General features: G+C 29.7%; 9 protein-coding genes and 1 long non-coding RNA gene across 15 annotated transcripts; 4 read left to right on the top strand and 6 right to left on the bottom strand.

Moving 5' to 3' along the window:
* Positions 1-6,469: 6,469 nt before the first annotated feature.
* LOC132951764 (probable rRNA-processing protein EBP2) lies at positions 6,470-11,165 on the bottom strand. Of its 3 annotated transcripts, none has more exons than XR_009665407.1 (6): positions 10,993-11,165; positions 10,037-10,120; positions 9,542-9,649; positions 7,745-8,217; positions 6,609-6,840; positions 6,470-6,512 (listed from the first exon to the last, which is right to left on the bottom strand). XR_009665407.1 is itself a non-coding variant. In XM_061023702.1 (5 exons), the coding sequence occupies exons 1-5, from the start codon at positions 11,032-11,034 to the stop codon at positions 6,669-6,671; spliced, it is 879 nt and encodes a 292-aa protein (XP_060879685.1). In that variant the 5' UTR covers positions 11,035-11,165; the 3' UTR covers positions 6,470-6,668. The 3 variants fall into 3 exon arrangements, 1 of the variants encoding a protein (XP_060879685.1); XR_009665408.1 differs by having other exon boundaries at positions 6,470-6,509; XM_061023702.1 differs by having other exon boundaries at positions 6,470-6,840.
* Positions 11,166-11,904: 739 nt separating this feature from the next.
* LOC132951766 (eukaryotic translation initiation factor 3 subunit G-like) lies at positions 11,905-14,366 on the bottom strand. The gene is made up of 3 exons (XM_061023703.1): positions 14,105-14,366; positions 13,518-14,031; positions 11,905-13,053 (listed from the first exon to the last, which is right to left on the bottom strand). Exons 2-3 carry the CDS (start codon positions 14,021-14,023, stop codon positions 12,708-12,710), a joined length of 852 nt encoding a protein of 283 aa, XP_060879686.1. The 5' UTR covers positions 14,024-14,031; positions 14,105-14,366; the 3' UTR covers positions 11,905-12,707.
* Positions 14,367-15,790: 1,424 nt separating this feature from the next.
* LOC132952645 (protein spaetzle 4) lies at positions 15,791-26,921 on the bottom strand. The gene is made up of 5 exons (XM_061024997.1): positions 26,613-26,921; positions 23,084-23,229; positions 18,420-18,965; positions 17,961-18,083; positions 15,791-17,087 (listed from the first exon to the last, which is right to left on the bottom strand). The coding sequence occupies exons 1-5, from the start codon at positions 26,640-26,642 to the stop codon at positions 16,802-16,804; spliced, it is 1,131 nt and encodes a 376-aa protein (XP_060880980.1). The 5' UTR covers positions 26,643-26,921; the 3' UTR covers positions 15,791-16,801.
* A 966-nt stretch (positions 26,922-27,887) lies between these two features.
* Positions 27,888-29,623, bottom strand: LOC132952702 (52 kDa repressor of the inhibitor of the protein kinase-like). The gene is made up of 2 exons (XM_061025089.1): positions 28,179-29,623; positions 27,888-28,096 (listed from the first exon to the last, which is right to left on the bottom strand). The coding sequence occupies exons 1-2, from the start codon at positions 29,289-29,291 to the stop codon at positions 27,983-27,985; spliced, it is 1,227 nt and encodes a 408-aa protein (XP_060881072.1). The 5' UTR covers positions 29,292-29,623; the 3' UTR covers positions 27,888-27,982.
* A 7,785-nt stretch (positions 29,624-37,408) lies between these two features.
* LOC132952048 (disks large homolog 5) lies at positions 37,409-50,516 on the bottom strand. Of its 2 annotated transcripts, XM_061024172.1 has the most exons (21): positions 50,291-50,516; positions 49,733-49,893; positions 49,543-49,675; positions 49,301-49,469; positions 47,091-48,199; positions 46,891-47,023; positions 46,701-46,831; positions 45,305-45,581; positions 44,837-45,237; positions 42,425-42,637; positions 42,100-42,355; positions 41,860-42,029; positions 40,536-40,733; positions 40,167-40,471; positions 39,790-40,102; positions 39,582-39,706; positions 39,259-39,493; positions 38,953-39,179; positions 38,659-38,891; positions 38,368-38,587; positions 37,409-38,294 (listed from the first exon to the last, which is right to left on the bottom strand). In XM_061024172.1, the coding sequence occupies exons 2-21, from the start codon at positions 49,770-49,772 to the stop codon at positions 38,185-38,187; spliced, it is 4,998 nt and encodes a 1,665-aa protein (XP_060880155.1). In that variant the 5' UTR covers positions 49,773-49,893; positions 50,291-50,516; the 3' UTR covers positions 37,409-38,184. The 2 variants fall into 2 exon arrangements, with proteins under 2 accessions (XP_060880155.1, XP_060880157.1); XM_061024174.1 differs by lacking the exon at positions 50,291-50,516 and having other exon boundaries at positions 49,733-50,032.
* Positions 50,517-56,394: 5,878 nt separating this feature from the next.
* On the top strand, positions 56,395-63,041 carry LOC132952047 (uncharacterized). Its single transcript, XR_009665441.1, has 4 exons — positions 56,395-56,613; positions 58,692-58,775; positions 61,110-61,237; positions 62,922-63,041. It is a non-coding gene; the product is annotated as an uncharacterized LOC132952047 (long non-coding RNA).
* A 20,933-nt stretch (positions 63,042-83,974) lies between these two features.
* LOC132951674 (probable tRNA N6-adenosine threonylcarbamoyltransferase) lies at positions 83,975-99,411 on the top strand. Of its 3 annotated transcripts, none has more exons than XM_061023502.1 (7): positions 83,976-84,309; positions 84,383-84,604; positions 84,677-84,896; positions 84,963-85,141; positions 87,357-87,489; positions 89,134-89,232; positions 94,981-99,411. In XM_061023502.1, the coding sequence occupies exons 1-7, from the start codon at positions 84,195-84,197 to the stop codon at positions 95,039-95,041; spliced, it is 1,029 nt and encodes a 342-aa protein (XP_060879485.1). In that variant the 5' UTR covers positions 83,976-84,194; the 3' UTR covers positions 95,042-99,411. The 3 variants fall into 3 exon arrangements, with proteins under 3 accessions (XP_060879488.1, XP_060879485.1, XP_060879487.1); XM_061023504.1 differs by lacking the exon at positions 94,981-99,411 and adding an exon at positions 89,323-89,474 and having other exon boundaries at positions 83,980-84,309; XM_061023505.1 differs by lacking the exon at positions 89,134-89,232 and having other exon boundaries at positions 83,975-84,309.
* On the bottom strand, positions 89,406-93,315 carry LOC132951673 (threonylcarbamoyladenosine tRNA methylthiotransferase). Its single transcript, XM_061023501.1, has 10 exons — positions 93,165-93,315; positions 92,654-92,882; positions 92,219-92,558; positions 91,932-92,162; positions 91,687-91,875; positions 91,408-91,610; positions 91,204-91,349; positions 90,960-91,140; positions 90,756-90,902; positions 89,406-89,615 (listed from the first exon to the last, which is right to left on the bottom strand). The coding sequence occupies exons 3-10, from the start codon at positions 92,478-92,480 to the stop codon at positions 89,406-89,408; spliced, it is 1,569 nt and encodes a 522-aa protein (XP_060879484.1). The 5' UTR covers positions 92,481-92,558; positions 92,654-92,882; positions 93,165-93,315.
* A 263-nt stretch (positions 99,412-99,674) lies between the features above and the next one.
* On the top strand, positions 99,675-101,590 carry LOC132951675 (elongin-C). The gene is made up of 3 exons (XM_061023506.1): positions 99,675-99,929; positions 100,872-101,065; positions 101,165-101,590. The coding sequence occupies exons 1-3, from the start codon at positions 99,900-99,902 to the stop codon at positions 101,304-101,306; spliced, it is 366 nt and encodes a 121-aa protein (XP_060879489.1). The 5' UTR covers positions 99,675-99,899; the 3' UTR covers positions 101,307-101,590.
* A 2,012-nt stretch (positions 101,591-103,602) lies between these two features.
* LOC132952227 (elongin-C-like) lies at positions 103,603-106,188 on the top strand. The gene is made up of 3 exons (XM_061024446.1): positions 103,603-103,899; positions 105,523-105,713; positions 105,783-106,188. Exons 1-3 carry the CDS (start codon positions 103,870-103,872, stop codon positions 105,922-105,924), a joined length of 363 nt encoding a protein of 120 aa, XP_060880429.1. The 5' UTR covers positions 103,603-103,869; the 3' UTR covers positions 105,925-106,188.
* Positions 106,189-118,834: the final 12,646 nt, after the last annotated feature.

The following is a 118,834-nucleotide window of genomic DNA, read 5'->3' as shown; positions in this document are numbered from 1 at the left end:
TGTATATAATTAATAACTATAGGTACCCAGTACCTATACCAACTATAAAATGATCAAAACAATAAACATAATCAACCTAACCTCACCAGTAACCTTTGTATCAGGTATATGTAATAGGTACGTTATAAAAAATAAAATAATAAAATATGTGCATTTTATTATTTTTTTAAAGTAAAAATCAAAAAAAAATAATTGATAGTTAATACTGAAAATATCATCAAAAATATTACAAAACTAAAAAACTAAAAACAATAATAAATTGTCTTTTCTTAGAAAGTAAATATAATTGGAAAGTATACTACCTTCCCTTCGCATTAACCTATTAAAATACCCTACTATTACGAAAATAATTGTTTCATTTGGTCACGTTAATATTTATGTAGGCCAGTAGATAATAGAATAAAGATATGATTCAACTAGGTATATATTAACACGGAGGGTACCTACCTTAAAAGTTAAAATTCCATTTCATTTACTATACTATGTAGTAGGTATGTATTATTTAATTTACCTAACTATATTTATCGATTTTTTTCATATCAGCACGTTTCTCGTAAATCATTGTAAAACTTTGAAGAATCAACTTATATGTTTTTAATTTAAATGCAAACATTTGGTTGATCCTAGTATTCTACATGTATGATATACATCATACATGTAGATAACTGGTAATTAAGTAAGTACTAATATTTTATAGATTTTTTTTAATTTTTAATTTTGTGACATGAGTATTTTACAATTATACAAAGTATAATAGGTAGGTAGTAGGTACTAGGTACCTACCGCCTACTATCTATATTTAATTAATTAATCAATAGGTACAAATATAATTAGTACTTAACTAATATAATATATACCTACTGAAAGTGGCGTATTCGGGGAAGGGGGATAACAACGTTATCATTAATAAATTATTTTCAGATAAAATTCGTCAAAAATGAATTATAACCCCTCCCGAAAAAATTCTGAATAGGCCACTGCTTACTGTGTTCTGTAATAAAAAATAAAGAGGTAGATATTATCATTTCTCTGTTGCATATAAAGGTACATCGGCGTGCTCATGAGGAGGGGATATGGGTTTGAACCCCTCTTATTGGCCGTGTTTTTACTTGCCCGTTTTTAAGTCCCCCCTAACCTAAACCCCTATATGTTCCTAGAAATTATCCACATCCCCACCCAACCATTGAAAATTCCTGAGAACGTCACTGTATAGGCGTCACTAAGGCCAGTCTAAGGGGTATCACGATGGGTACTTTTGCTAACCACAAAAAACAATTTTTTGATCAAACACTGTCGACCAAAATATAATTCAGCTGAAATATTTTGTCTAAAATATTATCCGGTCTAAATATTTGTCGGCTAAAATACTGTCAGCGACATTATTTTTAGACTTTGTATAGCCCCACCTTTTGAGTAAACAATAATAATTAAGATACATCTCTTTCTTTGATTAAAAAAAAGACGGAAACAATTTTTCAATAATTAATCCATTGTGATGTCAATGTTAGTAAAATTTAAATACCAATTGTATGGTATTTATTACGTCCTTTCATGACTGTATACCTACTAAACTACTAAAGTCTGACAGAGTTTCTCAACATTTTACTATTTTGGCCATAATAATAGAAATAAATTAACAAAAAAAAGAATTTTTATATTTTAATATTTATTTGAAAAGCCTTAATTATTAAAAAATATTATCTCAGGTGCTGCATTTTCACCACCTGCCCCGCCTACTCCGGGCGTCTATACTCCATGTATAGTTACGTCACCATGAATTAAACGTAAAAAACAAACATATAGCTAAAACATAATTGTCAATGAATTAAAGTCAAAGAATTTCAAAATGTACGCCGTTAAATCGACATTTATCAATAGTTTACAATACCTACAACCTACCTATACCAATATTTTACTATTACCCGTATATCTAGGAATCTGGAATATATAGGTATACCTATATTTTTTTAGGAGGAAAGGTCTATTATACGGTTGGTCACAAAGTTAATCAAAATTTCAATCGTCGACCACAATGACCATAGACATGGACTTAAATTAATTTTATTTTAAGACTTTAAGAGCCTTATATCAAAAATGTATGTCAAGAAAGCATTTTCTGTTGTTTTAGTTATATATTGAGCTGAACGTCACGTCAAGATTTATTGATACATACCGTAAGACTATAATAAACTATACGCATAAGATGACTAGCCTAAGTAGAAATTAATTCTATGCAAACGGTATACCTAATAGTACAGACGGAAAAATTACATAAATGTGTAATCGTTTAGTCTTTTTATTTACTCGTAACGTAAAATATTCTTATAGATGTGTCCGGTGTCCGTCTATAAATCAAATAAAATAGTTGTTAATTTTGTGATTTGAATATTTTTACAAAAGACTATTATAGGTATAACAGGGCGGTGAACCCGCATTTATAAACCGTCATTGTTTTGCGTTACGCATTACAATAAACTCACGTTCAAACAATGTCCTTCAAATTTGGTTTAAACGAAATATTCAAGGCGACTAGTACCTAACGACTGTCAAGATAATACCTACTATTTTAGTGTGAGACTTGAGTAAATCATTATTAAACATTTTACGTAGGTAACTATTTAAACCTCTCCAAGAGAAATGTTGAGCAAAAGTATCCCGCGGATGGACGACGGTGGTTATAATATAGACGTTAGAAAATATTGTTTCTGTTTAGTATAAAAATAAAATGTATATTGTTTTACCTATCTCATAAATACATTTCGAAAGACACATTCTATGAAATTGCAACAAACATCAACTTGTCTAATGTTCAGCTCTTATGCAGTTATGCCTTATGCGCTTACTTGTATGTTAAATAAACACGGCAATAAATAAGTAAATGCAGTTGTAGTGGCGAATAATATTACGATACATATTTATATCGAAATAATAATTTATCGACGCTTCAATGACGAAAATATTATTATTATTAAATACAGTAAAATAATGTCGATATTGTGAATTATAATTATAATTATTTGATTAAAATTGCATTTTTTAATATAATATTATAATACATTTTTTTTTTTTACCTACCTATGGCTCCCTTAATACTGACAAAATATATTTTACTCAACTAAAATATAAATATTAAATAACAAAACCCTGGTGTATAACTGCATGTACAATGCATATATAGCGTACTACTTCTGCCATGGCTTAAAAGGTATTGTACAAACAAATTTAAACACGTAGATAAATATTGCGTAAGTACCTAATAATTAATAAGTATATTATATAGGTACTGTATAGGCACCTAAGTGTTTTTTGACAAATAAAATATGAGTACAAAACATTCAGATACCTATCAACCAATTAAAATTCTAAACGTAGTTTTTTAGTTTTTCTTATATTACAGTCCTACTGGGCATAATAGATATGTAGGTACCTACTACTTACCTACCTACTTCATATTTTTAATAGTTTAGGTAGTATAAGTATTATTAAATAAACCTCTACGCTATACAGCATAATAATGGTATGAATTAAGTACCTATCTTAGTAAGTATAGGTAACAAAAAAAGGAATATAGTGATTAGTGATGATATGCTTAGATTTATTTCACTTACTTACTAGTTACTAGCTATCTATTCCCTAGGAGATAACTCACCTAATTTTTACCTATTACCCATATAGATAGCTATATAAATACATTATATAATATTATAATTTATGATGTTCGATTCAAGCTTGCAATATCGATTAATCTTAAGAATATTTGTGTTTTAAGGTAGGTATATTTTGAATTATTTATTACCTATGGAGTGTATAGGGTATCATATACATACTTAAGTCATGTTTTTGGAAATAATATTGTACTTAAAAATAAAAATCTCTCAATAATCTCTAATTATTAGTAGATGACTCACAGTGATTTTGCACCAGGAAAAAAATTGATTACAAATAATAACAATAATAATATTATAGATTACCAGTTAATACTGACCACGCAACAATTCATAAAGGACATAGGTAGTATTTGCACTTAAAACTATGTGTGTAAGTGTATACTTATCTAAATATATTTTATTGAAATTATTTTAGGTCCTAAAAATTACAAATAGGTAGGTACCTAAAACCTATTATAGAGTTAGAGTATACTGTATTACTGTGTACACTCAGACAGTAATACACACCAATACACTTTGTACACAATAGATAACTGCCGTTTATACTTTCTATGATCACCAACTTTGATTGTTTCAATATTCAATGAATAATGATAAACAATTTAAAAGATAATATTCAAAGTTGTGTCAATCATTTAAAAATGGATAGGTAAGTTAGGTTAGTGAAGTAATTTATGTTCAGAAATAATAGGTATTTCAATTACTACCAACCTACCTATATGGCAATAGGTATGTATACCGTAGACCTCCACTAAGCTACTTAGGAACCTAGTTAAGTTAATAGCTATACAGTAGAGTAAATTTAGGGAAATTTTTCATCAGGAACAATTAAATTAAGGAAACTATTTGTCAGAAATGCTTTTATGACAAGAGCAAAATATCTTATCTGCAAAATAAGATTCGGGAATTTCTATTTTAAGAAAATATTTTGGAGGAAAATTGTTCCCAGAAATTGTAAATTTATGAAATTTGTTGACAAATATAAATTATTGTGTGTTATAGTATTACCAATAACACATACCTAATTACAAAATAAAAAGGTATAAAAAAAAGATTTTTTTTTATTCCGAGTGTCTTTAAAGTTGTAAACTTAGATCATATACAATGGATAGAGTCATAGCATACTACGGGCATAAAAAGAGTTGATGCCAACATTACTATAGGACCTGTGACATCTGCGCATGCGCAACTGCTTATCATAATATTTCAATCTGTTCATATTATTATAATGCCGACACTCTGCGCCAAGCATTAATGATAAGAGACCACGCGCATGCGCATATCATCGAGGTCCTACAGTGATGTTGGCTTCACAAATAGTTCGTATGGCTCTATCCATTGTATATGATCTAAGGTTGTAAAAAACAATTATTACAATGGATAAACTAGACTAAAGTTAAATTATAAAAAAACCAACAGAATGAATAAGACATGATACGTTTAATAGTTTAATAGGTAGGCACTTGAGTGCATTAAAAAATTTAACAGAGAACTGGGAAAATACTATTAATTATTATCAATTATGATATAATAATTGAAATAAAATAAAATCCAAATCCAAAAGTATAATTGTAAAATGGTCAGTAGTTAGTAGGTAAGTATGTACAAAAGCAATATAATTTAGGTATTGGTTGTGGCTAAAAAATAATTCAATTGTCCTCAATAGAAACTAAATGCATGCAAATGTAATTTATCAAAACTTTAACCATACAAACTTAAGACAAATATCTTAATACCTAGTTGATTAAATAATTAAATAATGCATAACATGACCTACTAATTTCTGGTAATATTTATTCAAGACATTCGTGCAGGTCAATAAAGGCTAAATAAACATAGTATAATAACTCCTGATCATAGGAACACTTATTGCTTTGCTAGTAAAATGTATTTTATTGGTTGTTTTGATGGATGTTATATTTTAAAAGTTTTATTAATTGTTGAAATCTAATCCTATTATAGATAAATATGGTATTGTTTTAAGAGATTATAAAAAGTAATTCAATAGGTACCTACATACTTTATTAACTATAATAAACTGTGCATTTGTCCATTTGATGTTGTTTAATAGTTTATAAAAAGTAATTCAATACTTTATTAACCTATTAAAATTAATTATATCTATGTGGCTAGGTACCAAATTGCATTATATTTATTTTTCTGGACACACACTTAAATATATTAACGTTTATCTGGTTAAATTAATTATTTATATTCAATTATTAACTACCTTCTTGGGTATGAAACTCTACAGTCTTTTGTCTTAACAATATGAGAATATTATATTAATTATTCTTTAAGTCAGAGGTCAGTAATTATTTTTTAAGAAAATAAAAGATGTGTATTACCAAATATTTGCCAATTACTTAAAACATTTTTTTTTATATTATGATTAAGAAACTTTCAAACGCACCTATTTAAAATTCTATTTTATTTCAAGATATCAGAAATGTTATGCTCAATGTACCCATATATACTATAGTTACTACATAGTATTCACTGTGGCTATAATGTACCCATATATACTAGTTACTACATAGTATTCACTGTGGCTAAATTAATTAACTAAATTTATAATTGCACCATCTATTTTGTAATGTTATAACACAGTTTTGCTATATCATATATATATTTGTGTTGACAATTAAAATTCCTACTTTATTTAGTCCACAATTAAAGTCCTACCATCCGTTAATCGCAGGTATAAAATGTACTTGATGTTATACATACCTATTTTGTATTTCATCTATTTATTAAAACTTAATTATTATTGAAATAATAGATAAACTTATACGCTTGTGTAGTACTAGTACATAGTGGTATATTTTAGTTTTCTCATTACTTCTTGATGATAATTTAATAAATAAAAAAAAAATATTAGAATTTGTTGTTTTAGTAAAACATTTGTATTGAAAAGTTTAAATAGGAAATTGAACTTACTACAGGAGTATACTGTTAGTATACAATTATGTACATTCAAATTTTTAAAAATTGGTTTATTCATTTTTTTGAAGACATTCTCTTGTTTTTATTAATTCTACCCTTATTCTTTCCTTTAAAATTTGATTTCCCACTACCACCAAATGTACTTTCTGTAGTGTTTCCTTTCATGCCTTTTTTTTTGCCACCAAATCCATACTTTGTATCTTTTCCTTTTCTTTTATGTTGTGATCTATAAAATAAAAAAATTAAAGTTAAGATATTTTTAGTACATATTACATCATGCCAACAACATAAAAAAATAGTACTTCTAAATTAAACTATGATATTGAAATTAACTTTTAAATGTATAGATATTTGGATATATTATGTACATTTTAAGGGGGCAAAAATTATCTGCCCCATTAATTTTACTCCAAAAAAAAAATTAAATTAATTTAGGTATCTGATTATGATCAAAATAAGGTAATACTATTTTTATGTTGATTATAAATTGAAGAGGAACATATTTCATTTGACAGAAAACAACTATTGATAGCCATTTAATAATGAAGTATGAATAAAAATGTAATTTATCATGATACATTTTTCAATTTTTAGGACTATAATGAATATAATTAAAATAACATTAAATATAAAACTCGTATTTAAGAAATGTTGAATAGTTTTTTAGTATTACCTAATGATTATTATATTATATTTAATTTAATGTTTTCAATAAACTAGTGACATTTTGTTTGTCCTACTTAATAAAATAAGTTAATATGTACAATGTACTTCTATATTCACAAATTTTTTTTCCAATAATCTCAATTAAATCAAATAATAAGTTTGTATACTTGCACAATGACCGTATCTAAGTACCACATTGTCAACAAATATATGATTGTATTGTTTGATTGTATGGATAATAATTACATAAAAAAACTTATAATATCCAAAAATTAATTTTTAAAAAGCAAAAATAGCTTCTGTATTGAATACAAATTTATTTTAAATCAATTCATTGTTTTTTAGCTGTAAAATATTATAAATTATATAATATAAAAAATGTATCAAAATTTAAATATTAATATATGTTATCTATTTCATATAAACGTTACTTGATGTTCAATAATAATTAAAAATGTAAATACCTTGAAAGATTTTTTTTCTTTTCACCGCCACCACCGCCATCATCTTTTTTCTTGTTTTTCTTCCCACTATCAGTTTCCAAAAAGTCTAAATCATTTCTTAAACCTTTTCTAAACTTCTTAATATTTTCATTAAGATCACGTTTTTGTTTATGTTTTGCTTGTATAGCTGCTACTTGTTTCTCTTTAGCTAATTTCTTTTCTTGCCGGATACGACGTACTTTTTCTGTTTGTTCTAGAGAAGTCTTTCTTTGTAAAAGTGCATGTCGTACCTTTTGCATATGCTCATCAGATTTAAACATTTCTGCAAAATAATCTTCTGGTCGATGTGTAGCTATATTATGTTTACGTAACAATTCAACACCACGCATAACAGCTGTTTGGGCTTGACGGTGAAACATAGTTTCCCGTTTAAAATCATTTAATGCTACTTCATCAATTTTACCCGCTTTAAGAAATTGTTGTTGTTCAGTAATCTGAAATAATAAGAAAATAGTATGATAAAGGTAATGACATAAGCTATAAGCAATTTAAAAATGACAAATTATACAAGACATTAATTTAATTAGTAAATTTAACAAATACAATTTTATTTATATGTTATTATTAAAACTGTGCATGCAACAAATGAGCAAACATAATTTAAGGTTTATCAAAAATTAAATTTTTATCACTGACTAAAATACAGTTCAAATACCCTACCTATATTTATGAACTTGATTAATATCTTTTAAAAAATCAGTACTTGTTTGTTATTGTCCTACCACTAAGCCATACACAATTTATCACCCCGCCACCAGGAGACATTATGTCAGCAGTATTTACCTAATCTAAAATTTAAAATGTTGACATTCTCTATTATTAAATTTCAATCATGTTAGTATGTTATTAACTTGTCGTTATATTGTAGGTATGTATAATTTAAAGTGGGTACCTATCTTACAAACATTATTAGATTATTATAAAATATTGTTAAAAAATAATTTTAATGAATTATTTGCTGGAATAATAATGGCATTAAATTTATACAACAAAATCATATTGTATCATTAAAACAAATAAAATTAGTGACTTTAATTAAGGATTTTTATAAAACTATCTTATTCTTTTACGTATAATTATGAGATATTAATACAATTATTAACTATGTTACTATTAATTTTAAACAATTTATTATTATTTACTTTTATTTGAAAGTTTTGTAACAATATATAAAAAATATCATGTTATAACTGATTACAGTGTAAACTCAATGGTGGGACAATAATAAGTACCAAAAAATCAATAGAATTTATGATATTATTACTTTAATATTTTAGCTATTGAACCTATTATTAATATTTGTGAGGATTGAAATCATGTCTTTTATCTAAGCTCACACCATATTTAAAGACTTTAATAGATAACTTGCAATCGTATATAATATTTTATTTTTAATTTAAAATAATAATACATCATCCTATACCTGGGTTGAAATTAGAATATAAACAGACGACAGACATATCTATATTTGTTACACACAGGCAAACAGCTAAATTAAGATTGGTTATGTGTGTTACTTGAGCATGGTGTATAATAATTACACATGCTTAGTGTTAGTATACTAGTGATGTTTGCTGGGGGCAGGTACAAGAAATTGTTTAGTTTTTTAATCTTATTCAGGCACTAGTGTGTAATATAGTAAATTTGTTGGTAAAAAAGTAAGAAATAATACAAATCAAATTAGGACATCTAATCTGCTATTTTAAATTTGCTTTTAGTGATTTTCAGGTATAAAGAATATAACAATTAAATACATACTTCCATTGAAAGCTCGGGAGCCATTGGAGCAACTTCAGCCACAATATCGAGTCGTTCGGTCCATGGTAAGCTGCTTTGGAATGAAGCAATAGCTTCTTTCATTGCATTCTAAAAGAAAAATAAACAATGAGTAATTTGATCAAATATTAAATGTATAGGTACATATTGAGTACAAAAATGATTTATTAGCCTTTGTCCCATTCAAGTGGGACATCCTACCCTATCCTTGCCCCTAGAACATTTCTATAAGACATAATTCTTTTACATAATTAGTTTCTAATTGATAATCTCTGCTCACTTACTTCTTTCTCCTGTTTACCTTTATATTTTATTTCCTTCAACATACATAGACAAAGATATCAAATAATTTTTCTATACCTTACTACTATTTGTTTAACTTCCAAAATAGGTAGTACTGTAGTAGTACTTTTTTGATATATCACTATAATATACATTATAGGTACCAATAAACATATAAATATTAATATTACTTACAACATTGTTAATGAATACTTTATCTTCCTCTACAGGTATATTTAAACCTGGCTTTAATTTACCAGATGCATACAATTCCAGCAACTAAAAAAAAAATACATATTTCAAAAAATATCACATGATTATTTATATGTAAAATAATTGTATACTAAAAACTAATACAGAAGCAATGTTCTACACTAATCAATAATAAATGAAGTACCAAAACTAAGTAGTAAATAAATCCATTCAATTCCAGTTTATTGTTAAGTTAAGTAGGTACAACTAAATTATTAATTTATTTCAGAACCAATTAAAAATGAGTATGCAATTTTTTTTAAGTTCTTAATAACTAATATAAAAACATTTAAAAATTGATTCTAAATCATATAGAAATTTGAATGGCACTTAGGGTACTTTAATTTTATATTTGTAATATAATTAATTTCAGAAGCATGAGTTCATCTGTGAATTGTGATATTGAGTTATGGTCATTTACACCATTCACTGCTCTAGACGTAGGTACTGTTACGTTCCTGTACTTCACAATATTATCATTTACCAGTAACCATACAACTTTAAAAAATCCTGGCTCACATTATTTTAAGCTTAAATAATTATATTATAGATCTCAAAATTAAAATTTAAGAAAAATAAAAATATATAAAAATAGTATTTTATGTAGCATACACAGGTTGGAGAGTTTAAGTGTGTGACAGTGAAAAGATTAAAGATTTAACATTAAATGGTCATATTAATCTCCAATTTTTGCACCCAAACATATTATTGTTTTTGTAATCCTAGTGCCAAGGTTAAGCAAGTTAAATTCAATTTTCTCTAACATTTTAAAAGAATTCAATCCTTAATCAATCAAATCTAAAATCTGCATATTGAATTCTCAATACATAATATTATACATATCGTATTATAAGAGGACATTTAGAAAACATTATAATTGTAAGTATCTTATAATTTACCTCTTCCTCAGAATCGACATCCGAAGACATTACGATAGCCATCGGAGACAGGAGTAAAGAAGACGGTATTAATATTTACTAACAACACAACAACTAACAACACAAGTGACAAGTATTAAACAATTAACAATTCAAACGTTTCAAACATGTGCTTCGTTTTTTGAATCTTAATTATTATCAATTATCATTCTCGAGATAGCTCATATCAATAACCAACGTGACCATTTTATAGCGGCCTTAAAATACCGTGTTTAAAAGTTATGAAATAGTAATACCAACCTAACCATTTTATTAAAGTGCAGTCAGTGCAGTGCAATATGAAATTAAAATTTGATTATTTCTATGAATAAAATATAATAAATTACCTACGTTCTTAATTTCTTAAATTAGTTGTTAAGTTGTAATTCTATATCAAATACGTTGAATAGGTACCCTAAAATAAATACCAAATTTTTTATCCAAACTATGAAACATCATAATAACTAACTAATTAAACAAATTTGTTCCAATTTCCAAGAATAATAATTATAATTTTATTATGTACGGAAAATATAATAATAAATATATGAACTATTATTATACCATTCAGTGACATATTCAGGAATTTTTCATTGATGGGGTCCAGATAATTATATTAGATGTTTAGATAGGTATTTATGGGGGAAATGGGTGGTTGGGGGGAGGGGTCCAGATCGCCCATAAAACGCCGCTGTCAGTGTTGTATTTAGATTTTCGTCATGAGTGGGGGGGGGGGGGAGATTTTATCCATTAGCCCCGCCTTTTAAACTAGAGGCTTTAAGTTAGAACTCCAAAAACTTTAGTATATTACATAGAGCTTATGGGGAGGATTGATCCCCCTTAAATACCATTTGTATAGAATATGAACAGTTATTACATAAAAATATACAAGTAGATACCTATGAAATTTTATATTTTTTAGCAAAACTTATACATATAAGAAAAAAAAATAAAAATCTAAAATATTGATAATTTCATACCACTAACCTTGTAATAAGTACATTACTGACGTAAAAATGTAAAATAACTAGTGCTCGATTGTTTTGCATAGAATTTATATTTAAGATCTAAAGATTGAGTGTATTGGCTCTACAAAAATGATGTTCATTTTCTTATGTGTATACAAAGACCAGGCTTCATACCAGTAAAATGCTGCAATATTCAGCGGGGTTTCTGGTAGCAAATGCACATCAGTATTATCAATAGTTATGTCCACTTGAAATAATTATAAACTACAAAAATAGGTTAAACCTCTGCTGGATGCCTAAATGTGCTTAGTACTTAAAAGCATAATATGCATAAAAACGATTAAATTAATCAACTCTTCATACAAAAATCTAGAATTTAACTGTATGAATATATGAGACGTTTTCAAATTTTAATCAATATTTTAGGTTAAACACTTTGAGCCGAATCGAAAGAAAAAAAAATATACATTTCCACAGCATTATTTTTAAATAAAAAAAGTAAGATTATTGTAAGAGTCTATTGTTTTGTTATTGTAACCTAATCATACATTTTCTATAAAATGAAAAGCATGGAAAAAAAAATAATACAAATTTACATTTAAATAATATTATAATAATATAAAAGTTATTGTGCATTATATATTTATATTTTAACTAATATTGACTGAAAAATATGTATAAAATAATATATCCTTAGAATATTGTTATTTCCAGTAAATTTCCATCCAGTTAGTAAGTACTCTTACTATAATTGTTTGTCGACCAACCAACATTTAATATTAAATGGTCATATCCATATCCGTGTAATCCTTTAATTGCTCGTTCGGCATCCATTTTGGATTTGAAATTAACAAATGCATATCCTTTACAAGCACCGGTGACCTTATTAGACGCCAAGAAAATTCGAGCAACTTGACCAAATTTGTTCACTAATTCACTTAAATCAGCTTCAGATGTACTTTCAGAAAGATTTTCTATACGGATAGCAGGTACTTCGTCATAACCACGTGAGTATGGATCTCGTTTACCAGCCGTATTTGTGGCTCCTTCTCTTGCTGACGGGGGAATATATGGTCTAAAAAAAAACATGAGGTTAAAAATACATATTGCATATAGTTGTATACCAGAATAATTTTAAGAGGATTCAAAAATAATGTGAGTTATTATTTGTCTTAAACACATGCAATGTATTAATCTGAGTTTCTCAACAGTTGTAAAGTTTTATTAATTATTATATTTTAAAACAAATAACTATTTAAAAAAATATAAATAATACAACAGATATTACTGTATTAAAAAATATAAATATTTATAAAAACTCCACAATGGAGCATGATAAATGTTTTCATTTGTAAATTTAACAAAAACATAACTGAAAACATTATATTATTATGATACAACTTTATATTAACGAGGATATTAATATGATAATATTTGCTCAAGGTATTGCAAGTATGCAAGACAAATGTGGGTATAAGATGATTATGTCCTCATACATAAATTAAAATTTTAGAAAATGGATAGACATTGTATTTATACCTGTTGGTACTGGTATTTTTTTCAGGCTCTGGTACCTTTTCTTGAACCAATTTTTTATCTTCAATCACCAAACCGGTACCCTTGAGATGACATGAAAACGACCAATGCTCTCCGCCACAATTTCGGCATTTAATGTTCATGTTTACATTCTTTAATTTGTCTAATGGGTTTTCTTCGACTTTGTCGCCATCCTTACCGGACAAGAATTGCATCTGTATTTCTTCAGCCGGAATCGTGGTCGAAGTATTTGGTCCTGGTTTATCATTGCGTGAATCTCCGAATTTAGCCCATGTCTTGCGCTCAGCTATAGTTTTGGACACCAGTCGTTTTTCAATTTTATATGTACGAACTACCTTTTCTTTTTTGTCATCCTTGTTCCAACGATATTCAGTAATAATTTTGGTATTTCCGTGTGTATCGACTTTTGCTTGTGGCAATGTTGTTTTCTCCAAATGATCTTCAACCTCATCTGCCCAACTGGATTTGATCAGATCCTTATTATGCATCTTTGCACCTTTGTAAAAAGTAAGTAGGTTTTACAGTATTACCCGTTTATATTTTATTGATTATCAAAATATGGTACCTACCTAGTTGATTAATATTGTTCCAACGAGAAGCCTTGATTTAAACAAACAAAATCCAAATGAAATTGTGAAGTCTTCGAAATTCGTTCTATTTGTGCCAAGGCGAATGCCGTTAATTCGTATATAGAAGATAGAACAAGTAAGATTTTCGGGACGTTACTCAACGTAAGCTGCAGTATGCACAGCACCAGTGTTGTACCACAGCCAAGAAGTAAGAAGGGAGAAGTAGACCAGTAAGTTGTAGACGTAGAGAAGGTTAGTTAATAATATTATAATAAACAATGATAACACAATATCACGCGACACGATAAAAGATTTAAAGGTTATGATATATTATGGTTCCATAATATTAATATAAATATAAAAAAATATATAAAAATTTAAAATTCAGCCCATCCGTTGTATGTGTGTGATTGTCGTTGTGTTTGTGGAAAACCATAAATTGCGATTGTGAAATTTAATAATATTACAAAATTATATAAGGTCAAGATTACTATGGAAACTATGATATGACGTGACTATGTGAGACGTACACTGTATAGCCTATCTACAACGCCGTGTAATATTATATTTAAAAAAAAATTTAATTTAAATTCTATGAGTTATTATGTTATAATCTTTCGTAGTTTCATATGAATTATTAATTGTACGTTCGCTAATTTGGTTTTATATATTTTTTTTTCATAATAATATTAAAATTATCATTATTTTACAAATTCAAATATTCAATATTATATTTTAATCGTACTTCGCAATTCGTAGTGGTTAAATGTGGTTTTATGCAATATTCTTAGAATTGTTTTAAGTATTATTTTTAAAACAATAATTGTACAATATAAATGTGTATACACAATTAAATCATGAGCACTGAATGACTGAAAGGTTGTAGTTTTTGAAAAATAAAGAATATTGTACAATATTATAAATTTATAATAAATAGTGTTTATGGAAGGTATCCACATATTTGTTAATATTGTACATAGTTATTATATTATAAACCTGCGATTATTGCCGAACATTTTTTAATAATTAAATATTAAATTTCGGCTGACAGATAATAAAACTATTTAAAAGTTAAAACTAATATTTACTCTTGACGTATTGTCAATATAATATAGAAAACTGAAATTAGAGTCGATTTGGTTGCCGGTCTACCAAAGTTGGGCAACATTTTATATAAATAATTATCATCCGAATAATTTTCAAAAACAATTTATTGCTTTTTTTTAATCGTTTGCGTATTTTTTTATTCAATTAATTGTATTTAAAAATTAATTAATTGATTAATTAAAAAATAATTGGAATACGTTTTTATTTAAATAATTACGAAAAAATGTAATCAAACAAAATTGTATTTAGATTTAAATTAAAAAGTTTATTCTAATAATACCCTACTCTTATATCTTTTAACCATCCAGTATTATAGAATGTGACAAGAGTAAACATATAACACGGTTTTTAAACCAGGTCGTATGTTATACGTAGTATGTACTAAATAGTAAATACTAATGAACTAATTTAATTTTCGGGAACTATTATCATTGATCAAACTATAGTATGGTTTAATGTTATAATTCAAAGTATGTATAAAAAAAATGAAGTCAACATTCTGATCAGTGGCCGAGATGCCGAGATAACTATAGACTATAGAGATATAGAGACTTGAGAGTGACAGAATGACTTTAATACTGATACTGTAAATATTTATATTATAATATCAACAACGGTGTAACATTAGTATTTAACATTATTTTCATACATCAACGGTAAACTTTGCAGTTCCAAATCGTAAATCCGTAATGATTTATAGTGTTTAATATAAATATGGACACGTGAATATACCACACGTATGCACATAATATCATTTATCATTGTATCAATGAATAAGTTTAAAATATATAAATAAATAATAGTAATAATTAATTTAAACGTATCACAAGATTGGAACACCTTAACACTATATAAAAATATTATATTTACACTAAAGTTTATGTACAGCATATATATTATATTGATGATACCTACGCGTTATATTTGATAAACAATTAAAACAAAAATAATATTAAAAACCTATGGCTTATATAATATATAGATATAAAAATCTGTATATTATGCGCGGCAGTGTAAGGCAAAAATAAATATTTAATAATCTACGACTAACCGATGACGAACAGATTAAAATCCGTAAATTTCAATAAAATGTGTATATTCGTTGAATTTGTGGGTCCATGCATATAATAATACACGATAATAATTTGAAAAAACATTTTATAATGAATAAAAACAAAGCTGAACGAAATCAATCATGGTTGATAATATTATTGTAGGTATTCGAATTAATCGTGGATAATGGTAGAGTGAGTATTGATTTTATTTAACAATAGTTAATATTGGTTAGTACGTAGGTACTCATCTCAATTCTTTAGTAAATTTATAAACAATTCAAAACGAACGTAGGTAGGTACTTATGTTTATCGAAATGTATCAGTTTTAAATTGTTAATACACGAATGTGCGGTATAATCTTTCAGATGACCCTCCGATCTGCAAGTGGTTTTTGTTTTTGCCCAACACTATATAGATGATGCGCGGAGACAGATAATATTATCGAAGGAGAGAGAGAGAGAAAGAATGAGAGAATAAAGATAAAACACGGATACGTTATAATAATACAATAATATCGTGTAAAGAAAAGTAAAAGTTAAGAGCTCAACGGATTTTGGAACCACGTGTCGAGGTCGTTGCTGTTGCCGTTGCTGCTGCTGCTGCCGGCGCCGTCGTCTCCGTCGGTGCGGGGACTGCGGGACGTGATCCTGAGGTCGTTGGGCAGATCGTAGCAACGGCACACGCAGCACGACGGGAACCTGAACCAGTCGGAGAATATTCCGCGGCAGTCGTTGGACGGGTCGTATGCGAGCAGCCTGTGCAAGCGGTACTGCTGTTCGCACCGGCAGCCCTGGCGGCAGAACATCTGCTTGTTCTCGAACCTGCGCAACACGATATCATATTGGTATATTAATATATTACATGTGCGGATATTATGTGCGTAGTACATATCTCATATGTAGGTATAGGAATTTTATAATAATTCGATGAAGGCGGAAAGGGCTCGAGTGAAGTATATGTAATCCACACCGCCAACAATTGGAAATCATTACTTTCAGTGTATTAATATTTTTTTTTTTTTTATAGAGATTACTGTATCGCAATATACCATTTTGCGATAAAAAAAAAAAAAGTATCACGCTACTTCTATAACCACTGAAGTTTTTTATTTATAGAGTATATTTTAATGTTTATAATGTATATCATACTATATTATAGTCTATAATATAGACGGTACTACCGCTTATATCGATATAAAGTATATTAAACTGCTTATAATATGCCATCGGAGCCGGAGGGGTTTTTAGTACAAAAGCATGTACTACAGGAAAAACTCTCACGCTCTGTAGAACAATAGGATTTTTTTATTTATTTAAAAGAAGAGAACATTCCGCAGGCCCGATTTTCTAAATTATAATTATAGCAGCTAAAGTATGCATTTGAATAATGCAGAAATGCACAATATTAATGCTTTTTCAAACCTATTTTTCGACCACTATTTAAAGTAAATTTAAAATTCGGGCTTTGATCCGATCTGAAAAATGTTCTCTTCTTTTAAATATAAAAATATTCATGAAATCCGATTATTCTACATGGCGTGACACTGTGAAAGTTTTTCCTGTGAAGTCACGTTCGTTGATATAATACACTTATCAACCCTTATATAAACGTATAGTATCTCCACAGTGTTTGAATCACACCGTATATGGTAATATTATGTAATATTGATCATCGACTAGGTACTCAATACTCACGTGCATCGCTCCCAGTGGACGTACTGCTCGAACGGGTAGAGATTAAGCAGCGCGAGCACTTCACCGCGAGTGTTGTTCGCCCAGAAAGGCGCGACCACCTCTTCCTTTACCGGGCAAGCGTTACTGCAAGAAACAAAAACACGTGGTTCCACATAATCGAAAAGGAGATAATATTATATTATTATTACTATTATTATTATTATTATTATTATTATTATTATTATTATTATTATTATTGTACATTTGTACTATCATTATTCAAAACCCAAAACTAAAAGTTATAACGCGTTCAATGGAAAACGCCAAGTTTTGCTTGTTATTGGTAAATGTTTTGTTTTGGAAGACAAAATATGTCATATTATTATAGCGTGGTCGTGTTATGTGCATGACTAATAATTTATTTCACATCATAATAATACTCGATTTTTTCTTTTTATTGTACAAGTAAAGGATACTCACATGCCTTTTGATTTCTGAGTGTTGTCCGCGTCGCCACCGGTAGACTCCTGGAAGAATCCCGGTTGCTCCTGCACCTGGTCGGTGCGTTGGGTCGACGCTATCGGTTCGGTGGTGGTTTCGAACTGCAACTGGTCGTCCACGGTAACGTCATCCACGGTGCCGTCTTCCGCGTCTTCCGCGACGGTGGTCGTCGTGGGCGGCACGACGTCGGCCACAGGCGCGGCGGTGACGTTGGACGGCTGGGCTGTGGACGCGGTGGTCGTGTTCGCGGTGGTCGCCGTGGTCGCCGTTGCTGACGTGGTTGTGGTAATGCTACTAGCTTTGCTAACCGTAGCGGTGGCGGTGGAGGTTCCCGAGGTTGGTGCAGGCGGCGACGGTTGCGAGTCGTAGCGGTTCAACGACGACTCCTCCCGCCGCCGGTTCCAGACGCCACCTTCGATGTCGTTGGTGTCCATGTCTGCGCGCAACACCGATATATGTCGCTGTTCGCCGTACATGCGTTTCATCAAACCATGATTCTCGAATACAAACCGTCGGACTGCGTGCCTGCACATGTTCATACGAAATTCAATCAATATAATATTATAACGGCCGTGAGGAGAAAAAGAGCAAATCGTAATATTAGTTGTAAATCAAATAATATATTAGGTAAGGTCGTAGGTCGAAGGTATATTTTAGCTATAATTTCTTTATGCAAGTCCCGAGGTTAAAGAAATGGACACATTTAATTTAGTGGTAAATAGTACGTTATGAATCATAACTTATGATATTTGACGTTTCGTCTGTTTTTATAAGTGCATCAATAGTGTATAGCAATTCATGGCTCTAATACGCTCTATTAAAAGACACTAAAAGTTAACATTAATGATTAATGCTTTACAAAATTTTATTTTTAATCGTATAACATTGTATTATTCAAAATATACTACTCAAAAGTTGTAAAGTTGTTGATCGGCACAATTCCTGAACCTTTACATAGGTATTAATTATGGAAACAATAATAGCGTACGTTTATACGCATTAAAGCTTAAAAAATCCTAATAATATCGACCATAACAAACTATATAAATATGTCATATGTGTTTTAAGTATCCCATCCTCATATAAATTGTGAACTATAGTGCTTTTTAGTTAGTTATTTACCGTAGTTATACCCATCTGCAGAATCTAGAATATTTTTTATCGGTTCAAAAACAACAAAAAATTGTAAGCGATTTTGTAATCTTCGGGATATAATATTCGATAAACTGCATACGAGCAAGTTCCACGAGCGTGATTTTTGCGTACTTTAAATAATTATAATATTGTATTTATGTAACATCACAGAATCAAAAATTCAAAATGTGCACGAGCGCGCAATTTAAAATTTATTGTTAAAAACTAAAATAAAAACTATCATTGACTCAGAAATGTTCACCCTATGTTATTATATAGCTCCATTGGTGGTTTTAAATTTTAATGCTGTTTTCAAGGTCAAGCGTAAAATCACGTATAGTCTTTAACACGACAGCTTTGCTACAATAGTCAATAACGATTAACGGCCCATTGTTCGGATCATGATAACCGGATAAAACGTGATTACGATAAAAAATAAACTCTTATAGCAATCGTCTGTTGCAAATCGATGTCTGAAATTGTATAAAGTGTGTCGATAGTTTAACAACCATCCCCAGGCTATAATATTGTAAAATACTAAAATGTAATGTTATGTTTAATATTCTCGTAATTATAATATGATGTACATATATATCATATATATGTATAATATGGTACATACAAATATACAATAATATATAATATTATAGACTAGTATACGGTGTACCTGAGCCCTGTGGTTATACATGTTTTAGATTCTGAGCGGAACGATGAATGTATTGATTTTTCAATGGTCTATTTTATATTATTTTTTTGTTTTTTTTGTTCTAACATCGTATTTTAGTGAAATAAAAATGCTTCTATTTATAACTTTGAAAAGTTGTCACAAAAGTAAAAATTTCAAGTACAAAAGAACTTAAAAAAAAGAAAAAAGAAAAATTAAAAAATTAAAATTAAGGAAAAACTGAATTTTAGGAAAAAGTTCGAGGTATCGACAATTTCAAATTTTTGAGTTAATTAAGTTCGATTATATTATGATGATATAAAGTTGTCTTGCTGACTGACTCATCACTCCAATAAGTACACTCCCACAACTGCATCCGGTATAGTGTATATTCTATTAACTAATAATTAGTAATAACCACCATGGGGCATAGTTTACAGTAGGACGCATGTTGAATATAAAGTAGGAATAGGTATGTAACATATCGCACTGTCACTATGAGTATATTAGTGTAGTAATTTGAAAATGAAAATTGGAAGGTTTTGAGTTACACATGTTTTCTAATAGTAAAAATAACATTAATTTACAATGCACTATAGTGTATTATGTTATATTAATGGAAAAATTGAGTTAAACTGTATAATCTAGTATAATATTATGATATTGAGATATCAATAACTCGATTTTCACAAAATCTTCATTTTTTAGTTAATACGCTGATGTACTCAGTGTGATATAAGAAATTTAAGAACATACTTTGTATTTTGTTGAATAAGTGTTATTTGAAATAAATCATGTTTTTTTTATGATAATCATTCAACTAAAAATGTGATTTTTATATTTTTAAAAGTTATAATAACTATATACTGCAGTCCCTAAAATAGTGTATAGTACGACACATTTTGTGTAATACGAAAAGTGCAGTGTGTAGTACGAAATTTAAAAGTGTGTTATTCTAATTAAATCTTTATGATAATATTATAATGTATAATTTTATATCTTCACATTTTTTTTTTATATTTTAACGGTTTTTTGCCAAACCACATTTTAATATTATTATCGACTACACAGAAAGCTATATTTTGTGTTGTTACTTCTTATTACTCTTATTATAGTTATTATTATTTATTGTTATTAAGAGTAGCTATTTTATTATTATCTGCTTAGTAGTGAACGGTGGTATATAGTAAACTAGTGTTTATCTAGAAATAATTTAGATTTGACCGATTTATTGTGTGTAGTACAAACATTTGGATATTTTAGGGACCGCTATATAGAATAAAACCAGGGAAGTTGCTTTGCTGTATATTATGTTCCGAGGTATACCTCGCTATTGATGCTGTAAGACCAATCTATGAAGAACCTTGTATTAAAATTGTAAAGTTAAGCTGTATAAAAATAAAAAATGTTCGATGAATTTATTTTTGATATTTTTAAACTACTATACAGAGTATATACCTATATTTTAATATTATATTAGGAATTTTGTATTACATTTTTAAGGTTTTGACTAAGCACCAATATTATTTAAAGAAAAAAAGAAAAAAATTAAATATTCTGAAAATTATATCTGCTTTCATCTAGAAAAATTAAAATTATAATATTATTATATTGGATTGTCAGACACGAAGCTTTCCAAGCTGCAAAATATGTTTCATGCATACTATTCCAACAATTTGTTTTTTAGGACATTTTTAAATTTTTTATGTAATTGTTGACCTGTTTCCAGCAATATGGCAAAAAAAAAATCTCCTTATAATTCAGTATGTATAACAATATATTTTATATTCAATATTGCACTTTAAAATGTTGTTATATGTGGCTTTATTTTTTTTTAATTACATTAATCTAGGATTTATTTTAACATCAGGACCGTCACATCCATATTATGTATACTGCAGATGTTAATTATTATATTAATTCAACACGGTTCTACCCATTCTCTAAAATAAATTAGTTTTTAAACAATAATTCTTATTGTTGTACCTATTAAGTGGAAAGTTTGAGCATAAACGAGTTAAAAATATAAAAATGTATTAACTTAATTTTCAATAACTTAATAAATAACGAGTTACATTTAATTAAATCCAAGTTACGTTAATTTATAAATAATTAAATAATAAATATAATACAATTATTATTGATGATGCATATTATTATATGAATATTTACTTTATATTATTTTAAACCATATTACTGGCTATTTATATATTATTAAAAAAAAAATGACTTAACTTTAGTTAATAAGTTAGTGGTAAGTTTCCATATAACTTGTAACTTAACTGAGTTTAAAAAAATAGGATAACTATTAACTTTAAACTTTTTAAAATGTTTACTATCAAATTAACTTAACTCAATTAAAAATTATCATTAACTTGCCCAGGCTTGAATTCAAGTCTATAAAGAAGTCACCTTTTGCGATATTATTTACAAAAACATATTATAACAACACAATGATTGACCTTGACCCAAAGAAAAATCCAGACATTTTTGTGATGCATGGAAATACTCTAGTTTTCCTTGAAAATACTTAAATTATAAACACTAGGTATACTTTCACCGTGTCCCTAGAATATGCGTCTTATCAGATCTCGAACATACAAAGAACATCACCGTTTAAATCTAGAACTTTCACTCGCTCGTGTCACATTAGACATACTTTCACCTACATTTATGCGTGTGTTACATAAATCATGACAAACAATATAATGGGCAATTTTTTTTCATTCACAACAAATAACCTACGTACAACCTACGTATATTTTTGGGCAACAATGAGGTTTTTGCTTTCTAAATATTTGGTCATTGGAACTTTTGTGTCGCAAATAATATTATAATATATTACCACGGGTACGTTGATCCAGGTACCATGCACCATGATTGAGTGTTAAAATCGCACGGCAAATCCGGAAATTTGGCTCTTGCATTTCGATACGGTTTTGTGCAGGTGCTATAGCCGTCGTAACCGTAACCATTGAGCTCCAACGGCAGCTGAAACAAATAATATATTATATTATGTATTATAGTAAAAATAATATAACTGTGTCGTATATACAATTTACAAAAAAAAAAATTAATTAGATAGGTTTTTAATATTTTTTTTGAAAATTTCTACGCAATATCAAAATTTGAAAAAAGTATGACCTGCTTTATGTGTTATATAGGAGCGGTATGTCGGGCAGAAGAAAGGAGCCGTGAAAGTTAAGCGTTGGCATTGGAAACTGTGCCATGTGGCGGCTGACGATGATTTTTATTGTGCACACAATGTCAAGGTGCCTCAACATTGCAAGGATGAATTACGATTATTTTTTCATTTCGTGAAACATAATAATATACGCTAAATAACTATATAATACGCGTATATCATACACTATGTGGACAATGGCTATCATATTTTAGTTACGGTTCCCCGGTGTCGAAAATAAAACGATCGGATTTTCAATTAACGTGCCCGACAAAAAATTATACATGCACGCGAAAACGCCACCGAAGATTTTTGTATACATGTTTATTCAATTAAACACAATATAAATATATCATATTATAACCACTCACGAAACAGTCAAAGACCTCCTCCGGTGGTGTCTCTATCTCACAAGGACGAATGAATTATTAATTCATGTACAGGTGCAGTACACCGCGCGTCCGCGCTATATAGTGTGTTGTGCAGCAGTGTAATAATAATACATGGAAACAATATTGTAATATGGGTACGAGCCGCTAGTTTCGCAATAAATTCGCGGATTCGACGACCTCTGCGCGGTCAATGATGAACGTTATTTTTTTTTTGCCACCAATCTGGTCTGACCACTTTAAACGCACTCTACGTCACGTTTTACGTACCTATATATGCACACAGTTGTTTCGGGTTTTGCTCGTGAAGATCGCACTCGATATGGGACCGCGGTGGTTGTGACTTAAGTCTTGTCTTTTGCCTATTAATTATTATTCCAATACGTTTCTAATAATATATTATGTTTATACAGCTTAATGCTTGAGAAATGTACACTGACGACGTTATAAAACATTGATTTTAGTCGTATCCATTGCCCGTTGGACTATCAATTATCAAACTAATGAGTAATGAGCAATGTACTACACAGGCATATAGTCTATAATGACTAATGAGTAATGACCAACCCGTTCCGCCGATCCATTTGTCACTACGAATTGGGATTAGTTAGGAAAAGGTATACAATATACATATACATATGCATATACACCGGGAACGCGGAAAGAACATTATAGGTAGGTACCTACTTTAAAGTTAAAACATAACACGAAATTCGGAATAATTGACAATAATATGTTTAATATATAATATAATGGGTAATGACAGCCGGACAGCAGAGACTTTTAAAAGATAGCGTACACACAATATTGTTAACAATATACCTAACAATAATAACATAAATAATTGCACGGATTTATGTGAAAATGTGTGCAATAATCATGCAGAAGTTAGTTTTAATAATTTTCCGAGCCTTTATTATGATAAACAAACAATTTTAGGGGCGATATGAATGGATGTATTCCGATAAAAATTACAAATATTAATAAAAGTAAATGAAACAAAATGTGAGCCTATTGGCTATACAAATAGACGAGAAGGTGCGTCGAAATGGAATACCTTTATGTTTTTGCCCTTTTATATGGTTATAAACTAATCAAATAAATCAAATAAATCAAATACAAATTGTTGAATTAGTTTCAAGTACCATTTAAGAGATAATTTTGTTATATGGTTTTAACACTGAATGTTAAACTAATAACCTTAAAAATGTATTGGTATTATTGAATAAGATATATTCCGAAGGGTTAAGGCCTTAATGGTATTCCATATAAATTTAAACTATTATGTATTTACGTTAAATGTTGGTTATAAGTTAGAATTATAACAAACTTATAACCAACATCGTTTATTTTCAAAGTCATCAAATGCATCAAATGAAAATGATTTCAGAAATTTCAAAAAGTTAATTTTATAACTTATACATTTGTATTATAATATATTATGTATTACGTATAATATAATGCATCAAATACATTTAAATTTACACATCTAAATATTTGCGTATATTATTCCGAAAATTAAAAGATTGTATTTAATAACCCATATCAACGGCAAGTAGGCAACAATGATTATAATATAGTATATAGGTACGTCCTGTCTATTGTCATTCGTCATATTATTAGGTTTGATAAAATTATGTACCATAATACTCAATATATACCTACCTAGTACAACATATTCTTTACGGAACAGCCTACTATTCCATATTTGGCACACCTACTCCAAGATTCAAATGTAGCAATACGGTCGTTCACGAATCATATACGAGTGGATTAGATTCGTATCGAAAAGTTTAATTTATCTATTTTTATCGGATCGGATATTGCGGTTTATCTCGACATGTATATACATACCCATATAGGTAGTACATATAATAAGTATATTGTATATTGAGTATTAACCGTAAATATCGAAAATATATTTGATAATAACTAATAAGATAATATTAACTCGGTCGAGGGCATTGGTCCAGTTTGGTATAGGTACACTCGACCGCACTGGAAAGGTGAAGCTCCGACCTTCACCCTGCCTTGCCGATAGCTCTTCCTCTTCCTGCTCCCGACCACGCGCTTTGTTAAAACCTCGTTTTATACTTTTATATATTATTGACTATCGTATGCGTGTATTCGGTATTACTACCTGCCTGCACATACGTACCCACAACACACACACACAATAACGACCAAAATTATTTTATTGAAGCACGCCATCATGCTCGTGACAAAAAACGTCTCATGTTGTATTTTATATCAATAATCAGGGCGATACGGCCGGCACGTAGGTGATTTTCAGGACGTAGGAAACAGGAAAATGTAAAGAATTCACGTGAGTGAGAAAAGCGATTATCATCATATTGCACCCCTGAAAACTCGTGTATTTTATTGGGCGTCGGACTACGCGAAGTATGTCCAACAGGACAGATAGAAAAATAAGAATTTGTAGCTATATAGCACACACGCATGCTACAAGAAACGTGTTCTGTGTATTACTGTACTACCTACTATAATATTAGAATACATATTATTTTACATTAAAATGATCGCTGTAGCGCACGTCATCGCAATATCATAATATATAATATGAACATTTTAAGTTTTAGGTAAAAGTTTGTTTTACAATTTTATTTCTTCACTGTTTCAAAAGGTCTCGCATTATATTAATTTACAAAAAACAAGTTGAGTTAAAAACCTGACGTCGTAGGGTTGTTTAACCATGACTAATAGTTTGTCTTATGACGTGTACCTACAATGTCCATCATCATAATATTAATGTCATTATAATATCATCAATTAGTACTTACTGCCCAAAGGAATAGTATCTTTAAGTACATGAGTCGTCCACATGCAGTACACTGTAGGGGCGCGCGCGACCACGCACATGGGTTTGACTGAGCTCGGCCGGGTGTCGCACGCGAGACTGACTGACTGGCTGGACGGCGACGACGGCGGTGGCGGCGGCGGCGACCGAAAAACTGGGTCAGCAGCAGCAGCTCCGTAGCGTGGCATATACCGTTACGTTTAGCCTACTCGGACGGCGGCGGCGGAGTAGAAGAAGAAGACCGTACAAGACGAAGAATGAGTCGAAGATCGGAGGTTCCCACGCGCGCGCGCCGCCGTCGCCACCGCCGCCATCACGTCGACAGCGCCCGCGCACGTAACACCCGATCGCGTCGCTCACTTTCACCGGCCGCCGCGTGTGTGGATATATTAGTAATAATAATATTATTATTTTATGACGTGCCTACTCACCGTATAAAATGATAACAATAATAATAATAACGATAATGATGATAAATAATTCGAACGCACGTGTGCCATTATAATATTGTTATTATTATTATTGCAGCCGAAGACGAAGTTCGCGGACATCCCGGCGCGATTGAGCGCATTTCCCTTTTTTTCGTTCTTATTGTTTATTGTTTATTTCGTTTTTTCGCCCCCCCCCCCCTACAATTAAAATAGACTATAGACAGTAACGTTTGTTTGTTTTCGGCGCACGTGCGTATAAAAATCGAATTCGACCGAGACCGATCGAAGCGCGGCACCATCGACACGGCCGTTTGATTACCTATATTATCTTAGCCATTTTAGGTAGGTACACTGATGAGTAGGTATAATATTATTTTCATAAGGTATACAAGGGCGCCCATCAATCAGAACGTAGGGGGTGACAATACCATAAAAAAATAACTAAGAACCAACAAAATTGACTTTATTAAATAACAGAAAATAAATACACAACATATAGATAAACAATGTACTAATATATCATGTATTATAATATCATCAGTAAAAATAGTTTATTATTTACAATTACAAAAAATTACGATCATTTCACATTTGTCTAGGGAGGTAACATGGTACATCCTTGCACCCCCTAATGGGCGCCATTGAATGTACGACTCGTATACCAACATATTATGATATATTATATACGACATATCACATATACCATAATGCACAATGCACATTAATATTATATTTTATATACGTCGTTCTACACTTCTACCCAGTGGCGTAGATACGATTTTTTTCTGGGGGGGGTTTTAAAATATATTTATGATACAAATTACAAGTTATTAGTTTTTTACGTACGTTATTTTTATTTTGTTTCAAATTTGTATTAATTATAAATAGTTTTTATAGTTTTATATTAGTTTATTATAATAATTCATAAAATAAAATCCACTCGACGTTTGTTAATAGATAATTCGTCCAACACTTCCTTTGCATCTACTGATATTGAACGATGAATGGAGAGCATTGCCAAACCATTTAATCTTTTCTAAAAATGTAAAATATCATTCATATTTATTATTTTTATTTAATTAGTTCTTATATATTATATTATACAATTTTATAAATACCTCTGACATTGTATTCCTTAGGTACGTCTTAATTCTCTTTAATGATGAAAAAGATCTTTCGGATGAAGCTGTTGAAACAGGTAGTGTTGCTAAAATTTGTAGTAATTTGTATATATTTGGATACATGTTATTGCAGATAACTAAAGCATCCATAGCATTTGTAGGTTGTTTATCTAGTGCAAGTATTTTACGTCGCCAAAGTTTTAACTCAGATACCAAAATATCTTTATTGTTATCTGCCAAATCATCATTATAAAAATCTATCAAACTAATAAATTCATCTTTTTCAAGTGTTGTCATTTCTGACGTTTTTGGAAATAAGTTTTGAAATCCTTTTAATGTTTTCTGATGTTCAATAAATCTCGATTCAATTTCGTTAATAAACAATTCTAAATAAGGTATGAATATTGTTATTTTAAAATATTCTTCAGGCGTGTTCACTGAATAGTTATCTCTGTTTTTTTGTTTACGTGCAATTCGAGGTAATGATATTGAAAAACACAACTCCTGAGCTAGAACAGATGCTTTTGTATAGATTTCATGAAAATATTCATCAATGTTACTTCGAATTGTTTTTAATTCAGACAGTGTCGCATTAGCTAATATCATAGCTTCTCTTAAATCAATGGCAACGCTTTGGAATTGTTTAGATAGTGGCAATCCAACTGCAAATATTTTCGATAAAACCAAAAGTGATATGATAAACTCTCCTTGTAAGATTGAATTTTTTAAATTATTTGCTTGACTTGAGGTATCACCATCGGCCCAACTACTAATAGTGTCTAAGGAATCAACGACACATTCCAAAAGTTCGATAAAATCGTGAACTGAATGAAAACGTTCGATCCATCTTGTAGCACAGTTGCGTTTTAATGTTTTTGCATTAATTGTTCCATTAAAGTCTTCGATTGCTTGTGAAAGTATATTTTTTCGTTTGGGGTATACAAAGAAATCTCGTGATTTTCCAATCGTACCCAAGCAGTTTCTAATTGGTTGTATTGTACAAGATTTAGATACTGCCAAGTTAAGGGTGTGTGCTGTACAGTGAACATAAGTTGCCATCGGATACAATTGAGAAATATGTGACCTAACACCATTAAATTGTCCAGACATAGCTGCAGCCCCATCGTACCCCTGTCCACGTAAATACTTAAGTTCTATCCCGAACGCCTTTAAATTTTCAATAATAAGAGTTGCTAAGCCTTTGCCAGTTAAATCGTTTGTAGGAACAAATTGCAAAAAATCTTCTCTGACAACTAATTCATCTATATCAACATATTTAGCACATAAAGACACTTGCTCTATACCAGATACATCGGCGGTTTCGTCAGCAAGGACAGTGAAACACTTTGCTTTATTTATTTTAGCTACAATTTTATTAAGTATTACCGTGTTGCAACAATCAATAATAGCATTTTGGCTAGTAGGACTAATATATTTATTTCGTTCACCTGGACCTTCAAGAAATGTTTTAAACTTTAGATCACCACGAGCTCTATACCGCAATAGTTCCCTAAAGTTTCCTTCATTTGTAGTTTGCATTGTTTCTACATTGATTTTACCAAAATCTCTATGTCCTCGTATTGCAAGCTCTTGACGACCACATAAAATAATAACTTCAATTATAGGTAAAATATTTATTCTGTTTTCATTTACTTGTTTACTACGGGCTGTATCTAATTGATTTTCAATGGATATACTTGGATTATTTCTCATTTTTAAAAAGTTATCGGTGTCTATTACACTTTTAATATGATAATTTAGTTTATCATGTTTAGTAAATGTTTCTATAGCGTGTTTCCAATTATCAAATTTGTTTAATACCAAAGCACCAAGTTTCTGGCCATTTATTCCACCTTCAGATTTTGAAAAAGCAACACAAAGTCTACAAAATGCACCATCTTCTTTTTCTGAGTATGCTAACCATCGCCATCTTAATAACCAATTGAATTGAAATTTGCTCGTTTGCCCTTTTTTATTTTTATCGAAGTTTTTATGTATAGGAAAATTAAACGTTATATCTGGTGTCCATATACTATTTATAACTGTATGAATTTCACTATGAGACAATACACGGTTAACAAAATATGTTATGTCATTAATTCTTATATCAACCGAAGTAAAAGATGAAGGAGGTATACAGGTTTCAAGAGTCTTAATATTTAGATCATTTTTATGGAGGTCGTTATCGCTGTTTTCGTCGATTTTATAATTGATTTTCTTAAAATAAAACTCAGAAGTGTAAACACTCGAATAATTTCTATAACTATATTAATATAATATATAGTAATAATAATATTACACATGTTAATTTGTACTAGTATTATTTACCTATCTATTATTTAAAATTCTAACCAATATAAAAAAGATTTGTTTTTTTTTTGGTGTAGGGGGGGTGGAAACCCCTTACACCCCCCCCCCCCCCCCGTAACTACGCCACTGCTTCTACCTAATGTTGGTTCAAATCGTTGTTATTTTTTTTTCAAATTTTTGTTCGGCCAAGCTATATAAACATAATATAATCTCGATACAACAGTATTTATAGATGTATATCGGATATTGACGATTTAAATGTTGGAACCCACTTTGAAATCTAGTTCAAACCTCGGGTATAATAATCATAGAGCACTATTGGTTTTTCTCAGGTACATTTCGCGGATGCTTTAAATTTATAATGCGTACTAACCTATTCAACTGCTTATGTCACGTTTAAGTCTCCGGCCACGACCGCTCGACTTGGCCGATTTGGCATTCGTTCAAATTCATATATAATTTCATACAATCAATTGCGCTTTAAAAAATATAACCGTATTACGTTATTAGCTAATATATACAATACCTATATATAATATGATCCGTATTAATATTATGACAAAACATAGGTATAAGAACAAATAACAATAATATTATGGTAAATCCAATAAATGGTGATTGTGGCATTATGCAGGTATATACTACAAACATATCTTCAAAAAAAATTTTCAACTTTGTATACATTAACAAAATAATAAACGTCTATTTTTAATACAAATTAATATTGATAACACTAAATACTAATACATAAATAGTTTTAAAAATTAAATAAATGAGATTTGTACGTTTTTAAAAAAAAAAAATGTTTATATTATAAATAAAGTATTAATTACTCCATCATCAGAGTATTAGACCGTCTAACTAGTAATTTGTACCTGAAAGTATTTACCCACAAATATTCGCCATCTACTTTGATGCCTCTTTAGGAATATTATATTATAGTTTTCCATATGGAACATTTTTTAAACAAGTTCTATAATTAGAACTATCTAGTCAAATATAGGAATATGTGATCTCTGTTAAGTTTAACTGCGGTGTATGACCTCTGAAGGGCAACGAACGTTTGGACAAAAAACAAATTTAACTGTATCTATGAATGCATGAATACGCTTGTCCAACATAAATATTTGTATTATTACATCATAATAATATGTTCAACTATTAATTCTATATTATTTTAGATTCTTTAATTTATTAATTTATCATTTTAATGAATGAATTATTGCAGATAAGAAATTATAAAATATTCTGATATTCTTAATGATTATTCAATATTCACTACCTAAAATATAATATGTCTAATAATACTATATGTCAAATCTATATATATACAATAGACATATGTCATATAGACATATATACATAATATAGTATAATATATTACTTAGTGATTAGGTATATAGTCAACAATATTTTTCACTTTATTTTATAGTATTCAGTATATTATAATAATATATAAAGTTATATAATACATGCATACTAATTGGATATTACCTATATTACTTGTTTGTAGCTAATTATTCTAACAATCTAACAGGGTAGATAGTTGTTAACAGGTATAGTTAACCAACGGTAAATCTATTTATACCAAATTTATTCAAATTTATCTAAGTGCTTTCTCAAAATCAATTAAAATAACTTGAATATTTAGAATATAAACAATGAGATTTGTGGGACAACATGGGCAACTCAAATTAATTTTATGAAAATATCATCCGCAAACGAAAGTAATTCTTAATGCCAACGATGCAAAGGTGAGCAATTTAATGAAATTAATTAACTCGTTAAGTTAAGTTAAGAGAACACAAAATTGGAGTAACCGAGCGGACTAAGGCGTTGGTTGTGACGCGCACCGACGCCGGTTCAAAACCTCGGCCGCGGGCGGCATTTTTCTTCTGGCAAGTCACGGTGTCCTGAGAGAAGTGCCGCCATCCCCCACCCGGGTATGGTAGATACCTACAGGTGCCCTCTATAAAATCTGCCGAATTAACGAACACGCGTGTTTAACCTACAGTACCCTCCCCTACAGTCAATAACCACCCAATGGCCTAACCTACGAATCCTCGTTAAAATATTATAATATACTATATTATTATATCTATACGCGTATATAGGTAGGTACCTACGTCGTCAAACTCCAAGTCTGCAACATCAAATTACCAAAGAAGTTCTATAGAGGATTACTACAGAATGATTACTACGATTAAATTAAACAATAATTTATTACCTATTTAAATAACCGTTGTTTAATAAATGTATTATTAGGCACCAAAAAAAATTTTAATGTAAGAGCATAAATGTATATGGAAGATTTGGACTGTATAGGTATTCCTAAAAAATGATTCCCTCCCCCAAATGAGGCACCAGATACGTGCCTGTAGAAATCTTATTTATTCTCAATAACTATTTTCCCTTACCGATCATCTGAATTCAAAATATTAATGTTTTCAGTATAATTTCGTAAAAAAAATGTTGAAATTGTATTACTTACTAGTTAAAATTAGTATAGCTGAGAATGAAAAAACATCCGGATATGGTGCCAAGTAATTCACCTTTATTGGAAACGTACTTTGAAGATATGTTTTCATTGGATAACCAAGTGGTTTATCAATATGCCCGCTTAAAGCTCTCGCAATGCTGGCACATCCTAAAATTATCATACAATATTATGTTTAAATACCAAATTTGAATACACCGCACTTAAGTTTCAATTATTTTTTTTTTTTTATGATACCTAATTAATTTTTTTCATGATTCCAATACAAAAAAATTATTTTATACTAAATTTCAATTAAATAATAGATACACATTTAGATATTAGATATCGTAAACATAAAATAATAATTGTAGGTACCTATACTATTATAGGTATCCATAATAATGGATTTGAAAAAATAAACAGGCACGAAATCTTAACATCGACTGAGCAGAACATAATATTATTGTGTGCATATACTCGCGCTGGCCAGAATAATAACAACTTCGGACCCGTCTTCTGGGAAATATTTATATTTTTCGACGACAGCCTAGGACGATTTTCTAGTTTTGCGTTCATGCCATTTTGCATTTCCGAGTAGCAAGCACGTACAATTTTCCACGCATCATCATGCAACGAGAATACGATGACGAGATCCTCAGGGCTTATTTCAAGGTTTCCGTGATGGACGTAGTAGCAGTTCTCATGGTCAAAATTGAACTCTTTTACTCTACAGATTACGAACCCGAAGTCATGGACGACGGGGAGGAGGTTTTCAAAGGAGCTGATTTTGGCGACTACGTCGTGTCGATGGTTAGCGCGATCGTCATCGGCCAAGACGAGGAGATTTCGGAAGTGCAGTCCTGCGGACAGTCCGAACCACAGCGTGGACGGGCTGCACTTCTGGACCTCGGCGACCACTCGAAGACCGGAGACAAACGGGCGGACTGCACCGGGACGAGGCCGACTACAGAACGTCGCCGAAGAGCGGGGAACCCGTATGTCTGGGCTGCAGCACAGTGTCTATTGTTCCCGTAGTCGAACGGCAAACAGGAGCACATCCGCACCGTGGACCCACGTGGCGCAGCTACGTTTTCACGGCTTGGGTAGGCTTCAAACAGGCCGGACACCTGTTCTGCTGTTGCAGCCACCGATGGGAATAACGGCCAGCAGAATCCCGCCCCCGCACCTCGGCCGAGGAACGCCAGACGAGATGGTGTCAAAACGGGGGAGAGGTATACGTGAAAGAGCACATTCTGTCCGGGTGGTAAGTCGCCATCTATACGTTCTTTGCAGGTCAGCTCCGCGGAAAGACGAGATGGTGTCGACGGCGTCGCGAGCTTGCGCGTGGTTTTTGACACTCGAGACCATCGGGTGGTGGATCGGCGAGCGCCCGGCCGCGGCGGAGACTGCCGAACACCGTGACGGGCGAGCTATGGAGTTATATATTTGATCTAGGACGTCAGCATCGCCAGCGGACCCGTAGTTCCAAGGTTTCAGGGTCCGGCGGGGCGACTCCTCATCGACGTGCCAGGACGAAAACCGCGGAGAGTCCGCCGATTCTTTCGGGTTTTCAACTCCTCGGCGACGGAGGACGCAGACGCGGCAATGTCGGGATTCCAGGACGAAAACCGCGGAGAGTATCAGGATCGCTACGTTGCGGTCTGCCGATACTCTCAGGTTTTCGTCCAGTATGGAAATCCCGCCAGCCGGGTCTTGATTTCATCTTTTTATTTTAGTACAATTCTTCAAAATTAACAACTAAAACTATAACAATCATAACCAATAGCAACCTTACAATAAACAAAAATATATTATTATTATGTTTATTTTTCTCCTGGACAGATGGCGCCGCTATTGTATTTTTGACTTCCAGATTTCCTACTTTTCCGGTGGATTTTCCTAAATTTTTCTTCCATAAGAACCTTGTCCTGACAATCACAAACATAACAAAAAAAGAATCAGCCAAATTGGTCAAGCCGTTTTGGAGCCAACCCTTGACACAAAATCGCCACTTTTATAGTACCTATAGATATTAACATAATGTACAATATGGTATGTATAAAACAACCAATGTCAGTTCTAAGCTTGTAAGTGGGAAGGGAAATTAGTGTTTTATAAACGTTTAACCCCTTCAAATGCATGATATTTTTGTTGTAATAACTTTTTTGAGCCCAAGTGCAGTTCGACCATTACCTTTTTTAAATCTAAGTGCAGTTCGACTAAAATAAGTGCAATTCGACCATACCCGTCGAAAGCTTTTTTTTTTTTTTATTGAACAAAACATAATATTCACAATCTGTATTTACAGGTTATACAATAAGTACATGTGATGGAAATTGATTTACAGGAGGGGGAAGTTGCCCATTGGCGACACCCCGTTGACCGTCGAAAGCTATAGCAGTGCAACCATCAGTGTTGTAAAAATACTTTTAAAAAGTATTTAAGTAATTACTCAAATACTTTTAAAATTAAGTATTTAAAAATTTAAAATAACTCCCAAATACTGTAAACAGTTAAGAAGTATTTAGAAGGTTTTTAGAAGTATTTGAAATAATCTTTTATTACAAAAAAAAAAATCCTATTTAGTTCTGATATAATTTGTTATAATCAAAAATCTGATCAGTCATGTTAGTTCCTTTTTAGTGATAGTTCCATCACAACAATGAACTTTTCTCTACAAAGGTATTAGATTAAAACTATATAGGTATTAGGTATGTATTTGGATAATTGGTTATCCTCGTCGACGATAAAGAATAATGATATTATTGATAGCCATTGTCTTGGTAAATAGGTAGTACTAATAATTAGTAATAATATTTTCATATAGTTAAATAAATTATAAAGTATAAATTATAATAGCTGCTAAGCAAAAGCTCGTTGCATAATATATATTTTGTAATTGACTTAATTAGCTTATTCTTGCACCGTCGACGACTGGAAAAAAAACATTAAATTTAACGAAGCTTTAATCGACGTAAACCGATAGGTAATTCCATAAATGATAAATATATAATATAATATTGTTATTATGTTGAAGAATAAACATGACGGCACGTTTTTTTTTTTATTTTACAAGGATGATAAATAGAAACAAATTAAGAATTAAAATAATAAAAAAAGTATTTCAAATACCTACCATTCAAAATACTTCAAAATAAAAAGTATTTAAAAATGTATTCAATAAGGAAAAAAGTATTTGAATACTTTTACAGTTTTACTCAAATACTTTACAACACTGGCAACCATGAAATTGGAACCGCAGAATTTGGCCATGAACAGTACAATGTCCAATATTCCTAATTGTAAGGTGTTGAAAAAAGCGAGAATGGCACATACGATAAGGGCACAACATATAACACAAGGTTATATGACCGAGGCGATTTAATTGGCTTAGGAGATTACGATGAGAACCTAGTATACCGGCTGGCATGTCATATTGTCATTCGACGATTTAAAATTGTTTGAAAGCTGCACCAGCGTTCAAAATAGACGGGATATTTCTATGTGGACTTAATGTACCTATATATTACGGGCAAAGTAGGAAATCGGGCATTGTGCACAGTGCCCTCGAGGGCAATGTTGGAATAAGTTAACATTGTCCGGGCGTTGTATACAGTGCCCATTCTTGTATAAATACCATTAGACATAAATGTGTGCAGTAGTAATTAATTCACTTTGCCCACTTGAATCCGGGCGGGGTACACTTTGCCTGGGCAATCTCGTACAATGCCCGGCCAATGTATGAAAAAAATTAGTACTAAAATTATTATTCTTACATTTCCCAAAAATTACATAACAATGCCCGATTTCCTACTTTGCCCGTAACATATATAATATATATATCAACTAGCTGAATACCCCGGTTTTGCCCGTTTGACAGTTTTTTTTTGTGGAAAATTGATATAGCACATTGTAAGAAAATGGTGAAACGTCTGTCGACCGATGACAAGACCGACGGATCAATTAAAATTAGAAAACTTTTATAACTATAAACTAATACATATTATAATATTATATTATTAAAGTGCTTTAAAAGACTTGTACATTTTTTGTCTGCGGGAAATATAATATTTATTACAAAATAGTGTAAAAATCAATGTATAGCCATACTATACTCTGTTCCACGAGAGAACATGCCGGTTCTGCGCGTCACCCTGCTGTCGAAACTGGTTCCCCTGTGACAGGTATGAAGCGCGGGGGGACTAGTTTTGGTCGGTGCGCGGCATGATCTCTCGTGGGACAGAGTATAGAGACCTAAATTAAATAAAAGACGTATTGCTACGAAACACAAAATGTGGTAAATGTGACCATGCAGAGGTTGCACAGGGACAAGAATAATTTTAATTGCAATAATTAATCAAATTTTGTTAACTATAAATTGTTGATTTAACATCAGATTTGGTTATCAGATCATAACTGTGTTCAGTTCTACCATTGATTACCTATAAAATAGTATTTATTATCAATAGTTCTACTTACAAACAATTTGTATGTGTAACATAACACTATATCAGTAATGAATACAATTTGTAAAAAAAAGACATATTATAGTTTGAAATTAAAATATTGAAAAACGGAGTTCAGTGCGGGCTGTAGAATATTAACCTCTATTATTGAAAAATAGAATCATTATTATACATTTCTGCTAAGCGTATGTTTGTAGACAAAATTACATTGGCTCTAGATGCCTTAATATTATAATACATTTTTAATAAGAATATTCTTATTTTTTTTTCACTCAGATGTGGCCATGTAGATGTACCATTGATTATAAATATTAAATAATCAATGATTGTACTTATAGTTGGGAATTTGGGATATATTGTCTCTAAAATATGTCTCCTTCAAAAGTCACTATAAATTTAGCCACTTCTTCACCACCTAATCACTTATGAAATTCAGATATAATAGGGTTATTTATATCTAATAAAATAGAATACCTAATTAAAGATTATGTGTATAATATCATTGATACTCTTATGGTATGTTACGCATTAAATATTTAATATGTTATAAGCAGTAAAATTTTTGAATACAAAATTATTATATAAAAATAAAAACCCATCAACCAACAATAGTTTACAATACATTTCAATATAAAACTCAAAGGGAATTCCCAAATTAGTATATAGCAATAATAATAATAATAATAATAATAATAATAATAAAACTAAATTGTTTTGGACGGAACGATGATTCATTAAACACTTGTTATCAAAGTGGAGTTGGAGAAGGAACCCAAAGTGTTTTGCTTTGTTCTAAATCAACGGCAGCTTTAATTTGTGTACACATGTAGGCCACATTAACTCCAGCTGGTATGACAGCTACAATAGGACATTTAATATTAATAATATAATTTACTATGAAATATTATATATACTCTCAATAGAAACACACCTGAAATGTAATGTCGATATTCAGATTCAAGCTTCAACGCATGTTCATACATTTCTTTTGCTGCTTTGGCAGAAATTTTATCATGAGATGATCGAGAGTCTTTAGCTTCTTTCACTTGCTTAGTGGATTTAAACTTGATTAACAAAACAATAGGATATATATGATGACGATGAAGTCTCTCGACGCTGGTAAGACCAATATCAATTATGCAATGACAATTCTATAAAATAAATATCACTAAGTTTAGTAAATATTTTTATAAATATGTTTATGAAATGTTCAAATAATTACTTTGTTACATGCTTCTTTAAGTCCAGAGACAGAAACGCATTCATAAACAGACCCTTTTTTACGATAATCAATGTACACACTATCAGCCACTCCTTTTTCCATAGATGCTTGAGAACAATGTTTTGCCTCTGGTATATATCTCATAAATAAATCAGGAAAATCTACTATTAGTTTATCAGTTACGCAATCTGCAAGAGGTCCAACCACCATTACAGGACGAATGCTTGGTTCAGCTAGAATAAGTACAACATACATGTAATAGAATGTTATTTTTGTTTATAAGATTACACTTACAATTTAACCTGATAACTCTTTGGTAAGAAGCAATAACAATGGCATCATCATGTAAAGTACCAGAGTCACTACTATACCAACCCAAGTTTATGTTTGAAAAACTAGCCAATTCTTTAGAGCTGCTGCGTTGATGTTTTTTACGTCTAAAGAAACTGCGTCTTGTTGCACGTCGTGCATCACCTTCTAATTCGCCTCCACTCCGTCTAATTACAAGTTCTTCTTCAACTCTAATCATAAAAAATTAAACTTAACAATAAATCATTGTATTACAAAATATTTATACATTTGAATTTTAAGTATAATTACTTGTATTTGCTAGGTATAATGCCAACTTGTTGTTTATAACCATTGTGATCAACTAACCACGCTCGCCAATTGCCCGGAACACCATTATACATTGTGTTGTCTACATACAGAACATCATCTTTGCGAAATTGTAACTGAGAAGAATTACTACCAGCATCACTTAATTCAATTGTACGATCAAACAGTGCTCGTATAAAAAAGCTATCACCAGGTTTATCCTTTATTTCATTGTATTCTATTGTAATAAACAAATGATTATTTATATTTATATTTTTTCTTTTAGAAACATTTAATAATAATTTTAAAATAATGTTACTGCTTACTATCAATTAAATATTGTGCTAGAACGGTGACTTTTTCAGCTGGCTTGGCTAATTCATAAGCTGCTTCTTCAGCAGTCGCTTCTCTTAAATCTGTTCCATTATATTCAAGTATACGATCACCAGTTCTGTGTAAAAAAAAATAGTTGTAAACAAATTATAAATTTATAGTTAAGATTAATTAAAATAGACAAATTTAAAGTAGCCGTACCGTAAACCTGCATTATAAGCCAATGAATTTAAGTTAACACTGTGTACAAATATTCCAACAGCATTTCCACCAACTAGGCTTATTCCTAAGTTACTACACTTCCTTGTCTCCATGATAAAATACCGTGGTTCATATGCTCTTAAACTTCTATTATCTGTATTTCGATCACTCTTTCGGCGAGTTAATGTAGCCATGCCATGAGTTATAACTGAAGCACCTGTAGACTTTCTATTAACAGTAGGTGAATTGCACGGTGTTGGAGTTTCTGAACGGCTGCTTGTTGAACTTTCAGCACCTTCCAGCTCTTGGTATTCTAAAAACATAAATAAGTTAATATTTATTTATACAAAATTATTAATGTAGTAATTAAGACGTACTATCTGGGCTATATTGTACTAGCATGGTAATTGAGTTTCCACACTGCCGTAAAACGTTTGCAGCTAACTGATATGTTGCACTTCTCATATTTATTCCGCAAACTTCTAATAACTGATCTCCGACTTGAAGACCTACTTTGGAAGCCACACTATGTTCACTAACAGTAGATACAAAAACTCCACCACTGTCAACACAAGATATCTGAATTCCAAGAGGTTCTACTGATTTCTCTATACTGATCCATCTCAACTCGCCAGTTAACGGACCACTTCCAACACCTCTTAGTAGTGGTTTTTTTAAATATCTAAAATATTTATTTTATTAGTAATTAACAATAAAACTATTAATATTTTAGTTTTAAAACTAACTTTGATGCCCAACCATATTCAGGTAAAGATTGTCGCTTGTTGGCAGGCATAGGTATTTGTCCAGGATTAAGAACTTCAACCCTAAAAGTAGGCATTGGGCTATCCCTTTCACTACTTACAGATCTATCAATACTCCCAGTTGATATACCAACTGCACCACCACTACTTTTACTAGCCACACTTGGGTTGGAAGGTATTCTAAGTAAAATAAGTAATACAGTAATATTAATTAATATTTATTATTATAATTATATTATTTAAATATCTAAACAACTTTTTATCAAATGTTAGTTATGGCACAGTCACTTTAAAACACTCATTGTTTTAGAAAACACTAATGTTTTTGAAAATATTTATTTTACATTATTATACATAGTTACAAAACAATATTTTTGGAAAAACATTATAGTTTTACTATTTTTTAAGTTTTTACCCTTTTGAATAATATACATTTTTAATTTCATATTACGAAGCAAAATATTATTCAAAGTATTTCCATCTATAAAAATCAAATTTAGGTCAAGTAGTGTATTAGTATAACTGTTATAACTCATAACTTTAAATACTTATAACTAATAAACTATTTGTCCAAAATTTAATTTTCATACATCAATTTACTTCGAAAATTATTCGGCTTTTGAATAAGGAATTAAAAATTCTTACTGCTACTAAAAAAGTTAAAAATTAAAATGACTAAAAATATAGATGTTTTGGAAAAATGTTGTTTTAACGACATAAAACGATATAATAAAAATATTTTTAAAAACTTTATTAGTTTTGAAATAATGAGTGTTTTACGTTAATTGGGTCAACTAGTATAGTTCGCAATATTCTAAAAGTTTTTTTACTTGGGTATAATATATTATTTCATTGCTTTTATCATATTAACTAATAAACATGTCATAACACATGTGATGACTCCGTCAGATGTTCAACAACAGCAGAACCAATTTTATGTTGATATCTTCAATATTGCAGTGAATTGATTGATTATCAAACTTAAAAACAAGAAGTACTAAGAAAATAACCTGTATGTACATAATACATTAGTTTTTTAGAAAATTAAAATTTTTTAACAAGTGATGACTCGCTGAGTACGTAATAATGTAAATACTAAATTTGCATTTAGTAGAACAAATTGTATGTTCCTAGCTCTAATATAAATTTATTTGACAGAATCAACCCAACACAAAATTAATTCTACTGAAGGCAAATTTGCTAAGTTGTAAGTTTGTAAGACAGAAATAACATACGTGGGTTTAATGTTTTCTTAGTATTTTTTTCAAAATAAAAATGTACACATAAAGACAAAATACAAACATACCTAAATCTAGGAGTTTCTCTCTTTCTAGGAAATGTACCAACTTCATAACCATGATAGGATTCTGGCATATCTTCACCACGATAGCCGATATTAGTCATTATGCGATGAGGTGATCTAGTTGTATGTCTATTGTAGTGCATATCAACTGATGGAGAGTGACTGTGATGAAACTGTATAAATTATCTATATTAATAACAAGTAAATGTATATAATATTTATTTCATATATATTTTAATTTACTTGAGAAACATGATTGTAAGGAGGTTCAAAACAATATAACATTGATTCCCCGCTATGAGATGGAGATGGTTGAGAATATCTACTGTATTGTGGAGTAAAAAAATGATGAGCGTTGGTTGATGGTGGTCCATATATATTTGATGTAGGTCTTGCTGCGAGGTTATCCCCAGCATTACTTTCTGTATCGCTATTTGTATATTTACCAGTTTTCTTTTTAACATAATAGTCCATTACATCTTTACCAACTTTACCAGATCTATTTAAATAAAATAAGCAAATAGTTTCAAATATATTTTATTTTTATGGAATAAAATAAAATATTTACCTGACAGAGAAATCTATAGATGAAGTATCAGTTTTTGAATTATTTTGAGGTGACCAAGACGGAGGATTATTTAAAAGTACAGACAACGGCAAACGTTCCTTATTTTTACGAGGATGGAGTATTGTACCAGTTCCATGTTCAATTACAGGGCCACTTCTAGCTTTTGGCCAAGTACCACCATTCTTGTCTAATTCCTTAGATTTTCTATGTCGACTATAAAAAATAAAAATTATGAAAGGTATGTTTATTAAATAATTATAAAACAAAGTTACCTAACTATAAGAAAAAAGTATAAATATGCAATGTACTAATTGACATCAACCTAAGAGTCTTGTATAATTAAGAAGTAATTATTGGTTTTGGCTTTATCTAAAACAATTTGTATGACATTTTAATATTCATTTGACACTGTTATATTATATGATATGTACCTATAACCAGCAGCATAATTTGCGATACTACAGGGTATGCAAAATACCAAATAAACTAAGATACCTTAGTCCGTGTCTATTTCCATACTCATAAATTGTTATAATTTGTTTCTATCTCTCTCTCTCTCTGTTTTTGTTAAATGATAAGTCTTATCAATATAAGACATTAGACAACTGACAAATATGGAAGGTTAGTGTTTTATTCACCATTGGTTTATCGGGCCAAGAGTAAAACCAGTGAATATTAAATTTATAAATAAACCTATTAAGGTATCAATAACAAAGATAATATACTGTCTGACAATAAGTTTTGCATAATACAGAAAATTTTTTCTACTGAATACTGATACATCTATTTCGGTATTTTATATTTTTTACTTTTATTTTAATAATTGTAATTTATACTTATTTTGTTATTACTTATTATTAATAAGGTAGCCGGTAAGTTGAATTGATATTATAAAATTACAATAAAATAACTAAAATTGTTATTCTTAGTTTGAATATAAAATAACTATATAAAAAAAAAAACTGTGTTTAATATTTCTAAATTTGATAAATGTTGTCAAAAATCAAACTTTAAATGCTAATAAAAAAAATTGTGCGTATGTATTTTTAATATTTTTCAGCTGCTATTTAAGCGATATATTAGGGGCCTTGTATAAATATTGATGCTTTTTAAATTTTATTGATATTTACAAAAAAAATTTAAATTTGAAATTTACGTAAACTGCTCAAAACAAGTCAAAATAGTTTGAACATTTTATCAAGTATAGGAATTGTAAAATAATATATGATATAAATTACAAGTATCTAGGTATATTTGTTTTTGAATTATTTACAACAAAATAAGAAAATCGCTACATGCGAGAAATCGAGTGATATCCAACGTTGTAAAAATTTAAACTTCAAACGCTCATAAAAATTTAATTTGACTTTTTTTTAAATTGTTATTCTTAGTTTGAATATAAAATAACTATATAAAAAAAAAACTGTGTTTAATATTTCTAAATTTGATAAATGTTGTCAAAAATCAAACTTTAAATGCTAATAAAAAAAATTGTGCGTATGTATTTTTAATATTTTTCAGCTGCTATTTAAGCGATATATTAGGGGCCTTGTATAAATATTGATGCTTTTTAAATTTTATTGATATTTACAAAAAAAATTTAAATTTGAAATTTACGTAAACTGCTCAAAACAAGTCAAAATAGTTTGAACATTTTATCAAGTATAGGAATTGTAAAATAATATATGATATAAATTACAAGTATCTAGGTATATTTGTTTTTGAATTATTTACAACAAAATAAGAAAATCGCTACATGTGAGAAATCGAGTGATATCCAACGTTGTAAAAATTTAAACTTCAAACGCTCATAAAAATTTAATTTGACTTTTTTTAAATATTTTTCAATTGTTATTGTAACAATACATTAAGAGTCTTAAATTGAATTTTCAAGATTTTTACCCAACAATTAAAATTTTATTGACATTCATAGAAAAAAAAAACTAAAAAATTGGAAACTGAAAATGTCCGTTAACAGTTCAAAACAAATCAATATATTTTGAAAATTGTATCCTGTATAGAAACTGCTAATATAAACAACCATTGAAAATGTCATGTATCTACGATCATTTGTTTTAAAGTTATACTAAAAACCAAAACCGATTTTGCGTAAAAATTGCCGGTTTCCCTTAATTTTTAATTTCTTTTTCCTTGGGCTTTTGAAAACTATTAGGAATTTTTTACTTTTGACCCCCCCAAAGTACCAACTAGATTCACTTTCCTCTCAGAAAAGATATGGCTGAAGAAAATCCAAGCATTTTTACTGTCCTAAACTGATGAGACAAAAAAAAAAAAACAATCTAAAAAATCTAAAAAATCTGTGCATAATGAGAAAAATTGATGATGAAGAAATTATGGCAGTAGTTATTTTAAAAATAAAGAAACTATATTAAACCAAGAAAAAATAATTACCTAGAATGTTTAGTAGTAGTGGGGGGAGCAGGATGTGGTCTAAAAGCATCAATTACAGAGTCTAATTCTGCTATAGCATCTTCTTGATCTCGTTCAGAGATAGAATTATTGACAGGTGAAGGATTTCTATGAGGTTTTTCTGGTACATCAAGCATCACTCTTCTCGACTGAACATATTGAGGTTTTTGATAAGATTCTTGATATCTTGAATAACTAGATTTATCTGTTTGTGTTGTACTATTAGTATATTTTTTATAAATATCACGATTCGGACCTGAACCACAATTTCCAGCACAATATGTTGATTTCATAGTAGTTATAGTTAATACATCACCAGGTTCATGCAGTAATAGCATTGCTTCTCTTGAATGTTTTATATTATCTACTGTTGTGTTGTTAATCTAAAAAAAAAAACAGAAATAAGAATATACAAACTTATCGTTTATTTTCATTTAAGCATTTACTTACACTCAATACTCTATCACCAACATCTAAATTTCCATCTTTAGCAGCCAGAGATCCAGGTGATATTTTATTTATGTATATACCAGTTTCCAATGAGATTCCATGATCATAATTATTTACTTGAAGTTGAGTTGTGAAAAGACTCCTAGATGGAGAAGCAGGCTTTCTTCGTCTTACAACCAAAGTAGCACTGCTTAATGATCTCATAGTCTCCAAAACTAATCGCTTACTAATTGATGTACAATCAAGGCTATTCACTCTTAATATACAATCATTAACTCTAGAAGAAAAAACATACATAGATATTCAAAAATTTCAAATAGTAAAAAAATTTTTTTTAATATTTTAAGTTATATTATATTATTTATCATTAATATTTATGAAATAATTAAATACAATTGTTGAGGGAAAGTCATCACACTATTTTATTTCTCTTTCAAGCCCACACAAAATATAGCAAATTTGCATTCATCAGAACTAATTTTGTGTTGTAATTTGTTAATTATAATACTAAAGTAAATTGGCCTATCATAAGAATATCATCTGTGGTTTTAAAGTGAACTATGAACATTTTATATAGTTATAATGCATTTTAAAATAAAAAGATCAATAAAGAACCTAGATAATATTCTTACCTTTAATTATTATAATCGGTCAATTCACTCCAATATTAAAACTAACAACACCAAACTGATTTTTCAGAAGTCACATTTACTATGTTACACATAGATCAGAGACAGATAGTATACTTATATCCTTTTAAATAACAATTGTTTTGTTAGGAACCTATGCCAATTATGTAATGTATAAAAGTTTTCATTATTCATAATAACTCCAAGATCCAATCGTCCAGCAAACACGGAAATGTGCTGACACAACCCTTTTGGTCTATGCAGATTACAGAGTCCGAAACCCCGCTGGACAAGCAATAATGATACTATGATCAATTAAGCAGAACATTGTAAGAAAATCATTTGTAACATTTTTGATATCTTTCTTAAATAATAACAACTTTTTCCATAAGTAATGTACTTCTTTCACATAAAAGGACCGTCCTAAAATGTTATCAAAATTTGAGTGCCGAAAATAAGCAAATAGTCAACAGTTTGTTTGTTTAAGTTTTAAATTTAAAAAAATGTATAAATTGGATATTGTATTGTTGAGATAAATATACATTTAAAGAACTGAATTGACTAATTAACTCTTATATATATATATATATATATTGCTAGCTGATCCCGCGCACTTCTTTCCCGTACAAAATTTCATAATAATCGGTTAAGCCGTTACGGAGGAGTGCAATTACTAACACTGTGACATGAGAATTTTATATATTAGATATAATGTACATACTATATAGTTATAGTATAAATATAAACAGATTTTAAGTATGTTCAACCTCAATTTCCTTGCTGCAACACTTCCTTTATTGACAGATGATATATAAATTGCATTATCGTTGGGATACAAAGGATCATCTCTACCGCCAAGTAAATCAATCCCTAAATCTTCATTTGTCCCTAAAACACCCTAAAAAATATACATTTACATTAAATTATACGTAAACTGTTATTTTAAATAATACTTACTAAATCAATATTTAATATTTCTGTATCCCATTCTTGAAGGTCGGTATCTATTGCAGAGTCTTGACTATAACGACCAGTAGCCTGTAATTGGAGTAAACGAGCTTCTTTTTCTAATTGAGCTTCCATTTTTTCTCTACAAAGTAAAAAAAAAAAACATTTGCATAAAAAAAATATTGCATTTATAAAAATTATTATCGTACTTAAAATCATTGAGTTCTTTAGCTGTATCACTTTTTTGTTTCATTATGTCATCACAGTCCCTCATAGCACGCGCTAACTTGCTCACAGCATCATCGCGCTGTTTTCTTAAACTGTCACAGAGGGTTCGTATACTTTCACGCTCTAACACAATTTTATCGCGTTCACTAAAAGCCCAATCACGGCGTCTTTTAGATACTTCTGCTTCTTCTAGAGACTCATCTAATTCATTATGATATTTATCTGCCAATTTTCTTAAACGTTCAATTTCCTGATTAGCTTGATCTAGATTATCCATTCGTTCTTTTTGACAAGAGTTAAATAAATCTAAAGAAGCTACTTGTTCTCGTGAATCATTTCTATTTTCTCTTTCTCTACTGAAACCATAATCTAAATGACTCTTAAATTCTCTCTGAGATTCATTTTTAGCTGTTATCTCTCCAAATCTTTCCTGATAGTCATTACATTGTTTAAGTGCTTTATCACGATCGTGTAATGCTGATGATATTTCACGTTTTAATGATTCAATGTGCAAATGTAGAGTTTTTTTTTCATCTCTACAAGATTTTATTTCATTTTCCAATGATTTATTTTTGTTGTAAGCTTGAGATAAATCTTCAGAGAGCTTTTCAAGTTCATTATGAACACTATCACGCTCACTCATAATGAGTCTATATTCTTTAACAGCAGCATCATGAGCTTTATTCAATTCTTTAAGTTCCTTACTACTTTTTACACTATAAGCAACAGCAGCTTTCATTTCTTTGACTGCTTCTTCATGTTGTTGTTGAACTTTTTGTATAGCTTCTTGAAGATCATTACGTTCTCGAAGTGTTAAATCCCATTGGCGTATAGCAGCTGTACACTGTTGTTTTAAACCATCTCTTTCTCGAAAAGCTATATCCCGTTCTTTAAATATTTCATTACATTGTTTTTTTAGTTGATTAATTTCATCTTTCATCATGTCCATTTTATCAACAGCTGCTGAATGTGTAGTGCGCAAGTCTTCATATCCCTTTCTCAAAGCTTCATAATCTTCTAGCCTTGAATCATATGGCATAAAGTGATCATTAAGCGAATCACCACTTGCTGTATCATCTTCAGGAATATCCTGAAAAAATATTTTAATGACTTCAAAATACAATTTTAAAATACTTTATGTTATAATTTATTACTCTATGCTTAAATATATTATTGAAAAAGTAAGTACCAAAAATACAAATTTTGTATCAAATATGCAACTAATATACCCTGCAATAGTGATGGAAATTATAAGTAAAATAAAAATTGATTTGTTCATCTCACCAAACTTTAACTTATTTAAAATGTATTGTGATTTCATATATTATGGTAGAAATAGTATTTGTTATTTTAATTTTTGATTTGTACTGTATTGTTGTCATATCACCTACGAACGTTAGTTGTTATTATCTACATCTAATTTATGTAATTGTGTCTGGCACGTTTAAAATTTAAATAAAAAAATTTAAAAATGTAGACTATTTTATTTTTGTAATAAATGTAAGGTAAAACAGCCCAGTGGGTTAATAACAATATACTTTTATTTAAGAGCCAGTGGCAATATTTAACTTATAAAATATTAGGTTATGCAAGTAAATTTTAAAAAACAAGTACCTATGAAGTATGATTGTCCAAATCTTATTGTTCCATCATATTCAGAATAAAAAAATTCTATTTAAAAAGTCAGGGTTTTTAGAACATTTTATTGGGGCTCCACAATTTTAGAAAAATGAGCATGAGAATTAAACTGCATTTATGCCCTTTTACCTTATTCAACATTTTCTCCTTCCAAAATCCATAAACTATCAAGACATAATAAGATAAATAATATAGGCTAAATAATTAATAGGTACATGAAAAATAAAAATGTATTTAATATTTAGTATAAAATTATATTATATTATATATATTACATATAAGTTAAAAATTAGGATTAGAGTATTAGACAAGACCAAAATACTGAACTAAAATTCATAACGATATGCTGAATGAACGGTTTGTACTATAGGCAGTTATATATTAAAATGCCATTAATACCATTAATAGAAGAGCTATTATATAACTATTTTATTAATACCTACACAAATTACAAAGAAATTTAGAAATTGGATAATAATATATTAATCCTCTGAAAAATCAAAAACTGTTGCTCCTTCTAATGTTTAAAAAGCAATAACGAATAGGTAAGTACCTGTTCCGATCTATTCAAAATTTGTTTTTCGGCAGCTAGTTTAGCACGTAATGAAGATGTTTCTTGGGCAGCCTGTTCATATTGATTAATCATAACTTGATTTTGACCACGACAATATTCTAATTCATTTCTTGTCTGATCGTATCTTCGCACTATTTCTCCATGTTGTCTGTGGTAACGAAACAAAATGTGTAAAATTAAAATTATTTTCAGATTTGATATTAAAACAATTAGGTATGTACCTTCTCAACATCATCAACTCATGCATTGCCTTATCACATTGTTGCTTTAATCCATCATAATCACGTTCACGGTTACTATTAGCATCTCGATTCCGATCATTACTTCGATCAGAATAACTTCGAGTAAGCATATCTATCAATAAACAAAAATTAAAATATACTCACATGCCCGTAAATAGATTTTACAAACCAGTATTTTTAGAATTTTCAATAGTACTGTTTGACGACATCTTAATATATCTTTAGTCCAAAGTACAGAATCGTTTTTATTTTTTTAGCTTTGACAATTTCATGTTAATTATGTTATGAGTTAATAACATTTATAACGGGACGTGCTGAATTTATCCATGACTAATAGTGCATAAACAAAGTAAATAACACAATCAATTAATGTAAGAAAATATCCAAAGATTTAATCAAATATTAAATTTAATAAAATGGGAAAAAAATGAAAATGTGGAGAAACAATAAAAGGAGTTGAAAAAAAAAAAATAATAAATTATTATAAACCTAACGAAAAATAAATGATTGCAAACTGTATAAGTAGAATATACTATAGTATAAATAGTAAATAGTAATAAATTTGTATTATGATTTACGAAAATACAGTACACTATTGTAGATAAAAATATAAAATAAATGAAAAACATATGTTAGATTTAGGTTACGGAAGGTATAAATATCTATAATACCACATAACCGTGGTTCAACAATCATCATTCAAACAACAACAAAAAATCTTTTGTACCGTCTCGAGTCTCAAATCACCGTTGACCAATGTTTAAGATACCTTAAACCGTGCCGTCGGTGTGGTGGTAGACAGTGGAGTTGTAGTCACAGTCATAGATATACCATTATATAATATATTATTCTGTGGTCACAGTTGCAGTTGAGTACTTGAGTGCGTAAATAATAAATATCACCATAGATTATAGAACAAACGCACATTCACATATTATTATTTTCACCATCATGATTTTCACTCTGCTGGCTCCTCCGTGATAAGGTGAACCATTATTTCCGGTAAGAAATTGGTCTCTGTGATTGGCTGAATCTTTCTTGCGCGGTATCAATATACAGCGTTACCATCTTAGATCATATACAATATAATACTATAATGTACAATATAATATATATTATACTAATATACTATTATACTATAATATAATATATACTATATACTAATCTACAATATAATACTAATTATACTAATGTATGTGATCTAAGTATACATCATAAGGTTACTATTATAGATAATATCACGGTCTTAGAAGATCTTCTAAGGTAGTGTGGTAAATATTAAAGAATGGATTGGCCATGACCATTAGAAGAACATTATTCTCTTAATGTTTGTGCCCGTTGTGGGAATATTGTGGTATAGCCGTATAGGCCATGACTACAATAACAAATAATAATATAGATGGAAGAGTGCTGGAATGAGAAAGAGAGAAAGACTATTTTTATCATTGCCTCTCATTCTAGAAGATCGTCGTATAAACTTATACATCAATTTATTTGTGATAAGACCCCTATATTATTTTCATGTTCGTTCCCCTATGATAATTGAATATTAATTTAAACGGAGAATAATTTCACATAAATATTAAAAATACATTGACATGACTATTTTTTATGACTATTATAACTTATTGAAGTTAAAATTTTGATAAAATTGGAAAATAAAACGATTTTATTATTATTACTTATTTCGTTATAAATTTATAATTAAAAAAATTGTGTTCGTATTTCGAAAGGTAAATGGACGATCCCCCACACCCAGGCACGTAGCCAGGGGGGGCCTGGGTGGGCCGGGCCCACCCTAAATATACTCTGGTCCAGGGCTGGCCCCCCCAAATTCAAAATATAATTATTTTTACCAATTATCAAAAATTTGATTATGCACATTGAGAAAAATCTATTGTGATTACTACTAGGTAATACAATTATTATTGTAATAATTTAATTTTTATATTCATGGAACCCAGAATAACTATCTGAAAAAAATACAATATAATAGGGTCTTGATACCCGTTTTAAAAACAATAATATACTAGCCACAGTTATAACTTATAAGTCTTTAAATAGTCAGTGCGTACCCGACCGCTATTTGTAGAATGTCAGCGATTCAGTCGTTATCTTAATCTTATACCATTAAATATCATTTTATTAAACAAAGACGAACTAATATAATATAATGCTTCATGCTTGATAGTTGATAGCACTGATATCAGATATTAATTAATGATTATATAGGTATAAATAATGATGAATTAAAAACTAAGAACTAAGAAGTACTTATGGAATATTATATTTTACAATTTGATTATTTGTATTGACATCTGAATGCTAACTGCCTGACCTTGTCATAATATGTGAACTGTTAATATATTTGTAAGTGCAATGAAACGTTATTTAAATAACTATGCTAGTACAAGTGCTAAAAAAAATTGTACAACTAAATTTGATGCTATTGAAAATATATGTTCTACTCCATCTGGTAAGTACCTATTACTATTATATTAAATAATTTAAAATTACCATCTTGTATATTTAAATATTCAATACCTTTACAGTTAACTATAGCAATTCTTATTTTACAAGGAATTAATAGGTAAGTAATAGGTATAACATGTTGTGAAAAAAAAATTTTAACCAATTACCAACTAAAAGTAAATTATTTAAATAATAAGATTCTTTGTATTGCATACCCCCTACAAGAATTTCATAAAGAAAAATTATGGAAAATAATAAAAGGGCCAAACATTATTGGCCCCCCTAGTAGACATTTTCTGGCTACGTGCCTGGAACAGAGTATAGACGAATGGGCTGGCAACGCGTCAACTTGTCAGTACCTACTGCCACTTGCTCATATAGGTATCAAATTATCATAGATAATGTGAGCAGACACTTAGATCATATACTGTGGATGGAGCCACAGCTCAATATTATGTAAATGTTAGCGACGAGTTGTACATACGTATGGGCCTAGTGATGTCATATCGAAAGATAGAATCGATACTTATACTCATTACAAAAATCGTTTGTTAATATCGATATCGAAAATTTTTCGATATTTTTTCATACAAACATATTTTTTTGATTTTTCTCAGTTACAATTTCCTCAGTTGTGATTTTGTTATAAATTTAAGGGGCAAAAATTATTTAGAAATAAAACTTATTTGGGCTAGATGTGACGATATTAATTTTTAATTTTAGATTCTGAGCAAAGCTATGAATGTATTGGTTTTACAATGATGTGTGTTTTTTTTTTTATTTTATTTTTTATTTTTTTTTAACATTATTGCCCCCCCCCCCCCCCTTAGTACACATTTTCTGGCTACGTGCCTGCCCACACCACCAAACCATAATTAATATATCTTAGTGCACCTACCTATGTATATAAATTAATATACTATTATTTTAAGATGTTATCTTCCACATATTAAACACACTATATACAGTCTCAGATGACGGAAATCGCAGCAGATAATCGTTCGAACTACTGCGGAAGAATCAGCTTTAGGCGTCACACAATATTAATAGCCCATATTATACTTCTATATATCTATATATGTACTTCTTTTTTTATATACTGTTTAGGTTATACGACATTGTATTTAGAAACCACCTTCACTATAGTGTTATTATTATTATTATCGTACATCATCTCAGCTGAGGAATATTTTGTCCAGAACGTATTTATAATATATAGGTATATACGCATAATTATTTAAATTCATTTTATATGAAACGTAAAAATTATAATAATATATATTAAAATATAATTATTTATCACTAAATAAATTTATGGCGTTTTAGCATGCTCCGGTCGTATAAATATAACTGTTATTATATTATAATATTATATATTTGTACATTTGAACCGACTACCGAGTGCAGTTTATTACGAATCTATGTTACATATGAATATAGTTTAGAGTAAACGCGATAAATATTTTGGGCTTTTCCGTATAATATGATATAAATTTATAATAACATTTTGCAGGCTATGCAAGTACGATGAAATTTAAAACAACGACCGCACAAATGTTGCCAAAGGAAATGTTAACAAATCATGTCGCGTGTGGGTGTCGCTGGTAGAACGGTTGCCCGGTACGGCGTATTATTATATACGTTTTTGCTGTCCGGATCTTACTTTACCGAGCAAATACACGATAATAATACATAATAATATTATATTTAAAAAAAAAGGTGGGTAAGTGGATGTCGGTCTGCTGTACAGTAGGTTACAAATGGTTCACTGTAATGGATGGTGTTAAATTTGAATTCAATGATATAATATCATTGTATAAGAAAAATGATTCTGAGCGAAAACGGCCGGTCAGTCAGCCTATGATATTACCAAGTATATTTGATGATATTATTGTGAATAAAGTAATTTATATATAACCTATTTACTTGGAGCCTAAGAAGAGTCTTGTTTTCAATTTTCAATCCTTAGCTATAAAAGTTGAACATTTTATAAATTTTTAACTACTAAATAAATATTAAATTATAAATTTGATAAATTTTGTCAAAATTTGAATTTTAAATGCTTATCAAAAAAAAATTGTGCCTGTATTTTTAATATTTTTCAACTGCTATTAGAATGATATATCAGAAGCCTTATATTAAATTTTCACGCTTTTTTACCCAACAAATAAAATTTTATTGATATTTATAGAAAAAAAAACTAAAAAAAATTGAAAACTGACTATGTCCGTAAACAGCTCAAAAAGAATCAAATTATTTTCAAAATTTTATCGTGTATAGAAAATGCTAATATAAACATTCAGTGAAATTTTTAAGTATCTACAGTCATACATTTTTTAATTACCACAAAATAAGAAAATCGTTACACGAGAAATCGAGTGAATATCAAATGTTGTAAAAATATGAATTTCAAACGTTCATAAAAATTTAATTTTACTTTCTTGTAGACATTTTTTTTTTGATATAGGTAGGTAAACTTATGTTTAATCTTGTATTACATTTTCGAATCTTATATTGAAAAAGAAAAATTTTTATGAATTCTCAACTCAAAATAATTTGCTATTTTTCGTGATTTTTCCGTATTTTGTCAATATTTGAACTTTAAATGCTTATAAATAAAAACCGTGACTAAGGATTTTTAATTTTTTTCATCTGCCTTTGAAACAATAACCTAGGAACCATCTATTAAATTTTCAAGCTTTTTTAACCAACAAATAACATTTTATTGATATTTATAGAAAAAAAAACTAAAATAAAATGGAAACTGAAAATGTCCGTAAACAGCTCAAAATAAGTCAAAATATTTGGAAAATGTTATGGTGTATAGAAAATGCTAATATAAGCATTCAGTCAAAATTTAATGTACCTACGGTCATTTGTTTTAGAGTTGCACCAAAAACCATAATCGATTTTCTCGAAAACGGACTTTGCGTAAAAAATTCCTGTTTTTCCTTTGTTTTTCACGTCGCTTTTGAAAACTACTGGGAAAATTTTACTTTTGACCCCCCATAGTACCAACTAGATTCACTTTCCTATCAGAAAAGTTACTGTTAAAGAAAATTCAAGCACTTTTACTGTCCTAAAAGGTGATGACAGACACAAAAAAAAATAAAAAAAAACACACATCATTGTAAAATCAATACATTCATCGCTTCCCTCAGAATCTAAAAAAAAAATTGGAAGTGACTCTGCTGAACAGTAGGTTACAAGTGGGTGACTGTTATGGATAGTGGTTAATTTGAATTCAATGATATAATATCATAGTATACGAAAAACGATTTTAAGTGGAGACGATTTGTCAGCCTAGGATATTGTATACTATATTTATATTGATATTATTAAATATTATTAATACCGTAGCCGGTTAAGTTGAATTATTATTATTTGTTTATTATCGTATTTGTATATGATATTATATTTTAGACGTTTGAATTACCCACGAATAATATTTTTAAAATAGGCATATGTATATATTACAAGTAACAACGAATTAAGAACGATATTGCAAAAAATAATTGCCGGAAATCATTAGTTTTTAACTGTAAACGACAGGGAAGTCTGAACTTGGCGGTCAGTCTTATTTTTAAGTTATATGTATTATAACTAATTGAAATTTTTGGTATTTCCATATGTACCCGGTGTACCACACTGCGCTTGCTCGAACAATTAAAATCAAAAACATCCCTCGACTTGTTATGTAAAACCACCATGGGTGGGTGTCAGAATTATTTTTGCATCATCAATTTTAAAACGTTGATTTACCTAGATTAAAAAAAAAATTAATATGTAATACTTAAGCTCGGTAAACTTTAAGCGTTGTACAGGTGTGTAAAACACCGAAAATCGTGAACTTCTTAATGCTATACCATAAAAACTAATGATTTGCAGGTAGTCGAGTTTTGGACAAGTACCTACATAGGTAACTTATAATAATTCATATTGTAAATTAATTAGGTACCAAAAAAATATAACTTCTCAAACACTTTGTCTATTGGAACTGGCGGGAGAATGTTTCAGAATGTCTATAAGCTTGCGGACCAGTTTGTATAGTTAAATTTGGCATGCGAACTATAATTGAAATAGAAAACGAGAATAGGTGCATTGCAGATCAAAAAGATTTCTGTAAAAGAACATTATACGATTTATAAATATACCGTATAGGTATACTGAGTACTTATATAATAATATATAAGTTCTTTGGATTTATCATAGTAAATAATATATTTTATGATATCTATGGCAATCGTCAATTGTCGAAATTCGTCGGTGACGAAATTATTAGTAAACAATTCTAATAATTTCAGAAATACTATTGTATTATAAATATAATATATTGTATATTTTGATTTCAGTGAACAAAAAAATAATAAATATAAACGGACAGTTCGTTAAACCGGATAAGTTGTAACACAAACTCGCAAATTTCGTTTGATCAGGTTATTTTCATAAAATATTTCGATACTTTCAAGTTTCAGTTCACCGGAGTGAGATGATTAGATAAAGATGGATGAAGATAGCTGTTTCTTTGGCGATGGCGGCACTCTAGCTACGTTTCACCGGAAGAGTAGATGTTTACGAGTAAGTTTGTTTTCATATTATTACCTACTATTTTACATTTACATTTTAGACTTAAATTAAATATTTATTGCCATGGACAATCTGTTAACTAGGTGACGTAGAAGCATTTATAAGTTTAATCCCAATAGCGCAATGTATAAAATACGCGAGACCGTCTTCATTTTACCACGCCAAGTTTAATACGCACCTTTTTGCATGTTATACTATACGCCGGGTATCACCTTAGGTTTGCGCGAAGTATTTAAAACAATATAATGTTATTAATCTTTATATTTTATATTTTTATATACATAAATACATTATACACCTCATATATTTTATTAGCATACGCACACCTTTTTTAGTGTAGTTTATACCCTAGATGGCTATAGATATAGGTATTAAATGTCTTGCAATTATATATTTTACTATAATTATTAATTTCATTATAATATAATATAACAATACACTCTAAATTAAATTAGTTGTTATCAAGACAGACAGTCTTCAAACAAGCTCTTTTCTGGATGTTTTCAAAACGTATTCTGCTTAAAAAAAATTGCACACTTGTCGTAGCAGTTAGTTGCTAGATCAACCCGTGTGACATCAAATAGGAATTATTCTTGTTTTTTTAAATAGTTTTTTCGAAAAATATATGTAACATGTATAGCTCATACAATTATGAATTTATAGTTAATGGAAATGCGGATGTTTATACTTCATAGATATTTTTTTAGTTAATAATCGTGTAAATAATTTGATTAAACAATAAGGTACTTACCTACTCATCACTAGTATCAATTTTATTATATTACGTGTAAAATCACCAACACAAAGTGCAGACTGCGTTTAAAAAATTAAAAACATAAAATAAAATATAAAATAATGTTGTAGTAGAAGCTGGAAACTGTAGTTTATTTTAATTTATAATCCAATTAATGTAACCGAAAATGTAACTATTAAATTCATCATTGAATGATTATTCAGAGATCACTTTGGGATAAATGTAAATTAAATTAAAAATAATTAAAAAACATTTTGTGAAAGGAACAAGATTACTGCTAATATTTAAGTCTTAATTATTATTAACAAATAAATACAAATAATAGATTTTTTAATAGCTTTTTACTATTAACATTCAGTGTAAATATAGTTTCTGATCGACTTTCCAATATGTAATAAACCTATATGTAATAAAATAATTATTCATATCAAATAATCCTAACAATTTAATGCAAGGATTCTCATAAATTGATCTTACAGCAGCCTTAAAACACCAAAAATACATTTGTACATCATTTACAAAATTTTAGTTCCCTATTATGGTGTAGGAATTAATACAAACAATAAATTGCTATTCGAAAACACAATTTCGTATACCTATTATTATTTACTAAATACCTACAATTAAATTAAACTAAAAATAAACATATGGTTACATACTGAGTGCCTATAATATAATATTATATATGAAAATTGAATCTTTATTACGAATACTTATCGTTTACACAGACCACAAGAAAAAATAATTAAAAATATTAAAAAAAAAAAAACATACATCATTGTAAAAATATAGTTGTTATTATAGTATTTGATGAATTTACTGTATACGTTTATGGCTTTATGTTAACTCTAAAATCCAGTAATCACATTTTTATTTAATAATTCATAAAATACAATATGCTCTTATAAAAATATTCTTGTGCTTCTGATATCTATTCACCACCTTAATCAATAATTAAATTGATAAACGAAAATAATAATTTAAATAATACCTATATCATATTATTATAATTCAAATTCAAAATTATAAACTATTTTGGTTTATTGTCATATCAAATTTCAATGAACAAATTGGTCCTTAACACAGAACTCTTTGATATAAAAAGTTGCATTATATTATATCCGTGGATTTATCATATTGACGTACCTAGTATAATATCTATCGTTTATTTATTTAATCTATGGCAAATCTCAAAGTCGTTGCAGAAGACACAGTCGATTAAAAATTCTAAAATTTCAATAAGCAAAGAAAATATGAGCAAAAAACTTACTGCGTTTCGTATAATTTTATTTTTCATAAATCACTATATTCTAAGTTCTTGCTGTATTCTGGAGCGTTTCCTCATGGGCGTCGCAGTTCACACACGTCACGGATTCCGCCGAAGAAGTCGATAATTAAAGTAAGTTTGTTTTTATATTCTTTTGGGGCTTAAATTTACTTTTAAGACTTATAACAAATATTTAATGTCACGAAAAATGTGCTATCCAAGTGTTATAGGCGCATATTTTAGTTCCAGACTAGAAATGTATAAAATACGCGAGATATAAACGCCGTCGTCGTTTTTTCAGTCCCTGTTTGTAGAATAATTATAATTAATAGGTGCATACCTATACAGGGTACTTAATATAAATATATAAATATTTTGGTTTAATTTATAGAAATATATGTTATGACTTATAGCTGATAATAGTCATAAGATACAATTTTAATTAATAACTGGTAAATTTTTTTCCAAATACAACGTTATAAGTTATAGGTAACTATTAATTTAGGGTCACATACTTAACTTCTATTGTTCACCTAATATCTATATTCTATATCATAGGGATTAGGGATGTATAACCATGTACACATAAAAGTATATTCACGGAATGGTCAACTGCCTATCTTGACGTGTGCGCACTTATGAATAATATACCTACTCATATACTCGTATAGGTATATAAATATTCCTATATAAATAGTGTAATACTACATACACGAATGTGTTACCTATTATGTCCCTAAAAGTTCAACAGTTATTATTATATTTATTTATTTTTTAAATATAGGTAGGTACATTATAAGACTCTAATTAAAATCACATTTTTTATTTATTTTTTTGAACACAATGTTTTAAAAATTATTAATTAATATATAATTTATTGGTATAGTACTAAATAAATTAATGAAATAAAACAAACACAACTACTATAATTATTAGTAATAATAATATATCCACGTATAAATTATTAAAATACAAAACGAACAAATGAAAAACGATTCTAAGCAAAGATATCGTTAACTAATAAATAATATTGAGATTAAAGTAATTTAATTTTTCGGTAGAAAATCAGTATAAATATGAATTATAAATATTTTTTTATTTCCATACCATGACGCGTGTGTGAAAAATTGTTTATATTAAGTGTTTAAGATGTTAGATTTCGGTTCGGTTGATTGTCCACCCCCTCACTCTTCCGCATCAATGCATCAGAAATTATTATTTATAATATTTAAATATAAACTGCATTTTCTGAATTTTCTAAAACATTGCTTTCCAAGCAAAGAATTCGTTTCATATATTATCAACGAATTGAAAAATGAAATTAGAACATTTATATGGGATAAAGTCAATTTATAAAAAACTTATATACAATTAAATAAAGGTAATTTTTTTTCCTATATTTCTATTTTTTTACGTACCCATTATGTTCGATACTATAACTTCAGTCTTCAGTTATAGAAAACAACACTTGCCAATATGGAATTACTGTCGAATTTTTTTATTTTAAAATATTAAATAGCATCTGATCGACTGATGTGCTATAATGAAACTCAAAATATAACGAATACACTACCTATACACTTATCTAAATTCTATTTTATATTCGTTTAAATTGGACTTTTAATTTTTCTGGCCATTTTATTAAGCTTTGTAATATAAGTGCATTAAATCGTATTTTTCTTATTTTTAATGCATTTAAATCCACGTCCTATTTATAATTTAACGTTATTTTGTATATACCAATCGATTAGTATACACAATAAAAAATATAATATTATTGATGGGTTAATAGGTTGATAACTATTATGTAGGTAGGTACAGTTTTGTAAGTTCAATGTATCGCTCTTAATTCATAAAGTAGCTAAATGAGTCAAATGATTTTGTCAAGAGGTGGGGGGGAGGATATGGCTGATTTTTTAACATGCACTATTTCAAGGGCTCTTAACCTAAGGGGCGCACCACTCTAAGGAGGAGTGACACAATTTCGTAAGGGGGGGGGGGGAGTGAAAATGTTTAAAAAAAAACACGAATTTATTTAGTTATTTTGTTATTTAGGTAATACATATTAATTAATAGGTATTTCTTAAATTTTTTTTATTATTTTATTTGAAACATTATTTTTAAATATTGGGATCAATAAAACTATTTTTATATAATTACTATTTTATATCAATTAGAATTTGTTTATAAACCAAGTAATAAAACCGTTATCTATATTATAAATTTGAATTCAATTTACCGCATTTGCGTCTAGTAGAAACAAATAAATGTTTTTTTGAAGATAATGTAAAAATATCCATCATCCATCGGTTAGGACGGTGAGGTTATAATTATAAATAATCTATGGCAAATGATAATCGTCTGAGACGAACAGCGATTCCAATACGTACTCACATATTTTGTTCCATTCTGGTTATTAAGCTAGGTGCCTATTTTTATAAATGTCATTAATCTCAATACTTCCAGACTGAACTTTTGGATCGGATATATGAAGACGCGCGCTGCATTTTCCTTGACGGAGACGCACAGCTCTGACACTAGACAATATTATACACTCAAAGGGACCGCGTTTCGCCAGAAGAATAAATAATTACGTAAGTTTTTTCCTACTACCCTGTTGACGCGGTAGACCTAATGTAAATATTTATTGTCAGACAAACTTATATACCAGCTAGACGTAGAGTAGTTTTTAAAATACAGTTGTTATAGGTGTACAAAAATTAGGATATTATGAAAAATACCTTAAATTATAATACTTTGCTTACAACTGTTAATTTATTGTTATAGTAGAATAATTTTTAAAATTTTAAATCAATGATTAGGTAATGCTTTTATAAGTAGGAAGGTAGGTTTTTATACCTACCTAACAAAATAAGAAAATACATAATGATTAATGTTATTTAATATGATTTGTAAGTACATAGCAGATTATACCTATCACTTGGTGACGATTATTTTTGTTTTATATGTTCTTCGTAATTCAGTTCCGTCACGATAGTTTTAGTTTTCGTTAAATGTGAAACATACATTTTCTATGCATACGGGATACGGGCATTAAATATTTGGGTTTTAAGAGAACACCTCAAACGTACGTTTTATTTTGGGGGTTTTACGGGATATACCTATAGGAAATTTTCTTCAAATTTTCACATTTCACTATTTGATATTGTGATATTATTTGTACCTAGGTTAAGTTTCTGTTTTAGAATCGATCGATATGTTACCTAGGTATACATCACATTCTTTAATTTAAATTCTGGTAGTCGAGTATTGGACAAGTACCTACGTAACTTATAATTCGTATCGTAGTTTAATTACTAAAGAAATATTATAATTTCCCCAACAGTGTCTAGGGCCACCGGCAGCAGAATGCATTATAGAATGTCTATAAACTTGTGGTCTAGTATATGGTTAAAATTGGCATGCGACCAACAACTGGGGGCTTGTTCTGGAAAATTTAAATGATCTAATAAGGTTCATCTCATTATTTGAATTAAATTAATTTTTAAGCGATTGTTGTGTTAATCAATTTTTTAATTTATTTCATTCAACACACTCGTCTCAGTTTTCTAGTACCTCTAGATTTCTCACAAAATTCATATCGATCATCTCACAGCTTTCATATTCAAAACCAAAAAAAATATGTATTTTTATCTTATTTCAATCTTTTTTATCGAACACCAGAATATATTACAGATCATAAAGATACTAGTATTGTATACTAGATAAGTTTCAATTAGCGAGATGTAGAGAGAGATGGAGATGGAGCGAGATGTAGACGGATGAAGATAGCTGTTTCTTCGACGACAGCGTGTGCTGCAGTACAGCTAGGTTTCACTGGAAGAGTCGATGTTTATGCTTAAGTTTGTTTTTATATTATTTTGGTCTTACATTTACTTTTTAGACTTGAATTAAATATTTATTGTCGCGGAAAATCTGTTAACTAAGTAACGTAGAAGCATATACGTTTACTACTGCCTACCAAAGGCGCAATGTATAATAATAATAAATTATACGCCAGTCCGAACAATCCAAACGCTGTCTTACTCGTAGTCGAGTTCTAGTTGATAACTGACTTGTGAATAAATGTAATTTTTGTTAGGTATAAAAATAATACTAATAAATCCTTGAATACAACATTAAAAAATACAAACTCTGTGTAATAAAAAGTAATATTAGGTATTTATTGGTAGGTTTATATAATATCTGTAGACTGTAACGCATAGGTCATTAGAATATTGTAGAACATTTTAATGCATAAGACGCGTGTTATTTCAGAAATCGTATTCGTCAGTGAACATTTTCAAACTGGGAATAATATATCATAAGCAGATTGAAATGTGTGAACGTTTCAGTGTATCGAAGACTAAGTTTCGTAGCAGATTTTGATTCAGTCACGGGGTATGAATTTTCTTATTTCTCAGTAGGTTTTTTTTTATTATAGTTAATTGATCAGGGGATGTATTGCCCGAAAATTTTCAATATTTGTATTTTAACTATACTGGTATAACACTATTCGGACTATCAATAAAGTCGTGTTCAAAATTAGAAAATTGGTGAGGTATGATATTTTTTTAAGCAATTCTTTCGAGTAGGGAATTCGCTCAATGATATTTAAATATTTTCACTGATAATCAAGTACGATGACTTGTAGGTAACTAGAGACTGAGTGAATAGGAATTAGGAAGTGTGTGCTATGGCGAAGATAAGGAAATGGGTCAACAGGATTTCAGAATGTTTGGTGTATGAAAGGGAAAGATGAAAAAGAAATGTAAGGTTAGGGTAGGTAAGTGGAGTCACAGTAGCAGATATGAGAATAATAAGTAAGGTGTTAAGGTACAAAAGAGGATAGAATAAGAAATTAATTAATTAAGGGTGTGTAGGGTAGTGTACATATTGTAGTGAAAACAAGAGAGAATAGGTTTAGGTGGTTCGGTCACTGTATGATAAAAGATAGTGAGAGTGTGGCTATAGAAGTTAATTTAGGGGAGTAATGATGGACGAGAAGACTGAAGAAGAGATGGATAGACAGAATACCGATCATATGGAGGTGTGGAATGAGAGTGGCTGAACCTGTATACAGCTGTGAGAGACGGGGAAGAAAAAGTGTAAAGGTAGAATAGTTATGTTAACAATGCCGAATACGTAGGAAAAGATCTTGAATTGCAAAAGCCCTATTGACTCTTTGGCTTAAACTAACCATAGGTTTACCTAACTAACCTTCTTATGACTCATTAGGACACTTTGAATAAAACGATCCTGAGTTGCAACCTGCAAACTTAAGTGTTTGATTATCAAGTTGATCCTTTGATTTGCTGACACCTTAATCCTTGTTATGGATGAAGCCCATAGATAATAAAGATATGGATAGTCCACAGGGGAAAGCAATTGAGGCTCCTTTATATTGATAGTCGATGGTTGATACTCGATATAAGTATACTTTATTTGGCCTCAATTTATTGTTCCCCTCGAAGACCGCTGATATGACCATGATATGATGGAGCCATACCCAGCTCACTCGTGTAAACTTGTTGCCGGTTGGGATGTCAGCGCACTATTTGTTTTCCATCTTTGACCCACGTGTAGCATATCAAATGTACGATTAAGAAAACACTAAAATGATTGGGTCAGAGAGAGAAATAAATGGTGCGCTAAAAATCTGACATCCTCTTAGTGTTATCAAGTTGAAGAAGCAGTTGATTGTTGACAATTTGACATTTAACATTAACTGTGGTCAGTGCCGTAACTAGATTTGATTGGGCCCGTGTGTGAAAACTCTGTTGGGCCCCTTTTTCCTAAAAAATTTACTTATTTGAAAATCTCCATATTTATTTTCCTAATAAGACATTTTTTTTTAACAATAAGTATAACTTGTAGTTTAGAAACAACATAAAAATTAAATAATTTTACATATAAATGTGGGTAAATAAATAATATAATTATAACTCTTAGGTAGGTAAGTCATAAAAAATATTTTGAAATTTGAACATCATAAACGTAATTGAATAAAATAATAATATTAATTAAAAATGTTAAAAGTATAAAATTTTCAAAACTAAATTATAAGCTATCGAAGAAAATTCTTTTTTCTTGCTTTTATATTTGCAAAGTCTTCAATGATTTTGTCTACATTAATATTTTCTGCTTGAAGTCTTTCAATGTTCAGAATAGCGATGTTAGATAACCGGTCTTGACCTATAGAGTTGCGCAAATAGTTTTTAATAAGTTTTAACTTTGAGAATGACCTTTCTGCTGAAGCAGATGTTACTGGTATAATCATAAAAATGATTATACCAGTAAAAACATCTGGAAGTATGGAAGTTAAGTCATCTTTGATAATGATATCTCCTAAGTTTTGAACAGTCATTTTTTGAAGTGAGTTTTCTTGATAAGTTGATGATAAATATGCTTTTAAAGAGATAATTTGTCTTGTAAAATCTGAACTTATATCATCTTTGTATTTAATGGTAAAGTCATACGCTGATTTTATTAAAAGTTCTTCAGACATTTCTACTAATGTTTGAGGAATAAGTATACTAAAATCTTCACAAACCATTTGCATTCCTTTAAAACATGGGTTCTCAAACTTATTTCATCCAACGCCCACTTTGAGAATCAAAAATTTTCTAGCGCCCCCCCCCCCAAAAAAAAAAATTAACTTAGCATCTGTTATGTCTTTTAAAAATAGATATTACAATTTATAATATATAAATATGCTATATCTAATTTCTGAGTTCTAACATACATTTTAAATTAGCTTTTTGGATGACAGCAATTAAAACGCATACTTTTTCATACTTAAAAGTATTTTTATTAAAATCATGCTAAAAAAGTTATGAATTCAAAATATAAAATTTATAAATTGAAAATGTATTTTGTTTTAATAAATATAGATTTACTATATTACATTTTGTATTAATATATGTATAAATATATAAATGAGACTTTTTTTAATATAATATAATTATAATATTTATATATATAATTTTTTGTATCGCCCCCTAAACCTAACTCAACGCCCCATAATTCCTTCGGGCATCCTACCGCCCCCCTGAAGACCACCAACGCCCATTAGGGGGCGCTATCACCCACTTTGAGAATGACTGCTTTAAACCTTTCTCTAAGTTGCATCAATGTTGTATCAATTACTGGGTAAAATACATTTACCTTAAAATTATCTTCAATTACTGTAAGTCGATAATCACTATCTACTTCGTCAATATGCCTTACAGCAAATCGTTGACGCTTTTTATCAAATTTAAATGGTATATTCCATGTTCACACAATTTTCTTGCGTTGTCAGTTATTTTTTCGTACTCTTGTCTCATTTTTCAGAGATGAATTTTTGAGAGATCTGAGTGGGCCCCTAAAAATTTTCTTTGGCCCTGGGCCCGTGTGTTCCACACACTTAACACACCCGGTTTTTACGGCACTGACTGTGGTAGGTATTATGATTGGAAGTAAAAGTAATTAGCAGGACTGTGAATTTAATGTGATGAAAAAGTGTTAAATATTTGCCTGCATGTATGCACTAAAAACCGGCAAATATATGCACTGAAATATTCAAAAATATGCACTTAAAATTCAAAAAAATACTGAATGAAAACGTTTTTATTAACATTTTTTTAAATTAATAAATTATAATTCAAATTGGTTTACAAAAAAAATTCTTTATTTACACACTTGGTAGGTAGGTATGTAGGTAGGTAACGGATGAACCGAAAATATAAAAACATTTTAAGAAAATAAGCATTAATACGAAGAAATCATGAAAACATGCAATTATATTAACTAACTCAAAAAAAACGCATATTGGTAACGGTGTTGTAATAATAGGGATCTCCCAAAAAAATTACGTACTAATAGTTCAATCAAATCATAAAGGCCAACTGTAATAAATATTAATTTATGAAAAAGTATATTAAAAAGCATTATTATTATAAATGAAACAAAACTATGAACCATGGACCATGACATAATATAGGTATTTCTATATTTTTAGCTCCGTAATTTCTGTTAAAATATTAGGAAAATGTATTAAGTACCGTAAAAGTGCTAAATTTGAGCTATTACTTAAAATATTATATTCATAACAAATTATCATAGAAGGTTAGGTTAGGTTATTTACTTTTATTCCACATACTTATTATAGTTTAATTTAACTACAACGTTCTAGTAGAGTCTGATAAAATTTGGTTCCACGACTTTGATCATACAAACTTTATATACTAAACTATGGGTCTGAAATTTAGTTTATATAGATCTAAATAATCCAAAACATATTATATTGCTTCAAAATATAAAAATAAAGTGTCTTGTATTGTAGTAGGTAGGTAACTTTCAAAAAAAAAACTAAAAAAAATCATACTTGAAATCTATGTATAATATACGTATATTGTAATAAATGTTCAAATGTTTACTATAGTAAATTATAAAAAATTAACTTAAGTTCAATATAACACATTATAACAGGTGTTCAAATAAACAGTTCATACCAAAAATGTTGTTAATTCACACAGTCTCTCTTCAATTTTAAATTTTTCTTCAAATCATCTACAAAATATAAATGTTTAGTAAATTGGAAGACTTGATTAAGTATTTAATCATTTATCTAAAAGAGATGTGCCGGGTCGCCACATTACTATATCGAGGGGCCATGGTGCAAGTGTCGTCCATAAATATCATAATTAATAATCATAATTGCCTCAGTAAGTTGAGGGACCGTAGTTAAAGTGCCGTCCACCATTAAATGACCAGAAAAAAAAAACGATTAATTCAAATATAGAAGGTACTTATATCATATACTTTTATCAAAGTATGATTGTGTTAGCCACAGTCTTGTGTAAATTATATTGTCTTATGTTTTCCCAATCTAATAATACAAAATACTGAAAATTAATGAAATCACAAATATTAGTAGGTACAATAGAGAGACTGTGCATTGATTTACAAATTTGTCTTAAATTTACTTTTTGCATAGAGAATAATATGAAGGTGGGCTGGGCTTAGATGCTGATAAATCATTAATAGAGAGTCCAGTGTATCTTTCAGACAATTTTCTTCGGAGGGGCATTTGAAAAAATCGGCGGGGCAATTATAATACGTATTATTTTATTTACACTATATCACATTATTATACTGTAATAGGTAGTCTGTTATGACTGTGAAAATTATAATTAAATAGATACGTCATACCCAACATTTCGCATAAAATTTTACATACACACATAGTATTATTTTTTTTTTTTTTTTAATTAATCAAGAGCCCGGCAGCTGAGGCCATTAGCTATTTTTAGTTTTACTGTAAGTTATTAAGTCGGTAGGGGGAGGAACACGTGTGTGTTTTGTTTGGCAGAATTTCTAATGGGGCACCCGTAGGTTTCTGCCGTGCCCCGGGTGGGGGGATGGCGGCACTTGTTCTCCGGACACCGTGACTTGCACGGAGAAAAATGCCGTCCGGTGGTCGAGGATCGAGCTCGGACCGGCTGTGCCGAATCTTTCGCGTTAGACCGCTCGGCCACCTCGTCCCCCCCATAGTATTATTATATATAACCTAACCTTCTTTTTAAATACATGTATGTTAAGTTCAATATAGGTACAAAAAAAAAAATAAATAATAATAATAGCTAGAAAAAAACATACTTTTTAACTTACTTTTTTATTACCTACACTGAAAAAAAATCCTGATCATATAAAATAATACAAGTATAAAGGTAAATTAGTTCAGTATAATTAAAATATGGCAATACAAATTCAAGTTATTTAATTAAATAAGATAATCATTGAAAAAAAAATATTTAATAGATATACCTACAATATGACAAAAGTAAATATACATTTAAATAGAATTTATGCCATTAGGTTAGGAATTATAAAATATATTTTAGTAGGTACATATAAATTTAACTTTTTAACTGCCTTAAAACTATAAATTTAAGAATTTAGATTAACTGCAGACCTTTTAATAATATAATAGTTTACCTTATTATGATTGTCAATGCTTTGATGCTGATTAAAAACTGTACTAAATTATTAAACAAATATAATTTGATTTTTTATTGTTTTATACAAATTTCAATGAATTAGGTACACAACACACAGTAACAAATAACACAGTGACAGTCAATACACTTCACCGTTTAGACTATAGTAAAGTAATACTAGTACTAATGAAATACCTACGTATAAATCTGATAATATTTTTGGTGTTTAATAATTTATAGTCACCGGTGTCCTATAATATTATCTATGTGATTAGTGATTTCTATCGGGGAAAAAAAATTATAAATAGAATACTGTGTTGACTCTTATCGGATGTACCTCTAATCTATTGTTGGTGATTCACTGTGGTATAGAATTTACATTTGTCTTCTGACTATTTGATTTTTTTTTTACTATTCTTCAAATTTTTCTCCGGGGGGGCACTAGACATTCTCCGGGGGGGCCTTGCCCCCCCCCCCCCGGAGAAGTACCCGAAAGAAACACTGATAGAGACGCGTTGATCGCTTTTATGTGCTTCAAATTGTTTACACGAGTGAGCTGGGTATGGCTCCATCATATATAATAAAGATATAACATAATGGTCTTATCAGCGGTCTTCAAGGGAACAATTGAGGCCGAAAAAGTATACCTATACGAGTTTTGACTATCAATATAAAGGAGCCTCAATTGCCTTCCACGGGAACGCGGCCTAAAATGTATTTAACATAGGCGTGGACTATCTTTATTATCTATGGGCTTCATCCATACCATGGATTAAGGTGTCAACAATCTAAGGATCAACTTGATAATCAAACACTTAAGTTCAGCAACCTGCAAATCAGGATCTTTTTATTCAATGTGTACCTAATAAGTCATAAGAAGGTTAGTTAGGTAAACCTATGGTTAGTTGAAGCTATGGTAATGATAGACGACTACCATCACCGGTCGTGAGCTTTGCGATGATCTTTTCCTACTAACTATCAAGGTATTCGATATTGTAAACATAACAATGAAAGAAAATATTTAAATATTATTAATTTGGTTACGTTAGGTTAGGTTAGGATTGGGCAGGAAATTAGATGTTAACTAATTATCATAGTTTTTAGCACGGTCTTAAAGACTGTCAGCAAGAGTTGTACCAGTATAGTTATTAAAAACTTAAATACAGCCAACATTAAATAATGATTTTTTTACCACAACAAATTATAAAATGTATTTTAAAATATAACAAAATATTATTTTATCAGGATTTTATAAGGTTTTCAATACTTATGAGTTTTTGTAAATAAAAAATGTATAAAATCAATAGTTTTAATTTAATATATGCTTTTGTGTTTTAATATCCTATTGTCAAAGAATTCTCAGGGTTTCCTTTCCACATTTTTTTACATTGTACTAAATCTAATTTTTTTTAAAGACTAAAACAAATATCTGACTATGTTTTTATTTGCATTTAGACTTTATAGTTTGTAATTTAATATTGACTGTAGACCCACCAAACACAATATTATTTTAAATTAAACATTTTATGTCCTTCATAAATTACAATCACATAGTAGAGTCCGTGCAGGACCTTTTCTTATTTAATTTCTTTGCATCCTTTATAATTTACATTCATTTTTATACATTTTCTAATATATATACTACCGTGATACACCTCTGATCATAATAACTGTTCGCATTATTATAATGTAAAGAACACCTAGTTTTTGGATTGTAGTTAATGTGTATTGTAGTATTTAGCTTCCAGCGTATTCTTTTGTTTAGTGATATTTCACCCAGATTTCTCAAACAATTTTTTTTTCACTTCATTGAACTCTAGTAGATTTTTTTGTATAAATATTTTTCAAGATTAACCAGCTATACCTGGGAGTATGCTAAGTACCTGTGTACATAATATATAATTTGAAAAGAGACTGGCTATGTTATCTCACGTACCCCATTCAATTAATTTTTTTATATATTTAAATTTTTTTGATTCTTTTATATATATCTTTTTTTAAAACACTAACAACCTGGTGCAATATGATTATTTTAAAAATTTTTATCTGCTTCTTAAACTGCGTTTGCCTGCGGTAGCCCACGTTACCCTTTCAATTTTTTGTCATAAATTTAATTCAAATGATTTTTAATATGAATATTTTTAAATTTGTAAGTCTTCAGAGAATTTTTTTCTGTTATTTAATTCCTATCTAGATCTTTCGATATAGATTTTTTAAACACTGACAAGCCGGCGCCACACCCTCCTTCAATTTTTTTTTAAATGATTTAACCTTTAGCCAAATTTTTTAAACATTGACAATTTGGTACCCTTTGAATAATCCTTGTTTACTGAAATAAATATTTTAAATAATTTTTTCTGTTTAATATTCTGGGTATTTTAGATTTTACTTTGTATTGTGTAATCATAAAGTTAATTTTTTTCAAAATTTTTTTTTGGTTTCCTAAAATGCATTTGCCTGCGGGCGCCAACACCCTCCTTTAATTTTTTTTTTTTAGTAATGCAACTCTAGTTGAATATTTTGTATTGACTTGAAAATTGATAACTTGGTGCCCTGTGAATAATCATTCTTTAATGAACTAAATATTTTGAATATTTTTTTCTGTTTACGATTCTGGGCATTTTAGTTTGTACATTGTAATGTGTATTCCTACAGTTAATTTTTTTCAAATTTTTTTTTTTGATTTCCTAAAATGCATTTGCCTGCGGGCGCCAACACCCTCCTTTAATTTTTTTTTTTTAGTAATGCAACTCTAGTTGAATATTTTGTATTGACTTGAAAATTGATAACTTGGTGCCCTGTGAATAATCATTCTTTAATGAACTAAATATTTTGAATATTTTTTTCTGTTTACGATTCTGGGCATTTTAGTTTGTACATTGTAATGTGTATTCCTACAGTTAATTTTTTTCAAATTTTTTTTTTTGATTTCCTAAAATGCATTTGCCTGCGGGCGCCAACACCCTCCTTCAATTTTTTTTTTTTAGTTATGCAACTCTAGTTGAATATTCTGTATTGTTTTGAAAATTGATAACTTGGTGCCCTGTGAATAATCATTCTTTAATGAACTAAATAAATTGAATATTTTTTTCTGTTTATGATTCTGGGCATTTTAGTTTGAAGTTTGTAATGTGTATTCCTACAATATAATTAATTTAATTTTTTTTTTGGTTTCCTAAAATGCATTTGCCTGCGGGCGCCAACACCCTCCTTCAGTTTTTTTTTTTAGTTATGCAACTCTAGTTGAATATTTTGTATTGACTTTAAAATTGATAACTTAGTGCCCTATGAATAATCATTCTTTAATGAACTAAATATTTTGAATATTTTTTTCTGTTTACGATTCTGGGCATTTTAGTTTGTACATTGTAATGTGTATTCCTACAGTTAATTTTTTTCAAATTTTTTTTTTTGATTTCCTAAAATGCATTTGCCTGCGGGCGCCAACACCCTCCTTCAATTTTTTTTTTTTAGTTATGCAACTCTAGTTGAATATTCTGTATTGTTTTGAAAATTGATAACTTGGTGCCCTGTGAATAATCATTCTTTAATGAACTAAATAAATTGAATATTTTTTTCTGTTTATGATTCTGGGCATTTTAGTTTGAAGTTTGTAATGTGTATTCCTACAATATAATTAATTTAATTTTTTTTTTGGTTTCCTAAAATGCATTTGCCTGCGGGCGCCAACACCCTCCTTCAGTTTTTTTTTTTAGTTATGCAACTCTAGTTGAATATTTTGTATTGACTTTAAAATTGATAACTTAGTGCCCTATGAATAATCATTCTTTAATGAAATAAATATTTTAAATAGTTTTTTCTGTTTAAGATTCTGGGCATTTTTGTTTGTACTTTGTTATGTGTATTCCTACAGTTAATTTTTTTCAAAATTTTTTTTTGGTTTCCTAAAATGCATTTGCCTGCGGGCGCCAACACCCTCCTTCAATTTTTATTTTTATTATTTAACCTTTAGCCAAATTTTTTAAACATTGACAATCTGGTACCCTTTGAATAATCCTTGTTTACTGAAATAAATATTTTAAATAATTTTTTCTGTTTAATATTCTGGGTATTTTAGATTGTACTTTGTATTGTGTAATCATAAAGTTAATTTTTTTCAAAATTTTTTTTTGGTTTCCTAAAATGCATTTGCCTGCGGGCGCCAACACCCTCCTTTAATTTTTTTTTTTTAGTAATGCAACTCTAGTTGAATATTTTGTATTGACTTGAAAATTGATAACTTGGTGCCCTATGAATAATCATTCTTTAATGAACTAAATATTTTGAATATTTTTTTCTGTTTACGATTCTGGGCATTTTAGTTTGTACTTTGTAATGTGTATTCCTGCAGTTAATTTTTTTCAAATTTTTTTTTTTGATTTCCTAAAATGCATTTGCCTGCGGGCGCCAACACCCTTCTTCAATTTTTTTTTTATGATTTAACCTCTAGCCAACTTTTTTAAACATTGACAATCTGGTACCCTTTGAATAATCCTTGTATCATGAATTCAATATTTTAAATAGTTTTTTCAGTTTAATATTCTGGGTATTTTAGATTGTACTTTGTAAAGTGTAATCATACAGTTAAATTTATTCAAAATTTTTTTTTTGTTTGATTCTGGGCATTTTAGTTTGTACTTTGTAGTGTGTATTCCTACAGTTAATTTTTTTCAAAATTTTTTTTTGTCTTAAAATGCATATGCCTGCGGGTGCCAACACCCTCCTTCAATTTTTTTTTTTAGTAATGCAACTCTAGTTGAATATTTTGTATTGACTTGAAAATTGATAACTTGGTGCCCTGTGAATAATCATTCTTTAATGAACTAAATAAATTGAATATTTTTTTCTGTTTATGATTCTGGGCATTTTAGTTTGAAGTTTGTAATGTGTATTCCCACAATATAATTAATTTAATTTTTTTTTTGGTTTCCTAAAATGCATTTGCCTGCGGGCGCCAACACCCTCCTTCAATTTTTTTTTTTAGTTATGCAACTCTAGTTGAATATTTTGTATTGACTTGAAAATTGATAACTTGGTGCCCTGTGAATAATCGTTCTTTAATGAACTAAATATTTTAAATATTTTTTTCTGTTTACGATTCTGGGCATTTTAGTTTGTACTTTGTAATGTGTATTCCTGCAGTTAATTTTTTTCAAATTTTTGTTTTTGATTTCCTAAAATGCATTTGCCTGCGGGCGCCAACACCTACCTTCACTTTTTATTTTTATTATTTAACCTTTAGCCAAATTTTTTAAACATTGACAATCTGGTACCCTTTGAATAATCCTTGTTTACTGAAATAAATATTTTAAATAATTTTTTCTGTTTAATATTCTGGGTATTTTAGATTGTACTTTGTAATGTGTAATCATAAAGTTAATTTTTTTCAAAATTTTTTTTTGGTTTCCTAAAATGCATTTGCCTGCGGGCGCCAACACCCTCCTTTAATTTTTTTTTTTAGTAATGCAACTCTAGTTGAATATTTTGTATTGACCTGAAAATTGATAACTTGGTGCCCTGTGAATAATCATTCTTTAATGAACTAAATATTTTGAATATTTTTTTCTGTTTACGATTCTGGGCATTTGAGTTTGTACTTTGTAATGTGTATTCCTGCAGTTAATTTTTTTCAAATTTTTTTTTTTGATTTCCTAAAATGCATTTGCCTGCGGGCGCCAACACCCTCCTTCAATTTTTTTTTATGATTTAACCTCTAGCCAACTTTTTTAAACATTGACAATCTGGTACCCTTTGAATAATTCTTGTATAATGAATTCAATATTTTAAATAGTTTTTTCAGTTTAATATTCTGGGTATTTTAGATTGTACTTTGTAAAGTGTAATCATACAGTAATTTATTAAAAATTTTTTTTTTGTTTGATTCTGGGCATTTTAGTTTGTACTTTGTAGTGTGTATTCCTGCAGTTAATTTTTTTCAAATTTTTTTTTTTGATTTCCTAAAATGCATTTGCCTGCGGGCGCCAACACCCTCCTTCAATTTTTTTTTTTAGTTATGCAACTCTAGTTGAATATTTTGTATTGACTTTAAAATTGATAACTTAGTGCCCTATGAATAATCATTCTTTAATGAAATAAATATTTTAAATAGTTTTTTCTGTTTAAGATTCTGGGCATTTTAGTTTGTACTTTGTTATGTGTATTCCTACAGTTAATTTTTTTCAAAATTTTTTTTTGGTTTCCTAAAATGCATTTGCCTGCGGGCGCCAACACCCACCTTCACTTTTTATTTTTATTATTTAACCTTTAGCCAAATTTTTTAAACATTGACAATCTGGTACCCTTTGAATAATCCTTGTTTACTGAAATAAATATTTTAAATAATTTTTTCTGTTTAATATTCTGGGTATTTTAGATTGTACTTTGTAAAGTGTAATCATACAGTTAAATTTATTCAAAATTTTTTTTTTGTTTGATTCTGGGCATTTTAGTTTGTACTTTGTAATGTGTATTCCTACAGTTAATTTTTTTCAAAATTTTTTTTTTTTGTCTTAAAATGCATATGCCTGCGGGCGCCAACACCCTCCTTCAATTTTTTTTTTTAGTAATGCAACCCTAGTTGAATATTTTGTATTGACTTGAAAATTGATAACTTGGTGCCCTGTGAATAATCATTCTTTAATGAACTAAATAAATTGAATATTTTTTTCTGTTTATGATTCTGGGCATTTTAGTTTGAAGTTTGTAATGTGTATTCCCACAATATAATTAATTTAATTTTTTTTTTGGTTTCCTAAAATGCATTTGCCTGCGGGCGCCAACACCCTCCTTCAATTTTTTTTTTTAGTTATGCAACTCTAGTTGAATATTTTGTATAGACTTTAAAATTGATAACTTAGTGCCCTATGAATAATCATTCTTTAATGAACTAAATATTTTGAATATTTTTTTCTGTTTACGATTCTGGGCATTTTAGTTTGTACTTTGTAATGTGTATTCCTGCAGTTAATTTTTTTCAAATTTTTTTTTTTGATTTCCTAAAATGCATTTGCCTGCGGGCGCCAACACCCACCTTCAATTTTTATTTTTATTATTTAACCTTTAGCCAAATTTTTTAAACATTGACAATCTAGTACCCTTTGAATAATCCTTGTTTACTGAAATAAATATTTTAAATATTTTTTTCTGTTTAATATTCTGGTTATTTTAGATTGTACTTTGTAATGTGTAATCATACAATTAAATTTATTCAAAAATTTTTTTTGGACTGCGGGCGCCAACACCCTCCTTCAATTTTTTTTTTTAAGATTTAACCTCTAGTTGAATATTTTGTATTGACTTGAAAATTGATAACTAGGTGCCCTGTGAATAATCATTCTTTAATGAACTAAATATTTTGAATATTTTTTTCTGTTTACGATTCTGGGCATTTTAGTTTGTACTTTGTAATGTGTAATATACAGTTAAATTTATTCAAAATTTTATTTTGGTTTCCTAAAATGCATTTGCCTGCGGGCGCCAACACCCTCCTTCAATTTTTTTTTTTAGTTTTGCAACTCTAGTTGAATTTTTTGTATTGACTTGAAAATTGATAACTTAGTGCCCTATGAATAATCATTCTTCAATGAAATAAATATTTTGAATAGTTTTTTCTGTTTAAGATTCTGGGCATTTTAGTTTGTACTTTGTAATGTGTATTCCTACAGTTAAATTTATTCAAAATTTTATTTTGGTTTCCTAAAATGCATTTGCCTGCAGGCGCCAACACCCTCCTTCAATTTTTTTTTTTAGTAATGCAACACTAGTTGAATATTTTGTATTGACTTGAAAATTGATAACTTGGTGCCCTGTGAATAATTATGCATTACTGAAATAAATATTTTAAATAATTTTTTCTGTTTACGATTCTGGGCATTTTAGTTTGTACTTTGTAACGTGTATTCCTACTGTTAATTTTGTACAAAATTTTTTTTTGGTTTCTTAAAATGCATTTGCCTGCGGGCGCCAACACCCTCCTTCAAATTTTTTTTTTAAGATTTAACCTCTAGTTGAATATTTTGTATTGACTTGAAAATTGATAACTTGGTGCCCTGTGAATAATCATTCTTTAATGAACTAAATATTTTGAATATTTTTTTCTGTTTACGATTCTGGGCATTTTAGTTTGTACTTTGTAATGTGTATTCCTACTGTTAATTTTTTACAAAATTTTTTTTTGGTTTCCTAAAATGCATTTGCCTGCGGGCGCCAACACCCTCCTTCAATTTTTTTTTTTAGTAATGCAACTCTAGTTGAATATTTTGTATACTCTCTCTGAACTTACAGAACTAATCGGGACAACCAGCTTCGTATGTAAATCGACGTCTACCCACTTAAAAGTACAAGCCGAAAAATCTGATGACTATAGAAAAATAATCCATTTCCTAAATGAAAATAACGCATCATTCCATACCTATCAGCTTCAATCAGAGAAATCTTACAGAGTGGTCATAAGAACCCTCCACCCCTCTGCTGATATCTCCACGGCAATTGAGGAAATTGGGTTCCCAACCAGGCAAGTCACAAATATAATTCATCACCAAACAAAAATGGCTCTTCCCATGTTCTTCGTTGATCTTGAGCCTGACCCCTCCAACAAAGACATCTTCAATATCTAGTCAATCCTTCACATATTAGTCAAAGTCGAAGAACCTCACAAACGCCGCGATATCCCCCAATGCCTAAACTGCCAATCCTACGGGCACACAAGAGCTTACTACTCCTACCCCCCACGCTGTGTTAAATGTGGTGAAGACCACCCAACTTCACTATGCAAAAAAAACGCCTGACACTCCCGCCATCTGCGTGCTGTGCTCCGGCAGTCACCCAGCCAACTACAAAGGTTGCACTGTCCACAAGGAGCTCCAAAACCGCTGCCGTCAGCCTCTCACCTCATCCAAACTCACTCAGAAACCCCATCAAAGGCAGCCTCCTCAATGCCCTGCTCCACCAACCAGCTCACCATCTTCCAATCTTCAATCAAACACGCGCCTCAGATCCTATGCCAATGTAACAGGTAACGACACCACTCATAATCAATTTTACGACAACCACTCCCCCAAAACTGATATTGATGTTTTCTTTAAGTTTTTAGATGAACTAAAATCTGTTATCAATCCTCTAATTACTCTCCTCACCTCTGTCATCACCAAGCTCCTTGATACTTAACAAAATGCCTAACTCCTATACTTCTAACTCTCTCCTCACCCTTCTATGGAATGCTAACGGACTAAAGAATCACACAAATGAACTTCTCCTCACCCTTCAGGAAAAAAGAATTGACATTGTCCTTATATCTGAAACCCACTTCACCACCATCTCGTACGTCAATCTCCCTGGTTACGATTCCTACCGTGCAAACCATCCAGATAACACTGATCATGCAGGAGCAGCAATATATATAAAATCTTCACTTAAATACATACCACTCCCAAACTTCATATCCGACGACATCCAATCCTGCGCTATATCTCTGATACTTAATAATATCCCAATTACATTCGCAGCTGTTTATTGTCCACCGAAACACAAAATCTCTCCGGCCAGATTCACTGAAATTTTCTCCACACTCAACAACAACTACATCATAGGTGGCGATCTAAATGCAAAGCACCAACAATGGGGCTGTCGTGCCTCAAACCCCAGAGGAAATTCTCTCCTCCAATCACTACCATCTACCAACTCTACTGTCATTGCACCTCCAAATTACACATACTGGCCTAACTCCCGTCGAAAAATGCCAGACATCCTGGATATCTTCGTCACTAAGATTCCAAGAAACCTCCACACTCAAATATTTAATCTCATTGACCCATGCTCAGACCATTCACCAGTCATGCTTTCACTAGACTGTCTCCCCCAAGCTAAATCCAACGCTTCAGCTCTATCTTAATTTCCAACTGACTGGGACAAATTCAGTACAATCCTATCGGAAAAAACTTCCCTTAAACTCCGCCTAAAGACTCCCTCTGATATCGATGACGCAGTAAACCTACTCACAACTAATATTCAAACCTCTGTTTGGGACTCAGCCAATCCTGTGCCCTTGCACGCTAAGCCTTCCCCTCATCTCCCCTCCTACATACGAACTCTCATGTCACAAAAACGTCGCGCTCGGGTTATTTGGCAAAGAACTCGATATCCTATTGACAAATCCCTTTACAATGCACTTACGCAAAAGTTGAAACGTCTACTAGCTAACCTTAAATCGGAGTCTTACGCAAATTATATTTCTTCTCTCACTGGCATGGATGGCTCCCTATGGAAAGCCACTAGGAAACTACTACGAATTCACAATTCTCCCCCTACTCTACGTAATGCTGATGGTAGCTGGGCACTGTCTGAACAATCTCAAGCCAACATATTTGCCAACCACCTATCTAACACATTTCAACCACACCACAATATTATCTCTTCAACCACAATCCAAGAAGTTGAAAGCTATCTTAACTCTCCTCTTCCGATGTATCCTCCTCCTAGAGCTTTTTCTCCTAGTGAAGTTGAATTTAATCTTAAGAAAAACTCACCGAAAAAATCTCCTGGTTTTGACTTAATTTCGACGGAAGTGGTCAAACACGTTCCCAGAAAAACCATAATTTTCATAACACAAATTTATAATGCTATGCTTCGCTTATCATTCTTTCCTATATTATGGAAATATTCTATCATTATACTCATACAAAAACCAAAAAAACCCCCCGACTGTCCTTCCTCATATAGGCCTATAAGTCTCCTACCAACTCTCTCCAAACTATTTGAAAAACTTCTTCTCAAACGAATACTGCCAATAGTTGACGAAGCTAAAATACTACCAGACTCTCAATTTGGTTTTCGCAACAGTCACTCAACGATCCATCAGATTCATCGCCTGGTTGACAAAATTTCATTTGCCCTAGAGGAAAAACTATACTGCACTGGTGCTTTCCTTGACGTCTCCCAAGCTTTTGACAAAGTCTGGCACTCAGGCCTCCTCTATAAATTAAAACCTATTGTACCTAGTCACTACTATCTGATCCTCAAATCCTACCTCGAAGATCGGTTCTTCTCCGTACGTGTAGGTTCTTCCTTCTCCTCTCCTACTGAAATAAAAGCAGGCGTACCACAAGGCGCAGTAATTGCCCCCCTACTCTTCAATCTCTACATCTCCGACCAGCCTACTTCACCCCATACCTTAGTCGGTGATTTTGCTGACGACAAAGCCATACTAGCAACCAGCCCTGATCCTGTCTTAGCCTCCTTCTACATACAAGATCATCTCTTATCCCTTGAATCGTGGTACAAAACATGGGGAGTAAAAATGAACGAAACCAAGTCCATCCACGGTACCTTTGCTCTTCGCCAAGGTGTATGTCCAACACTTTACCTCAACAAGCAACCACTTCCCCCTGCGCAATGCATACGCTATCTCGGTATCCTTATCGACCGCCGTCTCACTTGGAAACCTCACATAATTAGCAAAACCCGTACACTAAATGACCGCTTCCGACTCCTTCGTCCAATTCTAACATCAAAGCACATGAAACCTTCCAACAAACTCCTGCTTTACAAACTCCTACTCAGACCCATCTGGACTTATGGGATTCAACTATGGGGCGCTGCCAAAATCTCCAACATCAAACGCATTCAAAGATTCCAATCCAAAACTCTACGCACAATTCTAAAAGCACCATTCTATGTCTCTAACCACACCCTCCACACTGATCTCAAAATACCATTTGTCTCTGAACTAGCCAAAACTCATTACAAACGTTTCAATAGCCGCCTAGCTCACCATAAGAATCCGTTAATCTCCGACCTATCATCTACTTCTATCCCAGGTAACCCAGTTAAAAGACTCAAAAGACAGTGGTGTCTTGACCTACTAGCCTAATTTAGTCATACTCATGTCGTAGTACCTCCGCTGGGAGGCCTCTACATACGGGATAATCTGTCATTTATTTTAATTTAATTTAATTTTTTATTTTCATCAATTGTTCTTATTGTTCATGTATTGAAACAGAATGAATAAAAATACTTTAATAACAAAAAAAAAAAAAAAAAATTGAAAACTGAGTCAAATTATTTTCAAAATTTTATCGTGTATAGAAAATGCTAATACAAACATTCAGTGAAATTGTCAAGTATCTACAGTCATACGTTTTTTAATTACAACAAAATAAGAAAATCGTTACATGAGATATCGAGTGAATGTCAAACGTTGTAAAAATATGAATTTCAAACGCTCATAAAAATTTAATTTGGCTTTCTTGTAGACATTTTTTTTTTTGATAAAGGTTAAACAAACTTATGGATAATCTTGTATTACATTATCAAATCTTAGATTTAAAAAGAAAAATTTTTATGAATTCTCAACTCAAAATAATTTCCTAATTTTCGTGTATTTTCCGTATTTTGTTAATATTTGAACTTTAAATGCTTATAAATAAAAACTGTGACTAAGGATTTTTAATTTTTTTCATCTGCCTTTGGAACAATAACCTAGGAGCCTTCTATTAAATTTTAAAGCTTTTTTACCCTACAGATCAAATTGTATTGATATTTATAGAAAAAAAAACTAAAAAAAATGGAAACTGATAATGTCAGTAAACAGCTCAAAATAAAATTTGGAAAATGTTATGGTGTATAGAAAACGTTAATATAAACATTCAGTCAAAATTTCATGTACCTACGGCCATTTGTTTTAGAGTTGCACCAAAAACCAAAATCGATTTTCTCGAACATTTTTTAAGTTTGAAAAGTTGGCCATCAAACCAGACCCTATCGAACGCTTAAGTAACGTCCAGAAAGACAGCAGCGCAATAATGATTTTTCTCTAGAGAAGCTAAAATCGAGTCAACTACTATGTGGAGTTGGTGCTTATTTTGTCAATTGTCGTTATTCGTCGGAGACGATAAACGATTCTAATAATTTCAGTGAACAAAAAAATATAAAAATAATCTAACAATAGTCGGACAGTTCGTTAAGCAGTATATTATATTATATTATAATGTAAGTTATAACACGAAGTTGCAAATTTCTTTACGTTCAGGTTATTTTCATAAAATATTTCAATATTTTCAAATTTCAGTTGAGAACGAGATGCAAACGGATGAAGTTAGCAGTTTCTTCGGCGGCGTCACGTACTGCACGGTCTGCACGTCTACACTCTAGATTTGGCATAGGTACCTAGGTTACACAGTACTTTTTAGACTTAAATTAAATATTTATTGTCACGGAAAATCTGTTAACTGGGTGACGTAGAAGCATATACATTTACTCCCAAAATCGCAATGTACAAAAATAAATATGCGAGCCCAAACGGTCCTACCACGCCATCACGTAAAGTTTAATACGTACATACTTTTTTTGCATATACCCATAGGCGCCAATTAGGGCTTAGCCCCCCCCCAAATCTAGGACATACAATTTTAAAATGCTATATTGTAAATGCGTGTAAATGTGTACAGTTTGTAGTGTTTGTACATATTTTCTTTATATTTACATAATATCATTATATATTATGAGACGGCCATGTTTGGTAATTATAAAATATAAATATTATCACTGATATTATTGAAATAAATGTATAATTTTGACTCTAAATTATTAGGAATTATTATTACAATGTTTTATTATTGCTATCACATGATCGCCATGGTATGTTTAGGTCTTAGATCATATACAATATATAATATATGATTTAAGATTTAGGTACCTACCAAGGGCGTGCGCAGGGGGGGGGGGCAAGTAAGGGCAGTTGCCCCTCACTTGGCTTTTTCTGGGTTGATTTTCATATATTATCATTGATGATTTTAATGTTTTAAAAAAACTAAAACTGACCTAACAATTCTAAATAGTGGACTAAATTATTTTTATTTAAGATTCTGAGCGAAGTGATGAATGTATTGATTTTACAATGATGTGTGTTTTTTTTTTTTTTTGTGTGTCTGTTATCACTTTTTAGGACAGTAAAAGTGCTTGGATTTTCTTCAAAACAGTAACTTTTCTGATAGGAAAGTGAATCTAGTTGGTACTTTAGGGGGTCAAAAGTAAAAATTTCTCAGTAGTTTTCAAACGCGACGTGAAAAACAAAAGAAAAATTAAGGAAAAACGGGAATTTTTACGCAAAATCTGTTTACGAGAAAATCGATTTTGGTTTTTGGTGTAACTCTAAAACAAATGACCGTAGGTACATGAAATTTTGACTAAACGTTTATATTAGCATTTTCTATACACGGTGAAATTTTGAAAATAATTTGACACTTTTTGAGCTTTTTACGGACATTTATAAATAAATAATATTAGATATTATAAATATTTATAAACATAAATATCAATAAAATTTTATTTGTTGGGTAAAAAAGCGTGAAAATTTAATATAAGGCACCTGATATATCGATCTAATAGCAATTGAAAAATATTAAAAATACATAGGCAACATTTTTTTTTATAAGCATTTAAAGTTCAAATTTTGACAACATTTATCAAATTTATAATTTTATAATTATTTTGTAGTTAAAAATTTATAAAATGTTTAACTTTTACAGCTAAGGATTGAAAATTGAAAACAAGGCTCCACGTAAATAGGTTATATAGAAATTACTTTATTCACAATAATATCAACAAATATACTTGGTAATATCATAGGCTGACTGACCATTTTCGCTCAGAATCGTTTTTCTTATACAATGATATTATATCATTGAATTCAAATTTAATACCATCCATTATAATGACCCACTTGCAACCTACTGTACAGCAGAGCGATATCCACTTACCCACCTTTTTCTAATTGTACAGAGGTTTTTATTTGAATGTACTTTAAGGATTCATTTGTACCTATCTTCAATTTTACCAACTTTATCTGTCATGCAATTTTCTGTTAATTTAAATATTTAATTCCTATGATAAAAATATGTATGCCATTTATAAATGTAATAAATGTACCTATGATAAGTGAATTAATTTTTATATTAGTATATACTATTTTTTAATCAACTATTTAAGATATGATATTATAATGATATATTATTTGAATATTATAGTCAAGTGTAGTTTGACATTTTTTTATTATATAAGTTGCAATTACAGGGCCTATGGTATATTTGGTGGCTAAGCTCCCCCCCTCCTATTTCCGCCAATGCTTCAGTAAAAACTAAAAGGGCCTCTAAAATATTTTTGAACCGGGGCCTCAAAATTGTAATTACGGCACTGGAAATAATACTTTCAAAGTTGTTCTTATAATCAGATTTACGAATTTGCTATTGTCTATTTTGAATTTTTCCATAAAAATTAAAAACCACACACGGTTAAAGAATAAAGATGGATTTTAATGGATTAAAGATAGTATTATCTCTAGCCATGATACCACCACAGAAATACAGTATTACAGAATAGTGAATACCTCGTGGCCTAGTGAGTGACCGGAATTAAAAGTGATAACTGATAAGTAATTTGGCTCCATCATAAACTTGGAACATTAAGATTCGAAAATCGAAGTTTCAAACGACAATCCATAGAGTAATAAAAAAGTGACAAACCCAGAGAACTTTAGTAAAACTAGTGAACTTTACCTTAAGTTTTTTTCTAAACAATGGTTATCAGCATAGGATTCGAAGGTAGTGCAAATAAACTAGCTATTGGAATCGTTAAAGATGGTGAGGTGCTAGCGAATTGTAGAAGAACATACATAACACCGCCAGGTGAAGGTATTTATTTTTCTTCCTCTTTAATTGTTACTTATATTTGCAAAAAAACCTACATACATTGTATTGGTTTTAGGATTTTTACCCCGAGAAACTGCAAAACATCACCAAAATAATATTATATTATTATTAGAAGAAACAATTAAAACATCTGGCATACAACTGGAACAGATTGATGTTGTATGTTTTACTAAGGGTCCTGGAATTGGTAGTTGTTTAGTTTGTGTTGCTGCTGTGGCACGCACTCTCGCTCAACTTTGGAACAAACCTTTAATACCTGTTAACCATTGTATTGCACGTATCCTTTTATGGCATTGAACGTTTGATTTATTACTAATTATTTAAATCAAACCTTAATAATTTTGACCAGATATAGAAATGGGTCGTTTAATAACTGGTAGTGAAAACCCCACTGTTTTATATGTTAGTGGAGGAAATACTCAAGTCATAGCTTATTCTGGGAAATATTACAGAATATTTGGTGAAACAATAGATATTGCTGTTGGAAATTGCTTAGATCGATTTGCAAGAGTTTTAAAATTATCCAATGATCCTAGTCCTGGTTACAATATTGAACAAATGGCTAAAAAGTAATAACATGAGTTACATTAAAAATTAAAAATGTGTATTAAATAATGTATTACTAATGTTTTTAGTGGTAAAAAATATCTTAAATTACCTTATGTAGTAAAAGGTATGGATGTATCGTTCTCTGGTATACTATCATATATAGAAGAAAAGGCACCATCATTGCTATCATCTGGTGAATATACTCCTGAAGACTTGTGTTTTTCCCTTCAAGAAACTATTTTTGCAATGCTAATAGAAACAACCGGTAAATACAAATATTATTATCTTTAGTAATTTGTTTGAACAATGATAATTTGTTACTACCCAATACTGTTTTAAATTTTCATCAAGAAGACGCGTTGTCTTCATCTTACTAACATATAACATACCAAATTTTACGTTCTGAATAATCTATTTAACTCTATTATGTTTAATATTAGTTTGAATTGACCTAGTAACAGCTTCAAAAATAAGAATATTAGCAAAGGTTTTATTATATTTTAATTTTAAAATAAATTATGAAATTATGAATATTTTATAATCTACAAAAATTTTCAATTTTGAAATGCTTGTTGCTCATATCTTCTCATTTTAAAAATATAACATAAAAAGAACCTTTCAGATTTACTACATAATATTTTTACTTTTAAATTTGGTAGTAGATCAATTCACACTAGTATCAATCATTTAAATAGATTATTTAGAATATACAATATGCTATACCATTTGTAAGATGGATACAATGCATGCGGGTGTAGTATGTTACAATTTTGAAATGTTTAATAATTTTAATACTACAATAACAATACATACATTCTGTTCTTAACCCTTTCACTACTCCAGACTACCGTTATGTCCAAAACATTTATACCATTCACTGCTCCAGACTTACTATTATGTCTACTATTACGTCCCTGTATTTTATAAAATCCTCATTTTCTGGTAATTGTACAAGTTTTAGTAACAATGATTCGCATTATTTTAAACTTAAATAATTAGATCATATAGATCTCAAAATTAAATTCATAAAATATTAAAAAAAAAAAAAACAATAAATAGGTATTTAATTTTACATAGCATACACCGTTTGCAGTAGATTAATAGTGTAGCAGTGAAAGGGTTAATATTTCTTTTTTATTATTATCATTTCTTTTTTAATTGATATATTATGTTATGGTGGTAAATGAATTTTAATACAATCATATATTTTTAATTTTTAATTTTTAACTTCACACTTGGAATTTGCTATTGATATAATTGTGATAGCTTTGGCTCCATTTTGGCAGTATTTTTATATTCTTCTCTATTTAATATAGTACAGATCTAAAATCACACAAACTGTATGGTTATTAAATCAAATTTTGTTAAAAATTAATTTTAAAGCTATGTAAAATATCCAAATGTACCAAATAATCCATATTTAGACATGCATGTACTGCTTTACTACAGAAATTGAAAATTTTCCCCAAATTCTATGAAAAACATTAATTACAATATGTAATACACAATTAGGACAGTCAGGCCCGTCACTATTGTACAAGCAGTATATTGCTTTAGACTGACAAAAATGTATATGAAATCAATGGTTAAAAAATCATAGGTATAAGTAATATTATTATTTAAAATATATTATCATTTTAATAAAATTGGACATAGCACCATTTATTCTATATCTTAAAAATAATTGAATTTAAAACATCACAATATCATGTTGTTTACACTGATTTAGATTTAAACATAGCTAAGTATGCATCATAAATAAGATATGTAAGTAACATAGCACATACGTTTTGTGGGTTATCAGGAATTTAAAATTTAAGATTATACTAAATAGCGTAAAGCTGTTACTACTAGCTTATGTTACACTTAATTAAATAAGAAAACTATTTTCCAAGAATCTTTTAATCTAAAATCATAACTATCACACTATTTACTTTTTCGATTTATGATAATCTACTTTTCATGTTTTCTCTTACATTCTCAGTTTGTGTTTAGAAACTATTAATAATTGCCTACTTATACTTCTTGTGGCTTGGCGCGGCGCAGTGGCTGAAATCATTCACGCAATGTGATTGAGAGTAAGCAACGGGTGCTGCCACTTGTTCTTGGATAGTTGATCGCCCGGGTTCATAGTGCGCAAAAATCTTGCCACATATACACGTGTTCCTAACCGACCATACCAACCGTTCCAACCCTACTGTACGAACCTTACAAGTCGAAGCCTTAAACATAATAGACAATACTTCTTAAAAATTATTTTCAGTTAGCAGCCACCCCATTTATATAATTTTACACTTATTTCAATATTAGTGAAAATTTTATTGAAAATAAAAAGATTTTTTTTTTGTAATAGGATAATTTAATATATTCAAACTTTTAATTGTTTCATTATTTTGAAAAGTAAAAAATATCTTTTTAACAATAGAATAATAGATACAGTAAGTTACATTTCAACATTTCATTTTTATATTTATTTTCAGAAAGAGCAATGTCTCATTGTCAGTCAAAAGAAGTACTAATAGTAGGAGGTGTTGGTTGTAATGAAAGGTTACAAGATATGATGAAAATTATGTGTGAAGAAAGAAGTGCAACATTATATGCTACTGATGAAAGGTTAGATGATAAATAATTAATTATGACACAGTAAACAATTAATTTTTAATATTAATATATTTAAAAAAAAATTGTACTTTTAATTGCTCATGATATTTTTTAAGGTTATTGAACATTTTTATATAATATACCAATATAGATATGTAGTTCAATTCATCTTATTTAAATTTTCAAGTTTCATAACAACATTATACAGCTAATACATTTGTAATCAAATGAATTATTGAGATCATGTGATATAATGCATGAAATAAATAATGTGTTCTGGATTTTTCTGTCATCATATTTATTTTTCTAAAACGCATGAATATTTTGAAAATTTGAATGTCCAAATTATGGGTGTTTATTATCCACCCACATTCTTATCTAAAGCATTTTTAAGGTCTGTGTAGTTGAAATACACAAGTATGTAAACACCATTGGCTACACTATCGCCTAAAAAATTAGTAAATTAATAGTAGACATATGCAACTATTAACTGTAGTGTATATTTTTCTTTTAATATGCATCTACTTATTAGCTATAACTTATGTATTTATTTCCTGTGTACACAGGATTATAAATACACATGGATTTGAATAAGTAAATTTTAATTTTAGATACTTATTTTTAACTAAGATTGCTAGTCTAAACTCTAAAGTACCATTTGTGTAAAATTTATAAATTTTTTATTGAGTTTTGTAATTGTATGAAATTTCTGAATAACCACAATAAAAAATATAAACATACTGTTTAATGTTTATAAGATTATCAATTAGTGCTTATGCATTATTTTGAACTTTTAACTTTTTTACATAATTTGATGTCAACACAAAACAATATTTTTAATTAATAATTATATTTTTATAATTTTTTAAGTTTTTATTGTTTTGAAGGACAATATAACGTATTAGTTTTTGGTCCTTTTTTGGCTGTTTTATGTCAGTCTTTCATTACCTTAATTTAAATATTTTTAATAATTTCCGACAATTAGAACTTTTTATAAATTATTGTTTAGTTTTCGTATTATTTTTCTAATTCTGTAGACTAAAAATATTTTTCATTTGATAAGATTTTTATATATTTTAAATTATGAATTTAATATACCTACTTAATGTGCATTTTAAACTGACTAAATTTAAATTTTATTGCATTGATAAGGTATTTAGTGCATTGTATATTTGTATATAATGCATTATTCAGGATTTTAAGTGAATCTGTCAAGGTTATTTAATGCATTCTATTCACCCCAGTTATAACTATATGTATTTAAGTTTAGATAAGCAAAGTAATGGATCTAAATTTTGCGGGGTTTTCTTGTGCAACTCTACTCCACTTATCTCAACTTAAAATATTTATAAGTTAAAACTAATTAATTAATTGTTCAAAATTCAGTGTTATCTATCAAAATTCTCTGAAAAATATTATTATAATATCGGAATTTGAAATTAAAAAAGTAACAAATGATTAAGATAAACAATTATTAAAATAATTATTTTCATAACAATTTAAACCATTTGAAATAATAAATGTTACACTTAAATGGATCACCTTGTGTAATTATAAATAAACATATTAAACCATTTACCAATGCATTTTTTGCTTCATTTAGAATCTAAAAATAAACATTGTTAATATATGTTTTTAAATGTTTGTTTATAATAGATTTTGTATAGACAATGGAGTAATGATTGCTCATACTGGAGCATTAATGCATAATAGTGGATATAAGACTACATGGGAAAATACATTTTGTACACAGAGGTATCATTTAATTATTAAAATATTAAATAAATAAAATAAATTATTAATTGCTAAAATAGTCTTAGTATAATAATAAATAATTTTTCTTAGGTTTAGGACAGACGAAGTTGAAGTTACATGGAGGTCATGAAAATGTGTTAAAGCTTTTTTTATATATACTACATAGTTTTATGTTATACCAATAACCAAAGTATTCTTGCTAAAACGCAAACTAATAAAGCAAATACAGGCCATATCGAGTACATATCGTTGATTTTTTGAAGGTTATTTTTAAAAATTCTTGGTTTGTCCACCATTTCAGCTATTAGACAATGTTTTTTTGCAGACTTCACAATTACTTTAACGCACTTGCCCATTAATTCTGGTTCTTTTGCCACCAAAACCTAAAAAAAAACTGACAATTTAAGATTCATCTTCAATTTATATTAAGAAGTTATAGTTAAGTGGCTTGGTGCCAGTTTTTTAAATACTCCGCAATTCTATAAAATTTGAAAAAAAATTTATATTTTAGTTGCCACCTTAACATAATACTTTTTCACTTATCTATTACCCGATACCTATTTAGGGGGGGGGGGGATTGACGGGTATATTAAATCGTGAAAAATGACTTCACGGGAATAATTATCAGGCCTTGTAGAATTGTCAGATTTCGTTAATTAACTATTTTTATCTGAAAGAAGATACAGGCTGCACTGAACTCCAATTTCTTATTTTATTTCCGATAATGGTATAATATAATTTATAAAAAAAACGCTTAAAATTATATTATTTTTGAAGACATATTATAATGTTTGAGATTAAAATATTCAACAACGGAGTTTGATGCGACTTACTTGTACCCATTGTAACATTACCCTCTAATAATTAAAAAAAAAGTTATCAAATTTGGTTGATTCTACATAACAGGTCTGTCATTCCCGTGGAGCATATTTTTGTGTACAAAATTACATTGGCACCGGGAGCCTTAAAGAAATAAGATACAATCTGTTAAAAAACCAACATATACTTGTGCCATTAAGAGGAGTTGTCTCTGTTTTACAAATGTACAACATAGCAGAAACTGTTTTGCGTGGGAAAGAACCGAGAAGGCTACAATCACAACTAAGAAACGAGATTTTCACCACATAAAAAGGAAAACTTTGGCTGTGTAACATTGTTTTTATTTTTTTGATATAATTTATATGAAAAAAGTATTTCAAGTTTAAAAACACAAACAATAATGGTTTTTGAAACAATAAGAACTTTTTTCATATAAGTGATATCAAAAAAATAAAAACAATGTTGCACAGCCAAAGTTCTCCTTTTTATGTGGTGAAAATCTCGTTTCTTAGTTATGACTGTAGCCTTCTCGGTTCTTTCCCGCGCAAAACAGTTTTTGGTATGTTGTACATTTGTAAGACGGATACAACACATGCGGGTGTAGCGTCCTCTTAATTATTCTGTGAAATATAACTAGTATATATACTAAGGAGTTAAAAATATTCCATATTTAGGTTTTGAAATGATTTATTTTTGTAACTAACCTGTTCATAATATTTATTGTGTCCAATCAACTCGATACCATTTTTAGCTTCTTCAGTTATCAAAATCTCCTGTACTTCACCGATTCTTTGGTCATACGTGGTATAAGAATGAAATAATTCTGTCAGACGTTTAGTCCGAATTTTAACCTATAAATAAAATATGGTTGTAATTTCATAACAAAACAAATTATTGCTAATGATTACCATGTCTGTAGGAATTTTGGGCATTCTTGCAGCTGGTGTTCCTTTACGTGGGTAAAATTGATTAATAAATAAACTCGGAAATTTATATTTTTCACAAACACTCATTGTTTCAGAAAAATCTTCTTCTGTTTCAGTTGGGAAGCCACAAATAATATCTGTTGCGATAGAAACACCAGGTACTCTGGTAAAATAAATTAAACATATACATTATACAATTTTAATGGTTTCTACAATTTTAATTTACCTTTGTCTCAAAAAAGTAACAACAGTTTCAAATTCTTCGATTGAGTATTCACGTTTCATGTCTGCTAATACTTGATTACTTCCAGATTGAACAGGCACATGCAAAAATGCATACACTCTAGGGTGGGATAAAATCTTGGCTATTTCCTATTTAAAAAAATGATTAAATAGCCATTTCCTTACATCAAGTGTAATTCTACTGAACCTCTAGATGATTGAGTATGTATGGTGGATTAGTCATACCAATACGCATCATACAACCTTCCGGTATGATAGCCACTAAACGCCAAAGAAGTTCTGGTAAATTTGTTTGTATGTCCAACCCGTATGCACCAGTATCTTCACTTGTTAGCCACAATTCCACAGCACCTTCATTAAATGATTCTATAGCTCTTTGTACAATTTCATCTAAAAAAAAATATTATATTGCTATTGTTATAATAACTAACAACTTAAAGTGAATATTACTATGTTACTAATTTACCTGGGGGATAACTTCCAAGGTTGCCCCTTGCATGTTTCGTTTTACAATAGGTACACTGATTCAAACATCCAGTGCTAATAGCAATAATTTCAATTAATTTATTTTTCCGCATTTTTGGTAACTGTAATCTGGCACCACCATCTTTTTTTCCATTTATCTTTTTTTGACCCAACAAACGAATAGTATGTCCTATTGAAAGTAAGTAAAAATATTGTTTCATGCAAAAGAAATGTAGTTGAACAAACCTTTTAATGTTTCTTCTACTACTTCTACTACCCTGTCTATTTGCTGAACGCCAATAACACTTAAATTTTGAATAAAAGAAGACTTTTGATCCCCCTGAGGTACACAACCAGCCACTACCACAAATTTCCCAGATTTTTTTCCTGTAGAAATTTCATTTCTAAAATGATCTTCAGCTGGATTTTTGACTGTACAGCTATTTAGTATCCACAGATCTGCAATAGCTTTGTTCTCTAAAAACAGATATTTTTAATGCCAAAAAATAATTATCAAGGATCTTTATTCATACCGGTTATTCTATATCCATAGTTTGATAGAAGACCTGCCATATATTCCCCATCTGAGCTGTTGTGTGAACATCCCCAAGTCTTAATAAATATTGTTTGGGTGCCAGGGACTTGGGAAGGTGGATGATCAATTCTTCTTACTGGTTTAACTTTAACTTTGGGACGCAGAGATACAATGTTCCTAGGTTTGACTCTACCAATCTCAGCAACATCGGCAACAGACGAAATCAAGTCTTCGATGTCACCGACATCATCCATTGTCATTGGCTTTCAACGAGCCAGTTTAGTAATTCAGTTTATAACTTAGTATGGGTAGTAGTAGTATGCGCCCAATTCCTATACCTAGAGTAAACAAATCGTTTTTGAACACGTTAGGTAAACAATTTGTAACACAGGTTTATATATTATACTAATCTACTACAATTTTAACATCATACCTAATTTTTTTTCATGATAATTCATCATACATACAAACTGATAACGGTTTGTAAAAATTGGATTCATTATGGTCGAGAACTCAAAAACTAATAATTCAAAAACGTATGACAGCCGCTTATGGATATGTGCAATGTGGATAAATCTAACTACATCACTCGTACATTATAATATTTCTTGTCCGACATTTCATTGGATGTCATTTGTCTTGCATTCGCCGAATAAACTTAACTACGGCATACACAAAATCAATATTATGATTTTTTACAATCGCGAACGGCCCGAATGGGTAATTTTCATTTCGCATTTTCGCAACCGTTCACGAGATGCAACACAATAATATGCAAATATGCAATATGAATTAAGCATATTATTAATATATTAAATCGAACACGTAATCATCAATAATATAGCATGAAAAAGTAAATAATAACATTAAATTAAATCACATTCAAGTCTATTAACTACTGTTGTCTATACATTCTCATACGTACGATTTAAATATATGTATACCTTTTGTTTTAATAAATCGTTCAACTGCCTATCGAGAAATCTTTTCTATTTCTACATCGTGCTGTCTATTAATAATCAATATTAATAATAGTAATAATAACATACGCATATATGTATACATGTTTACATATATTTACGTAATATCACAAAAGTTTATAACTACATTATTGGTAGTAATAATAGTAATAATATGTAACTTATTATATAAATTGTACCCGTGATGTAGAAAGATAACGCGATGCCGCTTTGTAATCTCTAGTTTCCGGGCACAACAATAATATTGATATTTGATGCCGAAATGTACAGCTATTCTATAGTTCCCCAATTTCTAGACAGATGCCGCCACCAATTGCTGTGTACAGATATTTTTTGAAGTTTTGGTGAATCTATTTATTTTTTTAAAACATTGAACTCAATAATTTTGAATTGACTATAATGTTAACTGTAACGTACGTTTTAAATTAAAATTATAGTAATTACATATTTTAGTTATACATATTTTATTATAATATTAATACCAGGTTGCATAAGCAATATTTACAACCATTAATAACTCACCAATAACAATATTTTATGCCGGGTTGCATGAACAATCACTAAACATTTAATGAATCAATAGTAAGCTAAGAGTCTCTTAAACATGATTTAATGGTGCACGATTGGTCCATTACATTTTAGTATTTAGTGAGCAGCCCTTAAATAATCAAATTTTTTATGCAAACCTGCTATTATAGTAATTAGTAACCTATCTAGGTATAATTTAAAAAATACTATTTATAGTTATTATAATCGCGTTGGTGGAGGTGTAGTCAAATTTTTAAGGAGGCCTCCATTTTTAAAACAAAGTTAATTTTGTAATATTACATTTAAATGGACGAACAAATTACCTTACCTCCCCCCATACATAAATGTTTTAAATATTTATAATATTGTCTTTAATCTTTAATTCATAAATATTATATTTTACCTATTGCGCCATAAAAACTAAAATATATAAGTAAACCCATATAAACGACAATTAGAGGACGCTACATAGACATTTGCCCATCGTCCGTCTTACAAGTGCGTAAAAAATCAAAATTTGTACGCTCAGCAGATCACATTTAGCTCCTTTGGTTTAAAATTTAGAGTGAATCAACCTAATATTAGATTTGATGGTACCTAAGAACATTATCTGTGTTTGTATGTGGGTTCACTTTTTTAGCAAGTTATGTGTATATATTATAGGGTAAATTAAAAACTCACATAACAGTATAACACAGATAATGTACTTCTTAACATCAAGTTTCATACCAAGTTGATTCACCCTAATTTTTAAATTAACGAAGTTAAACGTGATCTGCTGAGCGTAAATTTGCTATGTTACGCACTTGTAAGACGTATACAATAGCGCCCTCTTAATAATAAATAATAATTAATATTACAATTTATAATAACAGAATAAAACAAAATTTATGATAAATAATCAAGTATTCATACATTTTATACTGCAAGATTCAAGAACTCAATTAGTATGAATTTGTGTGGGACCCCCTCCCTGGCAATAATCGAAAAAACCAATTTTCCCCTGCCCCTACTATTTGGAATATTCTACTTTTTCCTACGCGAAATAATTAAACGCCATTTGTATGAATTTGTATGATCATTTCTGGAATTTGTATGCGACCTTCTCTCTCGTAATAGTGGAAGAATATCTATGAACCCATATTAAAAGGTATTGTTATACAATTTTTACAATTTTACTTTGTCTTGTTTAAAACTTTTACTAGAATTTTTAAGAAAATAGTCTTATTACATTTATAAAATATTGTTTCAGATGGTGTACAACAGCAGTTAACACGCGACCAACGTCTGTGAAGTTGGCACCCCAACTTTGAGATATCGACTTCAACATTTTCGATTATTGCCCGGGAGGGGGTCGCATACAAATTTCAAAAATGGTCATACAAATTCATACTAATTGAGTTCTTGAATCTGGCAGTATAAAATGTACGAATACTTAATTATTTATATTAGAGGGGGCTGGAGACACATGTCTCCAGCCTCACTTCTGTATTTCCGATATTGCTCGAATATTGGTGTCGTACAAATTCCAAAAATGGTCATACAAATTCATACAAATGACGTACAAAATATTTGGATAGAAATTTTTGAGATTTTCTTTGGATGGGGGGTTGGGGACACGTACGTGATACAATAATAGTAAGTACATAATATAGATAACAGATAATAATCATAATTCATAAATAATAATAATAATAGTCACTCGTCAGTTTCGACCGTAAAATAATAAGGCATTTGTGTAGCAGGTTAGGTTAGGTCCACCTGTGGACCACGGTTGAGTGATCTGTGAATTCGGGACGAGTGATCTACGTACAAATTAAAAATATATTTTTTTAATAGTATACTATTTTTTAGATAAAAACACATCATATTTTTTATTACGTTTTATAATACAAATGTTGGTCAAATATCAAAAAATAAAAAATAAATAGCCAAGTAAAAATATTCCAATTACAGATCTTAACATTTTTAGTATCAATTAAACATTTAAAAAAAAGTATTTGTTGAAGATTAACTGACCTCCGCTATACTTCAATTAGATGACTATGTAAAAGTTCTGATGTAATGCCATGCATTTTTTAATTTTAAGATGTGACCAAATGCATCTATTGTCTGGGTATTGGCTCCTGTTAGCGGGTCGACTCAATTTTTAGTGTGGATTACAGTCGAGTGATTATAACCTTTATTTTTTAAAAGTTTATAGGGTTTCCTTTCATCTCACATGATTGTTGTTCCTGGAAGTATTTCGTTTTCAACTATTGGAATAAGTGTAGCTCTATCTCGACGTTAAAAAAACCAAGGTCCTTCTCATTTTGCATTGTACCTATTCCCGTTATTGGGAGGAATATTTTCAGAATCAGAATCTGTGTTTGAACTATTTTTGTCTGTTCAATTTACACCTCAATAGAGATTCCTGCCTCCTTTATATTTCCTTATAAGGACGTCACACCCGCTTGCATGACAATATTTTGGTAGGCAAGACGGTGAGTTTTATAAAAAATAACTTAATTTTGAAAAGTTAAAGGTATTTAAAAAATGTTGAAATTTTTGATAATTTCTAAACGATATAATGAACGTTATATTGGGTATAATGGAAAAAAACGCAATGACTTTCCCTTATAAATGTTGTCATCACTATTCAATTTTACTATAGGTATTTGCACTCTAGAACCAAAATTGAGCGATTTATACTCAGATTGCGTAAACGCGTTTTGTGTATATCGTACGTGTGTAAAATGGAGACAACACACGCGGGTGTGACGTCCTCTTAAATCATATATATTAATAAATAATATAATAAAATAATAAATATAGGTTTCAATCATATATTAATAATAATTATTATATATAATATTATAGATCACTAAGACACTAACTACACCTATTATAATATGATAGATCACCTAGAAAGAAGTAGTGGATCAACTGCTACAAAAAAAAAAGTCGTTAATAGTTAATTCTGAAAGTTAATTCAATATAAAGAAAAATAAAAAATTGTCACACATTTATAATTGCATCGTATACTCTAAGACTCTATCGGAGATTCATGATTCCGCATTACACGTTAGTTTGAAAATTATTTATACATAAAAATCAGACTACCATATTTTTACATTTATTATACATGTCTAGTACTCTAGTCGTGGATATTTAGAGAACGAATTGAAATAAATTGTTCTATACGACTATATGCTTTATTTTTAATTATTTACTTTATTTAATATTATCATATATATTTTTTTTACTATAACTGACAACGTCTCAGCAATTTTTATGCAGAATCTTGTTACATTCCGGTTAAATAAAAAAAACCTTTTGTAATACGAAACTGTGCGGAATTGGCTAGATAAAAAGGTATATTTTTCGGAATCGTATGTCACCTGGCTTCTTGTGACACACTAATACGCTATAGCGATTATTAGCGGTGCCAGTTTAAGTAACTAAGTATACACGGTTGACTAATTATTAAATTAAAACATTTTTTATTATTTATTTGTTTTTATAGTCAGCTTATATTATTAGCCTATAAGTAAGCCTTTATTAATATTATTAAACAATAAAAATGTAACTAATTCGTTTTTATTACAATCATAGATATTTATGCATAAGCATGTGTTATTTTTCATTCTCAAATCAACTAGGAAAAGCTAAACGTTGTTGCAATGGATTTTTTACCTAGAAAAGTTATTAAGCTAGAAAATTAACCAACTATATAGTTAAGTTTAAAAGTTTATACAAAATAATTTATTAATTTCTAGTCAACTGTTGAGTATGATCTCAGTTTCATTTTCGTGAATCGTGATATGCATGTCAATTTGAATTGCCATAGTGACATACTTCTTTCTTATAATATTATCTATGATGACGTCAACCGGAAGGAATTTTTATCGATTATATCAAATTTTAAATCATAGACATAATATGCCTACAATTGCTATTTAAATTCTATATTTCTATTTTCTATAGTCTATAGTTGCATTATTATTATTATAGTTGTTGTAGCCTGCAGGGAAAACGGCGTCAAATGGTCGGGTGGTCATCGTTTCCGCCAAAAAACTCGATTTTCATTTCTGCCAAATCTATTTCTACTTATATTATTGAGATGTAGTTTGAGAAACCCTAGTCTGTCTGGCGTCTGCACTCTGCAGTGCTATTGACCATCGATGTACCTATGTCGATTTAATATTGAAGATATCATAAAGAGATAATTAATTTTAAACGTAGAAATACCTACATAATATAAATCGATAAAACATATATCACGCGTAGATATATCTATACTCCATAGTGTATGTGAAGATTTTATGTCAATAATACCAAAAGGATTATTTAACTGACAACTATATCTCTGAAAATAGTGTGTTTCCTCCGACAATATGGTCCAATTTTAGAGCAAGTATATCTAGAACAATAAATAATTGTGAATCTTTTCACTCACATTTTGATGAACAATTTAATAAATCACATACATATAAATATATTTTTAAAAATTTTAATTTCGAATGTTCAAAACAACGTATACATTCAAATCAACAGTTGCTACTTAGGTATGCAAAAACCTGTAAGATTTAATATAAAAAAACGATTGACCTGTGCAACAAACGCAATAGACGAATACGAAAATAAAACAATTTTAAGAATGACATTTTCAAAAAAGGTATGCCACAATATTATTTGAAATACAATTATACTGTGATTTTTTTCTGTGATTTACTATTATAGCCTATAGGACATCTGGGCACAGGCATTGCCCACGGCCAGTTGACCTATGCCATAGGATAGAGATTAATGCTATATTGCTATGCGTCTTTGCCCTAAAGTTGTACATTACAATAGGCATCAGTATAATAAGGAAAAAAATATATAAATTATTATATATTATGTGGTTTTTATAATATTATGTTCTAAATAAATAATTTATGGTATAAATGATTAAAAAATTGTGTATCGGGAAAAAAATGTCAATACGCTAAATAATATTATAGTACGTAAAATTTTACAATATATGGTATAAATAATTAAAAAATTGTGGTATTTAATTTTTGTAGAAAAGTGGCTACGGTCAGTGTAATAAAATTCGCGATAAGAATACCTGTATATACACACATTAACATCATGCGTAGAATTAATTGGTGTCCAGGCGGTGTATGCAATATGACGTATTATTGTAACATAGTTATTCAAAAGTAAATTACATAAGTATGAAATATTTAAGTTTTAAGTTTTTAATATTTTAGACCTAATTGCGCCAATGATTTATAGCCAGGACCCAACTTACCTTTTACTTTTTTATACCCGGGACTCAACTTACCGCTTTCAAAACGAACCTAAATTATCGCGGACCCAATTTACCTAGCTCCAGTATAGTTGTAGTCATAGCACAAAAATGGACTGTGGTATTGTTCTATGGTGGTAGTGTGCCGGGTGGTACCATAGAACAATTATAGTGGTACATCATTCAATCATTTCACGGGTATTTCGTAATAGACAATAGTACACCACCGAGTCGTCTGGAAGCGCTAGCAACATAGAACAAGCATTGAAATATATAATAATATTATAGTTATTATACTATGTTGAATGAGAACAAACAGTGAGCTTGTTTTAATAAGCCGGATTGTTACGCAACTACAATACCACAATATATATACCCAACTAACCCCCACTAAACACAAACAATGTTTTCACACATATCTATATAGTTATTATATAGATGTCTGTGCAATTTTTTAAGTCATACCGTAGGGATACAGAAACCTGACCAGCTGATCGAGTATCGCTTCGATTTGTTCTGTGGTAGTAGTAGTAAATAAGTTGTCGACGATGTTTGATAACGCCACCGCGGCCCGCGACACATCAAGAAATGATAATCTAGTTTCGAGATATCAAAATATTATGCCCCTCTACTCTCCAGAGTCTAGATTCTGACTAGACCGAAACAGGCTGTATCATACAGCAATTGCCGTCCGTCATAACTCTCAAGTCCTTCTAGTCATAACCACTAAACCACGTTAATTGGATGCTGGAGGTGTCGTTCGGATCGTAATAACCCTTCGTCCGCCTTAACTCAACTATTTGAACAAGCAAGTTGCAATCGACCGTTCACTTCGTCGTTCGTGTCCTACCTGTCCGTGAGCGCGGATCGTCATTGATCACACGTTGTGCGAAAACATGAGTGTCGACATGGTGGAAGACGGCCAGGTAACAACGATAATTGATAATGTCTGACAAAGTAACTCTTACTTGGTAGTAACGTATTGCGTAGTAACTATTAAAACGTCGTCTATCTCTGGTTTTCGTGTACCAGTGATAAATTAAGAGAACGCTACACAGACATTAGTTGTCTCCGTCTTAATAAGTGCGTAACAGCAAATTTTACGCACAGCGGATCAGGTTTAGCTCCGTTAGTTTAAAAATTACGAGTGAATCGACCTCTTATAAAATTAAGAGTATTATCTAGGGCGTCTCTTAGGATCTTTGTTATATTTTAATTTTAAACGAGTTTTGAGTATTTTAAGATGTACAAATAATTTACAATTTTAAAATACTTATAACTAGATTTAAAAATAAAATACAACAAAAAGCCTATGAGATGCCCTAGATAACTCTTTAAATTATATAAGAGGTCAATTAACACTAATATTTTACACTAACAGAGCAAAATGTGATCTGCTGAGCTTATAATTTGCTATTCTACGCACTTGGAAGACGGAGACAGCAAATGTCTGTGTAGCGTCATCTTAATACCAAACGGGGCAATGTGAGAGGATTTTGATATTCACTATATTAAACAAGAAGACTCTTATTCATACTGATTGAAGTAAAATGTTAATGTAATATATTTTACTTTATTTTACTTTACTCCGATAACCTGGTATCAATTAGCAATACCTACACAGGGCAACCGATGAAATGAGACTAGTTCGGCATCTGTCTATGAGCAGGCCAAAGGATTGTTATTATGATTTTTGTTATGTAATCAAAAATAGTTACATACTTATATCTATACTGTAGGACTCCGTGATAATATAGAATAATTAATGTAAGATGACACGCATCAAGATATATTATAATAATAAAATATAAATACTGTAATGGTGTGACAATGACCAAATTAAATTAATGATGCTTGCTTGTGTATAGGATGAGGAGAATTCGGCATACGGTGGCTGTGAGGGTCCGGATGCCATGTATGTCAAGCTGATATCAAGCGATGGGCACGAGTTTATCGTCAAGCGGGAGCATGCCTTGATGTCAGGTACAATTAAAGCCATGTTGAGTGGCCCCGGCCAGTTTTCAGAAAATGAAACAAATGAAATCCACTTCAGGGAGATACCGTAAGTGATGGTGGCGTGACCACTATATAAACATATAATATAGTACAAACCTTGTTAAAGGAAGTCAAAAAAATATACTATTTTCTTGTTTACTTTTAGATCTCACGTTTTACAAAAGGTCTGCATGTACTTTACATACAAAGCTCGTTACACAAACAGCTCAACCGAGATTCCGGAGTTCCCTATTCCACCACAAATCGCTTTGGAACTTCTGATGGCAGCCAACTTTTTGGACTGTTAATGATGAATAAAGGAAAACAATGTTTAAAAATTATTACAATTTCAGAATTTAAACTATTCAAGATTTAAAAACATTCTTGTCCTCATAAATTTGATAATTTACACATTATTGGAATGGTAAATAATAATTTATTGTAACCATAAATTATAATGTGGGCACATATTTATATAAACTAGTATTTTATCAATGATTTCTTTGTTCATTTGTTTGATTAATTGATTATTATTATACATACCTATTTTATATTAAAAAAAAAAATAATATATATACACAACTATATTCAATTTTGTTCTTTTTTTTAACAATTTGATTATCTATTACGTATCTATGTTTTATAACATCTTAAACTTTTAATGATAAATAAGTAAATAAAAAAATTATTACAAATTTTAAATATACTATATTAATTATAAGTACTAAAATAGGAAACACTTTAAAAAAAAAAAATGAAAAATATTTAGAATTCACAATTTTTAATAATAAGGTATAGGGTATATAATAGGCATTTAATAATAATATTTTTTTATTACGTTGACTATAAATTAGATTAATTAATGATTGGTATTATTTTGATTGCGTATTTTTGGAACATGAAATTATAACAAATTTACGATAAGTTCATATAGTTGACGTTGACAAATATACTCATACATTATCAAAATTGTGTAAATATGTAGAAAAAATGGAATTATTAATATATATGTAAAAAATATATTTTTTAGACGAAATATGATATCGAGTATGGCTTATTTATTATAAATCATCTGAAAGTATTAATGCAAAGTTAATTTTTAAGTACCACATGTTAGTTGTTAATGTATTATTTTATATTACTTACTCAATTATGTCGAAATTAATTATATTTAATTTTTATTATATTATAACATGTATGTACATTTTAAATTATAACATAATTTTACATGCAATGTAGTTATAATTAGGCTTGGTGAAGCCAATTAATAATAAAATTTAAACACCATTGTTCACGCGTAGAGCGATTACTTCACCTGATAATATATTGTCATACAGTTAATTATTCACTATTCAGGGATGAATTAATTTAGTATAATCTAGAATAAATAATATACAATTTTAAATGTTTTATTTAAAAAATGTATATAGCCATAAATTTAATGTTATAATCACTGAACTATAAAATGTACAATAATACTATTATGCTGTTACTTGTGCAATCTCACAAAACTCTATTTGACTTCGGAACCTAATATGTTTACTTAGACAAAAGATAAAGCATCTATATATAATCAAATGTGTACTGACTGACTGACTGATCAACATAGAGCCTAAACTATGATAGCTATAGGGACTGGTATATAACCACAAAGGTCCAGCGGTTCTCAATTTAAAAACAATGTAAATGAAATTCTCACATCCTAGCAATAATGGGTCAGAAACAATTTAGATAGTCACATCTGTGATGAGAAAGTTAAGTTTTGTTTTTCTTTACCATTTTACAATGAGTAGACCATGAATAATAATATAGTATAGGTCTGTGATTCAGTATAACCGTTAGAATAAAGCTTGGTAGTTTGTTACCATTGTAATATAGTATTTATATTTTATTATGTTTAGTATGTGTATTGATGATTGTAAATAATCATTATTAAAGAAAAATTACAAACATATTTCTAAAATTGTAATTTTTTTAAACTAAGTCATGTTAAAGATAAATACACATAACTTAGTACTACTGAATGACAAAGATGTTAAATATTCAATTTTTAATTTAATATTATATTATATTTCAAACAGATAATTATTTATTTACATATTATATTTAAGGCCGTCCCTGTGGCAGGGCAAGCGGAGCCCTCTCCTTGGGCCCTGCGCCTTCGCCACAGTTGGACAGGCTCTGCTTTTTTATAGATACAATAAATAAAGTTGATGAAGTTGTTATATGACTTTGTATTCGACTTTCAAAATTAACTAAAAATTTTGTAAATTTAAATTATGTTTAAATTGTTTTGAGACAATATTTAGACAGATCAATATGTAAATCCCTCAAAAATATTATTCTCTATCTTTTAAGATTACTTAAAAACATAGAAAAATTATTCTGCGTAAATGCGTTTGTCTATGTTGCGCGTGGGCTAAAGACAGAAAACAAATAGTGCACTGACATCCTCTTAAACAATAGCGCGCCGTGTCATGAAGGTGTCTGATTTGCTGATGCCTGATAGCCGATAGGATGTTGTGGGCACGGACTAAGATATCTTAGTGGTTGTGGGTTATTCTGACTTATTCCTATATTTAATTAATGTTTGTATTCTATATCACCCACGATTTAAGATATATCGTGATAGCACCTGAGCCAGTGCGAGACGTGAGCATAGATAAAAGATAAACAACGTGAGATAGTAACCCCGAAAAGTGTAAATCGTACTGTGAAGCCTCCAGTGATATTGTCAACATTGCTTATTAACCGTCAACAATAAGATAATATTGTTCTCGTTACTGGTCGGAATATTTCATCTCACGTGACCACAAGTGTTTGTCTTGTTCGACACACGGTTCCGACGTCTAAAGTGTTGAACGAAAGAACATGATCGTTGACGCGGTTCAAGAAAGACAGGTAATGAATTTATATAGGTATATTTATTGTTAGAATTCTGAAATATTTCATGTGTTCACTATATTATTATGTTGAAATATTTCACAAAAACGTGAAACATTGAATTGTTTTTTTCAAACGCAAATAATGATAATAATTATTTATCAATTAATATTAATATAGTTCAGGAGCCTTAGGGGCTGTTTTACAATCATAGTTTAAACCTCGGTTACGCCTAACCCACTGATTTTACCATCCAAATTCGGTGGTTTAACCATAGTTTTACAATCATAGTTTAAACCTCGGTTAGGCCGTATTACAATAGCTGAACTAAGGTTTAACCACCGAATTAGGCCGGTAAAATCAGTGTGTTAAGCGTAACTGAGGTTTAAACTATGATTGTAGGACGGGTATTTAGACAGTTAGACCATAATATAGGATATGATCTAAGGTTGTAGCTATAATCATTCATATCAATGCAACGAGTGTCTTGGTTGACAACATTCGATATACATATTAATATATATTAGGTTGTATAATATTATGTTTATTGTTGTATAAATCATTATACATACGTCATACTTATTATATTATAGTAATATATACATTAATTAAATCCTATTAAAGGCTTTAGGTAAATTTATAAAACTTAACTATACTCCTCGTATTAAAAACTGTGCTACATAATATTATATATATAATAGCTGACCCCGTGCACTTCGTTCACTTTAAAAAATGACAACCCTTTAAAAAATTGTGATTTTTCAAATCCTTTTTGATGTAACTTGCAGCAGTAGTGCAATTCAGCCACCCTGGTAGGCAATCCGAACACATCTAAAAAGGAATCAATTTCAGGAATCGTTCCTTAACAACACTGCCAATCATCATTAGTGACCCATTAGTGGATTTTTTACTCTATATACATTAATTATTAAGGTGATGACAAATGTATGTAAAAATTGCTGATAAGGCACAGTATACGAAATGCCTAGAAGAACCCCGGTCGGCCGCTACGAATATTACATAGGTCTGCTGCTGTGGGAACGGATTGATCTATTAATTAGTTGTGTCAAGTCCATTAATATATTATAAAAAACATCAAATATGCACTAAAATCATGAAGTATATAAAAATATGATCATGCAAGTAAAAATTGAACATTTGTTTATGCCAAAATATACTAAATTAAATTGGTAAATTTGAATTCTTTGTGATGAAACAAATTTCTATCTTACTCCGCATTAATTTAGACGTTATAAACTATGATAAAATTATGATAAATGCATCAAAATTCGCTCTCTACTAATAAGTATATAAATATATTATATTACTATAGTAGTGTAAGACATAAGTATTTTGTATGATATTGTATTATTTAAAAATTGTTGTACCTATGGTTCGGTTTGGTTAGGCCAATCATCATTAATGACCCATTAGTGATTGTATACATTAATATATACATATACATATATATACATTAATTATTGAGGTGATAACAAAAGTATGTAAAAATAAAACTTATATCAAAAATATAAACAAACTATTAAAATACTTAAATATTTCACAATTTTATATTTCATGACATTTTCGAACACTATATATATCTTTTAAAAACGGACTTATGGTATTTGTGTGTACATTTAGGATGAGTTTAGTGAGCACGGAAATTGCGACGGTCCAGACGCTCTGTACGTCAAGCTGATCTCGAGCGACGGACATGAGTTCATCGTCAAGCGCGAGCACGCCTTGATGTCGGGCACGATCAAAGCCATGTTAAGCGGACCAGGTCAGTTTGCGGAGAATGAAACAAACGAAATTCACTTCAGGGAGATACCGTAAGCAATAAAAAACATTGTTGGATAGATGCGTCAGAAGCATTGATATGATGATTTTCTCTTGTTTAGCTCACACGTGTTGCTTAACGTCTGTATGTACTTCACATACAAAGCTCGTTATTCAAACAGTTCGTCTGAAATACCAGAATTCACTATCAAGCCACAAATCGCTTTGGAACTACTGATGGCTGCCAACTTTTTAGACTGTTAACTGCCCTCGATGACAGAATATTACTAACTTGCATCATAATAATAATAAGACTTAAATAATTGTCATAAGTATATCCTACTTTTAAAAATCATTTTATTAACTCAACATTTATAGTAACAACCATATACAATTTTAATATTCAAATGTATACATCAAATAGGTATTATAGTTTATATTTTATAATGCTCAAGTTTAATTTTAAAATACGTATTCAAAGTATCTATTTTTTTAAGTAAAAAATATAAATAAGTTGTTTAATAATAATTTTATTACTAATTTATTATTTCATACCTACCTTAAGCAGGTCATTTAAATTATATCATATTAATACATTTTATACAACATTAATTTGATAATTTGATAGTAAGATGTCACTGAGTAGTGAGTATTAATCTTTTTTTATACACTAAAGAATTAGTAATAACTAAAGACCGGATTTATATGTTTTTACATATCGTTACTGGGTCTATGCAGTCTTATGAGAGTAAAAAATGTGGATGATTTGTTCAATTCTGAATGCATAGAAAAAAATTTTTTTTGCATATTTGAGAATATTTAACTCATTTAGCATATTTTGGAATATTTCGTAAATTGTGAGAAAAAATTTGTATTTATTTTAGATTCTGAGCGAAGCGATGAATGTATTGATTCTACAATGATGTGTGTTTTTTTTTAATTTTTAATTTTTTTTTTTATTTTTGTGTCTGTCATCACCTTTTAGGACAGTAAAAGTGCTTGGATTTTCTTCAATAGTAACTTTTCTGAGAGGAAAGTGAATCTAGTTGGTACTTTGGGGGGTCAAAAGTAAAAATTTCCCAGTAGTTTTCACAAGCGACGTGAAAAACAAAAGAAAAATCTGTTTTCGAGAAAATCGATTTTGGTTTTTGGTGTAACTCTAAAACAAATGACCGTAGGGACATGAAATTTTGACTGAATGTTTATATTAGCATTTTCTATACACCATAAAATTTACAAAATATTTTGACTCTTTTTGAGCTGTTTACGGCCATTGTCAGTTTTAAATTTTTTTAGTTTTTTTTTCTATAAATATCAATAAAATTTTATCTGTTGAGTAAAAAAGCTTGAAAATTTAATAGAAGGCTCCTAGGTTATTGTTTCAAAGGCAGATGAAAAAAATTAAAAATCCTTAGTCACAGTTTTCAATTATAATCATTTAAAGTTCAAATTTTGACAAAATACGAAAAAATCACGAAAAATAGCAAATTATTTTTATGAGAATTCATAAAAATTTTTCTTTTTAAATCTAAGATTTGAAAATGTAATATAAGATTACTCATAAGTTTGTCTACCTTTATCAAAAAAAAAATGTCTAGAAGAAACTTAAATTAAATTTTTATGAGCGTCTGAAATTTATATTTTTACAACATTTGATATTTACTCGATTTCTCATGTAACAATTTTCTTATTTTATTGTAATTAAAAAACGGATGACTGTAGTTACTTGAAAATTTCACTGAATGTTTATATTAGCATTTTGTATACACAATAAAATGTTGAAAATATTTTGACTCTTTTTGAGCTGTTTACGGACATTGTCAGTTTTCAATTTTTTTAGTTTTTTTTCTATAAATATCAATAAATTTTTATTTGTTGGGTAAAAAAGCGTGAAAATTTAATATAAGGCTCCTGATATATCGCTCTAATAGCAGTTGAAAAATATTAAAAATACATAGGCACAATTTTTTTTTATAAGCATTTAAAGTTCAAATTTTGACAACATTTATCAAATTTATAATTTATTAATTATTTTGTAGTTAAAAATTTATAAATTTTTAACTTTTATGGCTAAGGATTGAAAATTTAAAACAAGGCTCCACGTAAATAGGTTATATATAAATTACTTTATTCACAATAATATCATCAAATATACTTGGTAAAATCATAGGCTGACTGACCGTTTTCGCTCAGAATCGTTTTTCTTATACAATGATAATATATCATTGAATTCAAATTTAACACCATCCATTACAGTGACCCACTTGTAACCTACCTACTGTACCTACCTACCTACCGTACCTACCTACCGTACAGCAGAGCGACATCCACTTATCCACCTTTTTTAATTTAATATTACGGTACCCAGAAAAAATTTTTTTGAACATTTACAATTTTTTATTTTATCATTTCCAACTCTTACTAAAGTGCAATAATATTCCATTAGAATACGAAACTTTAAATACCTAATAATTAACTCACTATTAAAATTGAAAAAAAAAAAATTTTAAATGCATATTAAAGTAAATATAATGATGTTTATTGATTATTTTTGCATTTTTTGATTTTTTTTGTATATTTTGCATATTTAGCATATTTTTTAAATTTTTAAGAGAATATAATGAGAATATTTTAAGGTTTTATTAGCGAGAATATTAGCATCATATTTAAGGTATTTTAAGAGAATATAAATCCGGTCTTTAGTAATCACTAATAAAACTATAATAAATCTGTTCTTCACATTTAGAAGTTTTGTAACTATAGAGGAAAAAATATTTTTATAAAATCTAATCTTGGATTGAGTCAAATCTTAAATCGTTCAAATTAAACATTTAAAAACAAAGAATTATAATTAAACATTATAAATAATAACCAATAATTAAATTAAATATACGAATAAAACAGTAACTTTTCCAATTTTAGACTTTATAGTTTATTTTATATACATTATACAATATAAATGGTGACGAATCCTTAATTTTTTTTATCTTCATAAATTAATAGTTGTTATTTGAATCTAGATTTTTAAAAAATATTTTGTAGGTAGATATCAGGTGATTATTAAAAAATATTTTGAGAATCAAAGACCTAACCACGAATTATTACCTGCTATTTTAAGTATTATGAATTTGTTATTTTTTTATAATGTGTAATAATAATAAACAGAGCTTGTAAGTTCATGCATTTGCATATTAATTTTGCTGATTTGTATATAATGCTAGATGACATAGACATCAATTTCAAGGTACCATGGTTAACTATGGAAAGATTTATTTTGCATATTTTTACACATTTAGAGGTTTTTTGCCTATTCAGTATATATATGTGTTTTTATAATTTATTGGCTATATTATTAAGTAGATGTCAGCACACTATTTGTTTTCTCTCTCTGGCCCACGCGCAACATAGACAAAACACATTTGCGCAGAATCGTTTTTTCTATGTTTTTAAGTAATTTTAGAGTAAAATCTCTTATTACAAAAAAGATAGAGGATAATATTTTTGAGGGAATGACAGATCGATTTCTCTAAATATTGTTTCAAAACGTTTTAAACATCATTTAAATGTACAACATTTTTTGTTTATTTTGAAAGTCAAATACAAAGTCAAATAGCAATAAAATATAAAATTGATATGTCATTCCCTCTAAAATATTGTTCACTATCTTTTTTGTAATGGGTGATTTTACTCTTAGATTACTTAAAAGCATAGAAAAAACGATTCAGCACAAATGGTTTTGTCTATGTTGCAGGTGGGTCTGCGAGAGAAAACAAATAGTGCGCTGACATCCTCTTAAGTGTAATTTTGGCCAAAATTTCATAAAAAATGAAATAATTTATATTATAATAATTATAATAATTTATATTTTAGCATTTAAAATTTTCAGTTTTAAAATGAACGACTGATTGGATATTTATTTTATTAGATTATTAATAGATATTTTTAAAATGTACAAATCTATACAATCTATATTGGATGACATAATAAGTATATATGATAAAAGACAGATAACATGAGAATACAAAAAAGAAGTGATTAAAGAAGCCACCTAATGATGACACTTTAATTTTTAAAAGTTATAAAATTAATTTATTTATTTAGACATGTTTTTTTAAAATTTTTTATTTTATCCCTACCTGGGATTGTGAGGGAGGAAAGTCTTTAATTAAAGGGTTTGAGTGGGAGGAAAGACGGTTGTGGAATCTTTTATTAAAGTGTTTGGCTTTTTTATGGATTGTTTTTAATTTCAGGTCTGTGTGGAGAGTATGATTACATATGTAAGGGGGAGCATTGATTAATTTTCTTAGCGCAATGTTTTGGAATGATTGAATTTTATTTAAATTTGTCTTTTTTTCACTTTTCATAGTTGGATGCCGTAAGTCCAGATTGGTTTATGTAATGTTTTGTAGACGAGGAGTTTGATATTAGGGAGGTGTGTTTATTAGAGATTAGAGCAGTGATTCTCAAAGTGGGCGGTACCGCTCCTTGTGGGATTTTTAATTTTGAGGGTGGTGTTAAATTTAATAATTTAGTATATATAAATACAGGGGGAGGCTGTGTGAGATATTTGAAAATCTAAAAGGGGCATTGAGTAAAAAAAAGATTGGGAATCACTGGATTAGAGGTTTGAGGATACAAATACGGTTGTTCAGTCTTTTTGCTCTAATATGGGGGGTCCATGTTAATATTTTATCTAGTGTAAGGCCGAGGTATTCAACTGTAGGAGAGGATGGGATTGAAGCACTGTATAGTTACCCCAGGGGAAGGAGCTAGTCTAAGTGTAAAGGTGGTGTGCGTAGACTCGCTAGGGTTTATTTTAAATCTCCATTTGGTATACCAGTTTTTCATAAGGTCTAGGTGAGTTTGGATGTTTGCAGAGGCTATGAGTGGATTATCATTCATAGAGGAGATTACATTGTCGTCGTCATCGCCTGTAACCGATATATTATTTAGTGTGATTGGTTGATCTACGGCGAATATATTACAGAGAGTGATATAATGCTGCCCTGAGGGACCCAGCACTTATACTGCCAATACTTGACATGCCAGACCCGTGTCTAATTTGGAAGGTATGTTCAGTTAGGTATGATTCTTTACAAAATATGAATGGATATTTCTTGTTATTCCAAAAATGACTCATGATTTCTTCTTTTTTTAATCAGTTTATTTTTAGTGTATGCTTATTTAGGCTTTAGTTAGGGCATGAACGTACGAGCACTGATAATAAATAATAATATAATATGTGGTGTGTGAGCAAGCATGAGTATATTCTTACAAATAATGTGGAAAAATTTCAAAAGAAGTACATTTTTTAGTATTAAATAATTCAAGTGGGTCTTGTAAATAAGATGTCAGATGTGTAACAAATAATTTTCTTGGAAATAACAAAAAATATCCAAAAACAATTTAAAAGTACAATTTACTTGTACTTTATTTTTATCAATACTTCAAAAAAAAAAGTAATGCTTTTGAGTGAATCGAGAGCAATTTGTTTTTTGCTAATTATAATAAGGGTTTATAATAAGAATAATTATGTGTATTATCTAATTTAAATTAAATACAATAATTTATATCAAACTTTCAAGTGTGTTCATTTAATAGGTACCTACTTAGTAGAGAATACAAATACCTAACCTTCATAATCCTGTTGTGCAGTCGGCAATCTGTAAAAAATATACCTACTTTGTATGTCTTTTATCTTATAGTTATTACTTACTACACATATGACATATCTGTTTATGACGATTTAAGATAGGTCATCCTAAATCGTACAGTGTATACTCTATAGTATATAGTCGATACAGAATACAGATGCAGAGTGACTTCACTGCTTTTCAATATTGAACATAAGTAGGTAAATAGGTAACCATAAAATATTATTGTTCCAATACATACCTCTCAAGTATTGTACACTTTTGTAAGAAAACTACAAAGCCTTTCTGTGATTAAAATAAACAAATAACATTATTTTGATTGACACAATTTTTTTTTATTGAATATAATATTATGTTACATACATAATATATTATAATATAATAGGCCGAGGTAGAACAATGTACCTACAAATAATTTATAATAAACAATGTAGAGGATTTCATACGAACATGAATAATTATTATTCATATCGGATGATTACATAATATTATTATTCAATATTGATTATACATTACTGTCATCGTCAGGATTTGTTTGAGACGTTTCGACAGGTCTACATTTTTCACAATATCGTCCACTCAACGTCTCCAGCGACATTTTCTCAGTCAGTATTTTCCAGATTATATATGCTACAAATGTTAGAAAGTAGAAAATCCCGATTAAAATAACCAAGATTATTCTCTGCTTGTCCATATTGATGAGTTCCTGTTCCACAATTCCACGTCGAAGAAGGCCCGTTGGGAACTATAGAGTAAGTAACTAGAGACCGATAGTAACTATACCGCAAATGCGAAAATGTAACGATAGGCGACCACTGAGTAGGCACTGAGTAAATAGTAAATTACTGACTGTAAAGCTAAGCGCGAGTACCATAAAAATTATAAAATCGTGGTCGGAAAAAGTTAGGTTAGGTCTGGGTGGTAGGCATTGGGCATTTAGGCAGTTTGTTGTAACTGATGGCACCGGCCGCTAGGGGCACTTATCGAAATACGCTTTGAGTGCTGTCTGCTCTTAGATCATACAATGGATATAGCCATGGCCATAGACTACATATTATAACATCGATAATGTACGTCATGTTAGCGACGAGTCGCCGCCACTCGCAGGTTATATACTTATATGATCTATACTGCGCCTGCGCTAACTCTACTACGCACGCGCTCTTAACTAATCGCAACTAAGCGCATGTGCAGGTCAGCTAGCGCAGGCGCAGTAGAGACCATACTAGGGACGTTGTGCTACTATCAAAAATTTTTTTCTCGATATATGAATATTATTTATTTGATATTTTCATTTCAATATTTACTCAGTATCAGTGAAAAATACTTGTATCGAATTGGCTTTTTCTAAAATAATAATTAATTATAATTATGTTAGTAAAACCACAGAATATAACGCAGAATTTCTAACCAAAAAATAATCATTTATTTTGGCAGTGGTCACTAACAGAACTGGTTTTTCAGAAAAATGACAATAGATTAGTATTAAGTGCAAATAGAAGCATTAAAAAAAAAAAGATGGGTTAGTGGATGTCGCTCTACTGTACAGTAGGTTACAAGTGGGTCACTGTAATGGATGGTGTTAAATTTGAATTCAATAATATAATATCATTGTATAAGAAAAACGATTCTGAGCGAAAACGGTCAGTCAGCCTATGATATTACCAAGTATATTTGATGATATTATTGTGAATAAAGTAATTTATATATAACCTATTTACGTGGAGCCTTGTTTTAAATTTTCAATTCTTAGCCATAAAAGTTAAACATTTTATACATTTTTAACTACAAAATAATTAATAAATTATAAATTTGATAAATGTTGTCAAAATTTTAACTTTAAATGCTTATAAAAAAAATTGAGCCTATGTATTTTTAATATTTTTTAACTGCTATTAGAACGATGTATCAGCAGCTTAATATTAAATTTTCACGCTTTTTTACCCAACAAATAAAATTTTATTGATATTTATAGAAAAAAAAACTAAAATAATTGAAAACTGACTATGTCCGTAAACAGCTCAAAAAGAATCAAATTATTTTCAAAATTTTATGGTGTATAGAAAATGCTAAAATAAACATTCAGTGAAATTTTCAAGTATCTACAGTCATTCGTTTTTTAATTACAATAAAATAAGAAAATTGTTACATGAGAAATCGAGTGAATATCAAATGTTGTAAAAATATAAATTTCAGACGCTCATAAAAATTTAATTTAAGTTTCTTGTAGACATTTTTTTTTTTGATAAAGGTAGACAAACTTATGAGTAATCTTAAATTACATTTTAAAATCTTAGATTTAAAAATAAAAATTTTAATGAATTTTTAACTCAAAATAATTTGCTAATTTTCGTGATTTTTCCGTATTTTGTCAAAATGTGAACTTTAAATGCTTATAAATAAAAACTGTGACTAAGGATTTTTAATTTTTTTCATCTGCCTTTGAAACAATAACCTAGGAGCCTTCTATTAAATTTTCAAGCTTTTTTACTCAACAGATAAAATTTTATTGATATTTATAGAAAAAAAAAACTAAAAAAAATGGAAATTGACAATGTCCGTAAACAGTTCAAAATAAGTCAAAATATTTGGAAAATGTTATGGTGTATAGGAAATGGAATTATAAACATTCAGTCAAAATTTCATGTCCCTACGGTCATTTGTTTTAGAGTTACACCATAAAACAAAATCGATTTTCTCGAAAACAGATTTTGCGTAAAAATTCCCGTTTTTCCTTAATTTTTCTTTTGTTTTTCATGTCGCTTTTGTAAACTACTGGGAAGTTTTTACTTTTGACCCCCCAAGGTACCAACTAGATTCACTTTCCTATCAGAAAAGTTACTGTTGAAGAAAATCCAAGCACTTTTACTGTCCTAAAAGGTGATGACAGACACAAAAATGAAAAAAAAACACATCATTGTAAAATCAATACATTCATCGTTCCACTCAGAATCTAAAAAACATAAATGATTGTAAAATCAATACATTCATCGCTTCACTTAGAATCTAAAATAAAATAAAAAAAAAAACACTCATCATTGTAAAACCAATACATTCATCGTTCCACTCAGAATCTAAAATACATACATCATTATAAAATCAATACATTCATCGCTTCACTCAGAATCTAAAAAAAATAAAAAATAAAATAAAAAAAAAACACACACATCATTGTAAAACCAATACATTCATAGCTTTGCTCAGAATCTAAAATTAAAAATTAATAACGTCACATCTAGCCCAAATAAGTTTTATTTCTAAATAATTTTTGCCCCTTAAATTTATAACAAAATCACAAACTGAGGTCGCATGAACTCTTGAAATTGTAACTGAGAAAAATCAAAAATATATATGTTTGTATGAAAAAATATCGAAAAATTTTCGATATCGATATTAACAAACGATTAATGTAATGAGTATAAGTATCGATTCTATCTTTCGATATGAGTATATGACATCACTAGGCCCATACAACTCGTCGCTAACATTTACATAATATTGAGCTTTGGCTCCATCCACAGTATATGATCTAAGTGTCTGCTACAGGCGTGCATCTATGATAATTTGATACCTATATGGGCAAGTGGCAGTAGGTACTGACAAGTTGACGCGTTGCCAGCCCATTCGTCTATACTCTGTTCCAGGCACGTAGCCAGAAAATGTCTACTAGGGGGGCCAATAATGTTTGTCCCTTTTATTATTTTCCATAATTTTTCTTTATGAAATTCTTGTAGGGAGTATGCAATACAAAGAATCTTATTATTTAAATAATTTACCTTTAGTTGGTAATTGGTTAAAATTTTTTCACAACAAGTTATACCTATTACTTACCTATTAATTCTTTGTAAAATAAGAATTGCTATAGTTAACTGTAAAGGTATCGAATATTTAAATATACAAGATGGTAAATTTAAATTATTTAATATATTAGTAATAGGTACTTACCAGATGGCGTAGAACATATATTTTCAATAGCATCAAATTTAGTTGTACAATTTTTTTTAGCACTTGTTCTAGCAATGCTATTTAAATAACGTTTCATTGCATTAACAAATATATTAACAATTCACATATGACAAGGTCAGGCAGTTAGCATTCAGGTGTCAATACAAATAATCAAATTGTAAAATATAATATTCCATAAGTACTTCTTAGGCCGGGTTGCATAAAGAACAGTCTGTACATTTGTTACCGGCTCTGTAATTTACCGGCCCTGTAAGGTTTTAATAAATGTGTAAACTATGCTAGAGTGTTGCATAAAGAAATATTAAATTATTGATAACCGTGGTTACCAAATAAATTAAACCATAATAAACCATGTGATTTTCTTATCATTATAATAATTTTACCGATCTGTAAGTAATTACAGATGCAAAATCCTATCTGCAGCTTACAGGTCCGGTAGCCGATAATTTACAGAGCCGGTAACTTTACCGAGCGTTCAAGCAACACCTAATTTTATTTAGCCGTTGACGCACCTACAGATCTATAAGTCGTTATAGACCGTTTATGCAACCCGGCCTTAGTTTTTAGTTTTTAATGCATCATTATTTATACCTATAATATAATCATTAATTAATATCTGATATCAGTGCTATCAACTATCAAGCATAAAGCATATTATATTAGTTCGTCTTTGTTTAATAAAATGATATTTAATGGTATGAGATTAAGATAACGACTGAATCGCTGACATTCTACAAATAGCAGTCGGGTACGCACTGACTATTTAAAGACTTATGACTGCGGCTAGTATATTATTGTTTTTAAAACGGGTATCAAGACCCTATTATATTCTATTATTTTCAGATAAAGTTATTCCCGGTTCCGTGAATATAAAAATTAAATTATTACAATAATAATTGTATTACCTAGTAGTAATCACAATAGATTTTTCTCAATGTGCATAATCACATTTTTGATAATTGGTAAAAATAATTATATTTTTAATTTGGGGGGGGGCGGCCCTGGGCCAGATTATATTTAGGTTGGGCCCGGCCCACCCAGACCCCCTGGCTACGTGCCTGTTCTGTTCAACGAGAGAACGCACAAGTTTTGCACATGTAGACTGACGACCGAGAGATCGTCGAGTCTCTGTTTCCCCTTCCAAGAACCCCAATCGTGACCAACACTTTATTATTATGGAAGTGCCACACGCGCAGCCGATTCTCTCTGACCGCTGACGATTAGGTATGGTCATCGGCCGGCGGCCCATGCGTTCTTTCGTTGAACAGAGTATACCTATTCATATATTCAGGGGTGGATCTAGCCTGTGATAACGGGGGGGTCTATAGGTGTAAATAAAGGGATGTTTAGGGCCTTAGAGGCTTTGCCACCCTTGAAGCATGCTACTTGTGTGATCACAATTTGTTCACCAATCTATTAGTATAGGCACTTAGTGTTAGCCGTTAGCTGTCCCGAATTATCGTTTATAGACGATTTGCTAACATTTATAAAGTTTTTAAAAAGGTATTTAGGTTCATAATATACTTTTAACTTCGGCCGAATAGATAGCTTGTAATATTAGATTTATTTAAATAAAATACATTTTTCTGTATTTATTTTATCTTTAAGTAAATACAAAACTACGGAGGGCCCTGGTTTGCAACTTGCAGCCCACTCAGCCCCCGCTAAATTAGCTGAGTATATAAGTATTAAAACAATAGTAATTATTATTTATACATTTTGAATCTTGAATAATACCCACATCTGAAAAACATGTTTAATCAATCCACTTTTAAGATTACGATAGGCATTATGGTATGCAGTTTTCTGGTTGGCCAGGGGTCAGGAAGTGATAGGTGCAAATATGGGGTTCGTTCCACACATAGACCTTATACTAGTATGAGGTCTATGGTTCCACACAAAACATAGCAGTTAAGCCTTAAGCGGGCATATATGTGAGTTCCCTTACGAAAAAATATACGGAAGCACCATCTTAAACAATTAGCTTTTTATACCGTACCCTGGATGGGATCTATAATTTTCACAAACATACAAATATACAGAGTGATTGTGGTATCACCCGTATTGGACAATACGCGGTAAACCAACTATACGCCTTACCCTCGTATTGTCTAGTTAATGACACTCTCTAAAGTTAATTAGTATGGCACTGTTAACTCGCTGAGGTACGATGGTATGCGCTTATCAATTCTTAGTTCATTCCTATAATAGTTGAAATGACTCAATGATTAGTGATTACATATACCTTGGCACTATTCAGTTTAATAAAAATTCATTGACACATAGTACGTATATCCCGGCGCTGCTTCTATAAAAGGTAAGAACGTAAGAATGACTAAAATAATGTTTAACTCGGGTTTTCAGGTCGGAAACACTTTTATTGTATTAAAACAAACATAAATAAAACACTTAGCAAATTCAGATCGCCTAGCCCGTACTACAATCGGCGTTTCACACGCACGTCGTTCCTACGTCCTCGCCAAATCACTCAGCGACAGCGGGGCCTGCGCGTACGGCGTTGTTATATAGAAAATATTATTGTCGCCTCAGCACATATTGCTTCTCTGGCCTGACCTATGTCAGTAATTTACAATTTAAAACCTATATAACATATATATTAAAAAATATTATTTTAAAGACAATATACGACATGATGTAACAGACCTGACAAATGAAATAACTTTTGTTATAAATAATAAATATTTTAAATTTTTTTATATATGTATAGGTATAATTAATAATTTATCGACTTGTGATAGGTACACAAAATATATAACATAAATTTTTTTTCTTTTAATACTGAAAATAAAAATTCAAAATAGTCAATTTGTTAGTCAAATTGTTAAAAAGTCAAAGCTTGGATTTCGATTGTCAATGTTATAATACAAAGTTAAAAAATAATAACTATACTTACTTATAATTGTTCATATTATAATCACATTCATTTTGGAAATCAGGAAATCTAAATTAAAATGTTAAAGGTGTCTTTTTATTTTATAAATATAATACACATTTGTCTTGTTTTGTTAACTTCAATGAGTTGGTACTTGCAGGTAGTTGGTAGGCCATACTTCGTAGGTATATACGAGTTATGTAATTACTATTCTGTCTTCGATGTAATTTTTTTTTTACAACATTTTATATTGTTTCACGTCTTACAAAATGTTTTTTTTCTCTTTTCAATTTATTCTGAGTATTTAAATACTGAAAAGTTCAGCTCTTCCGCATTCAATTTCACTGCAGTTTATACGTCTTTATACGTAAACCTTGGATGAGCTTACAATTGTTTTAATTTTAATTTTATTCGTGTTTGTTTAGGTACTTGGTTGCAACTTGCAATAAACTACGTTTTAATATAATACATTTTACTTTTTTGATTTTTAATCAAGTAAGTATGGTAATGAAAAAAGTCTGAATTTGGAAAACCTCAAGAATTTGTGTTAAATAGGAAAATAATAAAAATGTAATTCAGTAATGATGAGTAGGTGGGTAATTTAGCTAGCTTTAATATAAAATATTAATGAGAGAGCTTTGATATAACCACTTGAATCCAT

This window comes from Metopolophium dirhodum, chromosome 9 (assembly GCF_019925205.1).
Source record: "Metopolophium dirhodum isolate CAU chromosome 9, ASM1992520v1, whole genome shotgun sequence".
Taxonomy (NCBI): domain Eukaryota; kingdom Metazoa; phylum Arthropoda; class Insecta; order Hemiptera; family Aphididae; genus Metopolophium; species Metopolophium dirhodum.
Note: the sequence above shows the minus strand (reverse complement) of the source record. Positions and strands in the feature narration are given on the sequence as shown.

What these genes read in the sequence shown, in the direction of transcription:
- LOC132951764 (XM_061023702.1), bottom strand. Translation starts at nt 11,034, where the DNA reads ATGGCTATCGTAATGTCTTCGGATGTCGATTCTGAGGAAGAG. An exon ending in ATGTCGATTCTGAGGAAGAG is followed by an intron (nt 10,121 to 10,992) that starts GTAAATTATAAG and finishes TTTTTTTTTTAG; the next exon opens with TTGCTGGAATTGTATGCATC. An exon ending in AAGAAAAAAAATCTTTCAAG is followed by an intron (nt 6,841 to 7,744) that starts GTATTTACATTT and finishes TTTATTTTATAG; the next exon opens with ATCACAACATAAAAGAAAAG.
- LOC132951766 (XM_061023703.1), bottom strand. Translation starts at nt 14,023, where the DNA reads ATGCATAATAAGGATCTGATCAAATCCAGTTGGGCAGATGAGGTTGAA. An exon ending in AAAAATACCAGTACCAACAG is followed by an intron (nt 13,054 to 13,517) that starts GTATAAATACAA and finishes GTTTTTTTTTAG; the next exon opens with ACCATATATTCCCCCGTCAG.
- LOC132952645 (XM_061024997.1), bottom strand. Translation starts at nt 26,642, where the DNA reads ATGTACTTAAAGATACTATTCCTTTGGGCA. An exon ending in ACTCAGAAATCAAAAGGCAT is followed by an intron (nt 18,084 to 18,419) that starts GTGAGTATCCTT and finishes TGTTTCTTGCAG; the next exon opens with TAACGCTTGCCCGGTAAAGG. An exon ending in GTCCACTGGGAGCGATGCAC is followed by an intron (nt 17,088 to 17,960) that starts GTGAGTATTGAG and finishes CGTGTTGCGCAG; the next exon opens with GTTCGAGAACAAGCAGATGT.
- LOC132952702 (XM_061025089.1), bottom strand. Translation starts at nt 29,291, where the DNA reads ATGTCTGGACAATTTAATGGTGTTAGGTCACATATTTCTCAATTGTAT. An exon ending in TAAGGAATACAATGTCAGAG is followed by an intron (nt 28,097 to 28,178) that starts GTATTTATAAAA and finishes TTACATTTTTAG; the next exon opens with AAAAGATTAAATGGTTTGGC.
- LOC132952048 (XM_061024172.1), bottom strand. Translation starts at nt 49,772, where the DNA reads ATGTCGTCAAACAGTACTATTGAAAATTCTAAAAATACTG. An exon ending in TCTATAGATTTCTCTGTCAG is followed by an intron (nt 42,356 to 42,424) that starts GTAAATATTTTA and finishes TTATTTAAATAG; the next exon opens with ATCTGGTAAAGTTGGTAAAG. An exon ending in ATATCGACATTACATTTCAG is followed by an intron (nt 38,295 to 38,367) that starts GTGTGTTTCTAT and finishes GTCCTATTGTAG; the next exon opens with CTGTCATACCAGCTGGAGTT.
- LOC132951674 (XM_061023502.1), top strand. Translation starts at nt 84,195, where the DNA reads ATGGTTATCAGCATAGGATTCGAAGGTAGTGCAAATAAACTAGCTATT. An exon ending in AATGCTAATAGAAACAACCG is followed by an intron (nt 85,142 to 87,356) that starts GTAAATACAAAT and finishes ATTTATTTTCAG; the next exon opens with AAAGAGCAATGTCTCATTGT. An exon ending in AATACATTTTGTACACAGAG is followed by an intron (nt 89,233 to 94,980) that starts GTATCATTTAAT and finishes ATATTGTTTCAG; the next exon opens with ATGGTGTACAACAGCAGTTA.
- LOC132951673 (XM_061023501.1), bottom strand. Translation starts at nt 92,480, where the DNA reads ATGACAATGGATGATGTCGGTGACATCGAAGACTTGATTTCGTCTGTT. An exon ending in CTATGGATATAGAATAACCG is followed by an intron (nt 92,163 to 92,218) that starts GTATGAATAAAG and finishes ATCTGTTTTTAG; the next exon opens with AGAACAAAGCTATTGCAGAT. An exon ending in AGTAGAAGAAACATTAAAAG is followed by an intron (nt 91,876 to 91,931) that starts GTTTGTTCAACT and finishes TACTTTCAATAG; the next exon opens with GACATACTATTCGTTTGTTG.
- LOC132951675 (XM_061023506.1), top strand. Translation starts at nt 99,900, where the DNA reads ATGAGTGTCGACATGGTGGAAGACGGCCAG. An exon ending in ACATGGTGGAAGACGGCCAG is followed by an intron (nt 99,930 to 100,871) that starts GTAACAACGATA and finishes GCTTGTGTATAG; the next exon opens with GATGAGGAGAATTCGGCATA. An exon ending in ATCCACTTCAGGGAGATACC is followed by an intron (nt 101,066 to 101,164) that starts GTAAGTGATGGT and finishes GTTTACTTTTAG; the next exon opens with ATCTCACGTTTTACAAAAGG.
- LOC132952227 (XM_061024446.1), top strand. Translation starts at nt 103,870, where the DNA reads ATGATCGTTGACGCGGTTCAAGAAAGACAG. An exon ending in ACGCGGTTCAAGAAAGACAG is followed by an intron (nt 103,900 to 105,522) that starts GTAATGAATTTA and finishes GTGTACATTTAG; the next exon opens with GATGAGTTTAGTGAGCACGG. An exon ending in ATTCACTTCAGGGAGATACC is followed by an intron (nt 105,714 to 105,782) that starts GTAAGCAATAAA and finishes TCTCTTGTTTAG; the next exon opens with CTCACACGTGTTGCTTAACG.